Source organism: Trifolium pratense, linkage group LG4 (assembly GCF_020283565.1).
Source record: "Trifolium pratense cultivar HEN17-A07 linkage group LG4, ARS_RC_1.1, whole genome shotgun sequence".
Classification (NCBI taxonomy): domain Eukaryota; kingdom Viridiplantae; phylum Streptophyta; class Magnoliopsida; order Fabales; family Fabaceae; genus Trifolium; species Trifolium pratense.
The window spans coordinates 6,215,463-6,325,464 of record NC_060062.1 but is presented as its reverse complement, the minus strand read 5'-3'; the positions used below and the strand labels follow the sequence as shown (position 1 = coordinate 6,325,464).

At 32.5% G+C, this 110,002-nt stretch overlaps 12 protein-coding genes, 1 long non-coding RNA gene and 1 pseudogene across 17 annotated transcripts; 6 read left to right on the top strand and 8 right to left on the bottom strand.

The window, feature by feature from the left end:
- Positions 1-23,451: 23,451 nt before the first annotated feature.
- On the bottom strand, positions 23,452-25,470 carry LOC123924805 (gamma-interferon-responsive lysosomal thiol protein-like). The gene is made up of 5 exons (XM_045977775.1): positions 25,140-25,470; positions 24,865-24,927; positions 24,588-24,731; positions 23,714-23,812; positions 23,452-23,632 (listed from the first exon to the last, which is right to left on the bottom strand). The coding sequence occupies exons 1-5, from the start codon at positions 25,422-25,424 to the stop codon at positions 23,555-23,557; spliced, it is 669 nt and encodes a 222-aa protein (XP_045833731.1). The 5' UTR covers positions 25,425-25,470; the 3' UTR covers positions 23,452-23,554.
- Positions 25,471-26,010: 540 nt separating this feature from the next.
- On the bottom strand, positions 26,011-28,078 carry LOC123924804 (gamma-interferon-responsive lysosomal thiol protein-like). The gene is made up of 5 exons (XM_045977774.1): positions 27,821-28,078; positions 27,267-27,332; positions 26,840-26,980; positions 26,228-26,320; positions 26,011-26,128 (listed from the first exon to the last, which is right to left on the bottom strand). Exons 1-5 carry the CDS (start codon positions 28,076-28,078, stop codon positions 26,033-26,035), a joined length of 654 nt encoding a protein of 217 aa, XP_045833730.1. The 3' UTR covers positions 26,011-26,032.
- A 4,831-nt stretch (positions 28,079-32,909) lies between these two features.
- Positions 32,910-35,001, bottom strand: LOC123924803 (gamma-interferon-responsive lysosomal thiol protein-like). The gene is made up of 5 exons (XM_045977773.1): positions 34,702-35,001; positions 34,427-34,489; positions 34,150-34,293; positions 33,276-33,374; positions 32,910-33,194 (listed from the first exon to the last, which is right to left on the bottom strand). Exons 1-5 carry the CDS (start codon positions 34,984-34,986, stop codon positions 33,117-33,119), a joined length of 669 nt encoding a protein of 222 aa, XP_045833729.1. The 5' UTR covers positions 34,987-35,001; the 3' UTR covers positions 32,910-33,116.
- Positions 35,002-35,518: 517 nt separating this feature from the next.
- On the bottom strand, positions 35,519-37,576 carry LOC123924802 (annotated as a pseudogene).
- Positions 37,577-40,031: 2,455 nt separating this feature from the next.
- LOC123924801 (gamma-interferon-responsive lysosomal thiol protein-like) lies at positions 40,032-42,125 on the bottom strand. The gene is made up of 5 exons (XM_045977771.1): positions 41,774-42,125; positions 41,150-41,215; positions 40,836-40,976; positions 40,334-40,426; positions 40,032-40,236 (listed from the first exon to the last, which is right to left on the bottom strand). The coding sequence occupies exons 1-5, from the start codon at positions 42,068-42,070 to the stop codon at positions 40,147-40,149; spliced, it is 687 nt and encodes a 228-aa protein (XP_045833727.1). The 5' UTR covers positions 42,071-42,125; the 3' UTR covers positions 40,032-40,146.
- A 2,123-nt stretch (positions 42,126-44,248) lies between these two features.
- LOC123924799 (gamma-interferon-responsive lysosomal thiol protein) lies at positions 44,249-47,694 on the bottom strand. Of its 2 annotated transcripts, XM_045977769.1 has the most exons (5): positions 47,264-47,688; positions 46,200-46,265; positions 45,552-45,689; positions 45,011-45,103; positions 44,249-44,618 (listed from the first exon to the last, which is right to left on the bottom strand). In XM_045977769.1, the coding sequence occupies exons 1-5, from the start codon at positions 47,651-47,653 to the stop codon at positions 44,433-44,435; spliced, it is 873 nt and encodes a 290-aa protein (XP_045833725.1). In that variant the 5' UTR covers positions 47,654-47,688; the 3' UTR covers positions 44,249-44,432. The 2 variants fall into 2 exon arrangements, with proteins under 2 accessions (XP_045833725.1, XP_045833726.1); XM_045977770.1 differs by lacking the exon at positions 45,011-45,103 and having other exon boundaries at positions 47,264-47,694.
- Positions 47,695-49,977: 2,283 nt separating this feature from the next.
- On the top strand, positions 49,978-54,268 carry LOC123924798 (protein TIC 56, chloroplastic). 2 transcript variants are annotated; one of them, XM_045977768.1, is made up of 5 exons: positions 49,978-50,879; positions 52,645-52,842; positions 52,924-53,206; positions 53,614-53,776; positions 53,937-54,268. In XM_045977768.1, the coding sequence occupies exons 1-5, from the start codon at positions 50,177-50,179 to the stop codon at positions 54,132-54,134; spliced, it is 1,545 nt and encodes a 514-aa protein (XP_045833724.1). In that variant the 5' UTR covers positions 49,978-50,176; the 3' UTR covers positions 54,135-54,268. The 2 variants fall into 2 exon arrangements, with proteins under 2 accessions (XP_045833724.1, XP_045833723.1); XM_045977767.1 differs by having other exon boundaries at positions 50,105-50,879; positions 52,645-53,206.
- A 1,101-nt stretch (positions 54,269-55,369) lies between these two features.
- LOC123924797 (40S ribosomal protein S4) lies at positions 55,370-58,216 on the top strand. The gene is made up of 5 exons (XM_045977766.1): positions 55,370-55,518; positions 56,421-56,498; positions 56,602-56,782; positions 56,944-57,041; positions 57,514-58,216. The coding sequence occupies exons 1-5, from the start codon at positions 55,516-55,518 to the stop codon at positions 57,946-57,948; spliced, it is 795 nt and encodes a 264-aa protein (XP_045833722.1). The 5' UTR covers positions 55,370-55,515; the 3' UTR covers positions 57,949-58,216.
- A 2,222-nt stretch (positions 58,217-60,438) lies between these two features.
- On the bottom strand, positions 60,439-63,374 carry LOC123924796 (ferritin-3, chloroplastic). Its single transcript, XM_045977765.1, has 8 exons — positions 62,973-63,374; positions 62,573-62,656; positions 62,409-62,469; positions 61,929-62,016; positions 61,602-61,663; positions 61,404-61,469; positions 60,841-60,904; positions 60,439-60,697 (listed from the first exon to the last, which is right to left on the bottom strand). The coding sequence occupies exons 1-8, from the start codon at positions 63,269-63,271 to the stop codon at positions 60,663-60,665; spliced, it is 759 nt and encodes a 252-aa protein (XP_045833721.1). The 5' UTR covers positions 63,272-63,374; the 3' UTR covers positions 60,439-60,662.
- A 6,269-nt stretch (positions 63,375-69,643) lies between these two features.
- On the bottom strand, positions 69,644-73,246 carry LOC123924795 (uncharacterized protein At5g01610). The gene is made up of 3 exons (XM_045977764.1): positions 72,991-73,246; positions 71,485-71,539; positions 69,644-70,262 (listed from the first exon to the last, which is right to left on the bottom strand). The coding sequence occupies exons 1-3, from the start codon at positions 73,075-73,077 to the stop codon at positions 69,892-69,894; spliced, it is 513 nt and encodes a 170-aa protein (XP_045833720.1). The 5' UTR covers positions 73,078-73,246; the 3' UTR covers positions 69,644-69,891.
- A 6,679-nt stretch (positions 73,247-79,925) lies between these two features.
- On the top strand, positions 79,926-81,044 carry LOC123924794 (abscisic acid receptor PYL4-like). Its single transcript, XM_045977763.1, has one exon. The coding sequence runs from the start codon at positions 80,223-80,225 to the stop codon at positions 80,889-80,891; it is 669 nt and encodes a 222-aa protein (XP_045833719.1). The 5' UTR covers positions 79,926-80,222; the 3' UTR covers positions 80,892-81,044.
- Positions 81,045-84,760: 3,716 nt separating this feature from the next.
- Positions 84,761-93,031, top strand: LOC123924791 (protein trichome birefringence-like 34). Its single transcript, XM_045977761.1, has 5 exons — positions 84,761-85,168; positions 90,336-90,513; positions 90,936-91,132; positions 91,772-91,930; positions 92,566-93,031. The coding sequence occupies exons 1-5, from the start codon at positions 84,825-84,827 to the stop codon at positions 92,912-92,914; spliced, it is 1,227 nt and encodes a 408-aa protein (XP_045833717.1). The 5' UTR covers positions 84,761-84,824; the 3' UTR covers positions 92,915-93,031.
- Positions 86,152-89,583, top strand: LOC123924792. Of its 3 annotated transcripts, none has more exons than XR_006814842.1 (7): positions 86,152-86,677; positions 87,318-87,648; positions 87,730-87,867; positions 88,371-88,424; positions 88,823-88,902; positions 89,006-89,083; positions 89,298-89,583. It is a non-coding gene; the product is annotated as an uncharacterized LOC123924792 (long non-coding RNA). The 3 variants fall into 3 exon arrangements; XR_006814844.1 differs by having other exon boundaries at positions 89,293-89,583; XR_006814843.1 differs by lacking the exon at positions 87,318-87,648.
- A 965-nt stretch (positions 93,032-93,996) lies between the features above and the next one.
- Positions 93,997-97,795, top strand: LOC123924790 (protein trichome birefringence-like 35). Its single transcript, XM_045977760.1, has 6 exons — positions 93,997-94,524; positions 94,820-95,099; positions 95,929-96,100; positions 96,510-96,706; positions 96,788-96,940; positions 97,223-97,795. Exons 1-6 carry the CDS (start codon positions 94,338-94,340, stop codon positions 97,551-97,553), a joined length of 1,320 nt encoding a protein of 439 aa, XP_045833716.1. The 5' UTR covers positions 93,997-94,337; the 3' UTR covers positions 97,554-97,795.
- The last annotated feature ends 12,207 nt before the right edge of the window (positions 97,796-110,002 follow it).

Sequence of the window (110,002 nt, the reverse complement as noted above, 5' to 3'; positions counted from 1 at the left end):
TTTTTATGCCTATTTTGTATACTTATCATATTTTTGCATGTATGAATGCTGCGCTCGTTGTTATTTTGCCGGGGAGGTTTCCCCTGCTTGATACTGAGCATGTTTTATTGAGGGTAGTCTCCTCTGTTTTGACTTAAACAGTTTGGGGAACTGTATAAGCACTTAGAGTTGTTTCTAAGTTACGCGAATACAAGCACGCTAGTGTACCCTTCTTCGCAACCTGAACCTCCCATCGCGAGCTGGGTGCTAGGTCGTGGCACGGGGACGATGGACTCGTTTCGAGAGTTATCCTCGTCTAGCAGGAGTTCCATTTCCCTTATGGTGAATTAGTTCCCCTGCTATGTTTTTAGATGAGCACGTGTGCCATGGTGCCCTCCGTTGTTTAAGGTGCTCGATTCGTTGTGTTCTGAAGTGCGAGCAGCCTTTTAGTGTGGCAATAACTTAGCTGTAATATTGTTTCAATTTCTGGGCATTCCAAGGTCGAGGAAGTTTCTTCCCTCGAAGGTCCTCGAGATAGTATGCACCATTTTCTGTTTTGTCAATGACGCGGTATGGTCCTTCCCAATTGGGTGCAAGTTTGCCATCCTGGGAGTCTGCATTGCGTCTTAGGACGAGGCTGCCCACCTCGAATTCTCTTTTGATGACTTTGGTGTCATGACGGGCAGCTATTTTCTGCTTCAGGGTGGCCTCCTTTAAAGAAGCTCCTGTTCGAATTTCTTCGACGAGGTCAAGCTCCTCTCGAAGTGCTTCGTCATTTTGCTCCTCGTCAAGAGGCTGCTCAGTCCGACGAGATGGTAATAGTTTAATCTTGCAAGAACACTTGAAAATAGATCTCACCGACGATTCATGAATATACTTAGACACTTATATATTTCGATAGAGATCGAAATAGAACGTTGGAAGATACGTAAGATACCAACATAGGAAATAGTTCCTTATCCACTAACAAAGCCTCTTGCGCAGTTGAAGCGTGATGGGCATACTAAGTCTATAGGTATTAAGAGAAACCTAGATTGGCTTTAGTGCTAGTGGGAGATTGTTGGAGTAAGCCCTAAGAGCCAATCTATTTTCATAGTATTTGCTTTAGGAGTTTGAATATAAATATGGCATTTCTTTATTATATTTGTAAGGTTGCAAAATAATGAAGTCCCTAGAATAGAAAGTCCGTTTAATAATTAAGTGTGACTTAATCATGAGATAATATTAAACATAAGGACACTATTCTTAAAGTATCCGTAGTCGAGCTTTAAGGTAAAGGGGATAACCTTAAAGCATAAAGACTATTATGAAGATAGACTGATGATCACATCTCATGGATCATGGGATAAGGAGTTATCAAGTCTTGACGTAGGTATAAATATTAGGAGTAATATTTATACTGGATTGACCCGCTATGAGAGTACTACATGCAAAGTTATGCAAAGTGTCATAAGTTACTCTCATGGTGATAATGGTGTAAACCGCCCTTAGACCTGAAACCACTTTGTACCCTAGATGTGGAGTCAAGTACTTTGTTGCTGATCCAACGTTGTCCGTAACAGGATAACCATAAAGGCAGTTGATGGGTACTTCACAAAGCATGCTGAGGGACAGTAGTGACCTAGATGGAATTTGTCAATCCTGCATAACAGGATAAATGTCATGGGCCCAATATTGAACTGGACAAAGATGACACCAAGTATGTTTTGTGTTCAATATAGACATAAAGGGCAAAGGGGTAATTATACACACTGATATTATCACAAGAGGTTATGTTTAGATCACATGTTAATTTCTCGTAACTTGAGTAGCAGTGATGTGTTGCTAGATACCGCTCACTGTTTATTGTAATAAATAGTGATTTATTATAATTGTCAATGTTACGGAAACCTACAGGGTCACACACATAAGAACAATCTAGTGAGATTGGAACACCGTAAGGTACGGTGCACCTTGGAGAAATAAGGAAATATGATAAGGGTATTATGGTAATTAAAATGAGCATTACATCATATGGTATGATGTAGCAAGAAGGGGGTGCAAATATGTACTAGACATATTTACATGAGAATGGCGCCCACTATAGCCCATTTAGTTAAAAGGGCTTTAGTGTAATTTTGCCATGGCAAGTGGTTCTATAAATAGAACCCTTGTGGTAAGGAGAAATAGTTACACACTTTTGTTACTCATTCTCATGAGCCTTTGTTCTCTCCTCTCTTGAGAAACCCTAATCACCTTTCTAGAGTTTTTGTGAAAAACCCTAATCCTTATTTTGTGCCTCCTTTCTCCTAACCCTTCAAACCATTGGAGCTAGCACTCCATTGAAGGTTGTTGTTCGTGTGGACTGGCTAGAGGCGTTATACCTTTAACGCTTGTGATCAAATTCGTTGGTGACTTGGTGGTGACCTTGTTCGTGACGGTTCGAGGTTCTTGTTCGTGACCTTGTTCGTGATTCGAAGTGTTCGATAGCCGTTCGTGATTTAAAGGGAGTTTTCGAACCAAAAGGTAAAACTCTAAACACAATTCATGACCATTCGTAAGGATCACAAAAGGAAAATTTTAAAATTCCGCTGCTTTTATCGTATCAATTTTCCTTCAGTGGTATCAGAGCCACTTACGAAACCATGAATTGATGTTTGTTTAAATTCATGAATTCAGTTTTAATATGATTAAAACAGTTAATAAAAGATTAAAATCGAGTAATTAAAATTTGACGGTTGTTTGTGTATAAATTGGATGATTAACATTGAAACGGCTCCGGAATCCGACACTTGTATGGTGGAGCATGCGATATGTTGATTGTCCTAAGGTTACACGAACAAGAACGGTCAATACTTACATGTGATGTAAGTTTTGTGTATGAATTGGGTAATTAACATTGAAACGGCTTCGGAATCCGACACTTGTATGGTGAAGCATGCGATATGTTAATTGTCCTAAGGTTACACAATCAAGAACGGCCATAAACTTATATATGATATAAGTAACCGTAATGCAAAATGGTGTATGTGATATACCGTTAGTAATTTCGTTAAAATTATTATGAAAGTTATTCAATTAAAGCGAGCCGTGTTCATTTGTTTCGGAATCCGACATTTGTATGGTGAAACAATGACATGTTGATCAATTGGATTGAATTTGGTCATAAGGAATTTTGACGGCATGAAAGGGTTGCACAAATGTTGTGTCATTAAAATTAGGATTTGCAAAACGTATCAAGTGTTGATGCGAAAAGTAGATGATAAATATATTTAATTTTGAAATCGTTTCAAAATTCTAGAAATATCTTTTAAAATTGTTTTAAAAGATAATATCATCAATTTTGGAAATATTTTATTCAAAAGGGTTTTGATTAAATAATTTTCCATATTTGACAAATATATTTAATTATGAAATCGTTTCAAATCTCTAGAAATATCTTTTAAAATTGTTTTAAAAGATAATATTACCAATTTTGGAAATATTTTATTCAAAAAGGTTTTGATTAAATAATTTTCCATATTTGGAGAATTGTCAAAAGATTTAATTCTACTTTAAAATAATGTTATTTATTTTAGCAAATTTTGATTCGAAATATTTAATTGTGAATTAAATATTTGAATCAAACTTACCTGATTTGATCAATCGCCGGATTTAATTAATTATGAGACTTTAATAATAATAAAGTTTGTTTGTTATTATTATATTTGATGATCGGTTATGGCCTTAGTTTATTTATTTTATTGCATTTGGTTTTTAAATACGGCCTGCGTGTCGTGCCTTATCTCTATTCTCTATATTCTCTTCTCATCCACTCCCTCGTATGTAAAACGAGTATTCTTTTATATTATTATGTAATATTATGAAGAAGAAGAACAATGGAGGTCAACCTTGGAGATCATGCTTGGAGAAGTATAGATCGTTTTAGGTTAGATTAGGTTCTCTCATTGGCTTGGGAGAACAAATGCGCTATGGGCCATAACTGTTTCATTTTATTATATTATGTATGTTGATGCATGTTATGAATGGAGTGACGTCATTGTATGTAAGCCGTGGTAAGGTGAGATCAAATTAATTATAAAAGCCCTCAAAGGAATTAATATTAAGTTTTATTGCTTTCCAACGAATAGCGCCCTTCAAGATCAATATCGATCAATGTAGGTTTTGCCAACGCGAAGTGCATTGTCAATATTGATAAGTTGCGGTGAGGTAATTTATTTATCCGATCGCTATTTAATGGGTCTAACTTAACTAAAGAAAATATAATAAGATTATATGACTTTAGAAGCAAGTATTGGGTCATTCCATGTGATGGATTAGAATAAGTGTTATTCACCCAATAGAAAGGATATGAGAGTTGTATGAGATACAATTGGAAAGGAGTTTCCTACCTAAATAACTAAGTTTTGTGTAATCAGCCCAACGCTGACTTAAAACGAAGTGAAATATGGATCTCATTCTCACTAGAAAATCTTCCAACGGGATTTTCCGAATCAAATGTCGAGGGTCATTTGTTTTGAGTAAAATAGTGAGAGAGCGTATTTAATTAAAGACCAAATTAAATATGATTTAGTCATAATATTTTACATATCTTTGTAATTAGAATTTCGAAATACAATACATATTAAGTTGTCCTTATGAAGGACAAGATTTTCAGAAAGGAGTTTCTGTATTGGTACAAATTGAGAATTGTTCTCAAATGCGAGAAAACTATAAGTCTTGAACTATAAACTGTGAACAACCTACCATAACTAGATTGAAAATGGATACTTGTTAGAAGCATCAAGTTGACGTCTAGATATAGAATATATAATAAATGATGTGATCATTTAATCTCAAGTAAGATCCTTTTGAAAGAACTTTAGAGTATGATAAATTTCTCAATGGATCAAAAGTTGGTCATAGGATCAATCTAACAAATTATAATGGAATAGATATAGACAAAATTGTTTTGAATATCTACCGGAATTTGTTGAGTTGAATGAGAATTAATTTGCACTATCAAAGATTTGAGATATAATATAAATAAGATTTATATTCCTCTTATTTGAATAGTACAAAATGGTTGTCAAAGTAGAACGGCTATGGTTAGACCATTAAATAAAAATGACGTAAATAGTTCTTGGAAGAGTCAAACCAAAAGTATGAAGTGAGACTTCAATAATGCACATATTGTTATAGAAAGTCAAAATTTCTATTTCTACATCAAAAGTATATGATACAAGATGTTGAATCTCAATTTTTCGAAAATAGAGATGCTTAAAGAATTAGAACATTGGCTATAATTTTAAGTCAACCCATATCTAGAATGAAAATTGTTTCATTGATAATGAGAGCTTATGCAATGACTTAAAATCGAAGTTTGAAATGGAACACAATAATTGTTATTGAATTCCATCTAGTAATAGAAGTAGCAATTGTATATCTTGTATTGACAATATATGAATTGTAGCCTTAAATGATAAGACAAGTAATGGTCCTATCATTTAAGCAAAGTTTTCTATACTATTACTCCAAGTCAAGTAATGGACTAGGGTTCCATGGTCTTGATAGGGTTATCTATAACAATCGTGATAAGAGCCAAATATGATTTGGACCTTAAATATATCAAGAGCATTGTTGTTTAGTACAAATATTCGATGTGTCAATAAAATAACGCATGACCTATTTGAACAATATACATAAGATGTATGTCGACCACTAAACATATTTTGTATATTGAGTTTATTTTACTTCATTAACATTGATGATTAAAATCATTAGATGTTGGTAGGTGTATGACACCAATTAGAAATCTTTGAATTTGTCAAAGAAATTCAACAATGAAGAAAATAGAACTCGACAAAAGTATTTAAGTTATATGAATGAGTCATATCAGTAAATACTTAATTAAAAGACTATAATAACTATTTTATCACATCATGTTTGACATGATTTAAGGATAGTTTAATTATATATTGACTCTTTCTATAAATCTCTTTACTTATAATTAATCTTCACCCACAATTAGTTCCCTTTTAAAATGATCATAAAGACACCATATGCGATATGGAGGTAAGAGTACCAAGTTTGTCTTTATGAGAATTTTGGATTAAAATTTATTAGATAAATCTAATTCCAAATGAATGAATGAATAAGTGGAAATATCCTAAAGAAAGGGATATTGGTCCTATATCACTCTTAAGGACAAAAAGGTTGTTTTGTTGCTAGGTTTGAAACATTCCTCTAGTGGGAGTGTGTCTCTAAAAGAGACAGTGGGAGTGATATAGAACTTGAATAAATTCAAGTACCACAAAACATATTTATTTAAAAGGGAATGCAAACCGGTTCCTCAAGGTTGTTGAAGAACCATTGTTTTAAAGTTGCACAAATCCAAGATAAGTCTAACATATCACATATGGCTACAAGGTATGGTTTTATCATGACTCAGCAATGTGATATGATTCTCATGGAAGATGAGTCTTTGACTTTCTAAAAGGTCGTAAGACGATCTAGATTATGAGAAGTGGCTAAATGCCATGAAATCTCATACAGAATCCATATACACTAACCTTATGTAGATAATGGTTATGTCTTCAAGATGAGTAAGACTCATACGATGAAAGTGAGTATTCTTTTTGAACACTGATATGGATGGTATTAAGAATACCTTATAATATTTGATTGCTTCTGCTAAATGTTGTACTACATGTTTTGGTAGATGGATAACAAAGTTGCATTCCTTAATTGGAATGACCTCATATATATGCGTTGGACATATACGTAAGGGTTTTGTTGATCCAAATGATGCTAGAAAGGTATATAACTTGTAGCTATCTAATTTTGATTAGATAGAGTTCTCAGAAAATTAAATTATTGTTTGTTCCTTTTATGAAGTTTTATGAAAACAAATTAACAAGGACAAACCTATCTAACTTTGATTAGATCGAATAAATTTGAATATTTGTTCCTTTTGAAAGTTTTGTGGAAAACAAATGAAGGACAAATATAAATCTTGTGCATACAAAGTTTTAGTGGGAGTGATAATATCTGATATCATATTAATCATCAAGACATTTTTCTTATACATGTGAGACATGACTAAGAAAATAACTCTTGATGAAACACTTAGGCAAGAATTCCTAAAGAGTTAGGAATAACCTATGTACCAAAATTGAAATTAGTGTTTGACACTAACTTACCTTCAAGAATATCCCTAAGGACCTTAAAGGAACTAAGGCCTATTTCTTGAAATAGATAGGTATGGGAAGGATCATTATAAGGAAGTTATAATGAAGGAAGTTTCCATACCAATGTATTGTATATCATGGCTGAATACAAGCATTGAAAGCTATAAGATAAGCTTCGTAATATGTTTGTTTCAGTTAAATAAGTTGAGTATTTAAGATTGGATCGTTTGGCTCATGATTGAGCTAAAGATATGTTTCCGGTGTTACAAGTCACATTAATCACATTAGTGATGGTAATAGTTTAATCTTGCAAGAACACTTGAAAATAGATCTCACCGACGATTCATGAATATACTTAGACACTTATATATTTCGATAGAGATCGAAATAGAACGTTGGAAGATACGTAAGATACCAACATAGGAAATAGTTCCTTATCCACTAACAAAGCCTCTTGCGCAGTTGAAGCGTGATGGGCATACTAAGTCTATAGGTATTAAGAGAAACCTAGATTGGCTTTAGTGCTAGTGGGAGATTGTTGGAGTAAGCCCTAAGAGCCAATCTATTTTCATAGTATTTGCTTTAGGAGTTTGAATATAAATATGGCATTTCTTTATTATATTTGTAAGGTTGCAAAATAATGAAGTCCCTAGAATAGAAAGTCCGTTTAATAATTAAGTGTGACTTAATCATGAGATAATATTAAACATAAGGACACTATTCTTAAAGTATCCGTAGTCGAGCTTTAAGGTAAAGGGGATAACCTTAAAGCATAAAGACTATTATGAAGATAGACTGATGATCACATCTCATGGATCATGGGATAAGGAGTTATCAAGTCTTGACGTAGGTATAAATATTAGGAGTAATATTTATACTGGATTGACCCGCTATGAGAGTACTACATGCAAAGTTATGCAAAGTGTCATAAGTTACTCTCATGGTGATAATGGTGTAAACCGCCCTTAGACCTGAAACCACTTTGTACCCTAGATGTGGAGTCAAGTACTTTGTTGCTGATCCAACGTTGTCCGTAACAGGATAACCATAAAGGCAGTTGATGGGTACTTCACAAAGCATGCTGAGGGACAGTAGTGACCTAGATGGAATTTGTCAATCCTGCATAACAGGATAAATGTCATGGGCCCAATATTGAACTGGACAAAGATGACACCAAGTATGTTTTGTGTTCAATATAGACATAAAGGGCAAAGGGGTAATTATACACACTGATATTATCACAAGAGGTTATGTTTAGATCACATGTTAATTTCTCGTAACTTGAGTAGCAGTGATGTGTTGCTAGATACCGCTCACTGTTTATTGTAATAAATAGTGATTTATTATAATTGTCAATGTTACGGAAACCTACAGGGTCACACACATAAGAACAATCTAGTGAGATTGGAACACCGTAAGGTACGGTGCACCTTGGAGAAATAAGGAAATATGATAAGGGTATTATGGTAATTAAAATGAGCATTACATCATATGGTATGATGTAGCAAGAAGGGGGTGCAAATATGTACTAGACATATTTACATGAGAATGGCGCCCACTATAGCCCATTTAGTTAAAAGGGCTTTAGTGTAATTTTGCCATGGCAAGTGGTTCTATAAATAGAACCCTTGTGGTAAGGAGAAATAGTTACACACTTTTGTTACTCATTCTCATGAGCCTTTGTTCTCTCCTCTCTTGAGAAACCCTAATCACCTTTCTAGAGTTTTTGTGAAAAACCCTAATCCTTATTTTGTGCCTCCTTTCTCCTAACCCTTCAAACCATTGGAGCTAGCACTCCATTGAAGGTTGTTGTTCGTGTGGACTGGCTAGAGGCGTTATACCTTTAACGCTTGTGATCAAATTCGTTGGTGACTTGGTGGTGACCTTGTTCGTGACGGTTCGAGGTTCTTGTTCGTGACCTTGTTCGTGATTCGAAGTGTTCGATAGCCGTTCGTGATTTAAAGGGAGTTTTCGAACCAAAAGGTAAAACTCTAAACACAATTCATGACCATTCGTAAGGATCACAAAAGGAAAATTTTAAAATTCCGCTGCTTTTATCGTATCAATTTTCCTTCAGTGGTATCAGAGCCACTTACGAAACCATGAATTGATGTTTGTTTAAATTCATGAATTCAGTTTTAATATGATTAAAACAGTTAATAAAAGATTAAAATCGAGTAATTAAAATTTGACGGTTGTTTGTGTATAAATTGGATGATTAACATTGAAACGGCTCCGGAATCCGACACTTGTATGGTGGAGCATGCGATATGTTGATTGTCCTAAGGTTACACGAACAAGAACGGTCAATACTTACATGTGATGTAAGTTTTGTGTATGAATTGGGTAATTAACATTGAAACGGCTTCGGAATCCGACACTTGTATGGTGAAGCATGCGATATGTTAATTGTCCTAAGGTTACACAATCAAGAACGGCCATAAACTTATATATGATATAAGTAACCGTAATGCAAAATGGTGTATGTGATATACCGTTAGTAATTTCGTTAAAATTATTATGAAAGTTATTCAATTAAAGCGAGCCGTGTTCATTTGTTTCGGAATCCGACATTTGTATGGTGAAACAATGACATGTTGATCAATTGGATTGAATTTGGTCATAAGGAATTTTGACGGCATGAAAGGGTTGCACAAATGTTGTGTCATTAAAATTAGGATTTGCAAAACGTATCAAGTGTTGATGCGAAAAGTAGATGATAAATATATTTAATTTTGAAATCGTTTCAAAATTCTAGAAATATCTTTTAAAATTGTTTTAAAAGATAATATCATCAATTTTGGAAATATTTTATTCAAAAGGGTTTTGATTAAATAATTTTCCATATTTGACAAATATATTTAATTATGAAATCGTTTCAAATCTCTAGAAATATCTTTTAAAATTGTTTTAAAAGATAATATTACCAATTTTGGAAATATTTTATTCAAAAAGGTTTTGATTAAATAATTTTCCATATTTGGAGAATTGTCAAAAGATTTAATTCTACTTTAAAATAATGTTATTTATTTTAGCAAATTTTGATTCGAAATATTTAATTGTGAATTAAATATTTGAATCAAACTTACCTGATTTGATCAATCGCCGGATTTAATTAATTATGAGACTTTAATAATAATAAAGTTTGTTTGTTATTATTATATTTGATGATCGGTTATGGCCTTAGTTTATTTATTTTATTGCATTTGGTTTTTAAATACGGCCTGCGTGTCGTGCCTTATCTCTATTCTCTATATTCTCTTCTCATCCACTCCCTCGTATGTAAAACGAGTATTCTTTTATATTATTATGTAATATTATGAAGAAGAAGAACAATGGAGGTCAACCTTGGAGATCATGCTTGGAGAAGTATAGATCGTTTTAGGTTAGATTAGGTTCTCTCATTGGCTTGGGAGAACAAATGCGCTATGGGCCATAACTGTTTCATTTTATTATATTATGTATGTTGATGCATGTTATGAATGGAGTGACGTCATTGTATGTAAGCCGTGGTAAGGTGAGATCAAATTAATTATAAAAGCCCTCAAAGGAATTAATATTAAGTTTTATTGCTTTCCAACGAATAGCGCCCTTCAAGATCAATATCGATCAATGTAGGTTTTGCCAACGCGAAGTGCATTGTCAATATTGATAAGTTGCGGTGAGGTAATTTATTTATCCGATCGCTATTTAATGGGTCTAACTTAACTAAAGAAAATATAATAAGATTATATGACTTTAGAAGCAAGTATTGGGTCATTCCATGTGATGGATTAGAATAAGTGTTATTCACCCAATAGAGAGGATATGAGAGTTGTATGAGATACAATTGGAAAGGAGTTTCCTACCTAAATAACTAAGTTTTGTGTAATCAGCCCAACGCTGACTTAAAACGAAGTGAAATATGGATCTCATTCTCACTAGAAAATCTTCCAACGGGATTTTCCGAATCAAATGTCGAGGGTCATTTGTTTTGAGTAAAATAGTGAGAGAGCGTATTTAATTAAAGACCAAATTAAATATGATTTAGTCATAATATCTTACATATCTTTGTAATTAGAATTTCGAAATACAATACATATTAAGTTGTCCTTATGAAGGACAAGATTTTCAGAAAGGAGTTTCTGTATTGGTACAAATTGAGAATTGTTCTCAAATGCGAGAAAACTATAAGTCTTGAACTATAAACTGTGAACAACCTACCATAACTAGATTGGAAAAGGGATACTTGTTAGAAGCATCAAGTTGACGTCTAGATATAGAATATATAATAAATGATGTGATCATTTAATCTCAAGTAAGATCCTTTTGAAAGAACTTTAGAGTATGATAAATTTCTCAATGGATCAAAAAGTTGGTCATAGGATCAATCTAACAAATTATAATGGAATAGATATAGACAAAATTGTTTTGAATATCTACCGGAATTTGTTGAGTTGAATGAGAATTAATTTGCACTATCAAAGATTTGAGATATAATATAAATAAGATTTATATTCCTCTTATTTGAATAGTACAAAATGGTTGTCAAAGTAGAACGGCTATGGTTAGACCATTAAATAAAAATGACGTAAATAGTTCTTGGAAGAGTCAAACCAAAAGTATGAAGTGAGACTTCAATAATGCACATATTGTTATAGAAAGTCAAAATTTCTATTTCTACATCAAAAGTATATGATACAAGATGTTGAATCTCAATTTTTCGAAAATAGAGATGCTTAAAGAATTAGAACATTGGCTATAATTTTAAGTCAACCCATATCTAGAATGAAAATTGTTTCATTGATAATGAGAGCTTATGCAATGACTTAAAATCGAGTTTGAAATGGAACACAATAATTGTTATTGAATTCCATCTAGTAATAGAAGTAGCAATTGTATATCTTGTATTGACAATATATGAATTGTAGCCTTAAATGATAAGACAAATAATGGTCCTATCATTTAAGCAAAGTTTTCTATACTATTACTCCAAGTCAAGTAATGGACTAGGGTTCCATGGTCTTGATAGGGTTATCTATAACAATCGTGATAAGAGCCAAATATGATTTGGACCTTAAATATATCAAGAGCATTGTTGTTTAGTACAAATATTCGATGTGTCAATAAAATAACGCATGACCTATTTGAACAATATACATGAGATGTATGTCGACCACTAAACATATTTTGTATATTGAGTTTATTTTACTTCATTAACATTGATGATTAAAATCATTAGATGTTGGTAGGTGTATGACACCAATTAGAAATCTTTGAATTTGTCAAAGAAATTCAACAATGAAGAAAATAGAACTCGACAAAAGTATTTAAGTTATATGAATGAGTCATATCAGTAAATACTTAATTAAAAGACTATAATAACTATTTTATCACATCATGTTTGACATGATTTAAGGATAGTTTAATTATATATTGACTCTTTCTATAAATCTCTTTACTTATAATTAATCTTCACCCACAATTAGTTCCCTTTTAAAATGATCATAAAGACACCATATGCGATATGGAGGTAAGAGTACCAAGTTTGTCTTTATGAGAATTTTGGATTAAAATTTATTAGATAAATCTAATTCCAAATGAATGAATGAATAAGTGGAAATATCCTAAAGAAAGGGATATTGGTCCTATATCACTCTTAAGGACAAAAGGTTGTTTTGTTGCTAGGTTTGAAACATTCCTCTAGTGGGAGTGTGTCTCTAAAAGAGACAGTGGGAGTGATATAGAACTTGAATAAATTCAAGTACCACAAAACATATTTATTTAAAAGGGAATGCAAACCGGTTCCTCAAGGTTGTTGAAGAACCATTGTTTTAAAGTTGCACAAATCCAAGATAAGTCTAACATATCACATATGGCTACAAGGTATGGTTTTATCATGACTCAGCAATGTGATATGATTCTCATGGAAGATGAGTCTTTGACTTTCTAAAAGGTCGTAAGACGATCTAGATTATGAGAAGTGGCTAAATGCCATGAAATCTCATACAGAATCCATATACACTAACCTTATGTAGATAATGGTTATGTCTTCAAGATGAGTAAGACTCATACGATGAAAGTGAGTATTCTTTTTGAACACTGATATGGATGGTATTAAGAATACCTTATAATATTTGATTGCTTCTGCTAAATGTTGTACTACATGTTTTGGTAGATGGATAACAAAGTTGCATTCCTTAATTGGAATGACCTCATATATATGCGTTGGACATATACGTAAGGGTTTTGTTGATCCAAATGATGCTAGAAAGGTATATAACTTGTAGCTATCTAATTTTGATTAGATAGAGTTCTCAGAAAATTAAATTATTGTTTGTTCCTTTTATGAAGTTTTATGAAAACAAATTAACAAGGACAAACCTATCTAACTTTGATTAGATCGAATAAATTTGAATATTTGTTCCTTTTGAAAGTTTTGTGGAAAACAAATGAAGGACAAATATAAATCTTGTGCATACAAAGTTTTAGTGGGAGTGATAATATCTGATATCATATTAATCATCAAGACATTTTTCTTATACATGTGAGACATGACTAGGAAAATAACTCTTGATGAAACACTTAGGCAAGAATTCCTAAAGAGTTAGGAATAACCTATGTACCAAAATTGAAATTAGTGTTTGACACTAACTTACCTTCAAGAATATCCCTTAGGACCTTAAAGGAACTAAGGCCTATTTCTTGAAATAGATAGGTATGGGAAGGATCATTATAAGGAAGTTATAATGAAGGAAGTTTCCATACCAATGTATTGTATATCATGGCTGAATACAAGCATTGAAAGCTATAAGATAAGCTTCGTAATATGTTTGTTTCAGTTAAATAAGTTGAGTATTTAAGATTGGATCGTTTGGCTCATGATTGAGCTAAAGATATGTTTCCGGTGTTACAAGTCACATTAATCACATTAGTGATGGTAATAGTTTAATCTTGCAAGAACACTTGAAAATAGATCTCACCGACGATTCATGAATATACTTAGACACTTATATATTTCGATAGAGATCGAAATAGAACGTTGGAAGATACGTAAGATACCAACATAGGAAATAGTTCCTTATCCGCTAACAAAGCCTCTTGCGCAGTTGAAGCGTGATGGGCATACTAAGTCTATAGGTATTAAGAGAAACCTAGATTGGCTTTAGTGCTAGTGGGAGATTGTTGGAGTAAGCCCTAAGAGCCAATCTATTTTCATAGTATTTGCTTTAGGAGTTTGAATATAAATATGGCATTTCTTTATTATATTTGTAAGGTTGCAAAATAATGAAGTCCCTAGAATAGAAAGTCCGTTTAATAATTAAGTGTGACTTAATCATGAGATAATATTAAACATAAGGACACTATTCTTAAAGTATCCGTAGTCGAGCTTTAAGGTAAAGGGGATAACCTTAAAGCATAAAGACTATTATGAAGATAGACTGATGATCACATCTCATGGATCATGGGATAAGGAGTTATCAAGTCTTGACGTAGGTATAAATATTAGGAGTAATATTTATACTGGATTGACCCGCTATGAGAGTACTACATGCAAAGTTATGCAAAGTGTCATAAGTTACTCTCATGGTGATAATGGTGTAAACCGCCCTTAGACCTGAAACCACTTTGTACCCTAGATGTGGAGTCAAGTACTTTGTTGCTGATCCAACGTTGTCCGTAACAGGATAACCATAAAGGCAGTTGATGGGTACTTCACAAAGCATGCTGAGGGACAGTAGTGACCTAGATGGAATTTGTCAATCCTGCATAACAGGATAAATGTCATGGGCCCAATATTGAACTGGACAAAGATGACACCAAGTATGTTTTGTGTTCAATATAGACATAAAGGGCAAAGGGGTAATTATACACACTGATATTATCACAAGAGGTTATGTTTAGATCACATGTTAATTTCTCGTAACTTGAGTAGCAGTGATGTGTTGCTAGATACCGCTCACTGTTTATTGTAATAAATAGTGATTTATTATAATTGTCAATGTTACGGAAACCTACAGGGTCACACACATAAGAACAATCTAGTGAGATTGGAACACCGTAAGGTACGGTGCACCTTGGAGAAATAAGGAAATATGATAAGGGTATTATGGTAATTAAAATGAGCATTACATCATATGGTATGATGTAGCAAGAAGGGGGTGCAAATATGTACTAGACATATTTACATGAGAATGGCGCCCACTATAGCCCATTTAGTTAAAAGGGCTTTAGTGTAATTTTGCCATGGCAAGTGGTTCTATAAATAGAACCCTTGTGGTAAGGAGAAATAGTTACACACTTTTGTTACTCATTCTCATGAGCCTTTGTTCTCTCCTCTCTTGAGAAACCCTAATCACCTTTCTAGAGTTTTTGTGAAAAACCCTAATCCTTATTTTGTGCCTCCTTTCTCCTAACCCTTCAAACCATTGGAGCTAGCACTCCATTGAAGGTTGTTGTTCGTGTGGACTGGCTAGAGGCGTTATACCTTTAACGCTTGTGATCAAATTCGTTGGTGACTTGGTGGTGACCTTGTTCGTGACGGTTCGAGGTTCTTGTTCGTGACCTTGTTCGTGATTCGAAGTGTTCGATAGCCGTTCGTGATTTAAAGGGAGTTTTCGAACCAAAAGGTAAAACTCTAAACACAATTCATGACCATTCGTAAGGATCACAAAAGGAAAATTTTAAAATTCCGCTGCTTTTATCGTATCAATTTTCCTTCAAGTTTGCCATCCTGGGAGTCTGCATTGCGTCTTAGGACGAGGCTGCCCACCTCGAATTCTCTTTTGATGACTTTGGTGTCATGACGGGCAGCTATTTTCTGCTTCAGGGTGGCCTCCTTTAAAGAAGCTCCTGTTCGAATTTCTTCGACGAGGTCAAGCTCCTCTCGAAGTGCTTCGTCATTTTGCTCCTCGTCAAGAGGCTGCTCAGTCCGACGAGATGGTTCTCCAATCTCAACGGGGATAACTGCCTCCGTTCCATATACCATTCGGAAGGGGGTTTCTCCAGTTGTGGAGTGTGGGGTTGTTCGATAGGCCCAGAGTACATTGTCCAGCTCTTCGACCCATTTCTTTTTGTTTTGGTCAAGTCTTCTTCGTAACCCTCTCAGGATCACTCTGTTGGCTGCTTCAGCTTGCCCGTTGGTTTGGGGGTGCTCGACCGATGTGAAGTGCTGCTTGGTGCCCAGGGCAACAAGGAATGCTTGAAAATCTTTGTCTGTAAACTGTGTTCCGTTGTCTGTGACTACCACCTGTGGTATTCCGAATCTAGCTAGCACATTTCTTTTGAAGAAGCGCAGGACTCTGAGTGATGTGATGTCGGAGAGGGGTTCGGCTTCCACCCACTTCGTGAAGTAGTCCACTGCTACTATTAGGTAGCGATTTTGATAAAGCCCTTTGGTAAAAGGACCAAGTAAGTCCATGCCCCACCAGGCGAAGGGCCAGGGGGAAGACAAAGATTTTAGTTCTCGAGGGGGAGCTAAGTGCATATCCTCATGCCTTTGGCATTTGTCACATTTTTTTACGTGGTCTTTGGCGTCCTGTTGCATAGTAGGCCAATAGTACCCTGCTCGTAGAGCTTTCCTGGCAAGTGACCTTCCTCCCAAGTGTTGGGCGTTAATGCCCTCATGGACTTCGCGCAGGATGTAATCTGCTGTGTCCTCGTCCACACATTTTAGGAGAGGAATGGAAAATCCTCTCCTGTATAATTTTCCATCAAGGATGACATAGGAGCAGGCTCTTCGTCTGACTATAGCTGCTTGTTTCTGGTCGTCAGGGAGAGTTCCGTGCTCGAGGAAGTTGTATACTGGAGTCATCCAGCAGTCTTTGTCGCCAATGACGTTTATGTCCACAACCTTGCTTGGTTTTTCTATGCTTGGTCGAGGGAGTATTTCTTGGATGACAGATTTGTTTCCGCCTTTCCTTTTTGTGCTTGCCAGCTTGGACAGGATATCTGCCCTTTTGTTATGCTCGCGGGGAACATGTAATATTTCAACAGAGTTGAACTTGGTGATTTTTTCCTTTACTAGCACTAGGTATTCAGAGAGGTTATCATTCTTGGTCTGATACTCTCCTAGCACCTGTGAGGCGACCAGTTGCGAATCTGTGTATATTTTTATCTCCTTGGCTTGCAAGTCCTCGGCCAAACGTATTCCAGCGAGGAATGCTTCATACTCTGCTTGGTTGTTTGAAGTTGGGAAGGATAGTGCTAGGGAGACCTCGATTAGTAAGCCATTCTCATTTTCAAGAATGATGCCTGCACCTGCTCCTGTAGCGCTTGATGCTCCGTCTACAAAGATTGTCCATTTATCTGCTCCGTCCACTGTAGGGGAGGAGCTCGTCATCTCTGCGACGAAGTCTGCTAGGACTTGGGCTTTTAGAGCTTTTCTGCTTTCGTAACGAATGTCGAATTCTGAGAGTTCGAGGGACCATTTGAGCATCCTGCCCGCCATATCTGGTCGGCCAAGCAAAGACTTGATTGGTTGGTCTGTTCGGACCACAATTGTATGGGCCAAGAAATAATGTCTTAGTCTCCTCGCAGCATAAACTAGTGCAAGGGCTATTTTTTCAATTTGTTGGTATCTTAGTTCAGGACCCTGCAAGGCTTTACTCGTAAAGTATACTGGTTTCTGCCCTTCGTTTGTCTCACGAATAAGAGCTGCACTTACAGCCTCTGAGGCGACGGAAAGGTACAGTTATAATACCTCCTCGTCACTTGGTCGTGAGAGGACAGGTGGCTCTGATAAGGCCTTTTGCAGATGTTGGAGAGCTTGCTCGCATTCATCTGTCCATTCGAAGACTGCTTCTTTCTTTAGTAGTTTGAAAAAGGGGAGTGCATGTTGTGCTGATTTGGATACAAATCTGGAAAGCGATGTTAGCATTCCATTAAGAGTTTGTATGGACTTCTTATCGCTCGGAGTGGGGAGCTCGGCAAAAGCTCTGCACTTGTCAGGGTTGGCTTCAATTCCTCGCTCGGTTAGGTAAAATCCCAGGAATTTACCTGCTCGGACCCCGAAGGTGCACTTCTCTGGGTTGAATCTCATGTTGTATTTCCTGGCCTGCTCGAACACCTTTCGAAGGTGCACGACATGGTCGAGTTCCTCGGGGGATTTTACGATCATGTCGTCCATGTATACCTCGAGCATGTCTCCTATTTGTCCTCGGAAGACTTTGTTCATCATTCGCTGGTATGTAGCTCCTGCATTTTTGAGACCGAAGGGCATTACGTTGTAGTAATAGTTGCCCGACTCGGTCATGAAAGCTGTTTTTTCTCTATCTGCTACTGCCATTGGAATTTGGTTATAACCTGAATAAGCATCCATAAAAGACAATAATTTAAAGCCAGAAGAATTATCAACAAGTCTATCAATGCAAGGTAAGGGATAAGAGTCTTTAGGGCAAGCCCTGTTAAGATCGGTATAGTCGCAACACATCCTCCATTTTCCATTAGATTTTTTGACGAGTACAACGTTGGACAGCCAGGTTGTATACCTGGCCTCCGAAATAAAATTTGCCTCTAGGAGGTCTTTTACACATTTTTCTGCAGCCTCCGATTTCTCAGGAGACTGCCTACGCCTACGTTGTACAATGGGAAGTGCAGTGGGATCAATAGTCAGCTGGTGACATGCTATGTTGGGGTCCAAGCCGGGCATCTCGGAAGCGTGTCAGGCGAACAGATCAGCATTTTCCTTCAAGCAGGCTTCAAGTTGCTTCCTAGCAAGTTCGGGGAGCCCGGTCCCAATCTTCACTGCCCTGCTCGGGTCTTCTCCGAAGGGCATCAGCTCGAACTCGCCGTCTGGAACTGGACGACGGTGCTCTTGGCTTGCCTCGTCGTCTTCCTTCTTCTCCTTGCGGAGCTTCTTCTCATCTTTGTTTTCCTGTTTGGAAAAGCGGCTGTCGAGGTCAATGGAGCTGATTTCTGGCAAGGGCAGGGAAGTTGTTGCCTTGGACTTCTTGGACTCGGGGAGCTGCCCGATATATTCATTTCCTTTGGAGGATGCATTGAAGACTCTCCTTGCAGCTTCAATGTCTCCATGCAGTGTCGCAACTTGGCCTTTATGAGTATAATACTTCATCTTGAGGTGGGCGGTTGAAGGGACGGCCATTAAGTCAGCAATAGCTGTTCGGCCCAGGATGCACTGGTAGAGAGAAGGGCAGTCTACTACCAGGAATTTCACTTTGATAGTTTTTGCAGTTTCTTCAGAGCCAACGGTGACTAGCAGGTCTACATAGCCCCATGGCTTAGTTGTTGCTCCATTAAACCCGGAGAGATCAGATCCAAAGTAAGGAGTGAGGTAGGTTTCATCTAGTTGCAGAGTCTTGAAAAGTTGGGAATACATGATATCACAGGAGCTTCCTTGGTCGACCAGTACCCTGCGGACGTCCATATTTGCCATGTCCACTCTGATGAGCAGGGGTATCTGGGAGTTTGCAGTTCCACCGGGCAGCTCTTCCATATAGAAGGCTAAGGGCTTTGATTGCCCTTTCGGTTTATCCAAAGTTGCACTCAGGTTGGAAGAGCCATCTATCAATTCTTCAAATTTTCTCTTGATGGATCCCACAGTCTGTTTGTCAAAACCTCCACCAGAGATAACCATAGCTTGGGCAAGTGCGTCCCATTTGTTCAGTGTAGGAGCAACATAGGTGTCGTCCAAGTAGTCAGGGACAAAGAAATCTTCAGGTCTGGAGATGGCAAGGGCAACTGGCTTGTGCCCGGATTTTTCTGGTGCAGCTTCTTCAGTGTTGCTGGTCTCAGCAGCTTCTGCCCGGGGAGCATTGCCCCTCTTCACGTATTGTTTGATTTGCCCATTTCTAATCAGAATTTCAATGGCGTCTTTTAATTGGATGCAGTCGTCAGTCAGATGGCCGTAACCTTTGTGGTACTTGCAGTACCTGCTCTTGTCTTGGCCAGGTTTTGTGGGTTGTTGTCTTGGAAATTTAATTCCTGCTTTAGTGAACTCAGCTGAGTTGCACTCTTTCCAAATTTCTTCCTGGGTTTTGCTAAGGGGAGTATAGTTGCTGAACGTGCTGGGAGGTCCACGGGGTTCCCTAGGCCTTTCGCCTCTTCGTCTTCCTCCTCCTCGGCTGGACTGTTCAGCATTTGAACGAGGAGCAGGTTGACTGTTTCCTGCTCGCCCATAACGGGCAGCATCTGCAGCTTGTTGTTCTTCATATTGGATGTAGGGTTGAGATTTGAGGAGGAGGTCGCTAAAGGTGCGCGGTTTTTCGATTCCAACGGCTTTTGCAAAGTCAGAGTTTGGCCTAAGGCCCCTTTGGAGCAAGTATTTCTTCATATCATCAGTTGTTTCTACCTGGACGGCTTCTTTGTTGAACCTCTCTATGAAACTGCGGAGAGATTCATTATCAGCTTGGAAGATGGCATCTAGGACTGCCTCGGTTTTTGGTTGCTTGCGGGAAGCAGTGAAGTGCCTGCGGAATTGGTCGGACAGATCCATCCATGAGGTTATGAAGCGAGGAGCTAGGCTGTGGTACCAAGCCATAGCTCCCTTTCTCAGAGTAGTTGGGAATATTCTGCATCTAATTGCTCCGCTGACCCTTAAGAAGTTCAGGGTAGCATTGACTGATGCAATGTGTTCATCTGGGTCAGAAAGTCCATCATAAGCTGGGAGGGGAGGTGGTCGCTCTCATCCCTTTGGAACGGGTGCTTGAAGTATGTCGTGAGATAAAGGGCAGCGGGGATCATCCTCGTCACTCTCATGTGAGTTTAGGGGAGGTGATCCCTCCCGATCAGGAGTTGGGCTCCTGGAGAATTGGTCAGTGTGATGGCTGCGGCTTACTGACTGCCCTTGTTTGGTCATCAAGCTGAGTCCCTGGGGAGAATGACGACGAGGAGGTGTTCGGTCCACAATTTTTCCTTTTTTCACATTTGGAGAAGATATACCCTCGCGGGGAGGGGAGACATGGTCTCTTTTCTTGCCAGGCTGCTCGATCCTCTCAAGGGCAGGTCGTCGTTGCCTGACAGTTTCCTGACGAGGAGGGGATTGAGAAGTGGGAGTTCTCCTCGGGGGAGAGTTGTTCCTTGAGAGTCGCTGATTCCTTTCCAAGCGATCTAGTCTCATATTCTGCTCGTCCATTCGGCGATTCTGGCCTTGGAGAGCTTCGGTGGTTTGCTTTAGGGCAGCTATGAGTGCTGCTAGTTCAGCATTGGTAACTGAAGCAGTGGACAAGTCGGTTTCTGCTGATTTGCCCTGCTCGGACTGAGGGCGCTTCCCTGCCTGCTTCTCAGTCAAGACGACCAAGTCGCCGTCCTCAGAAGTCCAGGAAGTTTCCTGCCCGTCTCTAGGGTCAGACTCGGGGAGGGCTTGGAGGTCAGTGATGAGAGCAGGAGACAGACGGGGAGAAGGTGGAGGAGCAGCGTCCTCAACGTCATTGTTGAAATGAGATGAACTGGCCATGATGAAAAAGTGATTGATTGGTTTTGTTCTTTGGTTTACTTGCTCGAAACAAAGAAGGGGAGAACTCAGATCCCCACAGTCGGCGCCACTGATCTTAACTGTTGATCAGAACAGGTAGAAGGCCAGCTGGAAGTCCGTTGAGCAGGTGGTAGGCAGCAATCCGAGCAGATGGTCCACGGAGGGGGGGGTTGTACCTGCAGGTGCTCCGATGCCAAAGTCAGACAAGGAATAGAGAGCAAACGAGATACTAGAGAGAAGTTAGAGTGAGAGAGTAATTGTGATAATGAATAGTGTCTACCTTGCTCTCCCAAGAGGGAGAGTATTTATAGCCCCCAGCTCTGGGCCAAAGGTCCTCTTAGTGGGCTGGACTAGCCAAGGCCCATTAAGAGGGACTGCCAAGATATCACCCTTAGATAGTGGGTAGAGTAGTAATTTTACCCTATCTTGGTGGAGAGGTTGTGCCATGCTGACATGGAGGTGATTGGGCAAGCCATGTGGACTTGGTGAAGGTCTAGGTGGACTAGCATTAGTCTAGTCCAGAACAGGAGCCCCCCAAGTCGTTGCTCCTAGGCATAGGAGTGATGACTTTAGATGTGTGCCCAAGTGCAGAAGGAAATCTCCTTGCAACCTCTCTTGAACGAAAGTGGACGAGGACGTTGCTCGTCTAGGCCTTGCTCGCAGCAAGGATCTGCAATGTTTTGCTCGAAGTGGTTTCTCGAGGATATTCAGTATTCTGCTCGTATCTACTGCGAGGAGATAACTACGAGAGGGATTTGTTGCTCGTATTTATGACGAGGAGATAAAGGAATTGTTGCTCGTTGCTATGAAGAAGTTAGCAACGAGGAGGTTTTCTGCAAAGTGCAGCTTTTTGCTTGAGGACTTGCTAAAGACTTATTATATCAAATTTAACCTCACGTTAAGAATTTTTAGGTCAATTCGTATACTAAGATTCAAAAGAAAGACAAAAATGAAAATAGGTAAGTCAAAATTTTCAATTTTTAAGACTGCAATTTTGATAAAATGGAGCTTGAAGAAGAGGGAGAAGATGTAGTGAATATGAAAGAGAGCATACCTTTGGTTTTTAAAAAATAAAATTAATTTAAATTAAAATAAATAATAATGAAATGTGAAATTGTTTTACCCACATGGCATTTTCCATGTCTTAAATGTCTCTACCAGATCATCAAAATTGAATCCAAATTAGAGCATCTCCAATGCATTTTTATTTTATTTTAGGTTCCTTAAATTTTTTGAGTAGATCTCTCATGACACATCATTTATAAGCAACAAAAACCTATTTCACTCAAATGCAATAATTCGGATCTCTAGACCCTCCATGGCATACTTTAATTAATACATTCACCTTTTTTCCTCATTTTTCTTAATCTAAGAATTGGTAAATTACAAAGAATAAATTTGAGAGAAAATCAACCATTGAATTAAGAAGAAAAAAATGAGAGAGAGAGAAAAAAAACATTAAGAAAAATTGGAGAGATCCAAATTCCATCATTTATAAATTATAACCAAGACAAACTTATTTCACTCCGATTCAATGGTCCCTCTAGAGTGGACCTCACATGTCATCATTTTATAATATTTAATTTATGATATGGACAAAATAAAGTAATATTTTATACCATTTTATTTATTGCTAAGGGACTTTATATTAGAAACAAATAAGTGATGACACATAACACCTAAGAGACTCATAAGGGACATGCATTGGAGATGCTTAGTGGGGATCAAAAGTTAAAAAAATTGAAATAGGGATAAAAAACTGATTTTTAAAATAAGTGGACCAAATGTTTAAAAAATAGAGGATCAAAATTACATTTAAGCAAATATTTTAAAATTAATCTTTTAACATGTCAAATTGTACTTTTTACTTAAAAGTTCAAAATAGAAAAAGACTAAATTTAATACAGAAAATAATAATAATAAAAATTTATTAAAAATAAAAACAACTCTACAATGTGATTGTGATGGTCATTATTATATGGGAACACCCCCTTATTATATATGTTGTTCACCAATATCACTTTTCTTTCTTTTGGCAAGCTTTGAATTTCAAAGGACCCTTGTAGGCATTGCACACATGATTCACTAGATCATCCTGGAGAAAGGAATGTGCATATTAATTTAGGAAGATAAATATTAACTATTTAAATAATTAAAGAAGATTAATGTTACTAACATTTTCAGCATCCACATACTGGCCATTCACAAGGAGCCAAGGTACATGAGTAAGAGGTGGATTGAGATCATTTGTTTCTTTACCATTGCGTATATGGAGCTGCAATGTTAAATTTTAGCCTAGAATTAGTAAAGAGAGATTCTCAAACACACGAAAATTAGAAAGTGAAAAACATGAAATTGTTTCAAATTTCATTTTCTTTAAGTGTAAACAAAATGCACGCAACTGCAGAGACTAATCTACTACATATACCTAAACCAGAGATCAAAATCAATATTTTGATTATGCTATAAGAGATCTGCATCATCTTATCTAAACACCTTTGGGTTATCTTTTGTTAATATCTAATGCAGGTTTCTTATAGATTATAAAAAGTGGTTTATTGTAATCAAAATATTAAACTGATATTTAATAATTTAAATTTTTTTTAAGAAAACCAATTTTGTGTGTTTGTTTATTATAGTGAAAATATTTTTTTTTAAAAAAAATATATGTTGAAGATGATTTACAAAAGGAGCTATTTAAAACGGCTTCTCAATTGAAGCAATTTAAAATTAAGTTTTTGAGATTATCATTTGTCTTAAAAGTAATCTATTTATAAATTTTTTTCTTAAAACTTAAAAGTAATATAGTTTTTTAGAAGAAAAAAAAAAGTAATCTTAGGGAGAGTTTGCCACTCATAGGGGTCCCACAATGCTCGAGGGTTTAGTCTCTACAATTGCACGCAGAGGATACTCGATTTACAACAAAAAAATAAAATATCGTAACAAACGAGCCATAGTATGCGGCAGTATCTAAAATATTTTTTTGGCAGCATACATTCAATACTAATTTTTTTGACCAAAATACTAAATGAGTTATAAATGAAACTGACCTCATTTCCATGTTTACTTGAATAACAATTTTGGATGGGTCTTGGGTCCAATCTGAGACGGTTGCAACATGATCCCCAAACACTAGGGTTTCCATTTGTAAATAAACCATTCTCAACACAAAAGATGAATGGCAAACTATATTTCTTCATCAAATTTAAAGATAGGTCAAGTACAAAGAAAAATTTGTTAGAAATAGAAGAAATCTCATTTAGATCATAGTAAAAAATGTTTACTAAGGTTTTACAAAATAAATTGTTTGCTAAGGAAAATCCTTACCAATGGCCAAGCTTCAAGAGCACATGCTTCTATGATATTATAATAGCATTCATCAGGACCATGCTACATATTTTAAAATAAAAAAATAAATTATAACTTTTACAATATATATAAAGCTGAATTCGAATTTTGAAAATCTTGTATTTACACAGTTGAAACATCAAGATCGAACAATAAAAAAATAATACTTCCGTTTATTTTATACTTCAAAACAATGTTTCGACTGCGTAAATACGAGAAATTTTTGTCACTAAGAAAGCTAGGAAATTTGGGACCTGGCAAGAAACTGTTCCATTTTGACTTGTAAAAGCATTGCCATAAGGAACCAAATGGAGGTTGACAATAGACATAACATCTAATTTAGTGAATTTCTCAAGTACTTCCAAAATGAAATCTTTGCTAAATGGACACAAAGATTCATAATACAAAGAAACATGGACAACATCATTTCCATTATTCAACTCAGAAAAATGAGATTGAGATGGATTGATGATCATCAAAAGTAGAAGAATTAAAGAAAGGAACCGAAATGAACTTAGTGAGGTCATTTCTATGTGCATATACTTTTTGATATGTTTGTGTCTCTTTATTGACTCTAAAGGGTTTTATCATATATAGTATTGTTGCATTCGATCTTATGTATATATAAATATATGATATACAATCTCTTTCACAATGAACTCCACCAAAGGACAACCGTTCGAGTGAATACTGATTCAAGTAGAATGAATTTTTATTAGATTTTATTTACCTTCTGATCAAATCTTAGATTACTGACACCTCTTCATCTAAGAACCAAATGATTAACAAAAAAATTGTCATTAACTCTCTTAGAATTGAGTTTTAGGTCTAACTCATCCTTACAAAATCGACTTTATAATTATATATTCCAATAGAAATTTTACACATAGGTACTTCTTTTTTTTTTGTCAAGTACACATAAGTACATTTTTTTGGTCAAGTACTCAAGTACACATGACATAGGTACTTTATCTCTCGATCTCTCTTATTTTAATACTATATGACTATATCATAGTAGATAGATATGTAATATATTCAGCATGCATGGTCAATGTGTCATGTGTGTATCCTTCCAAGAGCTTGACGTGATCAAGTGCACACGTATGCATGTAACATTTTTCTTCACCAACAATATGAATAGTTAAATTTATTTCTCACTTGCATTCAAATGAACATTGCAAGCTGCTGGAATAGCATCACCTTTATAAGCCTTGCAAACATATTGTGTAAAATTTTCATAGTCCTGAATTAACACAAACATGATGAGTATTTTGTTAATAATTTGGAAATTAGACCAATGTGTGTGTGTGAGAGAGAAAAACAAGAAGGAGAAAAGACAAACTTTTCCAATAGGTTGATTATTCACCACCACCCATGGCACAAATGAATGAGGTGGGTCTAGTTTTGCTATTTCATCAATATATTTTTGTCCAAGCTGCAAACAAATTCAAATTTAATGTTAATTTATACCAAAGTAAGAATTAATGTTAAGGACATTTAAACAAGCATTTAACTAAAAAAAACTCATAGAATTAGAATACTTTTTCCATGTCTATATGTGACTTTAGCTCGGTTGACAGAGACATTACAAGAAATATGCATGATCGGAGTTCGAACCCTGATATTCTCATTTATTCACCTCGAGAGGTGAATTTAGACTACATGAAGAAAAAAATTACTTTTTTCAACTCAACTGAAAAAATCGGACACCATCCGAAGTTCAAACCTGAACTCCTCCACTTATATGTGTGGGTTTATAATGGTTTATCATTTTGTCTATCTGCTACCAAAGAAAAACTTTTTCCATTTTCTATGCTATGTCATTTTAATTAACAATGCATTCAAAGAAATGAACAAAATTAACGTCAGAAAAAAGAAAAAGAAAAAGAAAAAGAAATGAACAAAATTAGGAACCAAAAAAAAGAAATAAAAAAGAAATGAACAAAATTATAACCTCTGTTCCATTTCCTCTATTAAAGCAATTTTTAATAGGCTCCAAAGGCAAACCAAGTTGGTTGGTACAATTTTGCCACATTTTGTTCTTTCCATCAATTGCCAGAAACTCAAAGCAGTGAATTAAACCATAATGTGTATCCTGCATCACAATTTAGATATATAATTACGATGATTTTTTTTAATTATACTTTAATTCATATATACCTGGTGAGTGTACATAATTTTTACACTATTAGCCGATCATAATATTTTGATTATTAAAACACATTTAATTTTAGTCAATTTTAAAGTATGGTATTTTGTTTGAGTTGTTGACGGTATAATTTTTTTTACACCAACGTACACTATATAAAAATTAACCTTTATAAAAAAAAAAAAAACTCACCTAATGTAAAGTATGGTTTTTAGGTTCCCAAAATACTTACCACATTAGGCCAAATATTGAGGGCACATGCTTCCAAAGAATTTAGCTCACATTCATCTGGTCCATTCTGATAAGTTTTTGGGTGTGAAGAGACAAATATAAATACAAAATAAAATAAAATTGAATAAATAATCATTATTACTGTAAAGCTTTGGAAATTATTTTAAAAAATTAAATTGATGAAGATAATGAAAAAAAAAAATCATCAATTGAGTCATCAAAATATAATCATTATGTTCAGAAATATGGCTTGACTACAACAAAAAATATTCATGACCACATAAATTAGTAATAATAAAAAACTTCAAAACAAAAAATATTTAAATCTCTTTTTCCCACATTGAAATGAAAACATCATAAAGAAAAAGCAAAAAATGAAAAGTATATGAACATTTCATACAAAAAATAACATAAAATTAAAAATAAAGCAAATTGACATCAATGAAAGTCAATTTTACAAAGAAAAGTCAACCATGTTAATCATTGAATTATTTTATAATGCATTGCAAAATATAATTCCAACAGTATAACAAAAAAATAGAGAAAAATTAAAACCTGACATGATATGGAATTGTAGGTCTGATTGACATAAGAATTGGCCCAAGGAACTAGTTGGAGATTGACAATGTCAATGAGATCATTGTTGAATATTTCTTCAAGATTCTTCACAATGAAAATTGCACAAGATTGGCATAGACTATCATAGTATATTGATAGATTAACTTTACTCATAGATTCACCCTTAGATTCATAGGTGAAAAATAAAAAGACTAATGCTATTACTATAGTGTTTGAAAGTTTTGGAGAAACCATTTTTTTTCAATCCTGCAAAAGTGGATAGATTTTGTAATTGTGAACTCTTGAATATTATTTTGGTACTGAGTCTTTTATATACACCTTCGTGTATGTTTAATTTCGATTTTGGAGAGATAAAATTTATTTCAAAGCGGTTGAAATTAGTTATAAAATATCTTACATCTCCTCGTGAACCAAACATATTTGTGATTAAAATATCTCCCCTCCCTTCCCCTTCCCTCGTTTGAACTAAACATATGTGGAATTAAACTCCCTCCCCTCCCCTCCCCTCCCATTAATTGAACCAAACAGACCCTATATGTTAGAAATAATATAAAACCATTGATGTGGCCCTATCCTAACAGCTTAAACTTTTGGGATAATCGGTTATTTGACATGGTATCAGAGCCTATCGGGTCTATCGTTGGGCTTCCGCCTTCCTCCGTCGTCCACGCTTCAGGCCCATTCCGCTGGGCTGAAGCGTGAGGGAGGGTGTTAGCAGCCAACACTCGGTGGGATTTAGTCCCACATCGGATAGATAGGACTCTTGAGAAGAGTTTATAAAGAGGAGGCAATCCTCACCTTACAAGCCGGTTTTGTAAGGATGAGTTAGGCCTCGATATTCGTGACATAGCCAACACTCGGTGGGATTTAGTCCCACATCGGATAGATAGGACTCTTGAGAAGAGTTTATAAAGAGGAGGCAATCCTCACCTTACAAGCCGGTTTTGTAAGGATGAGTTGGGCCTCGATATTCGTGACATGGTATCAGAGCCTCTCCACGATCCGTCGGGCCACCTGTTATCAGGTTTCCGCTATCGGGCCACCTACCGTTTATATCCACGCACCAAGCCCAATAGTGCTGGGCGTGAGGGGGTGTGTTAAGAGTCCCACATCGGTTGAGAGATGATCTGACTAAGTGTTTATATACTAGAGGCAATCCTCACCTTACAAGCCGGATTTGTAAGGATGAGTTAGGCCCAATACTCAATTCTAAGATGGTATCAGAGCCTCTATGACTAAGTGGTCTAGAGTTCGATCCCCGCTCCCTTCACTTTCTAATTAAAAAGTGGAATTTAAGCATATGGTAGGTGGGCCTATGCATTATCCACGCTTCAAGCCCAAGTGGGCTCTTGCGTGAGGGGACGTGTTAGAAATAATATAAAACCATTGATGTGGCCCTATCCTAACAGCTTAAGCTTTTGGGATAATCGGTTATTTGACACTATATTTACTTTTGCTTTTGAGTAGAAGTGATTTTTTCTCGACATTTGTTTTTTAGCTTTAAATTTATCATTGAAACTCATTTACATATAAATAAATCACTTTAAGTATAATATGTGCCAACCCGTTGTTTAAACGTCGTGACAGACTCACTGCTAATAAGAGATAAATGTCTCTCGATATGTGCCAATTTGCTAGTTTCTATATACAGTGCATGTTTGAATTTATAGTGAATTGATAAAATCATAGTAAATTATTATAATTTTACGAAAGTTACACTTTAAAATTTCAACCGATTTATCGTGATTTCAAAAAATAAAGATACTCTTTCTGGTTGGATCTAATGGCAAACCAATTTCTTAGTTTGTTTTGAGTTAGCAAATAGTCTCTCTTTTTGTTTTCAAGTAAAAATGAGGGTACATAGGAAAAGAAGCTATAATACAACCTTTTCAGTCATGATCATCCTTCTTTGGGTACTGCCGTGTTAATTAACCTTGCTTTATAAGTTTCATTCTACATGATATTAACGGTCACTCTTAACTCAACATCCTTTTATATCTTTGTAGTACTTTTCATAGTTTAATTATTAGTTTAAATACAATTTTGTCTCTTTAAGTTTTACATTTGTTTAATTTTGCTCCTTCAGAAAAACATAGTGTGACACAAGTGATAAATACTTGAGTCCCATAACCATTTGGTCCTGGATTCGATCCCAGCCAATGCGTATGGAGAAATATTTGTTGGGAGAGATCAACCCCTTAAATGAATCTCAGTTAACTCGAAGGGATTATTATCTGCAGTTGCGCGCGGAGGATACCTTTGGTTTAAAAAAATAAATAAAAAATTGCTCCTTCAAATTTCAATTGTTTGATTTTAATTCACAAATTTTACGATTGTTTGATTTTAGTCTCCCAAATTTCTTGAATTTGATTAAAAGTAGGGATCAAAAATTGTGATAGAAAATTTTTCAGGACCAAAAAGTGCGCCCTCGCTGCCTCAACATATATCTCATTCTTTGAAAATTTTATCTTCTCCCTCCTTGATTCTATGAATCCCCAATACAAAATTGTCTTAACGGCCGCGAAAGTGAAGCCATATTGAACCTACGACACCTAATTTCATCATCACCAATACAAACTGACATATCCCCGCCTCCATCATCCGAGGTAGAGCATTCTTGATCATCAACAACCAATGTCATTAAATCCTCCTCACCCTCACGATCATGACGACAGAAACAACGATCATAAACCAATTCAGGGTTATGTTTAATTTTATCATTTCAACCAAAATCTAAAAAAAAATAAAAAAAATTGTCAATTGAAAAGTATTTATTACACGATTTAACTATCTGTAAAATCGATAAAATCATGTTTAATTTTATCATTTCAACATAAATCTTTTTTTTACAAGTATTTTAATAAGGTTCAATATTTGATTTATATTATAGATCAAATATATCAATTATTCTAAAGGTGAATTTTTGCTTATAGTAGCCAGCAAAGAACAATGTCTCTTATTTTATGAACATGTGCGAGAATAAGAAAGGAAAAAGAAAAATATACAAAAGAATAGATGAAAATGTATGAGAGAAGAAACATAAGTAATTAGATTTTGATAAAATAATAGAATATAAAAAAATTATGCAATTATTCAAATTTAATAAGTTATTTAATAAATAATACTCCATCCGGTCTTAAATATAAGATAAATTTTACTTTTTAGATTAATTGAGAACTTAATGTATCTGGACCATATTATGAATCATATACTTTAGATTCTTAATGAATCTAAAAATTAAATTTTCTCTTATATTTAGGACTAGAGAGAGTAGATACATAAATGTAATAGGGGTTACATAAAAAATAAAATAACAGGGATTAAAATTTACATTACAATTACTTTATATTTCAATAATATATAATATTCATTCTTACATGACATGCATGATTTAAAGAGTCATATGAAAAAAATAATGTGACTAATATTATTCTTTACAAGATGTATTGTGGGTATGTAGTTGTTGGTTTGTTGGGAAAATCAACACTTTTCAACATGTATATTTTCAACCAACACCAACAAGATGTGATATTGAAATACACGACTATAGTCATATTTAATTCATAAGAATTAGAGAAAATCAACTGAGTGTGAATTATCCAATATTTAAAATTGATTTTTGAATTTAAAATTAATAATATATTTTTTTTATATTTTCTTTAATTAATATTCATAACACTTAAATTTCTAGATTAAAAATTAAACAGGTATAACCACCGCTCCATAATATATATGTTCTTAGTCATGTAATTAAGAAATTAAAATCAATTATTTACTGTTTATGGAATTTAATTATTCTAAATTAATTTTTCTTATTTTAATTGTGAAATTCCCGGAATGAGGGGTGAAAACTATAAGGTTTGGAAGGAGAGTATTCTTCTTCACTTAGGTTGATGGATATTACTTATATTGTTCGAAAACACAGACCGCCTTTTGTTACTGAAACTAGTCTTTCAGATGATGTTGATCATTATGAAAAATGGGGTCGATCTAATCGTCTCAGTATGAAGTTCATAAAGACCAACATCCCTGCTAATATCCATGGTTGTTTTGGTCAGCATGATAATATCATAGCATTATTCGACTATTAAAGACTTATTATATCAAATTTAACCTTACGTTAAGAATTTTTAGGTCAATTCGTATACTAAGATTCAAAAGAAAGACAAAAATGAAAATAGCTAAGTCAAAATTTTCAATTTTTATGACTGCAATTTTGATAAAATGGAGCTTGAAGAAGAGGGAGAAGATGTAGTGAATCTGAAAGAGAGCATACCTTTCGTTTTTAAAAAATAAAATTAATTTAAATTAAAATAAATAATAATGAAATGTGAAATTGTTTTATCCACATGGCATTTTCCATGTCATAAATGTCTCTACCACATCATCAAAATTGAATCCAAATTAAAGCATCTCCAATGCATTTTTATTTTATTTTAGGTTCCTTAAATTTTTTGAGTAGATCTCTCATGACACATCAATTATAAGCAACAAAAACCTATTTCACTCAAATGCAATAACTCGAATCTCTAGAATGGACCCTCCATGGCATACTTTAATTAATACATTCACCTTTTTCCCTCATTTTTTTTAATCTAAGGGTTGATAAATTACAAAGAATAAAAAGAAGAGAAAATCAACCATTGAATTAAGAAGAAAAAAAAAATAGGAAAAATTGGAGAAATAATTCAAATCCCATCATATATAACCAACACAAACTTATTTCACTACGATTCAATAGTTCCTCTAGAGTGAACCTCACATGTCATCTTTTTATAATATTTTATTTATGATATGGACAAAATAAGTAATATTTTATACCAATTTATTTTGCTAAGGGACTTTATACATTCATCCCTTGCATAAGAGACCCATAAGAAACACATGTACAAGAGTCATGACACATAAGCAAATAAGTGATGACACATGACATCTAAGAGACTCATAAGGGACATGCATTGGAGATGCTGAGTGGGGATCAAAAGTAAAAAAATTTGAAATAAGGGATAAAAAACTGATTTTTAAAATAAGTGGACCAAATGTTTAAAAAATAGAGGGATCAAAATTACATTTAAGCAAATATTTTAAAATTAATCTTTTAACATGTCAAATTGTACTTTTTACTTAAAAGTTCAAAATAGAAAAAGACTAAATTTAAAACAGAAAATAATAAAAAAAAAATTTATTAAAAATAAAAACAACTCTACAATGTGATTGTGATGGTCATTATTATATGGGAACACCCCCTTATTATATATGTTGTTCACCAATATCACTTTTCTTTCTTTTGGCAAGCTTTGAATTTCAAAGGACCCTTGTAGGCATTGCACACATGATTCACTAGATCATCCTGGAGAAAGGAATGTGCATATTAATTTAGGAAGATAAATATTAACTATTTAAATAATTAAAGAAGATTAATGTTACTAACATTTTCAGCATCCACATACTGGCCATTCACAAGGAGCCAAGGTACATGAGTAAGAGGTGGATTGAGATCATTTGTTTCTTTACCATTGCGTATATGGAGCTGCAATGTTAAATTTTAGCCTAGAATTAGTAAAGAGAGATTCTCAAACACACGAAAATTAGAAAGTGAAAAACATGAAATTGTTTCAAATTTCATTTTCTTTAAGTGTAAACAAAATGCACGCAACTGCAGAGACTAATCTACTACATATACCTAAACCAGAGATCAAAATCAATATTTTGATTATGCTATAAGAGATCTGCATCATCTTATCTAAACACCTTTGGGTTATCTTTTGTTAATATCTAATGCAGGTTTCTTATAGATTATAAAAAGTGGTTTATTGTAATCAAAATATTAAACTGATATTTAATAATTTAAATTTTTTTTAAGAAAACCAATTTTGTGTGTTTGTTTATTATAGTGAAAATATTTTTTTTAAAAAAAAATATATGTTGAAGATGATTTACAAAAGGAGCTATTTAAAACGGCTTCTCAATTGAAGCAATTTAAAATTAAGTTTTTGAGATTATCATTTGTCTTAAAAGTAATCTATTTATAAATTTTTTTCTTAAAACTTAAAAGTAATATAGTTTTTTAGAAGAAAAAAAAAAGTAATCTTAGGGAGAGTTTGCCACTCATAGGGGTCCCACAATGCTCGAGGGTTTAGTCTCTACAATTGCACGCAGAGGATACTCGATTTACAACAAAAAAATAAAATATCGTAACAAACGAGCCATAGTATGCGGCAGTATCTAAAATATTTTTTTGGCAGCATACATTCAATACTAATTTTTTTGACCAAAATACTAAATGAGTTATAAATGAAACTGACCTCATTTCCATGTTTACTTGAATAACAATTTTGGATGGGTCTTGGGTCCAATCTGAGACGGTTGCAACATGATCCCCAAACACTAGGGTTTCCATTTGTAAATAAACCATTCTCAACACAAAAGATGAATGGCAAACTATATTTCTTCATCAAATTTAAAGATAGGTCAAGTACAAAGAAAAATTTGTTAGAAATAGAAGAAATCTCATTTAGATCATAGTAAAAAATGTTTACTAAGGTTTTACAAAATAAATTGTTTGCTAAGGAAAATCCTTACCAATGGCCAAGCTTCAAGAGCACATGCTTCTATGATATTATAATAGCATTCATCAGGACCATGCTACATATTTTAAAATAAAAAAATAAATTATAACTTTTACAATATATATAAAGCTGAATTCGAATTTTGAAAATCTTGTATTTACACAGTTGAAACATCAAGATCGAACAATAAAAAAATAATACTTCCGTTTATTTTATACTTCAAAACAATGTTTCGACTGCGTAAATACGAGAAATTTTTGTCACTAAGAAAGCAAGGAAATTTGGGACCTGGCAAGAAACTGTTCCATTTTGACTTGTAAAAGCATTGCCATAAGGAACCAAATGGAGGTTGACAATAGACATAACATCTAATTTAGTGAATTTCTCAAGTACTTCCAAAATGAAATCTTTGCTAAATGGACACAAAGATTCATAATACAAAGAAACATGGACAACATCATTTCCACTATTCAACTCAGAAAAATGAGATTGAGATGGATTGATGATCATCAAAAGTAGAAGAATTAAAGAAAGGAACCGAAATGAACTTAGTGAGGTCATTTCTATGTGCATATACTTTTTGATATGTTTGTGTCTGTTTATTGACTCTAAAGGGTTTTATCATATATAGTATTGTTGCATTCGATCTTATGTATATATAAATATATGATATACAATCTCTTTCACAACGAACTCCACCAAAGGACAACCGTTCGAGTGAATACTGATTCAAGTAGAATGAATTTTTATTAGATTTTATTTACCTTCTGATCAAATCTTAGATTACTGACACCTCTTCATCTAAGAACCAAATGATTAACAAAAAAATTGTCATTAACTCTCTTAGAATTGAGTTTTAGGTCTAACTCATCCTTACAAAATCGATTTTATAATTATATATTCCAATAGAAATTTTACACATAGGTACTTCTTTTTTTTTTGTCAAGTACAGTACTTTATCTCTCGATCTCTCTTATTTTAATACTATATGACTATATCATAGTAGATAGATATGTAATATATTCAGCATGCATGGTCAATGTGTCATGTGTGTATCCTTCCAAGAGCTTGACGTGATCAAGTGCAGACGTATGCATGTAACATTTTTCTTCACCAACAATATGAATAGTTAAATTTATTTCTCACTTGCATTCAAATGAACATTGCAAGCTGCTGGAATAGCATCACCTTTATAAGCCTTGCAAACATATTGTGTAAAATTTTCATAGTCCTGAATTAACACAAACATGATGAGTATTTTGTTAATAATTTGGAAATTAGACCAATGTGTGTGTGTGAGAGAGAAAAACAAGAAGGAGAAAAGACAAACTTTTCCAATAGGTTGATTATTCACCACCACCCATGGCACAAATGAATGAGGTGGGTCTAGTTTTGCTATTTCATCAATATATTTTTGTCCAAGCTGCAAACAAATTCAAATTTAATGTTAATTTATACCAAAGTAAGAATTAATGTTAAGGACATTTAAACAAGCATTTAACTAAAAAAAACTCATAGAATTAGAATACTTTTTCCATGTCTACGTGACTTTAACTCAGTTGACAGAGACATTACAAGAAATATGCATGATCGGAGTTCGAACCCTGATATTCTCATTTATTCACCTCGAGAGGTGAATTTAAACTACATGAAGAAAAAAATTACTTTTTTCAACTCAACTGAAAAAATCGGACACCATCCGAAGTTCAAACCTGAACTCCTCCACTTATATGTGTGGGTTTATAATGGTTTATCATTTTGTCTATCTGCTACCAAAGAAAAACTTTTTCCATTTTCTATGCTATGTCATTTTAATTAACAATGCATTCAAAGAAATGAACAAAATTAACGTCAAAAAAAAGAAAAAGAAATGAACAAAATTAGTAACCAAAAAAAAGAAAGAAAAAAAGAAATGAACAAAATTATAACCTCTGTTCCATTTCCTCTATTAAAGCAATTTTTAATAGGCTCCAAAGGCAAACCAAGTTGGTTGGTACAATTTTGCCACATTTTGTTCTTTCCATCAATTGCCAGAAACTCAAAGCAGTGAATTAAACCATAATGTGTATCCTGCATCACAATTTAGATATATAATTACGATGATTTTTTTTAATTATACTTTAATTCATATATACCTGGTGAGTGTACATATTTTTTACACTATTAGCCGATCATAATATTTTGATTATTAAAACACATTTAATTTTAGTCAATTTTAAAGTATGGTATTTTGAGTTGTTGACGGTATAATTTTTTTTACACCAACGTACACTATATAAAAATTAACCTTTATAAAAAAAAAAAACTCACCTAATGTAAAGTATGGTTTTTAGGTTCCCAAAATACTTACCACATTAGGCCAAATATATATTGAGGGCACATGCTTCCAAAGAATTTAGCTCACATTCATCTGGTCCATTCTGATAAGTTTTTGGGTGTGAAGAGACAAATATAAATACAAAATAAAATAAAATTGAATAAATAATCATTATTACTGTAAAGCTTTGGAAATTATTTAAAAAAATTAAATTGATGAAGATAATGAAAAAAAAAATCTTCAATTGAATCATCAAAATAATCATTATGTTCAGAAATATGGCTTGACTACAACAAAAAATATTCATGACCACATAAATTAGTAATAATAAAAAACTTCAAAACAAAAAATATTTAAATCTCTTTTTCCCACATTGAAGTGAAAACATCATAAAGAAAAAGCAAAAAATGAAAAGTATATGAACATTTCATACAAAAAATAACATAAAATTAAAAATAAAGCAAATTGACATCAATGAAAGTCAATTTTACAAAGAAAAGTCAACCATGTTAATCATTGAATTATTTTATAATGCATTGCAAAATATAATTCCAACAGTATAACAAAAAAATAGAGAAAAATTAAAACCTGACATGATATGGAATTGTAGGTCTGATTGACATAAGAATTGGCCCAAGGAACTAGTTGGAGATTGACAATGTCAATGAGATCATTGTTGAATATTTCTTCAAGATTCTTCACAATGAAAATTGCACAAGATTGGCATAGACTATCATAGTATATTGATAGATTAACTTTACTCATAGATTCACCCTTAGATTCATAGGTGAAAAATAAAAAGACTAATGCTATTACTAAAGTGTTTGAAAATTTTGGAGAAACCATTTTTTTTTTTCAATCCTGCAAAAGTAGATATAGATTTTGTAATTTGTTTCTAAAGGGTAAGAATGTGAACTCTGAATTTTTTTTTGGTACTCAGTCTCTTATATATACACCTTTTGGAGAGGTAAAGTTGATTTTAGTGCTGTGACAGGTGTGAGTTGAGTTAAGTCTCACATTATTTAGAAAAGTGAATAGGGTGAAATTAACCCAAATTTAACGAGGGGCCAAATATAAAAAATAAAATATCATTTTATGAATTTTATTTTGACAATTTTCATAGGTGACAAAATTTCCAGTGAAGTTAATATAGAGACGGAAAGTGTCAAAATAAGAAATTTAGAGTAATAAGTTTTTTGTCTTTCCTATTTTCTATTAGTTTTTATAAAGAAATTTATTTCGAGTAGATAAATATACAATTACTAGCTAGACTAACTAACTATAAAATATACTAACATATATATGAAAAAAATAAAATAGGGTAGCAAATGCTACTCCAAAGTATAACCGAGTTTCCCTCCTGAAAGTGGAGGTTGAACACTTTATAAGTGAAAGAACCCATAAACCTAATGTCTTAATGCTTTGAGTAAAAATGTGATGTACAACTCACTATATTGTTGCTCTAAGCCTAATGTGGATGTTTTCCCGGCCACCCCCTCGTGACCCAAATTTAGAGGTGTTGAACTGATTTTTACTTGATTTGTTTTCGAGTATAAGTAATTTTTTCTCGACATTTGATTTTTAGCATTAAATTTATCGTTGAAACTCATTTGTGCCAACTCGTTATTTAAACCTAAGTCGTCGCAACAGCTAATATGAGCGAAATGTCTGTCTGAATGTGCCAACTTGTTATTTTCTATATACAATGCATGTTTGAATTTACAGCAACTTGACAAAATCACAGTAAATTATCATAATTTTACAAAAGTTACACTTTAAAATTTCAACCTATTTTTCGTAATTTCAAAAAATAGTGATACTCTTCCTGGTTGGTTTTAATCGCAAATCAATTTCTTTTTTTTATCAAGTAGTCTAGTGGCTAGAGAATCCACTATAAATGTGAATAAGTTGAGTGTCTCGGGTTCGAACCCGGACTCCTGCACATATAGTGCGATGTCCCTACTAACTGAGCTAAGCTCACGAGGACGCAAATCAATTTCTTAGTTTGTTTTGAAGTTAGCAAATTTGCAAATAATACCAAATAGTCTCTCGTTTTGTTTTCAAGAGGGCACATAGGGAAATAAGCTATAATACAACCTTTTCTGTCACGATCATCCTTCATTGATATTCTTAATCACTCTTATTACCCTTTTTAATTTGGGTATTGCCGTGTTAATTAACCTTGCTTTATAAGTTTCAATCTATCTACATGATATTAATGGTCATTCTTAACTCAACATCCTTTTATATCTTGTAGTTTTCATGATTTAATTATTAGTTCAAATACAATTTTTATTCCTTAAGTTTTACAATTATTTAATTTTGGTCATTCATATTTCAATTGTTTGATTTTAATCCCCAAGTTTTACAATTACTTGATTTTAGTCAATTTCTCACCAAATATGATGCATTGTTTTTTTTTTTTTTAATCCTCTAATTCTCAAAAAAGATGTCTGATAATTTAGAGTTCGACCGCGAAGTAAATAAAATTTGCCAATATAGTTTTATGAGCCCTATTGAGGGTGCAGTTTGTTAGAGTGTGCTATATGTTAATTTCGATTGTGATTAACTTATACAAGTAGGTGTTTATAAATAAAAATAAAAAAAAACTTATACAAGTAGATAATTTATGAAGGAAATAACACAAGAAAAATATTGAAGAAAGTCTTGATAAAGCTGGAAATAATACACAGGAAGAAAGTTAGTTAGTTAAGCCAGCTTAGCACAACTATATATACATTTTTTTAGGTTTAATTGTATATTTAGTCTCTTATGCTTATTTTAGATTTTAATTTGGTCTCTTATATTTAAAAAGTTTTAAGTTGGTCTCTTACGTTATTGATGTCAATATACGTTCATTCTTTTCGTTAAATTTTGAGTTAATTTTCCATCTAAAACTTTCACGTAGTATCCTCCTAAGTTGTTCGTGTATGTAATGTTTTAGCTATGTACGTGGACGATTTGAACAGAAAATTGACTAAATTGACTAACTTAAAATTCTTTTAAACTTAAAAGACTAAATTAAAACCTAAAATTAATAAACGTAGGAAACCAAACATACAATTAAACTTTTTTTACGACTATAATTTGTTCTCATCTTCTTTCTATAAATGTACTATTACGCATTTTATTAATCAACATTGATATTGATTTTGAGGTATCTCAATAACATAGCGAACAATTTTGAGGGGAAAAGGATTGTGTTGGCACAAATTATGCATATTTTTACTTTTTATAATAGAAAAAACACCATGGCTATCACCCTCCAAACTCTTCCTATTAAAAAAGAAGTCTTCATGAGAAGACAAACACTTCCATATAAGCACTAGAAAATGTACATAGGCACTATGTTTCTTATTTTAATACTATATCATAGATGTAATATTTTTCTTGACTAACAATATGAATAGTTGAAATTATTTCTCCTTCAAATGAACATTGCAAGCTGCTGGAATAGCATCACCTTTATAAGCCTTGCAAACATAGTATGTAAATTTTGCATAGTCCTGAATTTAAAACAAACATTAATCTTGTCAATAATCTAGAAATAATTAAGATCAATTGTGTGTGTGAGAGAAAAACAAAGAAGGAGAAAATACAAACTTTTCTAATAGGTTGATTGTTCACCACCACCCATGGCACAAATGAATGAGGTGGGTTTAGTTTTGCTGTTTCATTAATATGTTTTTTTCCAAGCTGCATACAAAATTCAAAATATAATGTTAATTTATACCAAAATAAGAATTAATATTGTTGGTCCAACATAGATCGGTACTTAAAAATTGTTTGAAATTCTAACGATAAGTGACATTGGCCATCGATAGTCAAAGTTCATTCATTTTGTTATGACTCAGAGACACTCGTTTAATTTAATCTATATTCGTTTGACAAAAATAAGATAAACAAATATGTGAAGCTCAATAAATAACTGATCGTTTTTAATTTTCTTTTATTTTTATCGGTGTTGATTAGGTCATCGTGACAATTGTGACAACGAAGAACGCTGGCCTATACATATATCCTAATAATAAGAATATTTTTTTTCATTTCCTATGATATATCATTTTAATTAACCATGGAGTCAAAGAAATGAAGGAAAAAAAACCTCTGTTCCATTTCCTCTATTAAAGCAATTCATAAAAGGCTTCTCAGGCAAACCAAGTATTTTGGTACAGTTCTTCCACATCTTGTTCTTTCCATCAATTGCCAGAAACTCAATGCAGTAAATTAAACCATAATGTTCATTCTGCATCACAATTTAGATACATATAATTGAGATAAATTTAATTTATATATATCGTTAGTATAAATGTTTTTTTTTATGAAAAAAAAAATACTGACGATATATCAAAATTAAATTTGTATATGATCATTTAAAATTAAACTCTTGAGGTATGGTTTCAAGGTTCCCTTACTTACCACATTAGGCCAAATATTAAGGGCACATGCTGCTAAAGAGTTTAACTCACATTCATCTGGTCCATGCTGCCAAATTATGTGTGTGAAGAGACAAATACCAAAAAAATGAACAAATATTAATCATCATTGAAGCTTTAATTAGAAATTGGAAATCATTAAAAAACAAATTTATTAAATTGATGAAGAAAAAAAATCATCAAAGTGAGTCATCTAAATAATTAGTATCCGGACTCGTGCCAAACACGGTTTAAAAAGTGACTATAAAAATTAAGATTTTAATATTTCTAAATAATTATGTTCAGAATTAATAAGGCTACACTACAACAAAAAAGTTCATTGACCACATAATTTAATAAAAATAATTAAAAAAAAATAGTTAAATCCCTTTTACCCTCATTAAAATGAAAGCATCATAAGAATTAGAAAAGCAAAATAAAAACGTATATGAAGAGTTCATATACAAAATAAAATCAGGCAAATTGATATCAATCAAAGTCAATGTTTCAAATAAAAGTCAACCGTGTGAATTATTGAATATTTTATACTACAAAAATTCCTAGTATAGCAACCAAAATTTAGTAAAAAAATTACATGGCAACCAAAAAAAAAGAGAAAAATTAAAACCTGACATGATATGGAATTGTTGGCTTGATTGACATGAGAATTGGCCCAAGGGATTAGTTGGAGATTAACAATGTTAATAATATCATTGTTGAATATTTCATCAAGATTCTTAACTATGAAAATTGCACTTCCTTTGTCTAGACTTTCATAGTATATTGATAAATTAACTTTCTGATGATCAAATGATGTTTTGTGTGAACTAGAAGAAAAAGAATAAGATTCACCCTTAGATTCATAGGTGAAAAATAAAAGGAATAATGCTATTACTATAGTGTTTGAAAGTTTTGGAGAAACCATTTTTTTACTTTCAATCCTACAAAAGTAGAGAGACTTTGTAGTGTGTCTCTAAGGGTAAAAATGTGAACCGTGAATATTTTATTTGGAACTCGGTCTCTTATATACATCTCGGTGTATGTTTGATTTCACTTTTAAACTGATTTTTATATTTTGGATGTTCTCGAGTAAAATCCATTTTTTGCTCTAAAAACAATTTTAACTATAAGTTAGAATTTAGAGATTTTGCTTTTACAATTGATTTTTAAATTTAATTCATTTTTAATAAATATTTAATGTTATACTAAAATATAAATTACTTTATATTCAATTTATTTTTAATAAATATTAATTTTAAAAAATTATTTTTTTATACCGTAGAAGCAAACATACACGAATAAAGAAATGAAAAACTTGAGAAGGAAAGAGAGAAATGGGAACATGTGATTTAATATTAATTTAAAAATATTTTACCATCAATATTTTTGTTTTTATAATAACGAGAGTAATTTAAGCCCAAATTGTCAATATTATTTCAAATGATTTTTGCTGTACAAGTTTTTTCCATTTAAATCAAGGGAGACACGGGAAAGATCCTCTCGGTGATTAATAATCATCACCTTCAATTATGCTTGACCAACTAGAACCAAGTAGTAATAAATGAAGAGTCAAAATCCCACTGCAGAAAATTTACATCGCAGAGGATCTATTTTCACGAAGACACATTTAAAAATTAAGGGAGAAACATCTCATATGTAGAGTCGGGAAAAAAAAAAGTGAAAAAAAAACTAAGATTTTAAGTTTTTTTTTTTGGTTTGCAAAGATAGTCACACTCTTTCTGTTTGGATATGCTGGAAAATCAATTTCCTAGTTTGTTTTGAAGTTAGCAAATAGTCACTTTTTGTTTTCAAGTGAAAATGAAGGCATTCTTTATTGATATTAACCACTCCATAGGCCCATTATTTTGGTATTACCGTGTTAACCTTGCCTTATTATAAATTTCAATCTACATGATATTTATGGTCATTTTTGTCTCTATATCCTTTTATATCTTGTACATTTTACATTTTTCTTCCTTCTCTATTGTCTCATGTCACCAACCACATGGAGTGTGTACATATCCTTTGTCATTTTATCATTTTCTATTTTTTTACAAGACTCAAATTAACTAATTCCATTTAAAATGTTGTTCTTAATTTGTTAAAAAAAAATGTTGTTCTTAATACAAGATGACATATGATTATGACAATAAAAACTAGCATGTAAGAATGACGCTCTTGTTAGTTGCTAACAAATGTGCTACATTGTTAAGTTCATGTTGTCAAGCTATCACTTCTTTTAAACCGCGCACTTTAGCTTCTCGAGGTTGTGATAGACCGTGAAACCATGATGTTTTAACTGCAATAAATTCTCCGTTGTCACCTTTAAGACAGATTCCAACACAATAGTCCCCTTGTTCCGTGAATAAAGTTGCACCTACATTGCATCTTACCCCACCACGATTAGGTTTCGATCACCTGAGCGAACTACTATTGTTCTATGTTATTACATTGTTGTTGGCCGAAACAGTACATACCACGATTAGGTTATAAGTGTATCATGAAGAGCATATATGAGTCATTGGGTCTGAGAATTCGTGCACCACTAAAAGCGAAACACCTGTTATGGCGGATTTGCCATGGTTGCTGATCGACTCATATTCGTTTGCGAGAACACTTTGTTCAATGCTAATCATTGTGTTCGCTGTGGCTATGTTGGTTTGGATGATATGGCAAAATCGTAATAATTGGTTGTAGAACAATGCAAGAGACACAACCATGAATATAGCAATGCGCACGACACATTTATGGGAGTAGCGGGCTGTTCAGTCTGTTCACGAGGATGCAAGTCCTGTAGCAGACCAACACAGGTTGCAGTGGCCGGTACCTAGACACGGTTGGCTTAAATGCAACATCGACGCTGTTTTCAAGGAGCTGCAAACCCTTCAAGTTGGGGGTGGTGTGCTCGAGACAATAACGTATGTCTTATTGGTTTTAATGATGTTTACTAAAGTATCTAAATTGCTATACTTCGTAAACTTGAGAGAGTAAATTGACCGATTCTTACGATTTCTTCATGAATTATAAACTTATTTAATTCAAGGACTTCTAGACTAGTTAAACCTATATTATATGTGTGCACAAACAAAGGAGTTAAATAGAGTAACAAATCAACAAGTTCTATTATGATCATTTGCACTTCCAAATTCCAAAGCAAGTGATTCATATATGAACCTATTATATATTAGCCAATAGCTTGAACCTTAAGACAAAGTGAGTGTTATATTAATACATCAACATGAAACAGACCAAAAATGCATTCCAACTTCATTTTCATAAGGATTTATTTACTCCTTAATTTGGTGATTAGTTGTAAGTAAGGTCAGATTTTTTGCTTCATCTACATAGCAAACAGGATGAAAGGAGTTGATTTTTGTATCATAATAAGTTCTTGTTGAAAGTGATCTACAAGCATCTGGTTTCATACTTCCTTTGTATGCCTTGCAAATATATGTCATAAAATTTTGGTAGTCCTACAACCACAAGAAAATATAGAAGAGGTTAAGGAACAAATATTATAAAATTCACTTAGGCTGTGAAATCTTTAACATCAATTAAATATCAATTATGAAATATTATTAACTATTTTTTTTTTTGTAAAACTCGGTATCCGGCCTAAGGACCGACTAATTCGAGAGGACTAATCCCACCATCCACTTGCGGGGGCCTCATTTAAAATCGGAGTTTTATTTGCTCGGTATAGACTAGCCCACCGAAATTGGCACCAGGAAAAATCGAATCTGAGACCTTGAGAGGAGCACACTCCAACTCTCGAGCCAACACCAATTTCAGATATCATTTTAGACTATTGATAATGTGAATCATGCAATTTTGAAGACCAACTTAGATATTTTGAATCACAAACCTCTTGGAGTGCTTGGTTGTTGACAACCACCCATGGAACAAATCTATGAGCAGGATTAAGCTGAGCAGTTTCCTTAGCATACTTTTGGTCAATCTGTTTTGTTTTGTTAGGCATAAATATCATTATTAGCCTTGATTCAAAATTAAGGTCATGTTTGGATAAACAACTTATTTATAACTTATAGCACAAGTGATTATCATGATAAGTGCTTATGATAATAAAAAAAAAGTTATCTGAGAGAACTTATGAAAATAAGCTAAAAAAAAGTTTGTAAAAAATGTCATAAGTTATTTTTATAAGTTTTCTCGAACAGTCTCACAAAATTCATGTCAATAAATAAACTCATGTCAATAAATAAACTCAACTCAAATTAGTCGATTAAAACCGACCCTAAAACTCAAAATATGAATTTCTGATCATAATCCAATTGCAGTAATTTTTTTAACTACAATAACTTAGCGATTTTGTGACCATACTAAATTCAAATTCAAATTAAAGTATAGAGTTCAATGAAAATAAGATAAGAATATAATGAACTTACAGATTTTCCATTGCCACTTTTGTAGCAATCCATAGGCAATGTGGACAAGCCAGTCATATGGAAGCAATTAAACCATTCATTATGCCTATTCTCTAAAGTGAGACGCTCCAAGCAATGTATAAATTTGAAATGTTGTGCCTGCATATTATATATGGTCATAATATACTATATTAGTGCATTGGATTTACACTTGCTTATGCGTTCACAATATCTGGCTATTAGAAAATTGGAATAAGGATACACTTCAGGAGGGTAATGTTTAATGTAAGATGAAAGGATTTGAATTTCCTGCAATCAAAGAATCATGTAATTGTTGCAATCAAGAAATCTCGTCGCAATTGGGTCAACATTTGACCGCTTATATCTTGATCATTGTCAATTTCATAATATCAACCACTCCATCTTGCATGAAAGGTGATGATTATCCAAACTACATTATAATGGGGATTGTTTGTGATCGCAGGTAATCTTGATCCACAACCACACAAAATTTGACACTAGAATTTTATCTAAAATCTTAAGACATTATAAATACATGATCTCATTCATATATTACTTAACATCTATCTTTAGATTCGGTTCAAAATCACATTTGCTATAAAAAGAAACTTCATAGAATAAGATAAAGTTCTTTCATGAAAATCGTACCACGTCAGGATATATTTTAATGGTGCAGGCCTCGACGGTGTTTAGAACGCATTCATCGTTTCCATGCTGCAATTATTAAAAACAAACTATTAAAACAAAATATATATGAGTAGAATTTTGTATATAAAACCATGGACACGCACTATTTTATTTTTGCTAAATATATAGCCTACATAAAGAAAGGCGGGGGACATAAAATCAAGTGATTCTAATTACTCTTTCTCTCTTCGATATTGCTCATAATCGATCTCTTTGTTTTTATTGGAAGATATTTATCGATAGTGTAAAATTTTATCAGAAAATATTTTCAGATAGTGTATTTTGTCTGTGTGAACAACACGCCGACAAATCACCCGGAAAAAATACAACTGTAATTTTGCAGCCTAAATGGAAAAGAAAGTAACCTTATTATCAGAACTTTTATGTGAACCTTAATGAAATCATTGCTCAATTGGATGGGTTGCTGGAGAGTGGAGAATACAGTTGGGTAGGTTATGAATCAACTGGTCAACACTTAACATAGGGGGCGGGAATTTATTATTTTCACAGTACCCATAACTATTTGTTACAAGTTTACTTTAACATCATAAATATATCATGCAACCCTGGCTCTGACCCATGAAATTCTCACAAAAAGAGTGGTGGTAGTAAGTACAAGGGTAGAAATTCAATTCAGCTTGGCATTATATGTAAGCTTTCATATATTTACATTTTTATTAAATTTCTACAAATAATAAATTTATCAATTCAATCTATTTCATTTTTTTATAAAAAGTTAAAAATTGTATCATACCAAATTATTTTTAAGTGTGATTTATTAGTTAAAATATAAATAAATATTTACTATTATATCACATACTTTAAAATATTTTAACTATATAAAATTTGGTTAACAATAAGATATAATCGAGATGAGATCCTCTCAATTTTCTATCATTTCCATTTCTTCTATTACCAAAGTTTTTAAATGTTTTTAGTATATAAAAAGTATTTGGACCCACTTAATATCACATTTATGCATTTATATTTCCAAAAAAATGAAAAGCAATAATTGATACATGTACCTGGCAATCAAAAGTGCCATCAGGTTTAATCCAAGCATTTCCCCAAGGGACCAATCTAAGATTCACAATGGAAATTAGATTTGTTTGAAATAGCTTCACAAGATGATTCACTATGAAATCAGCACAAAAAGGACATAGACTTTCATAGTAGATTGACATGGTTACTTTATTTACATTATTAGAGGAAGTTGAAGAGGAAGATGAAGATGAAGAAGGTACTAAGAGCAAGAGCAAAAGCAATAGTGGAAGAAGGAGGAAACAAAAGAAGAATGAACGTGGAGGTAAAGAATCAAGAAAAGAAGGCATTTTCATTTTTTGAGATATGGAATTGGAAGAGAAAAAAAATGAGTTTAATTGGGTTATTATACCTATATAATATGTGTGATTCATATAGGTTGTGCAAGAAAGGTATATCTTTCTCTTATTGCCAATGTGCTACCAAAAAGTGCCAACTTAATTTGGAGTAGTAGTGGAAATCATTAAATGCTCATAACTATACGCAAAAATTAATCCAAGTAAAAAAACGTTACAAAATTGAATTTACATGCTTATCCTTATTCTTTTACTTTCATATTTATTTAAGGAGTTCATATATCTTGACATATATAGGGTTATGCTAAATAGTGTCTCCGGGTCACTAACTAGTTAAGCATACTAAAAAAAATGATAAAGTTAATAATGAGAGTGAATAAATTTTTACATCATTAAAGTATTGAATGCATAATTTACGAGATAAAATTTTAGCATTTTCCATTTTTTTATATACATTAGTTGTGGGTTAAAATCTCGGTCAAATGATTAAGTGATCTAAGCATTTACCATTTGTATCACAATAATATTTTTTTATCCGTTGACTCATAAATTAAATTGTATGATGATCAATAATTTTCGTTATCTCGGTTTTAGCTTCAATCCCTATATTTTATGCAAATTTTAATTAGACCGGGGGTGGTGAACAATCTTTATGTTTCTGTCTCCTTTGAAATCAATGATGTTAAGAAATCTCATATCGGTTGAGAGATGGCCTGACTAAGTGTTTATAAAGTAGAGGCAATCCTTACCTTACAAGCCGGTTTTGTAAGGATGAGTTAGACCCAAAACTCAATTCTAAGATGGACCAGAAAAATATCTAATTTCAAGACCTAAGAAATAATGGACCTAAAAAAATATCTAATTTCATGCTCGAACTAAACATATTGAGATTGACTATCATTTTATCCAAGAAAAAGTTACCAATGGTCATCTTCAACTTCAATACTTGCCTACAACTCAACAAATTGCAGATGTTTTTACCAAAGCATTGGGTAAAACTCCTTTTGCCACTTTCTGATACAAGCTTGGCGTTCATCCACACTCTCTGCCAACCTTGAAGGGGATGTAAAGAAACATGAAGATTCCTCAAGTATTAATGGATCAGATCAAGACAAATTAGTCAAACCATTAGAAAATAATTTGTGTGAATGCATTGACTTGATTTATAGAGTGAAATCAAATAACACTCATAAAATCTCTCTATAATATTTCCTTATGTGTATATATATGTAGACCGTTAGCTTTATGCAAGAGGAAATAATTCTCATAAAGCCATTTGATAATATTGTCTTATATATGTTTAGTCGTTCATCAGTAGATATAGTTGGAATACATATCACCACATTCATTAACTAGAGTTCATTGTATATCATAATTTCAATTTCGTTATGGTATGAGAAGAACCTAAACTCACCATTTGATCATTTCACCAATACTCCAACTTAGTCTCAATCAAACTATCCACCATAAATTTCTTGCTATGGAAATCGCAAATCCTACCATTGATTTGAGGCCTTCACCTTGAGCATCACATCACAAGCTCTGAAAAACTGCTTGATGAAATCATTGATTCATCTGGAAAGAAATCAAACAACCTTGACAAAGAGCAATGGGTGTTCAATGATGGATTACTCACATCATGGCTCTTTAGTAATATGAAGGAAGAAACTCTTAGTTTGATCTATGGTGGAGATACAACTTATTCAATTTGGAGTACAATCAACGATCAACTGCTACCAAATAGTGAAGATAGTGAGGCTATACTGAAAAATAATCTGTATGGCTTATCAAAAGGGAATTTGTCCCTAGATGAGTACATCAAAAATTTCAAAGATATTTGTGACAAACTTGCAGCCATTGGAAAGTCACTCTCAGATGTGGGGCTTCTTAACAAATGACACGATAGTACGATCCTATAGAACAGATCTTGTTCAAGTAAGTTCGTGGTGGTGTATATTCTTTGTTTGTGCTGGCATGCAACTTTATGGATGATATGGAAAGCGAAAAACGACATAATTTTTGCTTCTAAACAAGTTTCAGTAACGAAAGTGGTGGATGTAATTAAATGTCTTTCTTGGTGGTGGCTATTGGCAAAGAAATTATACATTTCTTATATGTTCAATTATTGGTTTTGTTTCTTACCAAAAAAATTATTGGTTTTGTTAAATTTCAAAAAAAAGAAATTGATTTTTTTGTTTATAAACCCTCTGATTCTTAGGGGGAAAGGGTTCGGCCACGAGGTAAGTAAAGTATGACAAAAAAATTGTTTCACCCAGGAATCGAACCCCGATTCTCTCGAAATCCGTTCTTTTTGCTATCAATAAATTGTTGGACTCATAAATCAAACATGAATTTTCTCAAAAGATTCATTCATTAATAGAGCTTATTAATAAGTTAGAAGAGACTCTTTCCATATCATATAAACATTATAGATAATTAATGGTCCTATTATTTCGCTATCTATCTTCTCATATTTACTTCTCATCTTCTCATTCACAGTTCACTTTTCACTTTTTACTTCATCTTTTTCAAATTTCACCATTAATAATCTACTTATGAATTATCCTTAAACCCTTTCATTCTTCTTCTTCTTCTTCTTCAATGTCTTCCATAAACTTCAACCCATTCGGCGGAAACTGGTTCCCATTCTCAAAACCACCAACCCCACTCCCTCTCCCTCCTTTCAACTCCCTCCTCAATTTCTCCCAATCCCCAAATTTCGCTTCATCATCTCTCTCCACCACCAACACCAACCCCACCACCACAACCCCCACCTTCGATGACGACGATGATGACGAACAACCCGGTCCATTCACCAAATTGGTTAAACAATTCTTCTACGAATGCCAAAAAATCCCCAACTACAGACACACACCAGAGGTCGAAAAAATCCTCAAACAAAACGACACTTTTGAGCCAAACCCTAACGCAACAGAACAAGAAATGAACCAAAACGAAGACTTTATGGATAAAATGTATGAAAATCCAGTTATACAGTTTCTCATGAGAGCTGAGTATATTGCTGATAGGATGAATGAGATTGATGTGAAGAAGAATGAGAAACCGTTTAGGAAAGAAGATAGGGATGTTTGGAAGAAAGTGCCGAATGTAATTGGGATTGATGGCAGGCCTATGCCGAGGAAGGCGCTGACGAAGAGGACGGCGAAGGATAAGTTTTGGGATTTTGCTAGACAGTTTTATTTTGGACTTTGGGGGTTTTGGCAAAGGCATTATCCTCCTGGTAAACCTATTGATGCTGCTCAAGCTATTGGTTATAAGAGACTTGAGAAAAGATACTATGATTGTAAGTTTTTCCGAAATCTGAGTTTTTTTTTGTTGTATTTGCATTTTGGCTTTGTAGATTTTAGATGTGTTTAGCGAAAATTAGCGGATAGATGATAACTTGATAAGTTAGTTTATAGTGGATAAACTTGTAAGGTAGCTTATAGAGGATAAGCTAGCTGATTGAATTGGTAGTGATTGGTAAAATTAGCGGTTGAATTAGCTAATAAATATGAAATGACATAAAAAGTATATGTTTAATTAATATTTAATTTTTGTCCAGTAACATGACATGGGGTAAAATTGAGTGAAAAAATGATAAGCTGTAAACCCGTGAAGAAAAAAATGTTACCAAACGGGTCTTTTTTTCCCATATGAGCTTATAAGGTCATACAAAGTCAAATTGAATTTGTATAAGTTGTAAGTTGTTTTTGTTATCCTGGGGGAGAGCTTATGAAAATAAGTTGAAAACAATCATGAACATTGAACATATCATAAGTTGTTTCTGTAACTCTTCCAAACTGTCTCACAAGTGTTTGGGCTAGTAGATAAGCTCAAGTAAGTCTATTAAAACATATGGTTCACATTTTTCCAATTTTTGTAAATTGTGTGCAAAATATAAAGTTGGATTGTGAGCTGTTCAATGTTGATTTGATGATTTAAATTGGAGGTTTTCTGATTGTGTGAATTTAAGGAATTCGAATTTGCAAATATGTGCTTGAATATGTGTTTTGAATGTTTAATTATTTAGTTTTGTTTAGATAAAATAGTTTCTTTGATATAGTGTTGGTAAACATAGATGTTTTCTAAGCCTTGTTAGGATTGGTAGCCACACATTTGTAGATTTTGGCTGTTAGATGAAGATATAGGGTGACTAATATTTAAGATGTATTGTAGAATCTATTTGGTGAAGTTAGAATATGAGAAGTTCAATCTTCATCCAGTAGTTGGAACTTGGAATACCTTCACCGTATTGTGTGCGTTCTCTATATGGAATTTGAGTGTCCTCGCAAGAGGCCGAGACGTGATATGTTTATAATTGCATTGAATTTGACTACTTTGATGAGAAAACCAATCTTGATATTCCAACACATCATGATTTTATTCATGGGCACATAGATATTTCAATCCTTGCCTCAAAAAAAAAAAGATCAACTACTAATATTACTTACTATATAGGTTACGCAGATTATCAAAAGTGGCTATTCTATGATTCAAGCAATCAAATCCCTAATACAAGGAGTAATGCCACATTTTTACAAATATATTTTGTACTGAATAGTAGCGCTATGTAACTATCAGTCTATCAGCTTCTAATTTCTCAGCTATGCAGACAGGCTGAGACAAATTAGAATACATGAATTTTGTTTTATGTCTACGGTATAGCGCCACAATTTGACAATACTTATTGAAATTAGAACTGTGGTAAATTTGTCGTTCCATTAAATACGTGGAACTAAAGAGAAACAAACCAAACAGTTCAACTGTTACAGTTGTCTCCTTCCTTTTGAATGACAAGTGTATGGTACAACCGCAGAAGGGCAGAACTAAGTAGTACCTACTTTATTCTGTTCTGTTTCTTTGATACCTTTTTGGATGAAATTAAAATGTTCCACTTTTTCTACATTAAGTTCTTATAGTTCTGCTTTGAACATGCCCTCAACGTTGAACAAATGGCATATGTTTTACTTTGTCCTGATCTAATATCTATTAGCTCATGTATTTTCTCATTGTTTCTGAGTTATTTCTTTGTGTATGACTTTGTTTCTATTTTCTATTTGATTTAGTTATCATGAGGAGTAATATATGGTTCTATAAGGATCGGCTGGGTCGAACTCGAGGGCCATTGGCATTGATTACACTTAAAACTGCTTGGGGTGGTGGGGTTATTGATAAAAACACTTTCATTTGGGGTGAGGATATGGATGAATTTGCTCCCATCCACATGATTTATGGAATGGAGCGTGCAATCGCAACTTGGGAAGGTAAGTTGAGTTCCATCTATTTTAATTTATTTAATATATTTTCTTTGATAAAATCTGATTCTTTGTTTGGCGATTCTTTAGTTCGACTTGCTGCTTCAGCGACAGCTTTCTTTCACAAACTACAAAGAGGTATACCACCGTGGGTTCCTCTTAAGGGATTTGAAAGGAAAACTTATAAGCAGCTTCAAGAAGAGGCTATAGAAAGCAAGAGGCGTGATTTAGCAGTGCTTGAAGCTAATGGTGGCGTTTGGCCTGGAGTTAGAATTCCAAGTCATGCTCTATTTCTTTGGGCTAGTGGCACTGAACTCACCCCTACTTTGGAAGAAGACCACATGCCCAACAAGTACATTCCCAAAGATCTCAGGTATGTCTGCTGGGACTTTATTATATAAACATAATTTTTATGCGTTTTTACTTCCATTTTCACAAAATTTTCTGCAAAATACAGCAGGAAGTTTTAATAAATTACTGTATTGGTAAATAGCGGTGCAACAGCACTATAGCGTAGCTGAATTTGACAAAATTCCTATTGTTCCGCGATACCCTATTTTTAGTACAAAAGTTTGTCAAATAGCTGCTTATACTATAGCATTGTTGTGTAGCAGAATTTGAACAAAATGCTATGTCTGCGATTGACAGCACTGATAAATTGTGATTGTTATGTTCCCGGCTTTATTATTGTTATAACTCTTACCTTCTTACTTGCACCCTCCTGTATGTACTAATATGCTTAATTATTTTATTTGGGTTGGGGGGGTGGCTGTGAGATAGACAGAAGCTGGCGAAACTTATTCCAGGATTGAGGCCATGGGAAGTTCTGAGCATAGAACAAGCAATGGATCAAATAGCATTCAGTGGTGAATGGTACCGTGAACCACTTGCTTCGTACACCACTGGTCCGCCATTCTTCAAGCGATGGAATGACTATGTGATGGTATGTATGATTTGCAATCATAGAGTTTAGATTCATTTATAACTTACATTGAGTTTTTGTTTTCTCAATTACAACTTTTCTGTTTCATATCTTGGTAGAGGGAAAATGTGAATTGGTTTTTGTAATAACATGAGATTTTATTTGCTTTGATTTTTTGCAGAGTACTTATGAATTCATTTCTGGCGTTTCCGAGTCAGCGGATGATCATTTGAGTTACAGACTTCCTGGATATGATAAAATTAAGAAAAAATTCATTCAAGATTGGAAAGCAAGAATGGCGAGAATGCGTAAGAATGTCAAAAGAGAGCCCTCTCGCCTTAGAGCGGAGTATGTCGAGGAGGAATCTCCTAAAAATTAAAATTCCCATGGGTTATTCAAATCATATGATAAGACTTCATCGTGTTTGTGTATTTTGTTTATAAAAAAATTGGTTCACTTTGAACTGAACAATGTAATATCAATTCTGAAAACAATTTATTTGCCCGTTACATAGCCAATTCTGTCACTAGCTTCTTGAAATTTAATTTTTACTGCAATTAATCATGAACACTAATTTGATTTTTTGAACAATCTCATCATCATAATCATATGTTATTTATAAGACTAAGATGGCAAGGAGTTACATGATATACTGATAAGACAACAGGAGCAAGTGGTTTGGTACAATACAGACTATAGTAATTTCTTGACCAAAAGAAAAAATAAAATTTCAGCTGAAACATGCACATCATAACAGTATTCTTATGGATTCTTCAAAATTAATATTTCCAACAACTATTTTTTCAAGTTATCTAAGTTTCACTTGATATATCTTCTGTTGTAAAGTTAATGTATCTGGAGAACATTATAGTCTAGATATATCAATTTTACGATGAATCTAAAAAACAAATTTTTTCTTATATATAGGATCAGAGAGAATATATTGATTGGTGATCGATTGATTGATGATTGTTTTCTATTTTTTAGTTTAAACCTAAAACTGATACAAATTAACAGTTTAATTAATATCCAAGTGAACTAATTGTCAAAAAAAAATTAATTAAAATTTAACAAAATGAGTTAGATTTCACAACATAGCCAACTAATTTACATCTCAACTAAAAAGATATGTTCACATGTTTACAAATTTTACTTCAACTCAATTCGTAAAAATATCAAAAAAATTAGGTCGAATGTAATCATCGAAATTCAAATTTCAATCTCTACTTTATATATGTGAATTTTTAATGGTTTCTCAATTTGTGTATCTACCAAGAAAAAATTTTCACATTGTATTCTTGTGTGTGCTTCAAACTGGAAATTTGTGAGAAACTAAAAAAAAAAAAATGTACAAATGACAAAAAAAAAATGCCAAACAGTCAAGTTACTAGAAATTCACATATCAAATGCGTACGATATTTCTACCAACAAAGCTAACGAAATTGTTTAGACCGAATTTTTTTTGTGCTTATACAAATAAATAAATTTTTTTGTATTATTATAAATTTACAAAAAAAAATTATGAATTTTTTTTTTGTAAAAATACAATTTTCATTAATATTTAGTGCCAAAAATTCCCAAATAAAAAAAATAATCCAATTCCCTGACAAAAAAATAGAGATCCAATTGGAAACGGGTCACGGAGCTCCGTTATATAGAAAATAGAAGACTAGGGTTTTGAAACTCTCTTTTCGCCTTCAGCTTCAAACCACTGAGGAACTTGATCTCTGAGAAAACCAGATTCACTACAACAATCCAACATGGTTATCTACCTTCCCTCTTCAATTTTCTTCCATTTTATTTCTTTTACTAATTGTATTTGCTTAGCATTTTTTCTATTAATCTTTGTTGTTGTCAAAATATTTTTGTTGTTATAATCAATGTTTTAAAAATTGATCAGGATTGTTCAACCATGATTAGGGCCTGTTTGGATAAACAGCTTATAGCACAAGTGCTTATGTATAAGTTTACATAATTTATTTTTATAGTGAAAGATAAAATAAGAATAAATTGTTTTTATATATGCTACGAGCTTTTTTTGTTAGTTATATTGGAGAGCTTATGAATTTAACCTAAAAATAAGAAACTTAAAAATATTGTCATAAGCTGGTTTCATAGTTTCCTACACAAAATTTATGCCAGTTAATAAGCTCAAATAGGCTACTTTGATCATTATGAAATTCAGAAAATGGATATATGGGTCTAGCATTTTGAACTGTTTATTGGAAAATTGTTACACATTCTTGACATGGGTTTGGCTCAAGAACTGTTATCAATTAAAGAGTGATGGAAAATTTTAAATTTGACCTCATTGTTAGCATATCCTAGGGATGAGGTTGTGTCACTTTCTTTGGTGTTATTGCTTCTTTTCAATTACTCAATTCAATTATTTTGTTTGTTGTTGATGAGAATAACGTCCATTGTGAATCATATTTTAGTTGTATCGCTTATTAGGTCTCATGCATGGTTTGTTTTCCTTGGCTTTTGTGTTTTCAATGCTCTCTGTTGGTATTTGATATTTCTACTCGCTTGCTGGGTTCTGTTACACAATTTGGTACAATGTTTCATTTCATTGGCTCTGTGCAATTGTTAGGAATATCTAACATCATCAAATATATCCTCATATTCCAATATTTCAATTTGTAACTTTAATCATTTATTTCAGGCTAGAGGGTTGAAGAAACATTTGAAGAGGCTCAATGCTCCAAAACATTGGATGCTTGACAAACTTGGTGGAGCTTTTGTATGTCAATTATTCACATTTCATTTGTCAGTTATATTATTTTAATTGTTATTATTTGCATATTCCATTTCAATTTTTGTGCTCAATTCACCCGTATGTGCAGGCACCAAAGCCATCATCTGGACCCCACAAGTCAAGGGAGTGCCTTCCTTTGATCCTCATTCTGCGAAACAGACTAAAATATGCTCTAACATACAGAGAAGTTATTGCCATCTTGATGCAGCGCCATGTTCTTGTTGATGGCAAGGTTAGGACAGACAAGACATATCCTGCTGGTTTCATGGGTATGTACACTTTCAATCTTGATTACCACACATCGTTGTTGAAATTCAAGTCGAAGTTACTATTGCTTTGAATATTTGGACAGCATTTTCCATTTTCCATTATTATTTCTTGTGATAGCACGTTCCCTGTTTATTAATTTTTTCTAATCTCTTGTGACCAGATGTTGTTTCTATTCCCAAAACAAATGAAAATTTCCGTCTTCTTTATGACACCAAGGGTCGGTTCCGTCTCCACTCTTTGAGGGATGATGAGGCAAAGGTCAGTCTTATCCTTTATAATCTCTCTAATTTCAACTCATATAATGAATTGCCCCCATGTATTTTTACATTAAATTTATGCTTTATTTATTAATCACACTTACTGCAAAATGGCATGTATAATTGAATGGACTGATTTTGGACTTATATCTATAATTTTAAAACTTGTTTGGGTATATGCTATGTAAAGACATGTCCGACACATATCGGTGTCCGATAAGAACGGACATGTGTGATTACACAATCACTTTTATTTTCTCAAATTATAACTGTCATCTGTGTTGGTGTCCATCTTGAATCTGTGTCAGTACTGCATAGGGTATAAGTCTTTGAGGGGTGGATTTCTCAAAATAGTAGTGCCGGATGCATGCATGAAATAATATTTGAACAAGCAAGTCTGTTGAGATGCTAGCTGACCCTTGCTATGACTATATTCTTTCTTTCTAATACAAAAATTAATTTCTTTTTGGCAGTTTAAACTCTGCAAGGTTCGATCTGTTCAATTTGGGCAGAAGGGTATTCCCTATTTGAACACCTATGATGGTCGCACCATCCGCTATCCAGACCCACTAATTAAGGCTAATGACACCATCAAACTTGACCTTGAAAACAACAAGATCACTGATTTTATCAAGTTTGACGTGGGGAATGTTGTCATGGTTACTGGAGGAAGGAATAGAGGTCGTGTTGGTGTCATCAAGAACAGAGAAAAACATAAAGGAACTTTCGAGACTATCCACGTCCAGGATGCAAGTGGTCATGAGTTTGCAACTCGTTTAGGCAATGTCTTCACTATTGGCAAAGGAACAAAGCCTTGGGTGTCTCTTCCTAAAGGCAAAGGTATCAAGTTGACTGTTATTGAAGAGGCTAGAAAGAGGCAGGCTGCTCAAAATGTAACTGCTGCTTAAATTTTTGATCAAATTATATTGCCACCAAATTTTTAGTTATTTTTAGATGAGTGAGATTTGTGGTTTACCGGGCATTTTTGTTATGGTGAAGTGATTAAGCATAGTTTTCGTTTTCTTTTTCTTTGCGTAGTACAATTCTGAACTGTCTTCATGTTATTTCAGTTTGAATTATTACCTTATGAATATTATGGTGACATGTCTTTCATCTCACTATTTTCTTCTAAATTGTATTTTGATGTTGTGATGTTTACATGGTTGATCTTTGCACGAGCCATGTTTGTCGATTGACAGTGGAATCTGTATGGTTTAGGAATTGAAAACATGTCATTAGAGACTATAGTTGCATGAGATTGTTCTGACTGGGTAGCTGGTTTAACCTCAAAACCACGGATTAAAAGATTAAGTGTTTGTTGAGTCTCAATATGCTTGAAGCTGAAGATTTCAAAGTGTTAATGAATTGAAAATGATTTATAGCATAATTGGCGAATGTGCAATATTAGGGATCTTGAATTTTCAAAGCGATTATCATTCAAAAACATGTATAAAGTAGTATTATATATTGATACAACAGTGATTATCGATTTTTAATGCTTTGATCTGGAACAAAGTGGCTCCGCTAAAAGTTTCTCTTTTTGCATTGCGATTGTTGGATAATTGGCAAAAATAATCTTCACAAGGGAGGGATTTTGGATAATAAGTCTCTTTTGTCATTTTGGGCGTGGCATTGTCGAAACTTCATCTCATCTAATTTTTTATGTGTTTTTTTAATTCCTTTCGTTTTACGTTCTCATATTGACTTGAACATAAAAATGCTTGCAGGGGTTCGTTTGTCCATCTATTTAACTTTGGCAGTTTACTGCTAGTTTATGTGGAGAATGATTCAAATTCGATCATCAACTCCTAAATATGCATGTACCATATGAAAAGGACAATTATGCAATCAGTATATTCCATACTATACTTTCGTCCAAATTGAATAAGGACATAAGATAACTGCCCTAATGTTTCTATATGGACAAGGCAGCATGTGTTAGTAAGATTATCTAAGAAGGGCGCTGCTGAGATATAATAAAAATTTGCATTTCATCACAAAATTTTGTTTACTATATACTAATGTACAGTAATATTTTATTACAAAATTATATATACTCAATCATCACAAAAATACATACGAGATTACAACACAGTTGAATTATAATCTGCATATAAATCTGTAACAATGTTATTACAAGAAGTCCAACAAGTGATGATTGAGGCAACATTTGAGGCACTGAGGTGTAATGTCTATGCATTAAACAGGACTGGTCAACTCAAGAGATCAAACTTATATGGATAATATATATCATTAAACTGAGAATACTTGGTTTAAAGGATAAGTATAAGAAGCAAAATCCAAATCAAATTCTCCTACTTTGTATTTTTTTTTTTTTCTTCAAGCAGTCTAGTGACCAGACTCACATTTAAATGTGGAAAAAATATGAAATTCAGGGTTCGAACCCCGACCACTCCAATAATATATTTTGTAGCTACCATTTCATTAGTGTTTTAAGTTACATGTTTATAACAAATTAGCCCTTTTATGTCTTCTTTCTTTTTTATTATAATAAAGTAGTCTTTTAAATCATAAATTTTTTGCACCATTGCCATTTGCCAGCCTTTTTTCCATCCACCTCATAAATCTTTTAAATCGTGTGTTTGTGTAGTCATTTAATATTGAATTGCAAATCCAAATTAATCCCTCTCAAAACTAAGATTTATAAGTGTATTATATCGTCTTAGTCTAAAACAACAGGAATGAAATAGTAGATGTTAATTATTAATTTTTATGCATTTTTTTTAATGAATATTAGTGATGATAATTGTTACATGAGTTGAGTTGAACTTTTTGACCTGCGTATTATTCTACTCTTTACTCTTTCTCTCATAGCTATCAAGTAATCTTATATCTTTAATGGGTATTGTTTATTGAATTTAAAAGATAAACATTGTCACTTTAAATTAATTCTACACCAATAATTGTTAGCTACAAATTGGACTTTCTAATTTTGTTGAAATTTATGAGCAGATAGATACATTGAATAAGGACACGAGATAACTAATCTTAATGCTTTAACATGGACAAAACATGTGTTTGAAAACTTTGAAGTTTTCTTAGTAGGATTTGCTAAGAAAGAGATCATATATAGATAAGTAAGAAAACTTTGCAATGTATCATAACTTCAATCATGTTTGTTGGGTAAATCATGCACAAAGTACTTATTTACATCTCAGGGAACCTCAAGTTTCACTCTAATCATCACACTAATTGTGTGAGCCAAATTAGGTCTTGTAGACCATGATGATAATCACAACCTTAAATTGGATTAATCAAACATTTACTCAACTAAATTAATCATATTTCTCAACGTGATTAATCGGTTGTTGTATATCCACGCATCAGTATTACGGTTTATAATCGAAGAATATCGTCATACCATCAAACATTCTCAATTGAAACTACTAACAGCCAACAGTCATTTTCATATTCTAAACAATAAAATTGTTGCAAGCTACAAACTGTGATGATAATGGCACCATGTCTTGTTCTACACATACTTGTTACTTACTAGCAGCTAAAATATTACACACAGCTTCTACAATTCTAAAATCACCAAGGAGACACATTTATTACTATTCCAATGTAAAAACAACATGTAACTTCTTCATAGTCTTAATCAATGGAGGAGACTTTGATCAAAGTGCCACACACCTACAACCAACAACAAAAACCATTTGTTCTGTTAATACACACACATGCATATATATAGTATTGTTTTTATATTCAACCAATTCTTTATCTTTTGATTTTCTTAGTAACAAAGTAATGAATAGGAAGAGGATATGTATGCATACCGTGACCCTTTCCGACTAATCTCAGTTGTGTCACATACTCTGATATCTTCTTAATCGATTGAACCTGTGCAAGGAAAAAAATATACATATAAGAACAAAACAAATTGAAAAATTTGTGAAAACATACATACACTTCTTTCGGTGTAAGCAATTGTTTCATATGCGAAACACCTAGTTACTACTCTTGAAACTACAGATTTTTCATGCCATTTATCAGTAAATGCTTATAACACATACAAAATCAAAAGCATAATCTAAGAAACATCTACAACTGAAATCAAGGTTTTAAATCGTAGTTGCATTGCAGTTATGATCTTCGTATTGAGAAAAAATTGCGGTTAAATACTACTTATGAAGTGGCAATTACAATCACAATAAAACCTCAAAACATCTAAATTCAAAAACTTGCAGCGACATCATAAAATCTGATGTAAGTCTAGGTATAAATATTCAGAGATACAGACAAAATATTTATATATATACAAACAACATATTTCTTCTAATCCAAGTATAGACAAAAATTATTTCAAGTTTCAACTTGACAACTTATAGGCAAGTATTACCTGCTCATCCAAAAACTCGCTCTCAATGAAGTCGGCCAATTGAGGATCATTGTTACGATCAGCCACCTGTTATTCGTTAAGAATGTATATTAATCTGATCAGCCTTTCAATATCAATATGCATGTATATGTAACACAGAAGTTTATTGCATTGACAAAAGAAATATTCAATCCAAAAAAAGAGAGAAAGAGGCATTACACTGTGAAGATTCAGAAGTTTCTCATTCACTAACTTCTCCAAAGACAGTGCTAATTCCATAGCTAAATCAAACCAAAAGAAACAGTGTCAGAATAGATAATTAAAGGCCTTTAACTTTTAACTTTGAACATGCAAATATGATTTATGAAGCACCAACACTACACACTACATATCGAAGGCGTGTTTGGTGTCCAACATATGTGATAGTATTTAATCACTTTCATGTACTTAAAATATTATTATTGAAATCTACGTATTAGTGTCAGTGTCGTGTTTGTAACGGAATCAATATGAAGAATCACAACAGAGGAAAAACAGAGGACTCACCATACAATGCATCTCCCTTTTCCACATGATCAAATTCTGAGGGAGGACTCACAATAGGGTACAGCACCACTCTTCCACCACGAATATTCTAAACAAATCAAAGTCATAAATATAAGCCATTACTATATCCATCATAAGAGAACAAGAACAACTTAACACAAATCATCCTAAAAAAATTAACTGCACAATCATGATTGGTTTCATGATACCATGTTAAAAATAACAGTTAATATCTATATGATTTAATTCATATACACAAAGATATTTAACTTTAATCTCATCTAACTTAAAAGTCACATATGAAGCATGGACACCTGACAGGTCTACCCGATAATAATTTGAGAAAATGACACAATTCAATGTAATTATTAGTACCGACGCGTGTCGGACACTGGGATACTACTCGGATTAGGCATCAAAATTATTATCATACCAATAACTCTAGAGTAAATTCTAAAATGCTTATAAAGTAACACCAACCTGATATTTGATAAGCTTTTCAGCATGCTCTCTTTCTTCTTCACTAGATTCCTTAAAGAACCTATTATCCACAAAAAACATCACACAAGAATGATTCAAAACCCCATATAGATAAATAATTGAAAAATAAAACTACAAAATTAAGCTTATATGAAGTATATTACTTGGCAAGTCCCTTGAGAGCTACGTTGTCTCTGTCAAAGTATGCAAACAAAGAGTGGTACACATAGGAAACATTGTATTCCACACTGCAATTACATCATCACAAAAGCACAAAAACTCTTAGCAAAATAAAATTAAATATATAAATCTTGATTCTCATAAATAAAATAAAGTATAATAAACAAAACAATAAACAATAAAATAAAGTAACATCACATGTTAATAGATACTTAAGGTGAAAATTAAAATAACAAATGAAATAATATTATTGTGATTCCTAAGGCAGAAAAAAAACCGGATCTATAGATCTTTAACATTTTGACAACAAAAAAACAAAATAAAAAATGGAAACTTGATTTCATCAAATCAAATAAATAGTAATAAAAAAGAGAATTTTCTTACTTAATCTGTTCATTGATAGCAGATTCAGATTCATCTTGAAAATTCTGACGAGCCAAAGAAACATTATGAGCAATAGGAACAGCAAGAATATCTTTCTTGACTTCTTCAAAGGGTTCAAAGATAACACCAGTGAGTGTTGTTGGTGCATTTGCAGAAGCAGCAAACATCTTCAAATCTTTCTTTCTATCACCTTCTTTAGAAAGATTGAAAGAAGATGAAGAAAAAGTGAGGTTTTTGGCACCATGACCCATGATAGGTGAGAGTGAAAAAATTGAAACTTTGGAACAAGAAAGAGCCATTTGAGAAGAATGAAGAAAAGGGTATTCGAGAAAAATGAGAAAGAGAAATGGTGAAGGTTGTTAACAATGGCGGCTTTGTGTGGCTGTGTGAAGAGAGGTGAGGGATGAAGATGGTATAAGTAGTGGCTGAGAAGGGTAGTTTGGGGATTTAAGAGAAATATGGACCGTTGGATTGTTGTTGAGGTGGAGGGTTGAGATTGAATTATGGAAAATGGCGTGTGGTGAGCTCGTGGCCTAATGTTGTGTGAACATAGAAAATTGAAAATATCCAATCCACGTAGCAATCGACTGTATATATAATAATGATGATATTCGGTCCAATTGTTTACTATCTCACTCGCTTGTTACTTTTTGGTATTATACTCGCCCAACCACTATTTATTTATTTTATCGAGAATGTAAAATTAAGCTCTTGCCAATGAATTAATAGCATATGGAGTGTAATGGTGGAATCATAAACCATGAAAAAAGTTAAAGAGAAAAAATTGAGAATTCATCCATGAGGATATATATTTAATGTACTGCATTTGATGTTAAATATTTGGATTAAATATAATTAGATTTTTGGTTATATTTAATGGCGTGAGATTTTTCTACTCACACATACACTTGTGAGATTATGAGTTGGAATTCAAATGAAAATGGTCAATCTAACAAGGTCAATATTTATTTTTGAACAAAAGTTAATATATTGAAAAACTAGACAAACACCATAATATCTTTTTGGGTCGATATTCAGCGGTTAAAATGAATATAGTTTTTTTTGGGTAAGGAATGAATACATTTTATAAGTCGAAATTTACAATTTAGGACTCGCTCACGTTTACATACACAAGTAGTGTTCTGATTAGGACACGACTTATCTTTGTACCCAAAAGAAAAACACGGCTTATGAGAGGAGACAAAAGATTTCACATGAATTCAGGACTCATGGAATAAAGAGTCCTCTGATCAATATAACTTGAGATTGGTGGGAGGTTTAAAATAAAACATATTGTTATGTGTCACCGTGTGATTCTTATATAGTTAGATAGATACGGTATTGAGTTTGACCTAACTTAAAATCTGATCTTAAAAGATATATTTTAATTTTTTTTTTTTTTTAAAAAACAGCTTAAGAGCGGAGATAAAAGATTTCACATGAATTTAGGACTCATGGAATAAAGAGTCCTCTGATCAATATAATACTTGAGGTTGGTGGGAGGTTTAAAATAAAACATATTGTTATGTGTTACCGTGTGATTCTTATATAGTTTGATATATATGGTATTGAGTTTGACCTAACTTAAAATCTGATCTTAATTTTTTGGTAATAATAAATTTTTGTGCCATACTTTAGCGGCGCTCAAATATAGACGTGGCTCCAAGTTCTTTCAATTTTGCAGATTATGTTGAGTTATAATTACCTGGTCTTTTACTTGACTTTGTCTTATAATACTATGTATATGAATAATATGATCTTTTAAATCTATATATGCAATGCATATCCATTACAAGTTCCTCCCTTTGAAATTTCTTTGGCTTGAAGGCTACATAATCAATAAAAGGAATACAAAATAATTTTCCATAAATTTTTGTCATAGATAGAAGATATGAGTTGAATATTTGATAAAAATAATATATTTAAAAACGATGAAGTATTTGTGGTTTCGGTCAATAGACTATAGAAGTATAAGGTGACATGTTATAAAAATAAAATTCTTCTTTGGATGTTTTTTTTCTCATCACAAGGAGGAAGCGAGTGGGGAAATGAAGGAAAGAAAACGCCAAAATTGGGCAGAGAACCTTTTTTTGTCTGTAGCTTTTTGACAGCTAAACTTTTTTCTGCCAAAGCCTTTTTAAATTTCCGGATCTATACTTTTCAAGAGTGGAATGTGGATACACTCATACTCTCATGTCATCTACTCATACTAAAGATTGATACTGTGATATTATACGAATCTAATAAAGATTTTGTATGTTAATATTTATTTTTATATTTTAATAAAAAAATATGGTCAAAGTAACTTGTATGAATAGTGCATACTGTTAAATTGTGATAATTATTTTGAGACGGAGGAAGTATTTAAGTAAACTTTTCACTTTGGTTTCCTTAACATGACTCTTATTTAAAAGCTCGGACTTCGAGCCATTAAGTTTGATTTAGTAATAAAAGATTTAAGTAGTATGTTAGAAATCATAAGTTGAATATTCGACTTTATTGTAAACCAAAAATATAAAAGCTCATACTCTTTCCCGTCACTATATATTATAAGTGAAGTGTTTAATTTTTTTTTTCATGCATTTTCAAAATTATGTATCTGATCCATATTGTAGGAAGAAAAAGAATTGTTGAGGGATTGTTTGGTAACACATATATGATCCTTTTGGACCTTGAGATCGAGTGAATTTGCCTATTTTTGGTAGTTGATGTTGGACTGTTGATAAAAAAATCCCATTAAAAGCGGAGAACCTACACACTCTCTCACGGTCAAGTCGATAAATGTCAAAAGTGAGAGTTATTAGAGTTTAGATATTGCATATCTTATACTATAAGTTGAATTTTATATCTCAGAGAATAGACGTACGCGGATTGCCAACTAAATTTGAATCCAACGGTCCGTGTGGACATTCCAGACTTATCCTATGTATTTTAGGGCGTATGCGTTTAGTTTTAATCAAATCAACATAATTATAATTGACATGTAGTTATACATAACATCATCCATTAATTTCTTCATTAACTATTAAAATCACATACCTTATACTTTAAAATAACTTGCTCATAGATAAATTTTGAGACCCTTTTTTCTTTGAGGCTTATAATGTCTGAAAGTTGTGTGTGGATTCAATGTGCCCTGGACCACAAGTTGTGAAGAAAATAACATAATTGCTTTTTTAAAGATTGAAACAACCAACAAGTATTGTGAGGATATTGTTTGCTAATGCTAGTGGACAAATTTGAAGATTCAGGCTTGTGGATGGCACACGCAACTCACTAAAAATTGATAGCGATAAACCTCTATTTTTAATTTTTAAATAGGATGAAAGCAACACATTTTTCTAATGTTACTATTTGTAACATCTTCTCCTTTTTTTATATTAAATTTAAAATTCAAGTTCATCTCATTAAGATCATTAGGTATAGCTAGCACAACCAGTTGATGTGCAATATGTGTGATAATTATGAACTATTGTTCCATATGCCACGTTAGATTTCCGTTTATAAAACAGATATAGGGACAAAATATAGTAACATAAGTAAACTATAGAATTTTTTTAAATAAAAATATTTAAAATGCAGAGACTATTGTTTAAAAATAAGCAAAATATAAGAACCAAAACTATATTTAACTCTTTATGTTTTAATATAGTGAAATCAATGTTTTTTATTATAAAGTTAATGAAGTTTCTATGGTGTTCTACCTTTGTGTAGTATTCGCCCACAGTGTCGTCCGCTAATAGCCTATGCTACTAGTCCCATCGATTGTTGGACCGGTGACCCGGACGAGCGGCTCTTACAGACCGTGGACAAAATGTTACCCTGTATAAGGGACAACAATTTTGCGTAGTATTGATCCACAATGTACCTTTCAGTATCGTCCGCTAATAGACTATGTTGTTGGTCCCAACGATTGTTGGACCAAGTGACCTGGACGAGCGGCTCTTACAAACTGTGGACAAAAATTGTCCCATATAAGGGACAAACTAAACGCCAAAGTATTCTCTACCTTTTATACCTTAAGCGCTGGCGCTACGCGCAACCTTCAGTGGCGAAATGAGGAACAACATAACATAAAAATTGCGCCCTGCGCCATAGGTAGTGTTGCAAGTGCGGATTCTGATTTCGAAACTTTGAGATTTCCAGGAAAATACAACACATTACATTACATCAGATGAATAACCATCATTTACAGAAATTGGAAGAAATTCTACAGATTTTTAGTAAACACTTTGTATTACCCCTTAAACCCTAACCAAGTCAGAGGAATAGCTTCTTCCACGGTTTTTGGGCGAAGATTCCTTAGGACACAGTTGCAATAAATTCATTTAATTAGATAATAATATATTTTAACATGTTAAATGAGAACTCACTTTCATTTATATTTGAAATAAAATTGAACTTTCTTCGTAAACTGAATTCATGAAGACAATAGGCATATATTTACCTCAAACTCGGCTAACTGATATTTACCAAGAATTCTGTAAGTTAAGATCATAATCTGGTGCAAGGCTTTGAATTTCAATAAATAAATAAAAAATCAAAATGGACCAATTCTCTACATGTAAATTTCCATAAAAAAAAAAGAATCAACGTAGACCAATTCTCTACATGTAACTTAGATACGATAATAATCCATTAATTTATCAAAAGACAAAAAGAGATGTTACCTTAATATCTAAATGCTCTTAATTTATAAAAAAAAAAAAAAAAAACAGGAAGAGATGTTACTTAAAAAAACAAATTAGGAAAGACAAGAAGAGGTATTATAATATCATTTAGGCCCTCTTTATAAGATCATTTTTTAATTTTCAAGGGTATTAATTATTTCCTTATTAACATATACCTCTAATCTTATAATTGAGTATTAGGTCTAACTCATCCTTACAAAATCGGCTTGTAAGGTGTGAATTACCTCTACTTTATAAACCTCGGTTTTTTTAATATCATCCGCTCAAGATATTAAAACTCTTATCATTTAGACTAATTTATGGTTGGTATATATCTTTTGCCTATTCCATATATCCTTACACTTTGACTTGTTTCCACTGCTATTGTAAATTGCATCTCTATTGAACTCTAGTATTAGTATATTCCCTTTTGTTCTTTCTCACTATTCTTCTTCACTTAATTAATGCATCATTTTCCTTAATAAATCTCATAATTCATGATCTAAAAGAATGAATCATGTGGATCCTAAAAGGTAGTTGTCCATTTAAGAAAATCAGATATCTAAAGAAGCACGTTGGAGTCTTCAGTACAAATACACAGCTTGTGGATCACAAAGGTCCTAAGAATTTAACTGAAAGAATAGTGATTGATGATTTATTTATGTGCAGATTTTTGTGATGATTGGTGGTGAGTGTTCTATGACTTGTCAAATGAAGAAGCTACTTCTGTGACTTGTCATGTTAAAAAGTTATTGATCATGGAACAAATTTAAGAAATTGTGATAATCAAGCCACATTAGATAAGGTCGCTTATTTACAACAAATTAGGCATGCCTACCTAACTATGTTTAAACTTTATGGGATGAACCAAACTGTAGGGTACATTACGAGTATGTATGCAAGAATTACTCCATCACATGTAGAGTGCTATGGTTGTAATAATTTATTCATAAGGTTTTCCCTTCATTGCTGCTCCATTTAGAGTTCCAGTTGCAGGAAAGGGAAGTTGTTTGAAAGTTCGTCAAAAATTGGAATCTTTCTCCTTGAGAAATTAACATTCGAAATAATTTTTTTCTGGCCTAATTGTGTGTTGAGAATTGCCTTGAATTTGATCGATGAAGCAGGAAAATGGATTTGTTACTGCTGTTGGCGCATGAGACGCCATAGTTGAAGCATGAGGCGCAGCAGCAGGGGCTGCTGGCCTTGGCGCATGGTGCGCCGTTTTCCTATGCGCAAAACACAGTACAAATCAAATACTGTGTTGTTTGGTTCAGCCGCTAGGAAGAGAGAGAAAGTGGTTTTGCAAGGGTTTTGAGTACCAACATCAATCTAGGTTTAAGAGGGTTTCTCTCGGGTATAATCTAGGGTTGGGGAAGTGATTCTAACACCTTGTAAACACTTATTGATTGAATCTCTTGGTCACGGGGAGAGATTCGGGAAATAGGGTAGAATTTAGGAAAACTCTAAATTCTTGCGCATCTTGTATTGAATCTTTGTAATCAAGTTCTTTTTATTGATAGTGGAACGGATAGCTCTCTCTCCTTCATAGTAGGTTGTTTTAACTGAACTCGGTAAACAATTATTCGTGTTCTTTATCGCTTTTGGTAGTTTTAGCTTTTGTTGATTTATTGCTCATTCATTTTGTTTGGTTGGTTTCAATTCATTTGTCCCACACACTAAAGGTTATTCGTTCATTCCAATTCACAACATTGTGCATGCAGCTATTTAGTCTATAAGGGAATGTCATAATAGGTAATATTAACCCAACAGTTTTCGGATTGTTGTATTAACCCAACAGTTGGCACACTTGTTTTTCTAGCAAGTAAGGTTTCAGTTTTGAACACAGTATTAGGTGTATCAGGTTCAGGTTTGAACCGGTCCAGTCCTGCGAAAACCTCCACTGGAATATTGATTGAACCCAAAACTTAAAAAAAAATGAAAAAGTATTGTTTGCATTAATATAAGGTATTGCCTTGAAAATAAGTTGTCATACCAGAAAAATTAGTGAAATGTGAACTCCCACACAGAAAAAATTACTTGATCATAATCATCAACAAGTACCAAAGAGACTTTCACTTTCATCAAATCACAAATTGTAACCCAATTTCCAAAGGTCAGTTTCTGAAATACATACATATTTACTACTTATAAATAACCACCGAACCAATCAAAAGGAGACTCAAAATAGTCTATAAAACAACAAAGGCTTTTACAGATTGTAAAACTAATAACAATATCATGTGAAAGTTTTAGAACTTATCTACAGTTACACCATCTCTTGTAACCTCATATGCTTCCCTACTCCTTGTTTTCTTCATGCCAGCTGTCACATAGAGCTTCGATCCCTCGGAGAAAATGGTTGTCACTTTTACCCAAATAATAACTTTCGTCTTCATTCCCTCTATGTCTGCTAGCTTTCCTTTCTCCATATAACCGGTCACGGTGGTGAAGAAACGCAAGACTGATGAGTCTTTGTAGCCTACTTCACAGACTTGAGGAACGAAGACTACAAGCTTTCCTGTCTCTTCGTTGAATTCGTAGTTTGTTGCATCACGAGGAAAGATTCCTATTGGTAGATCATACTCCTTTAGCAACTCTGGTAATGGCTTCTGCATCTTTCCTGTAAAGTGATTTAAAACACAATTATTTTATGGGATTATAATTATAATTCCAAATCGAAATTTAAAAACAATTTACGGATAATGGATATAATCAAGTTCCCTTCAATATAGAAAGCTATCCTGTGATGTTCTATAAATACTATTAGTGCTATGATGTCAAATAGAACTATGTGATTTCAAAGATGCATTTAAAACACTTCAATAACAATCAAAGCTATTATATCAAGTAGGATCTTCATAATATTCATAGTTATTGATTGAGGAAAACCTTATGGATAGTAGACAATTCATGAAGTGGGAAAATAAAGCAGAACTATTAGAAAGATAATTTCTGTTAACAAAATTAGTGTCAAACGGCTTTAGATAATTTCTGTTAACAAAATTATAGAAGGAAAGATAGCAAATAAACATTTATAGAAGAAAGTATCATTGTCAAAATAACTTGGTAAAAACACAGTCATCCATGGTGCAAAGAACTAAAATTGTCAAGTTGTTGTTTAGTCCACTCATTGTATTGTGGAAATTCATTGTAAGATTCAATTTAATGCACATAACTGTTTCAAAACCACCAATTACTAAGGTGTATATTAAGAGACGAAGCAAAGGATCTGAATGGGGATAGGAGGTTCTCAAAATTTGAATAAGGTCGGAAAGAAGTTTTTACAAATACTACTATATTATTAGGCCATATATCATCAAATATCAGACTCTCAACACATAGCCCTCACACTGGACATCTGGAGCATGACCCAAGTGGCCTAATACCATCTTAAAATTTGAATTCCATCTAACTTATCCCAACATAAACGGCTCGTAAGGTAAGAGATGCCTCCCACTTATATAGATGCATTTTCAGGACATATATCAACAGAGGGAAACTTGATCAGTACAAATATGAAAGAGACTAGAGAAGATAGAAAGGTGAGGGAGAAAGTTGACATGAGTGGAAGGTGAGAGTACAGTATCTCTCAATACCCTAAGTTAACTATTTTCAGTTTCAGTTGTTCATCTTTCATTCTAAATCGACAACAAAGGTACCGATACCAAACTGATATCAGTATATATAGAAAAACAACACATTACTAATTGACAGTATTTTGATCCAGTTTCTACCAATTTCTCAATTTGTAATTACAAGGTTAAAATATTGCACAAGTTTCATAGCCAGGTGGACTTTGAAGATAAATATTTGAGCAACATATGGAAATAGGAAATACAAACCTTTTATTTTGTTGACCAACCATTTGGTTCCCCCTTCGATACTTTCTGAGATTGACTACATATCAAAAGAAGAAGGTGTCAATAAAGAAATTAAAAAATCAATGAAAATTCATGTTTGGCATTTTTTGTAGTTTTAGAGAAGCATCTACTTTCAAAATTGAACATATGATAGGGATCATTATCTCTAACAGCAAGATAAGGTTTGTAACAAAGCTAATGCTGGATTATACAATCACAAAACGTAGCACCACTTCAAATTTATTTAATCGAATTAGCAATATTGATCACAGGGTAACTTACACACCTAACCTGCAGAACCTCACTACTTTCCCTTGCTTATTCATAAGAATCAGAACTTAACCTAAACTATTTTAATTGACATAACCTATTATTTGTCATTTAACTTCACTGCTCCCTCACCATAACAGAGTCATCTCATTAATTATAAGATCTTATGAATTAACCATGGATAATATAATATGTCTATATCTCATTCACATCTATAACTAAAATTAGGCCCATAACCACAGTTCCCTTCACCAAATAATGACTTAATCATCAAAAACTAAGAGCTAGTAAACGCAATATCAACAAGGCAGGTTCTATGGTGGGACAATTCTTAAATATCCCTCGAAATTCTCACGATAACCGACAATGCCCCTAAAAATTAGAAACTTGCAGTCCTCTTCATCCTTAAGACTGAGATAATGACTTGATCAGTATTGGTTCAACACAGTATCGGTTCAACAGAAACAAGAAAAACAAATATCATTTGAGTTTTGAAGCACTCGTATTCGTTTTTTCTTCTTTTTGTTGAACCAACACCAATGAAGTCACCGTCGCAACCATGAAAACAACGAGAACAGTTAACTTCTACTTCCAAAAGACAATGTCTGTCGTCATTGAAATTTCAAACAATTTTCAAATACCAGTCCACGACGAACCATCTATCAACACATAACTTGCCTACCAACAAACATAAACATTCTGAATTAATGACTCAATCACTATTAGTTCGACAAAAACAAGAAAATGAAATATATCAATTGAGTTTTTAAGGACACATTCATTTTACTTTTCTTCTTTTTGTTGAACCAACACCAATCAAGCCATCATCACAACCATGATATCAGAGAACCGTGAACTTCTACTTACAAAAAACAACTTCAGTAAGTTGTCATTGAAATTTCAAACAATTTTAAATACCGGTCCACGGTGAACCAAATATCAACACATAACTTTGCCTACCAACAAACATACACATTCTGAAACAAGTATTCACCAATTAAAAATTTCATATACCTTACAACAAAAGAAAACTTTTTTACATTACCCAATACATTCAATTTTCCATTATAGTAATCAAAATTCATACATGCCCAACAAAACAAAATTGATCAAATATAACCTATCTAAAAAATTAACAATTTATGAAATCATATATATTGAATGGAATAATAAATAAATAATTGAAAAATTGAAAATGGGAAATTAGGGTATTTATACATTGAGATCATCACCGACGGAATTAAGCTGATTATTGGCTTTCTGGTTGAACCAATAGGTTCCAACTTTGTTGAATATTTGATCCATCTTCTTCTACAATGCAACAACCCAAAACGCAAGTCGTTTTGATCCAAAACGTTGTTTCTGTCTCTCTCTTCTTCTCTCTTCTTCAGTTCGGTGAAAGAAAGAGAAAGAAACAGAGATCAATGTGAAATGTGATCAAGGAGAATGAAGTTGCCCGCTTCTTCGCAAGGACTTTTTCGTCCGAATATTTTTTTTTATTTTATTAATTTTAATTTTAATTTTATTTTTACAATGTTTCTATTAAGGATGAAACGTATGACTTTATGTATACTATTTGAATTCTTCGTCATTAGACCAAATTTAATAGCTTAATATTTTTTTTAAAAAAAATAAAAAATGAATAAACGCCGAAAGTAGATTAGAAAAAAGTAAGAAAAGGTTAAACTGACAAAACCAAATCGAATAAAAAATTAACTGATCTAGTTCGACTCAGATTAAAAACAAACAAAAGAAAATCAAACTAGTTTGTGTTTTAAGATTAGTACTCTACATTCTAAAATATAAGTCGCCTTGATAAAAAATTAAAAATTAATAAATGACAAAAGCGGATTAGAAAAAAGTAAGAAGAGATTAAACTGATAAAGCAGACTAATTCGAATAAAAAAATTAACTCATCTAGTTCGACTCAGATTAAAAACAAACAAAAGAAAATCAAACTAGTTTGTGTTTTAAAGATTATTACTTTCCGTACTAAAATATAAGCCGTTTTGATCATATTATATAAACTAAGAAATGTAATTAATGTTGTATGAAAAAGAGATATTATGAGTTAGTTTACAAAATTGTCCTTCATTAACGGTATGAGAAAGATAAATCGAAGAATTGAAAGAAGAAAGAATAAAAAATAATTAAGAGTATAATAAGAAAAATAATATTAAATGTTTCATAAGTATTGTAAAGCGACTTATAATTTGATGCAATTTTTTCCCTCCTCAAAGCGATTTATAATTTGGTACGGAGAAAATATAATATTAGTAAGAGGTTCGGTTCATTGGTTCATCAGTTTTTAAAATTGAAATATGAAAACTGAACAAAATGAACCGAACATTTTACTAATATTATACTATTTTTATAAATATTAGATTAGATTGGATGTCATTTTATAACTACTTATGTAAATAGATTTTTTTTACTAAAGAAACGAAATTATTTTAGTTTATTTGGTTTAGAATATGTTGTATTTATTTAATTTGAAACTGTTTAGAAAATAGAGGGCATGACATTTTTTTTTTCTATCCCAACAATTGTCCATCTACCCTAACATTAATTTGAATGAATGAATTTGCCCTCATACATAAACTAAAACCCTGAAGAAAAAATTTTTGGTTAACAGAATACTTTGGAAAAAAGTGTTCTGGTATATAATATTTTTTTGTTACCGGAACACTTTGGAAAAAAATATTCAGGTATATGAAATTTTTCTAATTTTTTTTATTACTGGAACACTTTGAAAAAGGTGTTCAGGTATATAAAATTTTTCTAAATTTTTTTTAATTACCTGAACAATTTGGAAAAAAGTGTCCAGGTATATAAAATTTTTTTATTTTTTTTGTTACCTGAACACTTTGGAAAAAAATATGCAGGTATGTAAAATTTTTCCAAATTTTTTTTTGGTTACCTAAACACTTTGGAAAAAAGTGTTCAGGTATTTGTGACTGTTCTCTGCAAACATGTCCGCTTGTGATGCCCCAAACTTCGAACTTACGAGAGTAATTTCTTGCAAGGCCGATTCGCCTCCTTCATGTGAAACCTATGTGACAAATCGTTGAGTCTTGCTTCAATATCCTCCAATCCATACTTAATAGTATAGCAATCAGCATGCTTTCCAAGTTCTAGAACACTCTGGAACCTTTGAATGAAGTTTATGTAGGCTGGCAACAAGATTTTCTCAATGGAAGTTATTATTTCTTCCCTAAACTCTTTATCCACGACAAACCACAAAGATTGAACCCTGCATATTTCCTCAAACAAAGATTCTAGCTTCTCCTTCATTGACTTCTCTACCATATCAGGAAGCACTAATCCATTGTTGTCCAGGTTTAGAAACCCTTGCACCTTATTCCATGAGATTCTCAGATATTGCTCATAGTTGTGCCGTAATTTTGTTTGGCGTCTTTCAAACAAGCCGTTCGCAAAAAGAGCCCTTATATCTTGTTGATCTTTTTTGTGTATGCAAATTGTTGAAGGTAATTTTTGTGTCTGTGTACTTGTTTAAATTTTACATAACTGAACACTTTTTTTCAAAGTATTTTGGTAACCAAAAAAAAATATTTAGAAAAATATTACATACCTGCACACTTTTTTCTAAAGTGGTCAGGTAACAAAAAAAAATTTATATACCAGAACATTTTTTCCAAAGTGTTCTGGTAATAAAAAAATTTAGAAAAATTTCATATGCCTGAACACTTTTTTTCAAAGTGTTCCGGTAACAAAAAAAAATTTACATATCAAAATACTTTTTTCAAAAGTGTTCCGGTAACCAAATTTTTTTCTTCAGGGTTTTAATTTATATATGAGGACAAATTCGCTCATTCAAAATTAATGTTGGGGGTAGATGGACAATTATTGGGTTTGAATTTTTTTTCATTAAGCCTTTATTTGACCCATGTGCCTTTTCTAATTCCTGGGGGTTGGGGTTGAATTTTATAAACTGAATTAATGTTTTACAAAATAAACTATCATTACAATTAAATACATATATTACATCAAATGTTATACAAAAAATTACCCTTATATCTAGATAAGTTAAGTGACAGTGTCTTGAATTATCCATTGATATCTCCATCAGGAAATAAAAGATGATAAAAGATGAGACAACACAACTCTACACTTTTGGAACAGATAAAAATCTCATGTTCACACTAATAAGGTAACTTGAGAGCTTTCGTTTAATCAATCATATCGTTTTGAATCATCATGACTCAACAATCTCTCGTCTCTCGTGTTTTGGCGTAATCTACGTGCAATTACAGAGACAGATATTTGGAGACTTGTGAACCTAAATGAACGATAAACTTTCCCAAAAAAAATTTAAACTGTTTGTGTCCAAACTAAAGATCAAATTTAAAATCTTAATTAAATTAAAAGAGATTGTATTATTTTTGTATTTTGTCATTTTAACCTTCGTAATAGTATCGTTTTCCTTTATGGACCCAAAAGAAATCCTCCCATAAAATTTGGGAGCAACTATTAACATCGCATCACAAAAATAATTGAACATATTTTAAGAGCTATATTACAAACCACTTCAAAAGAAAATTGTGCCAAATGACAATAATTCATATTTTGGGTTATTTTACTTTAGAACACTTTTTTTTTCCTTTTAATTAATTGGTGGGGTGTGGATTTGATATCGAATCAATCTTTTCAAATGACTCTTATGACATGTTTATTTTGTTGGCTTAATCTCTTCTTATTTTTTTATATGAAAATTTGGATAGTCATTAGTCAAGTGGACAGAATAAGAACTTTAATTATTATTTAAATTAGATAATAAAATATGATAATTACATGTACAAAAAAAAAAAGATAATAAATATTTAAGATTTCCGTTCAATTGGTACTGAAAAGTGAAAAGCATGCAAGTGGAGTATATAACTTATAAAACCAGCTACTAAGATCTCTGTCCTAGAATCTTTTAAATTTATGGCCACACATCAAACCTTAACCTATTAATATTAATGTACCAAAATCTTATAAATCATATCTGTAATCTGAACCTATCTAAAATTACAGATAGGGGGAAAATGGTGCTTGTACACACACACATGACTTCTACTTCTAAAAGAGACTTGACACCACAAAAGATATATAAACTATATCATCATAGTGATAAAAATTTGATTTAATAACTTCAAAAGCTAGACTTATACATCAAATAAATGCATGAAGAATTTTATTTTTTAACAAAAATGCAATAACATATACACATATATAGTATTTATTTAGAAAATCTAACTTTTGTTTTAAAGATCTATTCAAGAGGTGTATGTTTAGTCTGATTCGGGGATCAGTTATGACATCAAGTGATTTCAACCCCCTTTTAATCACAGTTGTGAAAGATCGAACTGCGATTCTCTCTACCAAGTTCAGTGCTAATTACCACTGAACCAACTAATAGTTAATTTTTTAATATGTGTTTTTAGAGCACACGTTAACATTTTCTTTTATATATATATATATATATATATATATATATATATATATATATATATATATATATATATATATGGTAAATTCTAATATGGACCACTTCATCAAGTGGTCCATGGTGGACCAGTCATGAATAACATTATAACGAATACAAATTTTACAAAATCCACCGTTGGATTGAAAGTTTATATCATATAAATCATCCATAGAAAAATTTAGAAAAATTGAAAATCATGATTTTCAAATGATTTTCAATCCAATAACATATCAAATAACATATCAAATGATTTTCAAATGATTCTCAATAACATATCAAATGATTTTCAAATGATTCTCAATAACATATCAAATGATTTTCAAAAAATTTTAAAAAATTTATGGATGATCTATACGATATAAACTTTCAATCCAACAGTGAATTTCGTAAAATTCATATTCGATAATCACTTGTCCACGGCGGACTATTTGTGAAAGTGGTCCACCGTAGCATTAGCCATATATGTATCTATAAATTAAACCTACCAATCATGTAAAAGATATCTATCTACTCATGTTTCCTTAGACGTCATATGTCGGCAAATTTTGTGGTTGATCACATATGGACCAACTGATCATAGCTGTGACCAGTGGTATATAGATGCAAAGGGAACACATATGAATGAATCTCATGTCACATGCACAAAAACATGGGGCGCGGGGGGATTTTGGCCTATGCATGCTTCACATTAAATTTCTTATGTATTAATTTATCAAAAATAAAAAAATCTTATATATTACAGTTTTTTTTTTTCAATTCTGCATTTAGTATTTTAGTTTAATAAAAAATAATGTTTTAAATTAAATCTTGATTAAAAGGGAAAAAACATAAAAAAAAAAGTGTGCCTCTTCACATTAAAGCACAAAGAAAGTCATATGCAAATTGGGGTATTGTTTGGAATATCACTCGAAATTATAGAAATTATATATCAATGAATAGTGTAGTTTTATATTCTTAGTAATTTACTATTATTATAATGAAATTAAGAAGTGAATTCAGAATTTCTAGGATACTACTCAAACTCTCACTACTAAATCAAAATCGAATTCTCAATCTTATGATCATCTCATCTAACTCTTTGACTTCCTCTTATAATTACCAAATCATCCTTATATATCACATATACTAATAGTGTAGCTATACCAACTTGGTTTTTTTTGTTGATAGAATATACCTACTTGATTTTTTTTATAGATATATTTTTTATATTGAGCCAACTTGGTTTCTAGTGTACACTTTAAAAAATGTTTGTATTTTTATATAAAAATAAAAGCTTAATATAGAAATGAAATATTATACAAAATGTGTATCTTTAACCCTGTATACATATTAATTTGGATTAATATACTCCACATATCAAAAAAAATAAAAACTATTTCAAATTTATTTATTTCTCTTTACATTCTGTCGTGGCATTGAGAGTTTGAATCTATGAATTTAATACATTAGAGTTTTGGATAAAATTGTGATGGTCAACTCACATGTGAAGTTGTTTTGAATTCAACGTAGATGATCTTCCGACTAACCCCTCCCCAACATAGTGTGCACGTAAATGCAATTTTTTTTTATAAATATTTTGTTCTTAAAAATTCATAAAATAAAAAACAATATCTGATACTAATAATTAAATACGTTCAGTAAAATTCAGTTTTGTGAGATATTTCAATTTTTTCTAAATGAAATTGCCTTTTTTATTTATATCAATTTAGATGTAAACATTATTTTTGGGTCTACAAACATTATCCTTACCTAATTAAAATTGAAAAAGATCAATAATATACAAATTTCATCTTTGGACTGGAGGTTGAAATAAATCTTTGGACTGGAAGTGGAAATAAACAAAGGGACAGTTTGTACTTAGAGTTAGGTTCTTTGATTCCACACGCAAGATGACTTAATTTACAAAAAAACAACACTAAATTTTGGATACACAAAACCCCAATTTGGTAAATTGATGTCGGCCAACTTGGTTTGTTTTCTATAGAAGTCAATGCGTATGAAGAAATATTTGTTGGGAGAGATTAATTCTTTAAATATGGATCTCAGTCACCTCGAAGGGATCAGTGTTTACAGTTGCGCGCAAATGATATCTTTGATTTATCAAAAAAAATTAAACGAGTTGGATATTGAAGACCCTTTCTCAAGATTTAAGAAACGCTAATAGATGTATTAATTATTCATTAAGGATTTACTAATGTCAAGATTAGAAAACTCTGATTTAAAAAATGAATGAACTTTTTATCAACTGAATCAATCGTCTTTGGATCAAAATTCAATGCAATTTACATAGTCGATTACTGGATATCGTCAGGAAGCTCATGATTGTCTCATCTTACTCAAACAATCCATATTTTAACATATTAATAAAAAAAATTTAAGGAGAATGTTAACATGTGCCCTTAAAGTACATGTTAAGAAGATAAATGTGGAAAAAATTTATTGAATTTGTGGTGTATTCAATTCTTTAAACATTTAATTCTTTGTATTATTAAATACTATATTTCTATTTTTAGGTTGCTTAACATATGCCCTAAGAACACAAGTTAACATGACCCTTTAAAATGTGAACCGTATGATCAAGATCTAATGGTAATGAATTATTGACTATACCTAAATAGATGCATATAATTCCATTGCATCTTTATTAATTATTAGCATAGATCCAAAGCCAACTTGGTATCTATTTTAATGTATATATACCACCCCACATGAATTTCATTTAATCTCTCTCATAGCCATAAAGAATACGTCCAAGTTGAAGTTACTAACTATATAACCCTAACACACATCACAAACCCAAACCCCTCCCACAAAAAAAGATCCTCCTTCATCTTCATCTTTCTTCAAAACCCTTTCTAATAAACATAACACCACTCAAATTAACAAGATCCATCAAATTCTATCATTACTTATTTTCTTTTAATTTTTCATCATATTATTCTCATCAATAAAAATTAAAATGCCTCCAAATCCACCAAAATCTTCTCTCCTCCTCCACAGGATCAACCACACCACCACCACCACCACAACCGTCACCAACCACCATGCCGAAAACAACAGCATCCTCTTCGTCAACCCCGTCGTCACCACCATCCCTAATACCATAGCACACTACCACACACACCCAGTATCCTCCAACCAATTATGCTCCGTGGTCATTCAAGAAACAACTGCCTCCATCTCTGCCGTTTGGTCCGTCGTTCGTCGCTTCGACAAACCACAAGCCTACAAAAATTTCATCAAGAGCTGTAGCCTCATCGGTGGTGACGGTGATGTGGGCACAGTCAGGGAGGTCAACCTTATATCTGGACTCCCTGCTGCCCGCAGCACCGAACGCCTTGAGATCCTTGATGAGGAGCGTCATGTGATCAGCTTTAGCGTTGTTGGTGGGGACCACCGGCTTGCTAACTACTGTTCCGTGACTACACTTCATCCCTCCACCGCTGGTGACGGTTCTGGCACGGTGATTGTTGAGTCCTACGTGGTGGATATTCCGCCGGAAAATACTAAAGAGGACACACGAGTGTTTGTTGATACAATTGTTCGGTGTAATCTTCAGTCACTTGCACAAAATGCAGAGAACATTAAGCAACAAAAGAACAACGATCATCACAAGGGTTGTTCTTGATTTTTCATTTTCGTTTTTTCACATTTTTAATGTTATATAATATTGTTAATTAAGTATTTTGTGCATATTGTGATTACTATTACTAGATTATCTAATGTATGAGTTGGTTAATTTGCGTGACCAAGTTATCTTAATATATTATGTATTATGTATATCTTCATCTTCATAGAAATCAAAACTTGATGAGTTTTTTCTTTGTACGAATGTGCCTCATGTACCTTCTCGTAATCTATAGAATTGTTAGATATAAAGAGACATATTTTATCTCTTTACATATAACATTCTAGAGGTCAGAGCAGGTACGGCACTACAAAGAATATAGAGAATCCAAATCCGAATATTATCTTATAGATATTATTTTTTAAAGTTTAAAACTAAGCTAGTGGTGGTGGTGATGGTGGTAGTAGGAAGATAATTATTGCACTAAATAATGGGGTGTGCATTTTTAATAAATTAAATGATGGTTGTGTTAATATATATATATATATATATATATATATATATATATATATATATATATATATATATATATATATATATATATATATATATATATATATATATTTGTTGTTGAGGTGATTGTTGTTTTTGAATTGAGGATTTGGTTGTCTAATTATATATCAAAAACTTGTGGTTATATATGTCATGAATTACCTTACCACACATAAGTTAAGGAGAACATGACAATCGTGGATATGCAATTTTGCTGTATTCTGTTGGCTATGGCTCTTTCATCACTTTCTCCCTAACATATATGAGCATTACAAACTAATTTAAAGACATGTTACAAAAATGATTTTTTTTTAAGCAAAAAATATGATCTTATTAGGAGTTTTTTCTGGTCAACAATCTTATTAGACGGTTTATTTACAGGTTTAAATGAAGTATTATCTTAAAATTAATCAAATGGTGATTTTCACTAACTAGAACATTATATATGATAATACATTTTTACACAATTTTTATTTTGTTATTGATGGATTTTTTTTGTAACGTTACTTCTAAATTATTCATAGTCTATGACAATCTTACCTTAAAACAAAAACTAGCTATAGATGGAATATTAAAGAGTATATTATATATACTTTTTATCAACCAACACGTTAACTGTAATATTATTTTTGGTAAAAAAAATGTAACATCAACCCTTATTTTTTTGGTACAACCCTTATTAAATTTGACCATATATAAACCCGGGTGGTCCATCAAATCAAAATATTATTAAATGTGCAAATAGAAGAATCTAACAACCAAAATATGCAAGTTGCATGTTTATAAAAAAAAAAAGTTATAGATATGCAAGTTGCATGTATATTAATATATAGTTTTGTGGACACTCAAGCTTTATTTAATTTTCAACTTGCTGTAGTTTTGTGGACTACCGGGGAAAGAGAAAGAAATGGAATCAAAAGGAAGCAATGAAGCAATTGCTAAGTAGAAAAGAAAAAAAGTTTGCATATATGTTTGTTATGTTTGAGTGTGAATGACGATTATTATTAAATCGTCGGTTTGTGCAAGTTGATGAGCAAGTGGGAGAAAGGAAACATAACACGAGATAAGAAGTGTGTAGAGAGAACATGTGCTTTTAATTAATTAATTATCCACTTGATGAAAGCACCAAACCCTTTTAGTTTGTCCACTTTTGGGGTTTTGAATTCAATATTTCAACATTGAATTCAATATTTTGATTGATAATGAAAGCTCCTTTTTTCTTTAAAAATCTGTACTATGATGGTCGAAGTAACAAATTTTATGTTTTTAAGAAGAATTATTCATGGAAGAAAACAAAATTAGGATACCAATGGAATGATGTTTGTAGCAGAAACAATTTTCTGCCAGGAATTATTCTACGATTTAAATTTTGTAACTTATATAGATATCATCTTTTTAAAATTTCATTATAATTTATGACATTTTTATATTTGCATCTCATGATAAATTATCCAACATTATATATTTATATATTTTGTAGCTTTATTTCTTATATATTTCCGTTTTGTTTATTAAATATATTTCATTTTATCATAATTTTATTGAATATTTTTAATGTAATTAATTACTTTTTTTTTATAACTTTTTATATAAAAATTTCAAATTAAAATCAAGAAATGCAGCTAACGACTTAAATAACGCGCCGCAGGCGCGACCCGCGTGGACGCACGGTTACTATCCTAGTTTTGATTGATAATGAAAGCTCCTTTTTTCTTTAAAATTATTTTAAGTCTCACGGTCACGGCAAATATATAAAGGGAATGGATCATATGTCCTACTCTAAGTATATCAAGTATCAACTATGAGAATAAAGTTATTTGAGAATTGAGATGAAAGAGTTACGAGTGAAGTGTTAATGAGATTTAAAACTTTTAAGATTTTGATGCATGTCTTCAACAAAATACTACTACCTACATGTTGGAAGTCCGGATGAAATCGGGAGAGACATCAGGTCAAATGACCACAAGAGAGGGAAATGCCATATTTTCACCCAAAATTTTAAGACATTAAGTTAATGAGTTATCTCTCTTATAAATTCAACATCCTTTCCATTCATAGTCGACGTGAGACTTAACCACTCATACTTGAAACTCAACAATCTCCTCTCAAGTATGAGTTTTCCACATTCTATAATTGATCAAATACCAGGACCACTCTCGCTCCCCACCAAGTCGAACCATGACTCTGATGCTACTTGTTGGGGAGTTCGGAGGAGTTTGGAAGAAACACCGGGTCAAAATTTGAGGCATTCACCTTTACCGATTGAACTAGGAAACAATTTCAAATAAATTTATGATATTTATAACTAAATTTAATTATTTTAAAACCTTTTTTTTTACCTAAAATTTTAAGACCTGATAATTATTTTAAAACCTTTTTTCTACCTAAAATTTTAAGACCTAATTTGAACTACTTAGATTTTAGATAATTAATAATATTTTAAGACCTTTTTTTAATGAATCAACTCAACCGGTGATTGTTTGTCCCGGTTAGTTTCAGTAATTAATAATATTTTTTTATACATAATATAATTTTAGATGTACATATTTTAAAAAAGCACAAGTTCTATAAAAAACAAAAAAAACACAAGTTTTATACATGTGTGATTTTTTTAATGTGGGGTTAATTAAGGAATATTTTGGACCGCGCCCAAAGCCTCATAAGGCCCAATGACATTTAAAGAGATCTAAATAAGGGAATTTTTCTCTTTAAGCCCATCTCTCCCTTAGACCTTCCAAATTTTTGTTTTTGCTCTGAGAATTAAATTCGAAAACTACATTCCGAACCATATTTTAGTTCGGAAAATAGATTTCGCTCGCTTGGATTCAGAAAATAGATTATGAACTTGCCTATTGTAAAGGTAGAATCATACCTTCACTTTTCATCAAAAATATTGTTTTTCTCTCTTAAACCAACCCCTAATTCCTACTTCAACAAAATCCCTCTTATTTGATCAAGCCAACTTCATTTTAACTGCATTTGTCATATACAAGTAAGTTTTATTCATTAATACAAGATTTTTGTTGATTATTAGTGTTATAAATCAAAGTTAGTGTAAAGTTCTTTCTGACACGAATATTTAGACACAACATTTGGCCACACTCACATAAAAATACACATCCTTTAATTATTTTCTCTTTCTACCTTTTTTCAAACATGTATGTGTGACCAAACTCTTGTGTCCACTTAAAACTTACTCAGAAAACCATAGCGTACATTAAGTTTTAGAACAATTTTTTTTTTTAAAAAAAAATCCATGTTTACTTAAACTCAAGTCAAAAGTAGGTGATATAAGTTTGATTGTTTATAACTTAGAAAACACACCATTAACAAAATCCACTATATGCATGATGACATAAAATTCTCACCAACCAGTTGCTACAAGCTTAATAAAGGAGAAAGAGTTACAAAATGAGAAGATGAAAAAAAAACTGAAAGTAAATGGCAATTAAGGCACACCAAGTAGTAGTACTAGGAAGCAATTTTGGAATCAAAATCACTTTTCATTCTCTTGTAGCAATTTTAACAACTATTCTAGTTGTCACTGCCATATATTTTACACAAGAAGGAGGACAATGGTTTCTTCAAGAGACTATATCTTCTGAATCATTGTTAAAATGTAACTTGTTTGATGGCAAGTGGGTTTATGACAATGAATCTAATCCACTCTACAAAGAACAACAATGTAAGTTCATGTCGGATCAATTGGCTTGTGAGAAATTTGGAAGGAAGGATCTTGACTACCAAAATTGGAGATGGAAGCCTCATCAATGTGACCTACCAAGGTAATTTGAATTCTATTAAGTCAAGTAGTCATAGATCAACCAAGTGAGCTCAAGTGGTTAATGAGTTTCCCCTAGAACAAATTGTTCGGAAGAACCCGAGTTCGATTCCTGATAGGAACAATTCTTCTTGGCCAGAGGGTTCATACCACAAGTACCGTCTAAAAAATATCTTAAAATTTGTGCCAAATCGGACGATTCAACTTGTTAATTGAAAACCGGCCAATTTGTTGTTTGTTTGATCTTGACTGCAGCGTACTCGTTGAACTATATTTTGAATCAAGGTGGTTTGATCAAGTTTATTTTTAATACTGTTTTTGCTTTTTAATTTTCTTTGTCATTTTTTAACTACAATTGAACCAATCGAACTAATCGAAGCATAACATAAAGATCCCGGCCTCGCCGATTGAATCTCGAGTTAAATGGTATATTTTTGTGTTTGATATGCTTTTACATAATTAAGTTTGATAATATTTGGTTTTGAGATTCACTAGTGAAAAAAACACTTTATAGAAAACTTCTTAGGTCGGTTAGTGTTGCCACCTGACTTAAGAACATGCGCGGTGGCAATTCCGTAAATAAGTTAAACTTTGTTAGGTCCGTTCAGTTTTTAACTGATGTAATAGAGATTAAATAAATAATATTAAATTCAAATAAAATTTGTTAATTTGCAAAACTTTCTTGTTAAGTCAGGCGTCTCTCAACCGACTTAAGAAACCCCTTTTGTTAAGTCTGATGTGCCTCAACAGACTTAAGAAAACTTTATGTTAAGTCAAACTTCAACCACCAAACCTATGAAGTGTCATTTATTTATATCAAATTAAATTATATTATGTTGCGTACTGGAATCGAACCCAATCCTTAGTATATATATTTTTTTTTTTTTACTTGAAAAATCCTAATCCTAATCTTTAAAAAAAAATTTATTATTTATTAACAAATTAACAAATACGTAAAACATTCTTCCTCTTCTTCTTCTTCTTCAAACCCGGTAAACCCTTCCTTAGAACCATTATTCTTCTTCATCGCAACAATCTTCTTCTTCTTCTTCAATGCAAACAATCTTCTTTTTTTCACTGCAATCAATCGAATTCTTTATTGCACCTTCATCACCTTCGAACCATTCGTAGTGAAACCCTAACTTTCATAGAAATTGAACTGCTTTACTCAAACTTGAAAATTCGAACCGTTCCTTCGCTGAAAACTTGGAAATTCGAACCGTTCCCTTCACCCATTGATATGTATTGAAACTTTAAACCCTAACTTTTTATTTTTATTTATCGTGAGTTTTCAATTTCATTTTTTGGAGCATATGATTTTTAAGGGAACTGATCGACGTACCGCGAGAGATCTGGAAGAGGAGATTGAGAATATGGGTGGACATCTTAATGCTTATACTTCGAGGGAGCAGACTACTTATTATGCTAAAGTTTCGCAGAATGATGTACCTAATGCACTTGATATTCTGGCTGATATTCTGTGTTTATTGCAGTTATTTTCAATCTCTTAATCGTGAGTTTTTTATCATGATTTTTGATTTTGCAGTTAAAACTCATGATTTATTGCAGTTATTTTCAATTTCTTTCTGTGTTTTTTATCATGATTTTTGATTTTTTTTATTTGAAACGGCTTTTATGTTATTATTATATTATTAAACCTTGGATTCTAGATTGCTCTTGTGGTAAGTTGCTTAGTGTAATTGATTCACAATCTCTGTTAGTTGGTTAAAGAGTAAATTATAGTATCACAAGAGGTTAAGCATTTACTAGTTTTTTGTACCAAGCTTGATTGTGAGTTTGTTTATAAATTGAAGTTTGCGACCCTTTCTACTTTGTAACTGTTATGGAATCCATCTTGCTTGTTCGTAGAATTTAGATACCGATAATATGATGAACAGTCTGGAATACAATGCCAATCCAAACATAAATGTGTTACACCTAGTCCACTTGGGAAAAAGGATCATAATACAACATATATGCATTGGAATGAACTGATCACATGGTTCTGTTTTGGTGAAAGAAATTAGAATGTACTATAACTTATGTTTTGTTTGTTTTCAAGATGTAGTTTGGTTTTTATTTTTTAATTTTCAATAAAAAATACATATAACAATTGACACAAGTTCAACTTATGATATGCATATGCTTTATAGTCTCGGATGTTTGAGCTAATTGTGGACTAATCGTCTCGGAGGTTTGAGCTAGAATCATTAGTGTCTGGGCTGTGCAGAATTTTCTGTCTCTCGCAGTCTCGCTTCAATTTCTCTCTTGATCATTATGGCATCGTGGGGTAATAGAAAGCAATATGAGGCTCAAATACTTACGAAGTAAAATTATGTTTCACTACAATAGTTTTGATCTATGGCAGCACCGCTTTTCTTCCGTTTATGTTATTGAGGTTTCCTAATCTATAAAAACATTAGTACATGTTCAGCTTCATCAAAGGGAGTTCTATTTTCACCCTTATTGTCTTGATATGTATTGGTTGGTACTTGTACTTTCCTCAGTCAAAATTTTTCATTTGGATATTTTAGTGTATATTTATTACTTGTTTTTCTTATGCAGTACTTTATAAGATGGAGGAGGAATGTGAAATGTATAGAGGGGAGGCTCACAAGGCACCCATCCTAGCAGCTATAAAATTGGGAATGTGGTCCTTCTGTTCTATTTTGCAAAAATGTGAGATTTCCATTGAGCAAAAGTGTAAGTGGTTCTTAATTATGCTTATTCATTGGTGTTGGTGTGAGTTTTATGCTTCTGTTTAGCTTCTAGGTCTATTTGTATATCTTGCTTTAATTTGTTCTATCTGTATGCTTGAAACCTTAATCATATGTTGATTTCATGGAAATGCATTAACTTCTACCTATAATTTCTTTGATTCCTTTGATGGTTATGATTTGAAAGGGTTTTATCTTCTTATGTTGGAACTGTGTTAGGTGGAAAAAATTTGAACAAAAACAGAACTAGCATGTTTTGGCTTGTAATATGATGACTATACTTGTTTTAGACATCCAAGGTTAATATAGTGTTTGATCTAGTATTATAGTGTTGGGAAGTTCCTCAAGGAGAAAAACTCATATATCAAGGTTGATTTGCTTACCATGCATACTTTTTGTGTTGAGATTGAATATGTGAACAAGTTTTTGTGTTGATTTATTTATGCTTATTATGCTAACTTTATGATTTATGTTGCTTTTCCCCTCTAGGTGTATGGTGTAGAACCATCTGAAAGTGCAGTACTGAGAATAGAGGAAAATCAGGTGATTTTACAACTCTGAATATTTTTTTACTGGTCTTCATTCTTTATGAGAATGTTATTGTATTCATGGAAGATTAGAAGTCAAGAAAAACATCCAAGACTCATTTTTCATATTGTTTTAATCAATGTATCACATTCACAATATATAGGCGTAAATTTATTGTATGTGACCAATCCTGTTAGAATGTTGACTAAATTGTTTTTTGGAAGTTCAAAGCTGCACTTAGTCCCTTTGATTATTGGTTTTTCTTGTATCTAGCTACTAAATATTCTTGTTATTCATTTGAATTGTTATATTTTAAATGTGAGAATTTTATTCCTTTAATATCTAAGCAAGTTCTTAGACAACCACTTAAGTCACTTTACTGATTACTTTTTCCATTTGCATACATTTCAAAGGCAAACATCAAATCCAAGGGATTGGTGTTGGCATCGTTCCGCCTGTCTTGGAAGTTGGTCTCCTAGAAGAAGTTATTCAGGTAGCTTGCAACACTAATACATTGGTATTCAATTATCAATTATGATCCAGAAATGTTTTCAATACTAGATGCTAATACAAGTGATTATGTTTTGACCAATAAGGTTTTATGAACGATACATGTTTCAAGTGAAGAAGCTATAGAAACTACTAAGTTGCTTGCCTTGAAAGAAGGTTTACTGGTATGTCATGATTGATAACTTATGATTCTTATTATTGGCTTTGTAGTATTTTGCTTTTGGTTATTTGTGTTATATAAAAACTCTTCAAACATATTGTGAATATGCATATTTTGATGTTATTTTAACTTAATGATATTTTATGCCTCAAACTAAATTGAACTTTATTAATATTTTAGTTAGGGATTTTTAATATTCTTTCAATTTTTAAGTTCAGGACATTTTCTCATGAAGGAGAAAACTTCTCATTCTCAAGCATGATTTATCTATTCATGGGTTCCAAATGTCATTGTTGCTAAGAAGTAAGAAAACAGAAAATCCACCTCAAGCATTAGCGAAAGAAGCAATTGTTGATGAGAGATATGAGTTATCTCTTTTTTTAATCATCTTATTTTAATTATCATTTGATTGTGATATTATATTTCTATTGCAAGTTTTTATTTTGATAATGATTAAAAGTTTCGTAACATTGTTGATAGTGACATGTGTTAAGACTTAAGAGACAAGGCTTGGTGATATTTCTTATCTCTTTCACCTTGTCTTAGTGTTGTTTATTACTTGTGAATGTTATATTTTACTTTTGTTTATGAGTATATATATGTACTATGTAGTGTAATTTGTATTGAGAGTTTTGATTTGTTCTAGTGATGCATATATATATATGTAGTCAATAAGTTAATGTCTTTAACTAATGTCCTTGATTGTTTTACATTCTATTCGTCGCTAAGCACTTCATTAGGTTGTTATAATTATAAAATAAAGCTTCTTGATTTTATTTTATTTTTTATGATCTTCATCTTAATTAGCATTTATTGAATTGAATAATGCTGGGAAAGGTTCTTTAGAACAGTATTTAATTTAATAAATTTTTTTTTTGGATACATTAATTTAATTTAATAAATTTATAGCGTAATTTTTTTTTTAAAATTTTCTATACTTTTTAAGTTGGGTGAATGATAACCGATCTAATAAGTTATTTCTTAGGTCGGTTCAAAATCCGTGTTAACAACTCAATACTTCTTATGTCGGCTTTTCTTAAGTTGGACGGGGGACCGACTTAAAATGTCATTTTAAACCGACCTAAAAAGTGTTTTCTTAAGTCGGGTTAAAACCGACTTAACAAATCAAAACTTCTTATGTCTTTAACTGTTAAGACGGGTACGGAACCGACTTAAAAAGTCATTTTTAACTGACTTAAAAAGCGTTTTTTGTACTAGTGATTTATTGAATTTGTTTCCTTTTTCATGTTAATAAGGTTCAATGCCACAACATTGCTTGAAAGGCTAAGGAACAAGAGGCTTGTGTTTGTTGGGGATTCACTCAATAGAGGCCAATGGGTTTCAATGGTCTGCCTTGTTGAATCTTCACTTCCCCCAACTCTCAAATCCATGCAAACCCTTGCCAATGGTTCACTCAACATTTTTAAGGCTAAAGTGCGTAAGTGCAGAGATTAATAAACAAATTTTTATATAGTATAAAGACTATTTATTTTTTAGTTTTTTGTTTTCACTACTAGTATCTGGTCTACTGGACCGCCTAATCTGGTTCGGGGTCAGTTATGCCATCAAGTGGTTTCAGTCCCTTCCCGATCGCAGTTGCGGAGAGAATGTAATACTTGATGGACTAATTAAATTGAAGGGAGCTAGAGTTATACTATTTTTGAATTAAAAATAAGTCACAGTTACACACAACAAATTCTATTTGATTAAAAAATTTCAAAAAAATAATATTAAAATTATAGATTATTATCTCAATTTCTCTTTGTTACAAATAGGCTTTAAAAGATATTATCTCAATTTGTTTTCCTACAAAATGTTATGACTAATAGTTTTTGAATTGATACATTTAATGAAAGGAATACAATGCAACCATCGAGTTCTATTGGTCCCCATTACTTGTAGAATCAAATTCAGATGATCCTGTAAACCATAAGGTACCAGATAGGACTGTGAGAGTCCAAGCCATTGAGAAACATGCTAAGTATTGGACTCATGCAGACATTATAGTTTTCAACACTTTCCTTTGGTGGAGAAGACAAGCGATGAATGTTTTGTAAGTACAAAAACTAATTAACCAAACTCACTTTCTTTGATCAACTTGCATATATTGTCAACAACATCAAGTTATACAAAATAATAAGTTGTTTAAATCATTAATATCGACAAAAATATAAGTTTACGGTCTTCTTCGTTATCATGACTGAAACAATAAACTCACTTTCTTTGATCAACTTGCATATATTGTCAACAACATCAAGTTATACAAAATAATAAGTTGTTTAAATCATTAATATCGACAAAAATATAAGTTTACGGTCTTCTTCGTTATCATGACTGAAACAATAATTTGATTTTGCCGGTCTGACAAAAACAAATCAAAATAAATAAGTTAACTTGTGAGGCAAGCATATCTATTTTCTCTTGTTTTTGTTAAATAGAGGCTTGTGTACGTCTCAAACGTGATACAATAAAGAGAACCGTAAAATTTTACTTTTAAAAATGAGCTAATATTAGATATTATTAGAGTTTTAGGCAATTTTTAAGTATCGGTCCACAGTGACTGATATTTCACCCACTTATTGTATTGTAATGTTTCCACCAAATATATAGGATGATTTTTATTCCTATTATATACTCCATTGGTTATACTATAACAACTTGATTCTAATAGTGACATTTTAACTACAAGCAGGTGGGGGTCATTTGGAGACCCTAATGGAGTATACAAAAAGGTAAAAATGGTGAGAGTGTATGAGATGGCCTTGAGGACTTGGTCAGATTGGTTGGAAATGCATATTAATCGTAACAAGACCCAATTATTTTTTGTTTCTATGTCACCTACTCACCAAAGGTATGGGTACCTCTAAATAATCATAAAACACCTAAATCTAACAAATGAATTTTAAATATAAAAATTTAACATAAATGAATTGTAAATTTTTAGATGCTTCATGCCACTATGCATTCAGATCTATGCTTTAAAAATCGAACCAAACTAAGCGATTCAACAATTCGTTGAATTGAGAATCAATACTATCTATGTTTCGGTTATTTGAGCAGTTCAATGGTTATATCGATTTAAATTATTTAAAATAGTTGAACCATAATTTGAAAGTCTCGCTGGGTTGATACCTAGATAGATTTTTAAAACATTGAGTCAAATGCTCTTGTACAATATAAATGTCATTGTCCAATATCCATAACCCAAAAAAAAAAAAAAGTATATCACTACATAAAAATAACACTTCAGATTGAAGGCGTGTTTGTGTCCAACATGTGTCAATGTCGAACACCGACAAATATGATTACATTCAATTTCTTCTATTATTTAAATTATTATCAATACCAACATGTCAGCATTGTGTCTGATGCCCGTATTTGTGTTTGTGCTTCATACTAGTGTATATTTATAGTTCTATATAATCACACTATGGTCAAAGCAAGCAACATATTGGATTTCTAACACAATTACAATTTTTTTTGCAGGGCTCATGAATGGGGAGGAACAAAGGGTGAAAATTGTTACAAAGAAAGAGATCAAATAACAAAAGAGGGATATAATGGAAATGGTTCAGTTCCTAAAATGATGCAAGTGGTTGAAAATGTTCTACAAGATTTAAAAACAAGAGGTTTAAATGTTCAAATGCTTAACATCACACAACTTTCAGAGTACAGAAAAGAAGGTCACCCTTCAATCTATAGGAAGCAATGGGAGCCTTTAACAGAAGAACAAATATCAAATCCAAAATCTTATGCAGATTGCATACATTGGTGCCTCCCTGGTGTGCCTGATACATGGAATGAACTTCTTTATGCTTATATTTTTCATAGATGACAAATATTTGATATTGAAAATTTCATGCCAGTTTTAATTGTTTTGTTGTATCTTGTTTTTTCTTGATGTTGACTGAGGTGAGGGAAGTTGAAGTGTAAAGAATATTGTCATCCCTAATCCGCAAAAAACATACATATGCTAGTGTTATTTTAATGTCTGTTTTTTATGTACGACTTACTTTTTAAAATAACGGTCGTTTAAAGTTCTTTCACACATATTAATCAGTGGTTTCAAGCTTGAGTCCGGCTCTTGAGAGAGCTTTGCCTCTTTGTGAGTCCTTAATGTCAAGTTTATAAGATTTGAACTTAACTCATTTAATTAATTGAGCAAGTAAATCCTAGGAATGTCTATCCATGATTTGAACTAATCCTTCCTTCGAACCAACCATACATTCACTTGTTCACTTGATAATCAATATAAAGGTTGATTGAACAAATTCAATCATACGATCCAATTCGAGTAGGGATCACATTCCAAAATTTAAAGAGAGACCCAGGAGTATTGATGTCTAGGACCGGGTGGAGCCATCTCCATACTCTCTAGTGGCACGAACTGACAGAAATTATAACTAAAAAAGAGAAATTAGTTATATTTTTCATTGATTCAAATCATGAGACAATACAATGCTTATATAAGCTTTATAGTAAGATAGCAATAGCACCTACACAATAACATTACTCAAAAATTAACTAGTAGAATAGTTCTAAAAGACCATTCTAGAATGAACAAGAAGATTCATTATTTTCTTATTCTCAAAATCCTATCATTCAACCTAAGATCGCTTAATTGAATGAAATAGTTCAAATCTTTTCTGATTTAACCAGAAATTTTAAACTTCATATTTAATATTGACACTATAACATTATTGAAACTCTTGACAAAAGAATTTATTGTCATTTGAATTTAATTTTATTTAGTTGCGCACAAATGATACGAATTAAATAATTTTGTTGTTTCGTTTTTAAGTATCTTAGATTTCATGTCTCATCTTAGATTTTTGTTCTCTCAACTACTAGTACTACCAAACCCCACAAACCCCACACGAATTAATTATCACAACCCACACAACAAAGTAGTACTATAAAAAAAATGTACCAAAAAAAAAAGTAGTACTATAAGAAACAATGTCAAATGATGAAGATCTAAGTCTTAAAATGGTCAAACTGAATATAACATCGCAATCCTTAAATTAAGATTCCATACAAACAACCTAATCAAAACAAACCTATAACTATATTGTCAAGTCTCAATACAACAATTAACTCATTCTTCAATTATCACCAATCACTATCTTAATGAAACACTAAATCAAACTTCAAACCTCAAATTTTTAAGTCAAAGTTTCTCATCAAAGAACCAAAGTTCTAGTCTTTATGCAAAATCAAAAAACCCCAACAACCCTTTAACACAAACTACGCAGAAAATGAAATGGAACAAAAAGAAAGTTCCAATTTTTCCTTTTCTTGTGATTTTATTATTAGTCTTTATAACATTCTCAACTTTCCACAATGGAAGCACCATTGGACAAATCCATGAAAACCCAAATCATATTCACCATCAACAAGCTTCTTCAGCTAGCTATGTTAAACCTAATCTCAAGAAAAGTCAAGGTATGTATGGTTTTTCTTTTTCAGTTCAAAACTTGCTTTGTGACTTAAAAATTGGAACTTTGTGGATTAAGCTTTGTGATTTGAGTTTGATTTGGTTTGGTTTGGTTTGGTTTGTGACTTTCTATTTTTGTGATTTGTTGAAACGGGTGAGTCATTTTTCAGTTCATAAATTTGCTTTGTGACTTAAAAATGGGAACTTTATGGATTAAGCTTTGAATTTGACTTTGATCTACTTTGTGACTTTCTTTTTTTGTGATTTGTTGAAATGGGTTTGATTGGAATTTTGTTGTTTTAGAGGTTTTGGATAGACACTGTAGATGCAATTCTACTAGAGGATATAGTGGTCGGAAAATTGCTCGAGATGGTGGTTCGAAGAGTTATGGTCGCTGGAGAGTGAGTTCGGAGAAATGTGATGTTTTCTCAGGCAAATGGGTGTTTGATAATGCTTCATATCCATTGTATAATGAGTCAGATTGTCCTTATATGTCTGATCAATTGGCATGTCACAAGCATGGAAGAAATGATTTGGGGTATCAACATTGGAGATGGCAACCTCATGATTGCAATTTGAAGAGGTGCTTTCTATTTTTAGCTTTTTTGTGTTTGGTTGTTTCGTGTGAGCATAATTAGGTTATGTTTTGTTGGTGGCATGAGGATCTGTTTGGATCGACTTATTTGAGTTTAACTACTAACATGAACACTTGTTAGACTATTAGCGAGAGCTTATGGAAACAACTTATGATATGTTCATAAGTTGTTTTCAGCTTATTTCCATAAACTCTCCAGGGTAACTTATGAAAACAATTCACAACTTATATGAAAATAATTTTATTTGATTTTATCTTTTGCTGTTGAAATAGTTTATACATAAGCACTTATTTGACGAGCACTTATGCTATAAGTGCTTAGTTAAGTTATTTAACCAAATAGGACCCTGGTTTGGAAAGAATGGCGTAATTGAAATTCTTAAGGCTATCATGTTATCATTAGTTTGTGAAGTTGATGTATAACCTAGATTGAGTTTTGTGTAGTACCGAGTAGAATAACATTTGTTCTATTGTTCATGTGAATTGGAGAATCAAATTTTTTGAAATTTTATGTTTTTTGGTGTTAGCAATCACAAAATTTGGTGTTTTCAACAATTCACGCTTGAAATGCTAATGTATTTATTTGCCAAATGATCCTCATTGTGTACGACATTTTTCAGATTTCAGATGCATATAGATAAGATCATACATTGGACTCCCCACAATTGTCCTCTTGTTTTTTTCTTTTAAATTATGAATGATTTAACATAAAACAGAAAATGTTTTCTATTACCAAACAAGCTCTATATTCATTGATGACAAAGTATGTTATTTTTGTTAGGCTTCAAAATCTTCACAGATTTCTTGTATAAAACAGGTGGAACGTGAAAGAAATGTGGGAAAAGTTGAGAGGTAAAAGGTTAATGTTTGTTGGAGATTCGCTTAATAGAGGGCAATGGATATCTATGGTTTGCTTGTTACAGTCAGAAATTCCTGCTGATAGGAGATCAATGTCACCAAATGCTCATCTCACCATTTTCAGAGCTGAGGTATGAATTCAAACCCTATAATGGAAAGTGATCCGAGATGCATAAAAGTGAAACTTGTTTATGATGTTTTGGAAAGTGATTCGAGATGCATAAAATTGAAACTTCTTTATGATGTTTTAGGATCTGTTGCCTTTGACTCTGAATGTAAGTTTTACACAATTGATTTGACATGTTTGGACGATGTCGATTGGAATTTCTTTTGCCTCTAGAAATTACTTGAAGCATAATATGTAGCTTTTGACTTCAAACGTGATTTTTTACACTCAAATTTTTTGTTCAACTCACTTTTACGTGAATGTATCACTTCACATTCATAAACATTTCTTAAAAAACATTCGATGTTCTAGTATCACTGCTAGTCTCGTTATTTCCACATTGCTATAGTGCTATTCTTATGTCAATTTTTCAGGACTACAATGCAACTATTGAATTCCTCTGGGCTCCTCTTCTTGTTGAATCTAATTCCGACGATCCAGTGAATCACAGACTAGATGAACGGATAATTCGTCCGGATTCAGTTCTGAAACATGCATCTCTTTGGGAGCATGCTGATATACTTGTTTTCAACACATACTTGTGGTGGAGACAAGGACCAGTTAAGCTATTGTCTGTATCAATTCATCGATAAAACAAAGGGTAATTTGTCTACTCTTTTTTGATTGGATCTTGGGACTTGTACTTTTGCAGATGGTCCGATGATGAAAACGGAGCTTGTGAAGAATTAGACGGGCAAGGAGCTATGGAGTTGGCCATGGGAGCCTGGGCTGATTGGGTGTCTTCTAAAGTTGATCCGCTCAAGAAGCGTGTATTTTTTGTGACGATGTCCCCGACACATCTCTGGTGAGCACTCACGAACCTTTATCTAGTGATTATGAGCATTGCTATATGTCACGAGAAAAATCATTCACGAATGTCACGACATTACATGCATTACTTTTTAAGATCAAGGATCAATTTTAAAACTAGATTTTGACAGAATCATGATGAACCGTTACATGACATTAAGCTATTTGTGTTTGAAAAATTGCAAACCATGGTTTGTGCAAAGCTTGTCTAACATTCTGTATCCAAATCCCACATGCTTTATATTGTCACACTGAATTGAACATTCTTCTCATTTAGGAGCAGAGAATGGAAGCGAGGAAGCGAAGGAAACTGTTATAGCGAGAAGGACCCTATTGATTTTGAGGGCTATTGGGGAAGTGGTTCCGATTTGCCTACAATGAGCACTGTGGAAAACATCCTAAGCAGTTTAAATTCAAAAGTTTCTGTCCTCAATGTTACTCAACTTTCTGAGTATCGAAAAGATGGTCATCCTTCAATTTTTCGCAAATTTTGGGAGCCTCTTCGACCCGAGCAATTGTCAAATCCTCCGTCTTACTCTGATTGCATACATTGGTGCTTGCCGGGGGTACCTGATACATGGAACGAGTTACTATTCCACTTATTATAAAAACCATTACACAATTCAATTTTGTTCGTTGAAAATATGACCGTATGAGTAGTTTGAATCTTTTAACCACGTGACCGGGATTCAAATAGGTTTATTCCACCGGAAGTAATTTTATTTATATTTTTTTAAGGTAATCCTATTTAAGGCGGTGTCGGAATAGGGCTGCATATGTTGTATGAGAAGTTGCAATTTGATAAAAAATAATTTATACCACATTTGTTTCAAGAACATTTTTTATTTATTTTGGTTCTTATCTAATGCATGTGTATGCCATTTTTCAAGTTAGTTCTATAATATCTCTATAAATATTTATTTGACATGATGAACATATAAATTACTTTGCATTGATCTCATAAAAATGGTAAAAAAAAATCACAAAAATATATATAACAAATGCATTGTAGTAATTCATAAAATCAGCTAAGTTTTCTATTTCTGGTAATTATTATTATTTAGATTTAGATTATTATACTATATATTATGTTTTTTTTTTTTAAACAGTGTATATATATATATATATATATATATATATATATATATATATATATATATATATATGTTTTACTAAATAAGAAAACAACAAAAAGAGAAAATAAAATTCAATCTATAGCAAAAAAAAAAAAGGAAAGAAAAGAAAAAAAAAAAAAAAAAAAACTCAAATCAAGGCCCAATAAAAAGAAGAAAAAAGCCTTAAAAAATAAGTTTGGACAACTTGGCCCAACTGTGCTATGTTATTGTTAAGGAAGTTGATGTTTTCTCTCCCCACCCCCCGTGATTCTTTTATACCCCCCAATATTCCGATTTTGCCCTTGCAAAAAACTTCGGTTCGCAGAAACCAAATTTTTTCTAGTACAAATTTTGAGTAAATTTCGGTTTTCAAGGCAAAAAAAACTTCGGTTTCTATAAACCGAAGTTTTTTGCAAGGGTAAAATTGGAAATTCAGGGGGTATAAAAGAATCACGGGGGGTGGGGAGAGAAAACATCAAGGAAGTTTCTTTTGGCACCCCATGAGTTTCTCAAACACCATCTGCTATTTAAGTAACGAACGATGTTTTTTTTTTCTTCAAAATTTTCATTTATAACATTCTTTATTTAAATAGCAGATGAGTAAAAATAGGGCGCACGAGAAACTCATAGAGTGCCAAAAAGAAACTCTATTGTTAATACTTAATATCATTCCTATAAGTATTTTGTTCTATGTGAATCAACTAATAAATCGTTCTTATATAAGTATACTTTGTAATCATATTGAAGTTAATGTTTACATATCTTATTCTATAATCTCTTCAGTTATTTTATTTCTTGTTGGATCAATAAGCTCAAAATTTTATTGTACAAATCAAAGCTCGATCTTCTTCAAGTCTTCAACACTTTCAACCTTTGTTAAGAAAATATTATATGCAAACTAAGAAGGCAGAGAATTGTATCGGTAACTCGAGAGGGATTAGAAGGCAGAGAATTTTTTTAACATAGATGATGTGTACAGTTTCCCCGAGAAAAGTTTAAGAATGAGGATGAGATTTTATCCTCCGCTCAATTCAGAGTCCACGCCGGTAGAATATGAAACTCTACAAACCTAGAGAAAGACAATAATTAGAAAAAACAAAAATACTCCAGTGTACTTCTTCCAATCTTAAATAAGATAAAATCGAGTCAATAAAAAATAATATATTTAGTGTATATTTTAAATTAAATACATCAATTTTTTTTACGAACAAATACATCAATTTTTGTTCACTTTATTTTCTCTTATTTTGTCTAATTTTGAAGAAAATAATATATAGTACAGTATTGAAAGACAAATAATTTAATTTAATTATTCATACCATTAACAAACGGGCAACAAATTATACCACTAACCCTTTTCGAATAACAAAACCAAAAACCGAAAAACAAACCATAGAAAAACATCCATTGGTTCTTTTATTTATTTTTTAATTTCTTTCATACTAACATATATAATCATAACTTTTAAATGAAACAAGAAAATAAATTCATTTTCTATATCCTTCTTTGCTCATCTAATAATGTGAATGAATAGTATTAAAATTTAAAAAGAATGGACAGAAGTTGGTTAAGAATTGAAATCTAAATATTTTAAAACAAGATAGAGAATTAAGAGGATCTATTTCCACGTCTAACAATTTCAATTTCTTCATAAAGAAAGAAGTTTTTTTTGTTACATATAAAGAAAGAAGTTTGAGAACTTGGATTCGAATCCGAATAAAGTCACCTAGTTGGAGATTATATGAACCAAATGATAAAATCATGCTCAATCAACCAAACCAGAAATTAATCTCATAGTCGATCCAAAAGATCGACGCTATTATAATATATACCGATATACTCGTTATATTGGATGTCAAAGTCTCTAATTACATGTGTCAAAAAAAAAAAACTCTAATTACATTAAGTTTGGAAATAAATATATATTAAAGACTAGATGTTTAATAATTACAATATATTTTCCCACATACCTAACTTTTTTTATCAAAACAAAGTTTTTTTTTTTCTTTATAATTTTTTTATTAAATGTTCGATATAAACATTGTACCAAAAAAATGTAATGATAAACATTTTACTAATATGGACAGTTGGATTTATAATTGAGAAAAAAGAAGACAAAAAATAGGTGAATAGTTAGTTATGTCGTATGAGAATTGTATTTTCAAAAGTGACATAATTAATATACTCCTATTGAGAATATGATTTTGGAGGGACATGGAACAAATTATTTTTAAATTGGTATTTGTGCAAGGGTGCTTGATCCGGTTCTCACGTTGGTTGTATTAATTAGATCATGACAATTTCAGTGAATAATTCCTCTAAGATATGTGTGGTACTATGTGGAGCCCTATACCCTAAGATATGTTTCATTTCAAATCCTTGGCTTTGACCTTATAACTTTGATCATCAATTTTGCTTCTGCTTATACAGTTTAATTTGTTTGATACATTTTGATCATGGACTATATGAAGAAAAAAAAACTCAATTATATTGTATATACTTAATTACAATTAAAAAGTTGAATCTCAAAGTGTAGTAGCTTAAGTGGTTGAGTTGAGACAGTTAAAAAAGTTGAGAAAGGGATTCAAAATTCAAATTCTTACTATAAATGATTCATTATATAATATCTTAATAATCATACTAACATTTTTCTATAATATTTCATAAGGTTGGGGTAGATTGGGTGTTCCTCTACCCATACACAATTGGATTCTTTAAGAGCATGTTTGGCTATAATGACCTTGTTTAGATAAACAATTTAATTTACAAGTTATAGGATAAACACTTACTGCGATAATTAAGCACTTATATATAAGCTATTTCTATGACAAAGGATAAGATAAAATAAAATTCTTCTTGTGTATGCTATAAGTTATTTAATAAATTATGGAGTTATAAAAATAAGATGAAAATAGTTTATGAATATGTAAATTTTTCAAAATAATCGCATAAGTAATTATGTCAATAAATGAACTAAAATAAATTAATTCAAACAAACTGAAATGCATTTCGTTTTAGAAATCTACTCCCTCCATAACAAAATATAAGTAAAAGTTATTTTTTAGGTTCATTGGATGATTATATTAATCATACAATGAACCTAAAAAATAATTTTTGGTTATATTTTATTACGGACGATGTATATCATATTATTTTCATTCTATTGTGACCATCAAACTAAACGGAATCTAAAAGTTCCTCCATGAAGACTATAACCCAATAAGTTTCACCAAAAAAAGAAAAGAAAAAGTGACTTTATAGAGTACTATGAGTCAATGAACTAATCAAGTTTAATGCCAACGTTGAACCTAATTGTTCATGAGAAGACAATGGTAACTTAGCATAAAATTCATTGGACAACAAATTAAAACAACATTGAGTGGAAATTAAAAAAATTAAAGGTACAAACAAAGACCATACATATCCTATCGTTAGATTTCATTTCCATTACCTAAATTGCAAAGTCATAAATGTCCATTCATGTTACTTTGTAATTAGCTTTATGATCCAAATTTAGCAATAGTCCATGACGGTAAACCCTTCAGAAGCCTTAGAGGACTTTGGATCGTTAGATCAATCCTCTCCACTTGTATCGGATGGATAGGAACTCCCGTCACTGTTGCCTTTTAAAAAGTGAGTCACCTAACATCACCACATCCACATAGGTCGATCGTGTGTCATAAATTCGGATATGGTGGCATTTTGTTGATAGGACGACAATACCCTTAGCATTTCACTTCATTTATATATGATAAGATACTTTCTCCGTAGCAATATGTTACTTTAAAAAAAAAAATTGTACTCAATTATACATTTTACATTATCAATAAAGTATTTAATGTTATTTTTCATATTATACATTTAACTATATATTATTCTATCTTCTTTCAATTCTTTAATCTACTTTTTTCCTAATTATAAATGAAGGTTAATTTTATAAATCAACTCATAATTTCTATTAAGGTAAGGAGGGGAGTAGTACTAACACTCTAAATTGAAGGTATGTTGGATAGCTCAACTGATTTGATTTTATGTAAGGGTATAAAAAATGGGATGTCAGAGTCCAAACTTTGACAAAGGAGAAAAATATAGTATTAATTTGGGGTTTTAACAAAAATAACATTCTTAAGTAATTTTTATATAAAGATTTATATAGAATTAAATATGTTTTTTATTCCTATAAAATTTTGATTTTTATCCCTATAACACCCTTAATTTTTTTTATCCCTATAAAATTAATAAACTTTAATTTTTGTCTCTATAAATAAAATCATAGGTTTTCATCCCAAAAAAATTTATGTTTTGTTTTTAGTTCTAATGAACAAAACTTTGACATTATAACTATATAAGTATATAAGTAAGATGACTCTATAAAACAAGTGAGAGTAAGAGTTTTATGTTGGATGAAAAAGTAGTTAGTTATTTAAGCCTCAAATTACTCTAGCACCAATTGATCTGTTTGACCATAATTATGTTTGCCCATTTAATTACTCCATTTGTCCCAAAATAAATGATCTGTTTGACCACAATTACGTTTGTCCATACAGATCTTTAATTATTAATATCTTTAGTTATGTATTATTAAAAATTATAAAAGTTGTATATTTTGAAAATACTTATCGAGACAAATCAAACAACATCTCATATGTTAATACTTGCATAGATATATTGGTAGAAAAATAAGGTCAAAAAAGATCATGTGAATAATACACTGAGTCAAAATTAGGTCATTTATTTTGGGATGGAGGGAGTATCTTTTATCATATATGAATCCTTATAATTTTTACTATCTTGAAGACTTTCTAAGCTCTTCTCCATTTTTCCCAAACCATGAAAATCTTAAAGATGGTATCAGAGTCTCTACAAGATTCGTTGGACCACCCACTATTGGATCACCCATCATTTATATCCACGCACCAAACTCAAATCGAGTGTGAGGGGTGTATTAACAAGTGCAAAGCCGTGGTGTGTAATTCAATTTGTGTGGTTGTTATATGCCAAATGTGATGATCCATCATGCTTCAATGAAAAACCAACAATAATAGTGATGGAGGTTCAACCGACTATTGTTCAAATGTTTTTCTAAAACAACATGAAAGTTCATGTGTGCAGCTTCATCAGCTTGAGGGGATCATATACTCAGTTTTTTTTTTTTGCTTGTGTGTGTAGTAGTACTTTCTCACTGATTCGGAGGGTTACCTTGGAAATGTGGAGTGACAGTGACTTTTGATCTGAGCATTTGTAGGCTAGTAGTACATGTTCTGATTCCCACACTTGTCTCTCCCGAACCACATTTGTAGAGTTTTGATCTCAGCAAGTCAGCATTTGTAGGCTTTCCCGATTAAGGATAAAAATAAATATTTCTAAAAAATTTAGAGGGTTTTATATTTAGGGATAAATTTATTTTATTTATTTTTTTATAAATGTCTTATAATTTTAAATAGAGGGAGTATTTAAATTAAGAGTTTATATTAAATGTTGTCTTCAAGTCAATGGTTAAAGAAACAAAAATGAAAATAATAAAGTATAAAAGATTTTTTAAAAACCTTTCAAAATATTGAATGCACTATTTTTAAAATTATATTACCATTTTTGTTTCTTAACAATTGCTCCAAGAGCTCTGTTTAGCATTTCCTATAAATTAATATATAGACCAATTTTTTTAAGGCATTAAATAGACCAAATTAGTAAGGCAAAAACTATTTTGAGATATTGATAGAGTTATGCCCTATTTGAGAGCAAGTTACAAAGGTGTGAACCTACTTGACAATTTTTCATTTGAAAATTCAAAAATTATTTTATGAAAAGATAAAGAAATATTTCTAAAAGAAGGATTTTTTTGTCGAGTAATTTAGTGGCTAGAAATTTCATCCTTAAGGTGGATAAGCGGGATGATCGGGGTTCGAACCCCGATCTCCTGCATGTATAATGTAATGTCTTACCAACTGAGCTAAACTAACATGACCAAAAGAATGATTTCTAAGGCAAAAGAAATAAAAAAAATGGAGCATATGGGAAGAAATAAAAAATGGAGCATATGGGTGTAAATAAATCCTTAGTTACTCTACTCCACTAATTTTGTTTATTTTCTATCTTCTTTAATTAGGGATACCAAACAGGGGGCCATAGTGGGAGACAATTTTGTTTATCTGTAAGGAAACATTGATAGTATTAGTAAATTAGTATTAGCGAAACATCATTAGTATACTTTTATTATTAATAATGAAAAAAGCATCATTAGTAAATAGTAATCACTCTCTATATCTTCCATGAATATAGTTGAAGGATGCTCTAGCTAAATGCAAAATATAAATATAAAACACCATAGTCCAGTTACAATAATGCTCTAATTTAAAGTTCTAGTCTTCTAGAGTATCACCTCAAATTACATCCCAAAACATGATTAGGTTAATGTATCATGCACACGATTATTTTTGAAAATAGAGTTGAGAAAATTTATTTTCCGTTTAATTCGTGGCAATACTCTACATAATGTAAGTTTATCACATATATTCACAAAAAAAAAAAGTGAATTGCATTTGAAATATATCAATATAAATTAAATTATTTTGTAAATACAATTTACTTGGTATAGCTACAAGAACATTTAATTTAATTATACAAAAAAGATAGTTAACTGAAGTTAGTTTGGTAATTGCTTATTTCATACTACTAAATCATTTGGAAAAAAAGAAAGAAGAAATATACATTCTTAATCATTATACCAAGGATCCCAAAAAACATCATTAAACCAAGGATTAGTGTTAAAAAAGTGGTCCAAAATTAATCATGAAGTGAAAAAATAATTATATTAGTTCTCTTCCTTTAACGAGTGTTGAACAACTGATGGATAAGATTAAATTCTTCTTATATATAAAAGTAAAAAGTGGTCACTCTTTTACTTTTTAATTAAGATGGATTGTAAAATTTTCGTGGTACTTTATATTTTGTTACTTTTATTCATAATTATTCCGGATGTATGTTTTTGTTGGAGATCAAGCATGCATGATTAATAGCCAAACATTTAAGTATAAATGAGCTAAATAAATAAAGGATACATAAGAGATATATAACTTGAATAAAAAAAAAAGAGAGAGATATATAACTCACACATACAATGTCTTAAAATTTTGAGTGAAATATGCAGTTTCAAGGTCTCTTAGAGGTCCCCATGGTTGCTTCTAATGTTCCTTTGAACTCCCGAATTGAAATTCCTGGCACACAGTGGACAGGTGTTGCTCAAGGTGTAGCAACACTTGTCTGTTGTAGACAGATGTTGTTACTCGTGCGCCAACACTTGTCTATAAACAGAGCAAATAACATAAAACAATACAAACAGTAAAGTAAATAACACACGAGAGTTGTTAACCCAGTTCAGCCTAAAGCCTACTCTGGGGGATACCAATCCAGGAATGAAGTCCACTATCAGCAGTATTACTTCGAAGCTAAACTCACCCGTTTACAACTTCTCACTTAATCACTACCCAATGACCCTTCTACCTAGGAACTCCTAGATATGAGACCCCGTCCCAATTCCCACCTTAGCAACACAGACAGCGCTGCTATTCAACTCAGACGATTACAACGATTGGAGACACACTCCTAAAAACTAGGATTCACTCTTGCTTAAAAGCTTGCGAGTAAACCACACAACACAATAGAACAATCTCCGTACTTCAAAGCTTAGGAGAAGTTCACACTTACAACTCAATAACACTCAGGTCCTAAGCTTGCATCAATGAGACACAAGATAGGCTCACAATTAACACTCTAAAATCCCTAAAACACACGCTTTGTAAGAACACGATTTTAGATACTTGAAACCTTATGCTTGCCTTCGTATTTATAGTAGTAGAACGACTTGGGCTTCAAGACAAAATTAGGGCTTCTAGAATTGCGGCAGCAGTGATATATTTCTGAAAATAATAGTTATATTTTTGAAACCGCAAAAATATATTTTCCAAAAATATAATTCCTTTGGAAAATAAAACTAGGGTTTGGCTGCCTCATGAAACACATTAAACACGTGCGCCTTCTTCTGCAAGATACCTTGAACAAATTCTTCAAACAGATCTTCAAAAGATTGAGTAGAAAATAATAACATCCAGCTGGCGCGCGCAGGAACAGAGTCAGGTGTTGTTCCAAAGTGTAACAACATTTGTCACAACACTTGGGGTCAGCACACTTGTCTCAACACTTGGCTAAAATATGTTTTTGCAAAATGTAGCCAATCATACAAAAACCCAACAATCTCCCCCTTTGGCAAATTTTGGCTAAAACAATATTAGACCAGTATATAGAGAGATACAGTATTACCTTTCCTTCGAGTCAACATGATCACACAACTAGGAAAGAAAGTAACACATAGTAAAACTACTTCCAAGAGAGGTAAGTAGCATCAGAGGCAATGCAACAGCGGAATAATAAAACAACTAGCCTCATGGAACAACACAAGGGAGAAATAAACTCCCATAGGCATCTGAGAAAAATAAATTCTCAGTCACAGTAGATAGTGGACTCAATAGTCAGGTGCCATAACACTTGGCACAACATTTGTCATCAAACACATTCAGGCGATCAAGAGATACTATCACTCACACTCCCCCTGAATTCATGCATACACACACCAGATAGAGAAAGAATATTCACTACTCCCCCTTAGTACATGCATATTACTCACACTCCCCCTCAATACGAGTATACGAACATTTCATGCAAAAACAGTCACCAGATCCAGATGTGAGAACATCTGACCACACACTTGTCACACACACACACACTACTCCCCCTTTTTAGCCACAATTTAGACAAACATCAGGAATAGGAAATCATAGTGTACCAGAGCATAGAGAATATCAGTGTGCAGTTATTACAGACCATAGAGCACACACAGGTGCTAGAAATTCAGGGCCTTGCCCATAAGGAACAACAAAAGAAACACCAAGAAAATCAACAATAGTACATCAGAAACAAATATAAGGAAACAGCAGAAATCAGAGTGAAGAACTTTCATCAGAGTCCTCCATCACATCCTCAGAACCATCCTCAGACTCACTAGCCTCTTCTCCTTCTTGTCCATTTGGCTCACCCTCAGCCATTTCAGCAGCTTCCTCAGCCTTGAGTGCCTCAATCACACGATCTATTTTCAGCTTCCTGGCCTCAAGAGCTCTGCTAGTTTCAGTAAGATCAGCAATCATCTGTTTCCTTGAAAGTACACCAGCCTGGACAGATGTGCCAACACCTGCAGCAGCATTTGTCCCATCCAGCAGCCTCTGCTCAATCACCAACACCCCTTTCCTTTTACAAGGAACATCAGTACTCCTTAGTATATCTGGATGTTGTTCAAGAATGATATTGCATAGCAGAGTAGGGAGAGCAACTGGCTTCTCAACAGCATAAGTCAGGGCATGGCTTAAGGTTTCTTGAAAGAAATAAGATCCATAATCAAACTTGGCCTTGGTACCCACAACATAGATAAACCTACCCAATCCTCTTGCCACATCACCTGAGTGGGTTGTAGGCACCCAATTATGTGCAGCAATTCTATTCAGAACAGCATAAAATGGAGAGAGGGAAGTTGCAGCCAACTTAGCCTTGCTTGGCCATACCTTGATCTTGCCACCTGTGAGGATCTTGCAGACCTCATTGTCAGTGACTTTCAGAGGAGCCACTTCTTCAGAATCCCTTTGCAGATATTGATTAATCACAATTGGTGAGAAACTGACACACTTTCCACGTACAAACACTTGCCTATATTCAGGACTTCTTGGATCATTTACAGTTTTCAGCAACATTAATCAAAAATTCCTTAACAAGCCTGTCAAAGCACTTGTCCAAACCAACCACAGTTTTCATCAGACCTGCATACTCAAGAGCTTCTACAACACTAGGACATTCAAGAATATCAGCTTTCAAATTTCTTTCCAGAGCTAACCTTCTATGATATACAAACTTCCACCTTGCAGACCCATTTTCCAGATGAAATGAAACATTATCTAATGGAGCAGATGGAACAGATTGAGGAACCTTCTTCCTTCCTACACTTTTCCTAGATGTGCTGCCAGATGCAGCAACATCTGTCTCTGGTTCAAAATCAGAATCACTAGTTGGAGGAGCCTTTCTTTTCTTGGTCTCTGACCTAGGGACCACTTTACTGACAGGTTTTGGAGGTCCATACACAGGCTTTTTACCAGTAGCCTTTCCAGGCTTAGAGGGTTTGGGAGTTTGGACAGGTGTGTTAGTAGCCTCTACAGCTTTACCAGCCCTACTTCTAGTCCTCCTAGCCACACTAGCTTCAGAATGTGCAGGACTAGCCTTATCACTAACAGTAGTTTCATTTTCATTAACAATTATCACCTCAGGAGTTTCATTTACAACTTTATCAGAACCAGCTTCTTTATCAGTATCCTTAGGTGGGGGACTCTCATCAGACTCAGAATAGTCCACAAGGTTTTCTTGTGCCAAAGATGTGGTAACATCTGGCACCACATTTGGCGCAGCGCCATGTGTTGCAACATTCGGCGCAACATGTGTCTCAGGAGCAGTTTTCTTAATGGACTCATTAGCAACAGGATTATTGGTCTCAGTAGAAGCACCAATATTATCATCATCAGCAACAGGGGAGTTAGGAACACTTTTCCCCAAATTTTCAGACACAGTAGGTTTCTCTAAACCTAGGTTTTCAACAGAATTTGGAGCATCAGAGTTTTGATTAAGTGAGTTCTTACCAGATGTGTCAACATTAACCTCTGCAGCTTTTACGACAGGAGTAGCAACACCACTCGATGGAAGTGGATCAACATGCAGTTCAGACATTGTAAAACTTCTTCTTGATTCAGACTTCGATTTCTTGCTCTTACGCTTTGAAACTTTAATCGAAGCGGAGGGAGATGAAGGATTTGTACTTGTTCGAGATGATTTATCCTTCTTTGCAACAGATTTTCTCCTCATCATTGGACTTGTGGAAGGTATGGTGGTCAGAGGAACAGCATCGATTACCACCTTTTGTAGTGATGGAGTAGCATCTGACTTTGTTGGTGAAGATTTGACAGAGTTCGACATGATTTGGAATTGAAGTTTTCTGAGAAAAGACAAGGTTGGAGAAATGTTGATGCGGAAGATGGATAGTTTTTGAGCGTGAGAGAGAGAATGAATGAGGAGTAATGATTGTGGTTTGATGGAGGTTGTGGGAAGTTGAATGAGAACTTCCTTGATTTGCGTGTAACTTAAAGTGATGAGAGGTAGTTACACGCATTGCCTGCTGTAACTGCTATTTGTCTTCAAAAAGGCAAATTCCAAGTTTGCCTCTTAAATTTTCAAATTGACTTGCATCCAACGCTTTAGTAAAAATGTCTGCTAATTGTTCTTCCGATGCAATGTGCTCAAGTGTAACAATTTTTTCTTCTACAAGCTCCCTTATAAAATGATGACGTATATCAATGTGCTTAGTCCTACTATGTTGAATAGGATTTTTAGAAATGTTTATAGCACTCAGATTGTCACAGTAAAGTGTCATGACATCTTGCTCCACACTATACTCTTTCAACATTTGTCTCATCCATAACAATTGAGAGCAACTACTCCCAGCTGCTATATATTCTGCCTCAGCTGTTGATAGAGACACACTATTTTGCTTCTTACTAAACCAAGATACTAGATTGTTTCCCAAGAAGAAACAAGCACCAGAGGTGCTCTTTCTATCATCAGCACTTCCAGCCCAATCTGCATCACAATATCCAATTAAGGTAGAATCATTACCATGAGTGTATAGAATACCATAGCCACATGTTCCATTGACATATTTGAAGATCCTCTTTACTTGAGTCAGATGACTCATCTTAGGCTCAGATTGGTATCTAGCACAAACACCAACTGCAAACATGATATCAGGCCTGCTAGCTGTGAGATATAGTAAGCTCCCAATCATACTTCTATAGAGACTT

Excerpts from the sequence above, each read along its gene's own strand:
- LOC123924805 (XM_045977775.1), bottom strand. The coding sequence starts at position 25,424 with ATGCACATAGAAATGACCTCACTAAGTTCATTTCGGTTCCTTTCTTTA. Across the intron at positions 24,928-25,139 it reads ATGGAACAGTTTCTTGCCAG|CATGGTCCTGATGAATGCTA; the intron begins GTCCCAAATTTC and ends TAAAATATGTAG. Across the intron at positions 24,732-24,864 it reads CTCTTGAAGCTTGGCCATTG|AAATATAGTTTGCCATTCAT; the intron begins GTAAGGATTTTC and ends AATTTGATGAAG.
- LOC123924804 (XM_045977774.1), bottom strand. The coding sequence starts at position 28,078 with ATGGTTTCTCCAAAACTTTCAAACACTATAGTAATAGCATTAGTCTTT. Across the intron at positions 26,981-27,266 it reads TCAATATTTGGCCTAATGTG|GATACACATTATGGTTTAAT; the intron begins GTAAGTATTTTG and ends ATTGTGATGCAG. Across the intron at positions 26,321-26,839 it reads ATAGAGGAAATGGAACAGAG|CTTGGACAAAAATATATTGA; the intron begins GTTATAATTTTG and ends ATTTGTTTGCAG.
- LOC123924803 (XM_045977773.1), bottom strand. The coding sequence starts at position 34,986 with ATGCACATAGAAATGACCTCACTAAGTTCATTTCGGTTCCTTTCTTTA. Across the intron at positions 34,490-34,701 it reads ATGGAACAGTTTCTTGCCAG|CATGGTCCTGATGAATGCTA; the intron begins GTCCCAAATTTC and ends TAAAATATGTAG. Across the intron at positions 34,294-34,426 it reads CTCTTGAAGCTTGGCCATTG|AAATATAGTTTGCCATTCAT; the intron begins GTAAGGATTTTC and ends AATTTGATGAAG.
- LOC123924801 (XM_045977771.1), bottom strand. The coding sequence starts at position 42,070 with ATGGTTTCTCCAAAACTTTCAAACACTATAGTAATAGCATTATTCCTT. Across the intron at positions 41,216-41,773 it reads ACAATTCCATATCATGTCAG|CATGGACCAGATGAATGTGA; the intron begins GTTTTAATTTTT and ends ATAATTTGGCAG. Across the intron at positions 40,427-40,835 it reads ATAGAGGAAATGGAACAGAG|CTTGGAAAAAAACATATTAA; the intron begins GTTTTTTTTCCT and ends TTTTGTATGCAG.
- LOC123924799 (XM_045977769.1), bottom strand. The coding sequence starts at position 47,653 with ATGAATCACACATATTATATAGGTATAATAACCCAATTAAACTCATTT. Across the intron at positions 45,690-46,199 it reads TTAAAATATATCCTGACGTG|GCACAACATTTCAAATTTAT; the intron begins GTACGATTTTCA and ends TATAATATGCAG. Across the intron at positions 45,104-45,551 it reads AAAGTGGCAATGGAAAATCT|ATTGACCAAAAGTATGCTAA; the intron begins GTAAGTTCATTA and ends AAAACAAAACAG.
- LOC123924798 (XM_045977767.1), top strand. The coding sequence starts at position 50,177 with ATGTCTTCCATAAACTTCAACCCATTCGGCGGAAACTGGTTCCCATTC. Across the intron at positions 50,880-52,644 it reads TGAGAAAAGATACTATGATT|TTATCATGAGGAGTAATATA; the intron begins GTAAGTTTTTCC and ends TATTTGATTTAG. Across the intron at positions 53,207-53,613 it reads TACATTCCCAAAGATCTCAG|ACAGAAGCTGGCGAAACTTA; the intron begins GTATGTCTGCTG and ends GCTGTGAGATAG.
- LOC123924797 (XM_045977766.1), top strand. Across the intron at positions 56,783-56,943 it reads ATATCCTGCTGGTTTCATGG|ATGTTGTTTCTATTCCCAAA; the intron begins GTATGTACACTT and ends TCTTGTGACCAG. Across the intron at positions 57,042-57,513 it reads TGAGGGATGATGAGGCAAAG|TTTAAACTCTGCAAGGTTCG; the intron begins GTCAGTCTTATC and ends TCTTTTTGGCAG.
- LOC123924796 (XM_045977765.1), bottom strand. The coding sequence starts at position 63,271 with ATGGCTCTTTCTTGTTCCAAAGTTTCAATTTTTTCACTCTCACCTATC. Across the intron at positions 62,470-62,572 it reads GCTCTCAAGGGACTTGCCAA|GTTCTTTAAGGAATCTAGTG; the intron begins GTAATATACTTC and ends TGTGGATAATAG. Across the intron at positions 60,698-60,840 it reads ATTAGTCGGAAAGGGTCACG|GTGTGTGGCACTTTGATCAA; the intron begins GTATGCATACAT and ends TGTTGGTTGTAG.
- LOC123924795 (XM_045977764.1), bottom strand. The coding sequence starts at position 73,077 with ATGGATCAAATATTCAACAAAGTTGGAACCTATTGGTTCAACCAGAAA. Across the intron at positions 71,540-72,990 it reads CCGTCGGTGATGATCTCAAT|TCAATCTCAGAAAGTATCGA; the intron begins GTATAAATACCC and ends TTTGATATGTAG. Across the intron at positions 70,263-71,484 it reads GTTGGTCAACAAAATAAAAG|GAAAGATGCAGAAGCCATTA; the intron begins GTTTGTATTTCC and ends ATCACTTTACAG.
- LOC123924794 (XM_045977763.1), top strand. The coding sequence starts at position 80,223 with ATGCCTCCAAATCCACCAAAATCTTCTCTCCTCCTCCACAGGATCAAC.
- LOC123924791 (XM_045977761.1), top strand. The coding sequence starts at position 84,825 with ATGGCAATTAAGGCACACCAAGTAGTAGTACTAGGAAGCAATTTTGGA. Across the intron at positions 85,169-90,335 it reads CATCAATGTGACCTACCAAG|GTTCAATGCCACAACATTGC; the intron begins GTAATTTGAATT and ends CATGTTAATAAG. Across the intron at positions 91,133-91,771 it reads AGACAAGCGATGAATGTTTT|GTGGGGGTCATTTGGAGACC; the intron begins GTAAGTACAAAA and ends AACTACAAGCAG.
- LOC123924790 (XM_045977760.1), top strand. The coding sequence starts at position 94,338 with ATGAAATGGAACAAAAAGAAAGTTCCAATTTTTCCTTTTCTTGTGATT. Across the intron at positions 96,707-96,787 it reads CAAGGACCAGTTAAGCTATT|ATGGTCCGATGATGAAAACG; the intron begins GTCTGTATCAAT and ends GTACTTTTGCAG. Across the intron at positions 96,941-97,222 it reads ATGTCCCCGACACATCTCTG|GAGCAGAGAATGGAAGCGAG; the intron begins GTGAGCACTCAC and ends CTTCTCATTTAG.